The following is a 126,039-nucleotide window of genomic DNA, read 5'->3' as shown; positions in this document are numbered from 1 at the left end:
AGTAAAGTATGTTACCATTATAAATAGCAGAATGTTGTTTTACATTCGTACACACAAAAACAACAGCAATATAATAATATTTTCTTTCTTTCTCTTACTATAAACAAATGCTATTATCTCTCTCTCTACTTTTTATACTCCTTTCTATCTTTATATATATATTTATGCAATTCTCTCTCTCTTTACTTTTTATACTCCTTTCTATCTTTGTATATATATATAAATTATTATTGAGCTAATTATTTTAATTTTAGAGTCTTCTATTTATACATCTTTATTTTATATATATCTTTTATTTTACAACACGTTATCAGCACGAGACTCTGATCAAATTTTTAGGAAGACTCAGGTAACAAATTTTTCATTATGTCGAAACTCTCTCATCTTGATTTCAATGCTCTTGATATATCTGGAAACAATTATTTATCATGGATATTAGATGCTGAAATCCATCTTGATTCAATGGATCTTGGAGATACCATTAAAGCTGAAAATAATGCATCCCAGAAGGATAAAGCCAAAGCCATGATTTTTCTTCGTCGTCACCTTGACGAAGGATTGAAAAATGAATACCTTACATTAAAAGATCCTGCAGATCTTTGGAAAGACCTTGAAGAAAGGTATAATCATCAGAAAACGGTAATACTTCCTCAAGCCCGATATGAATGGACGCATTTGCGTTTACAAGATTTTAAATCTATAAATGAATATAATTCTGCAATGTTTCGAATCACCTCACGAATGAAATTGTGTGGGGAAAAAATAACTGATCATGATATGTTGGAGAAAACTTTCTCAACCTTCCATGCCTCGAATGTGCTCTTGCAGCAGCAGTATCGAGAGAAAGGGTTTAAAAAATATTCTGAGTTAATTTCTTGCCTTCTTGTTGCTGAACGCAACAATGAGTTGTTATTAAAAAATCATGAAGCGCGCCCAGCTGGCGCTGCCCCATTTCCTGAAGTAAATGTGGCAAATTACCCCAGAAGAGGTAAATAACAAGGTTTTAATAATAAGAAAAATTATGGAAGGAAAAAGAATTATATTCAAAAGAGAGGATCTCACCAGAAGTGGGATAAAGAAAGGAATATCGGGCAGAATAAATCAACCGAAGAGAAGTGTTTCCGCTGTGGTGGAAAAGGCCATTGGTCACGTACCTGTCGTACCCCAAGGCACCTAGTCGATCTTTACCAGGCATCTTTGAAAAAGAACAACAAAGGAAAGGAAACAAATTTTGTTTCAAATGATGCTGAGAACTCCACCACTCATTATGATGTATCTGATTTCTTTGAGGATCCTGAAGGAAATATTGGTCATTTAATCAATGATGGAATAGTTTAATATGTGGGATTGTGAAGTATATATGTAAATAAATAATGTAAAGAAATTATTGTTAAGTTTTATTTTCTATGTATTTAAGTTTCAAATATGATGTACATAAATAATGAAATATTAATGTTTATGAATTTTGAAATTATTAAATGTATCAAATTTTAAAATAAAATTTCAGTATATGACATTATTTTATGTACAGTGTTTCTTAGAAAAATAATTTTGATCAAGTATTCAATTTAATTATGCATACTACTCATTTTATTATTATTTGTTTTTGAAGAGAATGGCAAGGATATGTAATGAAGATGTATGCCTTGCGGATAGTGCAAGTTCACACACTATTCTCAAAAGTGATATATATTTTACCCATCTTGTGCCAAAAGAGGAATATGTTAATACTATTATTGGCTCAGGCAATGTGATAGAAGGCTCCGGAAGAGCTATAATTTTGTTCCTGGAGGAACAAAATTTATAATAAATAATGCACTATTATCTACCAAGTCTTTGAGGAACTTGTTGAGCTTCAAAGATATTCGCTGAAATGGATATCATGTTGAGACGATAAATGAGGGAAATCATGAGTATTTATATATCACAACTCATGATTCAAATAAGAAAGTTATATTAGAAAAATTACCCTCACTTTCATCTGGGTTGTATTATACAAAGATTAGTGCAATTGAATCACATGCCACTGTAAACCAGAAGTTTACTAGACCAAATGAATTCATAACTTGGCACGACCGTTTGGGTCATCCGGAAACAACCATGATGAGGAGAATTATTGAAAACTCTCATGGACATTCACTAAAGAACCAGAAGATTTTTAAAACTAGTGAATTTTGTTGTGCTGCATGTTCTCAAGGAAAGTTAATTTTAAGGCCATCATCAGTAAAAATTGGATTTGGGTCCCCTGAATTCCTAGAAAGGATTCAAGGTGATATATGTGGACCTATTCATCTACCATGTGGATCTTTTAGATATTTTATGGTCCTAATAGACGCATCTTCGAGATGGTCACATGTGTGCTTATTATCTTCTCGCAACCTGGCGTTTGCGAGATTACTAGCTCAAATTATTCGATTAAAAGCACAATTTCCAGAAAATCCAATCAAAGCAATTTGTCTTGATAATGCTAGTGAATTTACTTCCCAAGCTTTTGATGCTTATTGTATGGCTAATGGAATAAGTGTTGAACATCCAGTAGCTTATGTTCACACACAAAATGGGTTAGCAGAATCACTTATTAAGCGCCTCCAATTAATTGCTAGACCATTGCTTATGAGAACAAATCTCCCAACCTCGGTTTGGGGGCATGCTATTTTACATGCCGCAGCACTTATTCGTTTGAGGCCAACGAGTTATCATCAATTCTCTCCTATGCAATTAGCTTTTGGCCAGCAGCCAAATGTTTCCCATTTAAGAATATTTGGGTGTGCGATATATGTTCCCATTGCACCACCTAATCGCACCAAAATGGGACCCCAAAGAAAATTGGGAATATATGTTGGATATGATTCTCCCTCTATAGTGAGGTATCTTGAGATACAAACTGGAGATGTATTTAAAGCCCGGTTTGCGGATTGTCATTTTGATGAATCAAAATTTCCAACATTAGGGGGAGAGAATAAGCTTCCTGTAAAGGAGCTTAACTGGAATGCATCATCATTGATGCATTTAGATCCTCGATCAGGGCAATGTGAACTGGAAGTTCAAAAGATTATACATTTGCAAAGAATAACAAATGATTTGCCTGATGCATTTTTCGATACAAAGAGGATAACTAAATCTTATATACCAGCGGAAAATGCCCCAATTCGAATTGATGTTCCAGTAGGACAAGTAGCCACTGAAGCAAATTCACGCCAGAAGCGTGGCAGGCCTGTTGGTTCCAAAGACAAAAATCCTCGAAAGAGAAAAGAGGTAAATAATATTCCTGTTGAAAAAGACATAGTAGAGACACCTGCAGTTGTCCAAAATTCTGATATAATGCCAGAAGACGTTCAGGTACCTGAAAATTGTGAAAATGACGAGATCTCGATAAATTATGTCTTTACAGGAGAGAAATGGGACCGAAATAAGACAATTGTCAATGAAATATTTGCATATAATGTGGCATTGAATATCATGCATGAAAGTAAGGATCTTGAGCCAAGATCAGTCGAAGAATGTCGACAAAGGAATGATTGGCCAAAATGGAAAGAAGCCATGAAGGCTGAATTAGACTCACTTGCAAAACGTGAAGTCTTTGGACCTGTAGTCCGTACACCTGAAGATGTAAAACCTGTTGGATATAAGTGGGTATTTGTGAGAAAACGAAATGAGAAAAATGAAGTTGTGCGCTATAAAGCCCGACTTGTGGCACAAGGTTTTTCACAAAGGCCCGGTATAGATTATGAGGAAACGTATTCCCCTGTAGTGGATGCGATAACATTGCGCTATTTGGTCAGTTTATCTGCATATCATAAACTGCATATGCATTTAATGGATGTGGTAACAGCCTACTTATACGGCTCATTAGATCGGGATATCTATATGAAAGTCCCTGAAGGACTAAAGATATCTAAACCATCCAATGAATATTCGCAAGGGTTATACTCAGTCAAATTGCAAAGATCTTTATATGGTCTAAAGCAATCTGGACGAATGTGGTATAATCGTCTTACTGAGTATCTGGCCAAAAACGGATTCAAGAATGATGATATCTGCCCATGTGTTTTAATAAAGAAAACTATATCTTGGTTCATTATAATTGTTGTGTACGTTGATGATTTAAGTATCATTGGGACTCCTGAAGAGATTCCAACAATTATAAAAACTCTAAAAGAAGAGTTTGAGATGAAAGATCTTGGAAAGACTAAGTTTTGTCTCGGCCTGCAGATCGAGCATATAAAAGGTGGGATCTTTATTCATCAAACAACATACACAGAAAGGATCTTGAAAAGATTTTATATGGATAAGTCACATCCATTAAGTACACCAATGATCGTAAGATCTTTGGATGTGAAAAAGGATCAATTCCGTCCTAAAGAAGAAAATGAAGATATCCTTGGTCCTGAAGTACCATATCTTAGTGCCATTGGAGCGCTAATATATCTTGCTAATAATACGCGACCTGACATATCATTTGCTGTGAATTTACTAGCAAGATATAGTTCCTCTCTAACCAGAAGACATTGGAGTGGAATCAAACAAATCTTTCGATATCTTCATGGGACGATTGATATGGGTTTGTTTTATCCCTATGGATCCAAGTCACAATTAGTTGGCTATGCAGATGCTGGATACTTGTCTAATCCATATAAAGGGAGATCTCAAACAGGATACCTGTTCACATATGGTGGTACAGCTATATCATGGAGGTCCACAAAACAGACGATAGCAGCAACCTCCTCTAATCATATCCACATAAAGGGAGATCTCAAACAGGATACCTGTTCACATATGGTGGTACAGCTATATCATGGAGGTCCACAAAACAGACGATAGCAGCAACCTCCTCTAACCATGCTGAAATACTGGCGATTCATGAAGCTAGTCGTGAGTGTTTTTGGCTGAGGAGTCTGATTCAATATATTCTGTCATCATGTGGACTGATTGATCATAAGATAGCTCCAACTGTCCTGTTTGAAGATAATACAGCATGCATTGCTCAACTTAAGGGTGGATACATCAAAGGTGATAGAACAAAGCATATTTCTCCCAAATTCTTCTTCACTCATGACCTTCAAAATCAAGGGACAATTGATGTCCAACAGATCCGTTCAAGTGACAATCTGGCAGATTTATTTACAAAGTCACTTCCAAAATCCTCCTTTGAAAGATTGGTACATGAGATTGGGATGCGCCGATTTCGAAATATTAAATGATGTCGATAAGAGGGGGAGACTGTACTCTTTTTCCTTGGTCAAGTTTTTTTCCCATTGGGTTTTTCTTGACAAGGTTTTTAATGAGGCAGTTTCATCATAAAGGATATTGTACTCTTTTTCCTTCACTAAGGTTTTTTCCCACTGGGTTTTTCTTTAGTAAGGTTTTAATGAGGCATAATCCTAAATGGGCATCCAAAGGGGGAGTGTTGTGATAAGTATAAAAGCTGAGTTGGATGCCCATTAATGTCTGGGCGGCTCAGTTCTCAATGGTAAATGGCATTAAAGAAATGTTGAAAAAGTAAAGTATGTTACCATTATAAATAGCAGAATGTTGTTTTACATTCGTACACACAAAAACAACAGCAATATAATAATATTCTCTTTATTTCTCTTACTATAAACAAATGCTATTATCTCTCTCTCTACTTTTTATACTCCTTTCTATCTTTATATATATATTTATGAAATTCTCTCTCTCTTTACTTTTTATACTCCTTTCTATCTTTGTATATATATATATACATTACAACATATAATTTTATTATATATATATAAATTATTATTGAGCTAATTATTTTAATTTTAGAGTCTTCTATTTATACATCTTTATTTTATATATATCTTTTATTTTACAACAGATTTAAACACAAAACGTTACATAAATCGCACCAAGTAGTTATAATTTATGAATTTTTTAAGATGGGTTGTACTATTTTACCAAGAAAATACGTAGTGTCAATTACAAATACGTAACGTTTCTTATTATTTTATCGAATCATCTTTAATGGATTTTTTTTTATCTTTCATGCGTGTCTTTTTCATTGTTGACACATTTTCTCTAAAAAAATTATATTTTGTATTAAATTATTTTTTTCAAGAAATAAATTTCGTTTGATTGATTTGGCTCCAATATATATATATATATATATATATATATATATATATATATATATATATATATATATATATATCCTCTTCAACACCACAACGAAATCGTGTTGTGATAGTCGACTCCTCCAGCAATTAGGCTACTGCTGTCATTGAGGTATTTATTCTCCGATCTTTCATAGTTTTATGTTCGTAAGCATTAATTGTTTAGACATGGCTACTTGTAGTTTTACCTCGATGAAATTAATTTTAAAATTTGAGTTTTAATTCGATGATTATATCAATACCGGTGATTTTTACAATTTTGGAGTTTCCGTTGAATTGTGAACGGCACTAGATGGGAGGAAACACTAGTATAATACACGTAGTTTTTTCTTTAAAATTGCATCAATTTAATACCAGTTTGTCTGTGAGTTTCATTGGTTTGTAGCAAGGGTGGACACACGTGGGGTCCGTGGGCTGTTACACGTCCCGTGTGATACATGGGTGGGATGTTAGATAGCCCGTGTGAGAAAGCAACTAGCTATGACACGACCCGTGTTAAAGATCAAATGGGTGTCACACAGCCCGTGTGAGATATCAGCTAGATGCTATACGACCTATGTGAGAAATTAGAGTTTTTTGTCTAGTTTGTAAATGCAACTTTCGTTGGGTTGGAAACCTATAGTGGATGCGACTTAGGGTAGTTACAACACATATAGTGGTATTCAAATGGTTTTTGTAAGTTATTAATCATGGATTAGTTTGGTTGCAAAATTTTCGGTAATTATCTGGACCAAACTATGGTTGTTTTGTAAAGAAGTTAGTTAATTTTTTTATGTAAATTCTTCTGGTTTCATTTATGTTTATTCATTGGATTCACTGTGTCTTGTTTGATCTTGTGTTTATGTTGTTGGTAGAGACATTTGTATTGAGAGGTTAATTTTTTCGATCCCTTTGTGATTTTCTTCTAAGGAACTTTTAAATTGTGTTATTAATTTAGGCAGGTATTGTCATAGAATGTCAATCAGAAATTGGTAATGATGTTCCTGCTGTTGGTATGGAATTTGAGTCTATGGATGCAATAATCGAATTTTATAGCACCTACGCGAGAAACGTTGGTTTTGACTAGAGGAATAGAAGTCGGAAAAGAATGCGGACGGAGTTGTGCACTACGTTATGCTTGTCTACAACTAGGAGGGCAGAGTCAAGTCAAAGGTTGATGAAACAAGGAAGACCTATCCAGAAGGATCTACAGGGTGCAAAGCCAGGATGCCTATTCTGATGTTTGTGATAGTTGGATTGTTAGGGTAGTTAAATTTTAACAATCACAAACTGAACTGTACTAACTCAAGGTTGTTGAAGAGAAATAACGTTATTTCTATGCAGGTTAAAAGAACTTGTCAACTTGATTTTTAGTCGGCATTCGAGTGTGTAAAACATTTCAGAAGCTGCTTCATCACGTCGGCAGACCTGATAACCTTACTTTTCAGGAGAAAGATATGAGGAATTTTATTTATTTGGATAGGAGGTCAATTGGAAAAGGAAACTATGGTAAAGTAGTGATAGACTACTTCAAAATGATGAAGGAGCGAGACAATCATTTTTATGAAGTTGGTTACGATGCAGAATGTCAAATTAACTGAATTTTTTTTGTTAATCCTCGCAACATTGCCGCTTATGAGTGCTTCGAGGATGTGGTTAGTTTTGACACGACATACTTAACAAACAAGTACGACATGCCATTTGCTGCCTTTGTCGCAGTTAACCATCACGGACAATCTATACTACCTGGATGTAGGTTATTTAACTCTGAAAAAGAGGCTTTATTTATGTGGTTATTTAATTCTTGGGTGAACTATATGTCTGAATATCTGCCAATTGTAACTAATCAATGTTCCTCTATGAGAGCTGCTATTAGGAAGGCATTGCCACAAACTAGGCATAGGTGGTGTTTGATAAACCCCGATTTTGTGGTTTATCTTGTGCTTAATTTGGGGGATTTTATCACTTTTTCTCACATCTATTCAATGAAATAGTATGGTTTTGTAATTCTCCCTTGATTTGTGCTTAAATGTGAAAACATGCTTTTTAGGCCTTAAAATAGCTAAATTTAATAAACTTTAATTCTATTCGATGCCTTGATATATTTGTTAAGTGATTTCAGGTTTAGAAGGCAAGTATTGGATGGAAGAAGTGAGGAGAAAAGCATGCAAAGTGGGAGAACTTATGAAGAAATGAAGGAACTGTAAAGCTGTCAAGCCTGACCTCTTCGCACTCAATCGATCATAACTTGAGATACAGAGATCCAAATGAGGCGGTTCCAGTTGCGTTGGAAAGCTAACATCTGGAGCTTCGAAAATTATATAAAATTTGCTATATGTTACTTCGCGTTCAGGGGCGCGCACGCGCCATGTACGCGCGCACGCCGATGTTGCACATGGCCCATTAAAAGTGAAATCGCCCCCAGCGATTTCTGAAGCATTTTGGGCCCAATCCAACTCATTTCTGATGCTATTGAACCCAAGGATTGAAGGGGGAATAAATCAAGTAGTCATAGTTTAGTTTTCATCATGTTTTAGGGTTAGAATTCTAGAAAGAGAGGTTCTCTCCTCTCTCTAGATTTTAGGGTAGTTTTAGTTAATTCTTCTTGGATCCAAGTTATAATTCTTGTTTTGATTTAGTTTCCCTTTTAATTTCTTGTTGTTACATCTATACTCTTCTAGTTTTACTTGTCATTTCCTTTATTTTGTCCTCTTTTATATTTATGAACAATTGTTGGATCTTAATTTTCTCTAATGCAATTTTATATTTTCATGCTCTCTCATGTTGATCTTGATTGTTATTATTGATTTCTTGCAATTGGTAGTTGGTAGATTTATTATTCTTGCACTTTTATTATGCTTTCCTTTATTACCCACCAAGTGTTTGACAAAATGCTTGGTTGGGTTTTAGAGTAGATTTTGAGCATTCTTGGCTTGGAAAGAGTAATTGGGCAATCTTGAGTCATGAAAACCCAACTTATGTTGGTGATCTAGAGTTGTTAGCTAATATTGTTTCCATTGACGCTAATCTTTTGCTAATTTAATTAGTAAGTTGATTAGGACTTTTGGATTGAGATTAGCTAGTCTTATTAGACTTTCTCTCATGGAAGATAATATAATACCTTCTTCCAATGTTGGAGATGACGTAATAAGATAAATTCTTGTTTATTATTGTGGTATGATTGATTAATCTTGTTTGACTTTCTCCCTATTTGTTGGAGTTGACTAAATAAGATGAATTAATCATTGTATGACTAGGATAGGAAGCCTATGATCTCAATTCTTGCCATGAACGTCTCTCTTTATTAATTGCTTTCTTTACTTGCCCTATTTACTTTTCTTGCACATTTATTTTATTGTCCTCTTATCAAAATCAAACCCCCCCCCCCTTTGCATTTTCATAGCCGATAATTAAACATTTCATTGCAATTCCTTGTGAGACGACCTGGAGTTCAAATACTCCGGTTAATTCTTATTTGGGGTTCATTATTTGTGACACAAAACCCATATCTTAATTTGATGTGAGAATTGTTTGTTGGTTTGGGGCTATACTTGCAACGGAATTATTTTGTGAAATTCCTTACCGACAACAATTTTTGCTATCAGTGCTTGTGGCACATAATGAAGGTGCGTGAGACGTTAAAAGAGGATGGTTGCTATGAAGATATTTAGGTTACAATGAGTGAAGTCGTCCACCAACGCTTACTCCTTTAAGGATAACGAATGATTGCAAGGATTGTGGAATGATCGTAGATTTTGGGTTCTTGTGTATATGAAGGCCAACTTCTGGGCTGGAATATCATACAATCAGATAAGCAAGAGTGTCAATTTATTGTTTGGCAAGTATCTGACCCCAAAGACAAAACCTGGCGCAATTCGCAACCCAATACAACAATGCTCTAAAAAGGAGGTCGCAAAGGATTGACTCTAAACAAAATTGTGCCCTATTACTGCAACAGCGAGATTGAATTGCAGTTTCAGCTCGAATACACAAATGACATTTTGTAGAAGGTGCAGCGTGATTTTTTTTATAGAAGATGAACTACGTTGTATTGTTGACCCAAGATGAAGACGATTACGTTGCCCATGAGGTGGTCCATGATGTGAACATAGTAGGACGATGATGGTTGGTGAGGCACCGAGTCATATTCAAGAGGGACGGCGGAAATGTATGGTGTGATTGCAATATGTTTGAATTCAAGGGTATTATGTGCTGTCATTCACTGGCTGTGTTTCAACAGTAGAGAGTCTCAGCTGTCCCTAACCAGTATTTGCTTTAGAAGTGGAGCAAGAGGATTTTTAGAAGGCATTCCACCATCAAGAGTTGTTTCATGGTGGACCATACATGGCCGTATGTGAAGCGTTATGATCGCCTTCAAGACCATTTTAATACTGTTGCGAAAGTAGTTGTACATTCTAAAGAGTACAACGACCTCCTGCACAACATGCTTAAAGAGTTTCGTGCCAGTCTTTGCCAAGATATTTCATGCAGTGACTGTTGTGCATCGGATAAACCATGGGAGAAAATGAGTAAACGATTATGATAGAGTTGAAATGAATTCCAACCTGAGCCTCCGTAGTCCCGTGAAGGGTAAGCGTAAGGGTCTTCCCTCAAAGAATAGAAATTGTTGAATATCATATTAGAGATATAGGCTGTATATAAGTTATTCTGAGAGATATAGGCTTTATATAAGTTATTCTGTTTTGATATAGTTTCTGTTTTTAGATATCTGATTCTGTTATATCTCCTAGTATTAAGAGATTTTATTTCTGTACCTATGTATGTATGTATGTATATATATATATATATATATATATATATAATGATACCAGATGTCCCAAAGTGGATCAAGGAGGGAAAGGGGGAGAATGACAGAACAGAAAATGAAGTCAGTAAGAATGCAGTATGATAGATGCAAGAGCAAGAAAGTAAATATGAAGTTAGATGCGGCGGTAGTCCGCACGCATATGATTGTTAGTATGAAGTTAGATGTGGCGGTAGTTCGCACACATATGCAACTGCAGAAATGTAAATATGAAAACACGAAAATGAAGAACTGATTGAAAGTTTTATTGAATGATTGAAATAAAAGAAGAGGGAAGAAGAAGAGCTGGAGAGCTTACAAGGGAACTCTCAGAGTCTCTCTCTCTAACTTCTCTCTATTCTCTCTTAAATTGAAGGATGCCTCCTAATGAATACAAGGCTTCCTTATATAGCTGAAGATTCTACTGTTTCTACAGTACAGGTGAACATGACCGGCACCATTTCTACAGTACAAGTTAACAATGTTTTGTGATTACATGAAATTCGAAGATTAAAGACTAATTAAAGACTAATCTTCTCCTAGGTCAATTCCAAAGCAGTCGTCTTCATTCTGGTTATAACCGCTTGAGGATTCTGCCGAGGAAGTGGGATCATCTTTGTGTTTTCTGTCTTCTTCAATCATCTGCATGATTTGCTGAAGATTTTTTGCTAGGGTTTCTTTCGATTGAGCTCCTGCGAGGGCTGCAGCAATTTGGGCTTTTTGATTGAGAAACAAAGCAGTTTCTGGGTCTAAAATCTTTTGACTTTCAGGATTGGATTTGAACCATTCTCTGACCTTCTCTGGGTAGGCCACTGAGGCATCAAATTGAGACCACCATTTGACATAACCATGCCTTTGTAGGATTGGAAATGATTTGGGGTGGTTTGGTTTTGCATATCTGTATTGCCATGAGAATACCCATGCCAATGAAAATGTTGAGAAAAATTTTAACATTACAGGAACACATGTTTCCTGACTGTTAAACTTTGATTGAAAAAGTTTATACCCTTCATCTGTTGGTGAAGGTAAAATTTCTTGAATTGGTCCAAAGAAGTCCCACCATTGGTAAAACCAATTTGGAAAAACATAATTGGTTTTTCTTTTAAAGTAAATTAACCATGAATGTCTGAACTGAGTATTTTGAAACCAAAATACTTTAGTCCAAGCTTCCATGTAATCCCAATAATTAAAACCTATTGGGTCATAATTTTGAGAAAATTTTTGAATTTTGTTTAGGTTGTTCCCAAATTGCTTTAGGGACAAAATTCTGAGAATTTGGATAGTTGAATAGGTTATAAATTCAGGATTGGTTTTATCCTTGTAATGTTTAATAGATACTGAGTCAGTATCTATTAAGATGAATTCGTAAAATTGGCAGGTTTTGTTGGGTGCTAAAGGCCTGAAGTGGAACCCAGTAGGGAAAATCTTTGGGATGACTTTGTTTGGAGAGCTATCCCAGAATCCAGGCTCTATGTGGATAATATTTGCGGTTTTGTTTGTAGACATATAATTGGTTTGGGCTTTTTGAGTTTTGGTAGTGGTTGAGGATGTTTGGGGTGTTTGGTCCATGGGCTTTTCTTTTCCTGTTTGTATGACTGTTTTTTTGGATGATGTACATAAAAGTTTTAACATGCTTGAAATGTTCATGTAAAGTTTGGAAAAAGATTAAAACATCATCAATGTAAACGATTGCAAAATTCGAATATGGATTGAAAATGTCATTCATAATTTTTTGAAATTCAGATGGGGCATTTTTCAGACCAAAAGGCATTACATTCCATTCATATTGTCCAAATGGAACTGTAAATGCTGTTTTGTATCAGTCTGATTCGGTGATTTGGATCTGCCAAAAACCGGATTTCATATCAAATTTTGAAAAAATGTTTGCAGAGTTTAATCTATTAAGCAAATCCTTTTTGTTTGGGATGGGATAACGAATCCATTGTAAGGCTTCATTCAGTGGTTTGTAATTGATGACAAGCCTAGGAATTCCTCGTTCTATTTCAGCTTGCTTATTAACATAAAAAGCAGAGCAAGACCAAGGACTCTTGCTAGGACGAATTAAGCCTTTATCCAAAAGATCTTTTATTTCTTTTTGACAATGCTGCAAAAGCTGCTCATTCATTTGAATTGGGCGGGCTTTTGTAGGGATTTTTGATTCTTTGAAATTCTTTTCATAGGGAAGATCAACAACGTGTTCTTTCCTATTCCAGAAAGCATGAGGCAAATCCGAACAAATAGACTTCTCAATTTGGTTTAAAAGGTTCTTGATTTTGTCTTGAATCTTTGGTTGGGAGAGTTGGGATTCAAGGGTTTTAAAAGAGATTTCTTCTTTCAAAAAACAAATCTGTTTTGTCTTAGATTCAATTAGGTTTAAAGATTTTTGTTTTGGTGAATCTAGGAACTCAAAGAAGGTTACCTGTCCTCCCACAAAAGAGGTAAGTCCTGGAAAATCTGCTAGGTAAGGAAACAAAAGGATTATGAAAGGTGTCCCCAAGACTACATCATTTTTGATATCTTTTGCAATAATAAATTCGGTGGGAATTCTGAGATTACCCTTTTCAACAAAAACACCTGTTAGTTTGAAATTGATACTTAGCCTTTCGCCCGTTATTGAGCTAAGGCATTCAGTAGACTTTTTGAAATATTTTGTGGGATCAGACCTTCCTTAATACAGTTTGAATCTGCACCCGAGTCAAAGAGTGCAATGGTGTCGAAAACAAAATCTTTAACGACAATTCGGATATGAACATGATGTTTCATAAAAGAGAATACATTGATTATTCTCAGAATTTCTTTTCCCTCGTTGTCGTCAGAAATTTTATTTTCTTGTTCCCTAGAACACTCTGTTTGATCAAGTTCATCACCAGATTCTCCCACTTGCATTAATTGAGAGAGAATAAGTTGATGATTGTCTTGATTTCTCCTGATTTCTTGGATTTCTCTTTTGAGATTGTTGACTTCAGACTGGAGGTCCTGAATAGTTATGGGACGAATAACTTGTTTTTCTAATTTTTTAAAAATTGGTTTGACATCATATTTATTGCTAAGGACCAAATTTTTGGGTTTTTTCTCCTTTTGTAAAGATCTTTTTAATTTCAAAAGGAAGTCTTTCTTTTGTTCTGGATTGTCAATAGCCTCAATAGTATCAAATAAGAGATCTTGGTCTTTGGATAAAACACCAATTTGCTTGACATCTGAATCTGATGATTCAATGTCATCGATTTCGATGTTATTGATATCATCCGAAGATTCTTGGTCAGAATCATTTTCTGAACTTTCTAACATAAGATTATTAATCTGTTCCTCAATCAAAGGATCAAGGTTTAGATTATTAATCTTTCCTTTTAACCGGCAGTATTTGCTAATATGTCCAGGTTTCTTACATGTATAGCAAATAATGGGGTTCTTTTGTGGGTAATTTTGGAAATTCTTTTGGAAACTCTTTTCATTTTTAGGTTTTTGAAAACCTTTTCTAGATCTTCTGAAATTCTTTTCAGGGTTAGGTTTAAAAACTTTTTGATTGGATGGTCTTTTTTAAACCTAACCCTGAAAAGAATTTCAGAAGATCTAGAAAAGGTTTTCAAAAACCTAAAAATGAAAAGAGTTTCCAAAAGAATTTCCAAAATTACCCACAAAAGAACCCCATTATTTGCTATACATGTAAGAAACCTGGACATATTAGCAAATACTGCCGGTTAAAAGGAAAGATTAATAATCTAAACCTTGATCCTTTGATTGAGGAACAGATTAATAATCTTATGTTAGAAAGTTCAGAAAATGATTCTGACCAAGAATCTTCGGATAATATCAATAACATCGAAATCGATGACATTGAATCATCAGATTCAGATGTCAAGCAAATTGGTGTTTTATCCAAAGACCAAGATCTCTTATTTGATGCTATTGAGGCTATTGACAATCCAGAACAAAAGAAAGACTTCCTTTTGAAATTAAAAAGATCTTTACAAAAGGAGAAAAAACCCAAAAATTTGGTCCTTAGCAATAAATATGACGTCAAACCAATTTTCCAAAAATTAGAAAAACAAGTTATTCGTCCCATAACTATTCAGGACCTCCAGTCTGAAGTCAACAATCTCAAAAGAGAAATCCAAGAAATTAGGAGAAATCAAGACAATCATCAACTTATTCTCTCTCAATTAATGCAAGTGGGAGAATCTGGTGATGAACTTGATCAAATAGAGTGTTATAGGGAACAAGAAAATAAAATTTCTGACGACAATGAGGGAAAAGAAATTCTGAGAATAATCAATGTATTCTCTTTTATGAAACATCGTGTTCATATCCGAATTGTCGTTAAAGATTTTGTTTTCGACACCATTGCACTCTTTGACTCGGGTGCAGATTCAAACTGTATTAAGGAAGGTGTGATCCCACAAAATATTTCAAAAAGTCTACTGAACGCCTTAGCTCAATAACGGGCGAAAGGCTAAGTATCAATTTCAAACTAACAGGTGTTTTTGTTGAAAAGGGTAATCTCAGAATTCCCACCGAATTTATTATTGCAAAAGATATCAAAAATGATGTAGTCTTGGGGACACCTTTCATAATCCTTTTGTTTCCTTACCTAGCAGATTTTCCAGGACTTACCTCTTTTGTGGGAGGACAGGTAACCTTCTTTGAGTTCCTAGATTCACCAAAATAAAAATCTTTAAACCTAATTGAATCTAAGACAAAACATATTTGTTTTTTGAAAGAAGAAATCTCTTTTAAAACCCTTGAATCCCAACTCTCCCAACCAAAGATTCAAGACAAAATCAAGAACCTTTTAAACCAAATTGAGAAGTCTATTTGTTCGGATTTGCCTCATGCTTTCTGGAATAGGAAAGAACACGTTGTTGATCTTCCCTATGAAAAGAATTTCAAAGAATCAAAAATCCCTACAAAAGCCCGTCCAATTCAAATGAATGAGCAGCTTTTGCAGCATTGTCAAAAAGAAATAAAAGATCTTTTGGATAAAGGCTTAATTCGTCCTAGCAAGAGTCCTTGGTCTTGCTCTGCTTTTTATGTTAATAAGCAAGCTGAAATAGAACGAGGAACTCCTAGGCTTGTCATCAATTACAAACCACTGAATGAAGCCTTACAATGGATTCGTTATCCCATCCCAAACAAAAAGGATTTGCTTAATAGATTAAACTCTGCAAACATTTTTTCAAAATTTGATATGAAATCTGGTTTTTGGCAGATCCAAATTACCGAATCAGACCGATACAAAACAGCATTTACAGTTCCATTTGGACAATATGAATGGAATGTAATGCCTTTTGGTCTGAAAAATGCCCCATTTGAATTTCAAAAAATTATGAATGACATTTTCAATCCATATTCAAATTTTGCAATCGTTTACATTGATGATGTTTTAATCTTTTCCCAAACTTTACATGAATATTTCAAGTATGTTAAAACTTTTATGTACATCATCCAAAAAAACGGTCTTGCTGTCTCTAAGTCAAAAATTATTCTCTTCTAAACAAAAATTCGTTTGCTTGGTCATATAATCTTCCAAGGCACTATAACTCCAATTGAAAGATCAATTTTGTTTGCAGAAAAGTTTCCAGATTATATCCTTGATAAACCTCAGCTCCAGAGGTTCCTCGGATGTCTCAATTATGTCTCGGATTTCATCCCAAATCTTAACAAACTCATTAAGCCTCTCCATGATAGGCTTAGAAAAAATCCTCCACCTTGGACAGAAAAACATTCTGATATTATCAGGTTCCTTAAAACCAAAGTCCGCAATCTTCCCTGTCTTTACTTACCTGTTCCTCATGCATTTAAAATAGTAGAAACAGATGCATCAGATTTAGGATATGGCAGTATCCTAAAACAAAAATTGCATGATAAAGAATGTATCATTGCATTTACATCCAAACATTGGAATAGTACTCAACAAAAATATTCCACTATCAAAAAAGAAATTTTAGCCATTGTCTTATGCATCACAAAATTTCAATCTGACTTACTCAATCAAAAATTTTTAGTCCGAGTTGATTGTAAATCGGCCAAAGATGTTTTACAAAACGATGTTAAAAATCTTGCATCAAAACAAGTGTTTGCCAGGTGGCAAGCTATTTTAAACATCTTTGATTTTGATATTGAGTACATCAAGGGCAACTCAAACTCTCTCCCTGACTTTCTCACACGTGAATATTTGCAGGGAGATAAGCAAACAGACGATGCCTAAAAAGGCAACCTTAGCCTCAGCAAGAGGCAAAGGCGTTCGCCTAGCCCTACCAAAGCCAATCAGAAGATCTGGGTCTAACAACCCAACGGAATCATCTACCCAAAAACCTCAACAATCTGGGTCATCTACCCAACAACTCACCCAACAATCTGCGTCATTTACCCAACAACCCACCCAAAAATCCATTGAACCAAAACACAACCAAGCCAAACAATCCAAAGCAGACTATGCCATCCCAATCGAAATCCTCCTTGCCTTACAGGACCAGGGTCTCACTAAACTCAACAAAAAATCATGGGCTGACATATGCAGTGAGTCAGATGAAGAAATTGACTTATCTCAATTGATATCCCAAGTAGCCAATCGAAAAACAGTCATACAAACAGGAAAAGAAAAGCCCATGGACCAAACACCCCAAACATCCTCAACCACTACCAAAACTCAAAAAGCCCAAACCAATTACATGTCTACAAACAAAACCGCAAATATTATCCACATAGAGCCTGAATTCTGGGATAGCTCTCCAAACAAAGTCATCCCAAAGATTTTCCCTACTGGGTTCCACTTCAGGCCTTTAGCACCCAACAAAATCCGCCAATTTTACGAATTCATCTTAATAGATACTGACTCAGTATCTATTAAACATTACAAGGATAAAACCAATCCTGAATTTATAACCCATTCAACTATCCAAATTCTCAGAATTTTGTCCCCAAAGCAATTTGGGAACAACCTAAACAAAATTCAAAAATTTTCTCAAAATTATGACCCAATAGGTTTTAATTATTGGGATTACATGGAAGCTTGGACTAAAGTATTTTGGTTTCAAAATACTCAGTTCAGACATTCATGGTTAATTTACTTTAAAAGAAAAACCAATTATGTTTTTCCAAATTGGTTCTACCAATGGTGGGACTTCTTTGGACCAATTCAAGAAATTTTACCTTCACCAACAGATGAAGGGTATAAACTTTTTCAATCAAAGTTTAACAGTCAGGAAACATGTGTTCCTGTAATGTTAAAATTTTTCTCAACATTTTCATTGGCATTGGTATTCTCATGGCAATACAGATATTCAAAACCAAACCACCCCAAATCATTTCCAATCCTACAAAGGCATGGTTATGTCAAATGGTGGTTTCAATTTGATGTCTCAATGGCCTACCCAGAGAAGGTCAGAGAATGGTTCAAATCCAATCCTGAAAGTCAAAAGATTTCAGACCCAGAAACTGCTTTGTTCCTCAATCAAAAAGCCCAAATTGCTGCAGCCCTCGCAGGAGCTCAATCGAAAGAAACCCTAGCAAAAAATCTTCAGCAAATCATGCAGATGATTGAAGAAGACAGAAAACACAAAGATGATCCCACTTCCTCGGCAGAATCCTCAAGCGGTTATAACCAGAATGAAGACGACTGCTTTGGAATTGACCTAGGAGAAGATTATTCTTTAATTAGTCTTTAATCTTCGAATTTCATGTAATCACAAAACATTGTTAACTTGTACTGTAGAAATGGTGCCGGTCATGTTCACCTGTACTATAGAAACAGTAGAATCTTCAGCTATATAAGGAAGCCTTGTATTCATTAGGAGGCATCCTTCAATTTAAGAGAGAATAGAGAGAAGTTAGAGAGAGAGACTCTGAGAGTTCCCTTGTAAGCTCTCCAGCTCTTCTTCTTCCCTCTTCTTTTATTTCAATCATTCAATAAAACTTTCAATCAGTTCTTCATTTTCGTGTTTTCATATTTACATTTCTGCAGTTGCATATGTGTGCGGACTACCGCCACATCTAACTTCATACTAACAATCATATGCGTGTGGACTACCGCCGCATCTAACTTCATATTTACTTTCTTGCTCTTGCATCTATCATACTGCATTCTTACTGACTTCATTTTCTGTCATTCTCCCCCTTTCCCTCCTTGATCCACTTCGGGACATCTGGTATATATATATATATATTGACGCTGAGAGATGATTCTCTCAAGGAATTCATCCAAAACACAATCCTTATCTCACTTCATTCGTGTATTTCAAGTTGGTATCGGAGTGGGTTCCGACCCGGCTCTGATTTGTTTTTTCTTGTTTTCCGGCTGCAATCTCTCAGCCGTGTTCCCTGTTCCCACCAGCTGACACTATCAGCTGTGTCTCTTTGTCAGAAACTATTTTTCTGGCCAAAACCTTGTCAAACATCAGACCCACTCCAAAGCAACCCCAGAATCAGAACCGAAAAGCCAAGTTCGTCCTGTCCCCAAAATTTCACCGCCGTCAACCGCCGCACGCGCCGACACATGCCGCCCCTTTTCCTGCGCGTGGTCCTCACGCGCCTCCGCTCCAGACGCGCGTAAACGTCATGCTCCGCTACCCAGGCTTTTTCCAGCCCTCCTTTCCCTTCTGCAGGTGTTTTCCGGCCGTTTCTGAGTGTCTGCCATCATATCTTCTGAGGTAACCCCCGACACCAACTCCAATGGTGGCAAACCGGCTGTTCTAACATCTGTTGTTTCTGGAACTGCTACAATGACCTCTGAAAAATTGATGGGTGCCAAAAATTACCTTTTTTGGGCTGATTCTGTGGAACTTTGGTTCATGGGCCAAGGCTATGAAGACCACCTTACTAAATCTGTTGATGATGTTCGCGCCGCTGACAAAACCACTTGGAAGAAGATTGATGCCCAGCTATGTAACCTTATGTGGCAGACCATTGATCCACCAAAGCTGACTATGTTTCGAGCTTACAAAACTTGTAAAAAGGTGTGGGACCATGCTAAAGCTTTATACACTAATGACATTGCAAGACTTTACCATGTTGCTAAGAAGCTGTGTAGTTTACAGCTTCAAGGAACTGATATGGAATCTTATGTTGGGGCTGTGGAAGCTGTCAAAGAAGAGTTTTCGACTCTCCTTCCCTATGTGTCTAATGCTAATGACCATCATGCTCAACAGGAAAAGCTGTTTTTGGTACTTATGTTACTTGGGTTGCCAGCTGAACTTGAATCTCTTCGGCAACAAATATTGGGCACCTCACTCGTTCCTTCCCTTGAGGACGTATTTGCACAACTCTTGCAATCTGGCCCCTCTCTTGAGACCCATAATTTCGACCAAACTGCATTGGCATCCCAATCTTCTTCTCAAGTGTCCTTTCAAGTGCCCACTCGCGGCGGCCGTGGGGGTCGTGGTAATGGTCGTGGTAATCGTACTCGCCTTAATTGTACCTATTGCCATAGGATTGGTCATACTCAGGATAAATGTTATGCTCTCCATGATCGTCCTACCAAGATAGCTAATGTTGTCCAAACTAATGAGCCATCTAACGTTCACTCCGCCGCACAACCACAAGGGATATTTGTCTCTGGCAATGATTATGATGAGTTTCTCAAGTACCAAGCTTCAAAGTAGGCATCTACTCCCGTTGCTTCGGTGGCCCACTCTGGTAATTCTGTTGCTTGTATCTCTCATTCCTCTTCTCTTGGACCATGGGTCCTTGACTCAGGTGCTTCTGATCACATTTCTGGTACTTCTTCTGTCCTCTCTAAACTTGAACACCCTGCATTTCTTCCTTCTATCACTTTGGCTGATGGTTCTAAAATTGGTGCTAAGGGAATAGGTCAAGCTACTCCTCTTCCTACATTACCTTTGAAATCTGTTCTTTACATGCCCAATTGTCCTTTCAATTTGATTTCTATTAGCCAACTTACTCGTTCTCTTAATTGTTCTGTTACCTTTTTTGCTGACTCCATCATTGTGTAGGATTGAAGGACGGGACAGACGATTGGTACAGGATGTGAGTCTCAAGGACTGTATCGGCTTGCCTTACCCACTACTACTGTGTCTTCTGTTGCTGCTGTTGAGTCTCCGGACATAGTCCATTGTCGCCTGGGACATCCCAGCCTCTCGAAGTTACAAGCTATGGTCCCGAGTTTATCTCATCTTGCTATCTTAGAGTGTCAAACTTGTCATTTAGGTAAACATGTTCATAGTTCTTTTTCAAGTCGTGTCAATCCACGAGCTGCGTCTCCCTTTTCTGTTATTCATTCTGATGTATGGGGACCTAGTCGTGTTACTTCTCATTCTGGTTTTCGTTATTTTGTCACCTTTATTGATGACTTTTCTCGTTGCACTTGGTTATATTTAATGAAGGACAGATCTGAATTATTTGCACATTTCAAGTCTTTCTGTTCTGAAATTCAAAACCAATTCAAAACTTCAATTAAAATTTTACGAAGTGATAATGCTCGTGAGTATTTTTCAGCACCCTTTTTGTCTTACTTGTCCTCCCAAGGCATTTTACATCAGTCGCCTTGCCCTCATACCCCCTCAACAGAATGGTGTGGCTGAGCGTAAACATCGTCACTTGATTGAAACTGCTCGCACTCTTCTTCTCCATACTCATGTTCCCCTTAAGTTTTGGGGTCAGGCTGTTCTGACTGCATGTTATTTAATTAATCGTATGCTTTCTTCTATTTTGCAAAATTAAGTTCCTCATTCCATTTTATTTCCTCATGAGCACATTTTTTCTCTTCCACTACGAGTCTTTGGTTGTACTTGTTTCATCCATGATCTTACCCCAGGCAAAGACAAGTTAACTTCTCGCTCTATCAAATGTGTTTTCTTAGGGTACACTCGATTTCAAAAGGGTTATCGTTGTTATTCTCCAGCTCTTAATCGTTTCTTCATGTCTGCAGATGTTACTTTTCTTGAGAATACCCCTTTTTTCTCTGCACCCGACCTCACTTCACCTTCCATTACAGAGGTGCTTCCTGTTCCTTACTTAGATGGGCCTCCTATTCCCACAAAGCCTCTCCAGGTTTATCATCGCCGCCCACGGCCTGCAGTCCAAGATAACTCATCTCCTGAACCCGTGGTTGAACCGTCCTTGGATCCTTCTTCGGGAGTTAGTAGTAATCCTCCTATTGCTCTCAAACAAGGTACTCATTCCACCCATAATCCTAATCCTATTTATAATTTTCTTAGTTACCATCGTTTATCATCTTCGCACTATGCTTTTACCTCCTCTTTGTCTTCTGTTTCTATACCCAAAACAACAGCAGAAGCTCTTTCACATCCAGGGTGGCGCCAGGCTATGATTAAGGAGATGTCTGCCTTACATTCTACTGGTACTTGGGATCTTGTTCCATTGCCACCGGGCAAATCTACTGTGGGTTGTCGTTGGATCTATACTATTAAGGTTGGCTCAGACGGAACCATTGATTGATTAAAAGCTCGCCTTGTGGCTAAGGGCTACACTCAAATCTTTGGTTTGGACTATGGTGATACCTTCTCTCCTGTTGCGAAGATGGCCTCTGTTCGTCTTTTTCTTTCTATGGCTGCCATTCGCCATTGGCATCTTCATTAACTTGATATTAAAAATGCTTTCTTACATGGTGATCTTGAGGAGGAAGTATACATGGAGAAACCTCCCGGGTTTGTTGCTCAGGGGGAGTCTTCCAGCTTAGTATGTCATTTACGCCAATCTTTATATGGCTTAAAACAATCCCCTTGAGCTTGGTTTAGTCGCTTTAGTGCTGTTATTTCTAAATTTGGCATGATTCAGAGTGAAGCAGATCATTCAGTTTTCTCCCGTCATTCTTCCTCCACGACCTCCATATATCTGGTTGTTTATGTGGATGATATTGTCATTACTGGAGATGATCATGAGGGAATCACTCAGTTAAAACAGCACTTGTTTGATCACTTTCAGACTAAGGATATGGGAAAGTTAAAATATTTCCTAGGAATTGAAGTGGCACAATCTAATGCTGGGATCTGTATCTCACAGAGGAAATATGCTCTGGATATTCTTGAAGAAACTGGAATGTTGGATTCTAGACCTGTAGATACACCAATGGATCCCAACACAAAACTTAGTCCAGATCAAGGAGAACCTCTTGCAGATCCTGGTAGATATCGCAGATTAATTGGCCGATTGAATTATTTGACAGTCACTCAGCCAGATATTTCATTTGCCACAAGTATCCTAAGTCAGTTTCTTGACTCCCCATGCGATAGTCATTGGGACGCAGCTGTTAGAGTCCTTAGATATATCAAAGGTGCTCCAGGAAAAGGTTTGTTGTATGAAGATAAAGGACATAACCAGATTGTTGGGTATACTGATGCAGATTGGGCAGGATCTCCATCTGATAGACGTTCTACATCTGGTTATTGTGTTTTTATTGGTGGAAACTTGATATTTTGGAAGAGTAAGAAGCAAAATATTGTAGCAAGATCTAGTGCGGAAGCTCAATATAGAGCTATGGCACTTGCCACATGTGAACTTATATGGTTGAAGCAATTAGTTAAGGAACTTAAGTTTTGTGAGCCGAGTAAGATGGAACTGGTATGCGATAATCAAGCTGCCTTACATATTGCTTCCAACCCTGTGTTTCATGAACGGACCAAGCACATAGAGATTGATTGCCATTTCATAAGGAAGAAGTTGCAAAGTGAGAAAATAGTAACAGCCTTTGTCAACTCCAACGATCAACTTGCAGATATTTTCACCAAAGCTCTCCGGGGTCCTCGGATACAATACATATGTAACAAGCTTGGTGCATATGATTTATATGCTCTAGCTTGAGGGGGAGTGTTGAATATCAGATTAGAGATATAAGCTGTATATAAGTTATTCTGAGAGATATAGGCTTTATATAAGTTATTCTGTTTTGATATAGTTTTCATTTTTAGATATCTGATTCTGTTGTATCTCCTAATATTAAGGGATTTTATTTCTGTACCTATGTATATATATATATATATATATATATATATATATATATATATATATATATATATATATATATATATATATATATATATATATATATATTGACGCTGAGAGATGATTCTCTCAAGGAATTCATCCAAAACACAATCCTTGTCTCACTTCATTCGTGTATTTCAAGTGAAATGTTTCAATTTTTGAACGTGAATCTGTAAAATGTAAGAAGTGTGCACAAAAGAGGCATATGGACCCTAATTCCAACAATGAGGGGCATAACACTGGTAGGAAGCGACGAAGAAATAATTCCAGGAAGCACGTTAATGAGGTAAATTGTCAGTGAAGTTTCAGATTGAGTTTTTGCCATGTTTTGGCTAGTTTAGTAATTGAATGATAATGTTTAAATGTTTTCCAGTATTGTCTTGACCAAGGCGAATTGGGTGCTTTCTATAACAACGTCGTAGTGGAATTGTTCGTCGAGGTGATAAATGAGCAAGAAATGGGCAACATAGCCATTATAGTGTGCTTCAAAGCATCAATCTCAGTTATTATGTGATTAGTTTTTTAGAACTGAACATACTGATAAGTTACTAAGCGGATGTACACGCTTATGGTGACTCGTCGTTGTTTACCTTATTGATTTGTATTTTAAGTGTGGTATCTTTGCTGATAGTTAGATATGGTTGAGTTTTACATAAGCTACTATTTCTATAGCTGATAATGGTGTATGAATTTTTTTTATTACTGATGTTCCTTTGTTTAGGTAGTTCTCAATTGATTATTTACTTTTCTTCCTATTATAAATGTTTTGCAACTTCAACCATGCGGGGCTTGGCAAAGTGTAGGAGATGCGTGGCCAGGGTCAAATTCTAGAGGAAATAATTTTGTCATCACTACAGTCAACTAAGATTTCAACTTCTTATCTTACCGATTAGTCTCTCTAAAGTTCAACCAGTGAGACTACCCATAAGGTATCAACTGTATCAGTTTTAGACTCATTCAAAATGTGTCATTTTAAATCATGACTTGTGGTTAAGTGAAGGTTGTGTTGTCTCTATTTTGTTGTCATCACAGCTTTTTTGTAACTATTTTGTTTTGTTGGGGTTTTTGATCTATCAGATAGATGATTGTTTTGTGGGTTTGGGAATTTTCATTCAACTTGGTCAGCAGGGTTGTGTTACCCATTGTTATGCTTAATACTAGTCTAAAATGACACGTGCTTATGGTAGTATTCCTATAATAATAGATTGAAATTCTTGTAACTTTAAGTATACCTTAGTAATCTGTGCAGCCTTTTCTGAATTTATTTATGAGATCTGCTTCGATGGCATAATTATATCTTCCTTTCATGTCCAATTGAAAATAAAGCCACCGACAAATGAAACATATCAGGATAATATGTTCAACATTTTAAGATGATCAGAAACATAGGCAGACTTCCTTTAACCATAGATTCAGATATATAATATTTGTTAATTTATTGTTCTTTGAATATTCTGCAGTATTAAGGAACGACATTGAGGGATCCCGTTCATTGATAACGTTCCCAACGCATATCCCAAATATGTTGGTTATACCCAATTTGATATGTGTGCCTATGTTTGATCATTTGACTTTGTAATTGTAATTTGGACAAAAAATGTTGTGGTCATATAAAGACGTATACACGTCGAACCAATATTGTAACATTTTTGTCCACTTCATCTAATTGGTGTAAACATCTTATATCTTTGATAAATGCCAGTTGGCATGACCTGTGACCTTTGTAAAAGATGTCTATGACCGTAATTTTATTCTTTTGTCGGGCCATATACTATTGTTGTTATGCATGTTCATAGCCGTTGTCTATTGCAGAATGGCCAGTAGCCCAAGATTGATCTATTGTCCTGTGGATCCTTTCATTATCCGTGGGACAGTCTGTGACGATGGTCATAAATAGTTATTATTCACTACAAGGGAGGCGCAAAATACTGGCGCTTTTTTTCATGATTAGCAGTGGCTCACTGAACCGCCATGATTATGGGTGCGCGAGGATTAGGTTTGGCGGCAGTTTCCAGCAATCGCTGGTATAACCGCTGCTAAATTAATATTTCGCGGCAATCTTTCAGAAAACCGCCGCCAAATGCGAGTGACACGATTTTCAGCATGTTTATCGGCGGTTCTAAAACCGCCGCTATTTACTTAGATGTTTTCAAGTTGACACGTATTTTGCGGCGATTTTAAAACCGCCACAAAACAGGACTAAGGTTTCGGGCACAGTTACCGTGGATGAAAACCGCCGCAATATCGAATAGATTTTTCAAACTTTGAGACACTTTTCAGCGGTTTAAAAGCGACGTTAAATGAAAAAAATTAAAAAATAGATCATTTGGGTTTTTCTGAAAAAATCGTACAATTTTTTAAAAATATTATAGAACTATTTTTTTATTTTTTAGATTTTTTATTATTTTAAGAGTTAATATTTTCAACCTTGGAATCTAAACTTGTATAAAAAACAAAAAAAAATATTTGTAAAACAAAATAATATATTCATGAAAATACGAAGAAAACAAATCTCTTACAAAGAATTGCATAGTCTAATTAAAAAAATGTTTGCTTCAATCCAAAATATCTCCAATCCTAATATACTATTTTTCACTCTGTCATTCTACGGAACTTATCCCTACAACGATGTTTGGTAGTAGCTCCTCACCCTGCTGTTGAAATAGATAAATCAGAGCACTCTCCATCGCCTGCCTCTTTTTCTTTTCTGCTACTGCCTCATACTGCATCACCTTCTTCTTCAACTTCTTGCCTTCTAGCTCTGCATGCAGTTCAAGCAGCTTCCTCTGGGTCTCCTCTACTTGGACTCAGTTGCCCAGCGCATGTGTGTTGGAGAAGTGAAAGTGAGAAGAAGGGAGAAGAAAAAAGAAGCGGGGAGTATGGTGTAAGAGCGCGAGACAGAGAAGATCGGAAGGCAACAGCCATAGATTCAGAGTGAGAATGAAGAGGGTGAGGCGTAAGCTTTTTCTGGGAGGTTTGGGAGAAGGAGGGAGTGAGAGAGAATGAAGGAGAAGTAGAAGAAAGATGTAACGAAATCCGTTTGACAGCTCAGCCAACTTTGTTAATGGAATAAATTTTTATTTACGGACATATATTTTTGTAGTGTTTTTCAATATTATAAGTGTATTTTTGTCGTTAATAAAAGTGGAGGTTATTTTTGTCAGCATTTTGATAATTCAATGACAGAATTGCTAATTTACTCAATAAAAAATGAGGCTAAAATTTTTTATTATAGACGAGGAGTAGTGTGTGCTATCCAATTTTATTAGTTTGTATATATATTTTTTTGTTTCGGAATGTGTAATCGGTAGATACAATTACTTTGTAAGGAGAATTTTAAAAATTTTGAGAAAAAGACAATTGATCTCTGACTTTTTGGTCTGTGGACATTTAAATTCCTGAGAATTTAAAAATACATTTAAGTTTTTGACCTCCTCAAAATCTAGATACATCGATTCCTGGATCTAATTTGTCCCATTTTAAAAGCTCTCCCACGTAGGTATTCGTATCGGCCATATCAGTACAACGAGAGTCACGTTTGATTTTTCTATTAGGTTTAACAAACTCAAGTGAACAGTAGAAATCAATGTGTTCAAATTTTGAGAAAGTCAATGACTTAAATATATTTTTAAATTCTTAAAAATTTAAATTTATAGACCAAAAAATCAAAGATCTATTTATCTTTTTCTCAAAAAATTTTTAATATCAAATCAAAAGATTCGTTTTATTTGTTATGAATTTGTTTTTTAAGTTTATAAATCGAATGGTCCAATTTTTACTCTCTAACAAATTAAGAAGTCCAATTTAATAATTTATACACACTAAATCAAACGATGTCACATTTCACATTAACTCATTAACGCCCTACTATATATATGACCATAAAAAACACTATTCTCATCCCAATATAAAAAATAATTTGCGAAAAAATGAGCGCGCCAAAATATTGACACACCGAGTGGCGAGAACAATAAAAGAGCACCCTAATCCCGATCCGTCCTTTCCTTCTGTTTGCTCTTTGCGCTTATCAGTTTTCAACTTTTCATTTTTGTCATCGCCAAATGAAAGTTCTTTGAGACCAAGTTACAGTCTTCTACTAACAAAAAGAAATAAAAATGGCGCCAAAGAATAAGAAGAGATCTAGGGTTTCCAACGACGAAGAAGAAATCGCATATGAACAGCCACACTCCCCTCAGAACAACAACGAAAACACCCTCTATCAGGTACCCGACATAATTTGGATTAATTAATTGTGAGATAATCTTCTTCGCTTTTTCGATTTTTTAATTTCAATTTTGATTCTTAGTTTCTAGTTTCGATATTTACCGATGCTTATTGCTTTATGGGATTTCTTATTCTATGTTCCTTGTAGTCTGCTTTTGAAGCTGATAGAATAAATTGTTGTTTTCAAGAGAGATTCTCTGTTTTACTCCTATCTGTAGTGAATAAACCTAGCCTAGTATATTGTAGTATGATGTTTGTGTTTTTATTAGCTTATCAAATGAGAGTTAAGCATCGATATATTGAGCATAGACATGATTCACGATAGGGTGCAATGGCATTGTTTGATATGTGTAACCAACATCAACTTAGTGGGATAAGTCCTTGTCTTTGTGTTTTTATTAGCTTTATTTTATGTTCGGAGCAACTTATATGAAGTTACAATCAAGATTTTTCTGCTACAGCATTTGGAAATGGAGAAAAATGCAATTATTTCCCTATAGTGATGTAAATCCATACATGTAAAATGTGCTGATACGATCTAAAGGTTACCCCTTCATCACATACCAACAGTCTTCCTTATATAGAACTTTATGGGCTGCAACCATTTCCATTTCGTTTCTATTTTTGGTCCCCTTTAATTCACAAGAGTTGGTTTTATTTGACGTCCTTTGGTTTTAACTTTCACATAACTGCTGTGAATATATTCCATATATCTCAGTTTCTTATAACATTAGCACTTTGGACTTTGGATCCCTTAGGTGATCATCTACTCTTTGAGATATGAGTATATGACATTACCCGTTTCCATTTCTTGATTTGTATCAATGCGCAGAGAGCACTGATATTTTGGACACTGACCTGTTGCTTCTTTGCTCTTAGGTACTTGGTGTAGAGAGAACAGCATCACAACAGGAAATAAAGAAGGCTTATTACAAGTTAGCATTGAGGCTGCATCCTGACAAAAACCCTGGTGATGAGGTATTTATCTAATGTTTTCTGTTTTACAGTAAGCAGGGTGGAGCCATGTTGATATCCAGAGATTCCATTGTACCCTTTAATATTCTGAAAATTTTTGAAATATCCATGAAAATTTAGTATCTTCTCAGCAAAATACTATTCAAGCTCTTTGAACACTCCATTTAACAATAGCATCAAACAGGTTTTTGTCTAATTAGGCCTCTGACCATCTATTAAATTTGATGTTTATGGTTCCAATTAATCATTTACAGGAGGCTAAAGCAAAATTTCAGCAACTGCAAAATGTTATCTCGATTCTTGGGGATGAAGAAAAGCGAGCCATTTATGATCAGACTGGTTGTGTTGATGATGCTGTGAGTGTTCTTGATTTCTCATATCTGTAGATGCATTTACAACCTTGAAGCCACAAGATAACATATCTGTAATATGCATTTTCTAGATTCATTCAAATTGAACTTTTATGGTCTGTCAACTGTTGGTGGAGGAATCTGCTCTTGTTATGATGATTTTATGTACAGCAGAATGCAATATAAGCATTTCAGCATTTTTTTTTTTGTGTGTCATGTACATCAACATTATTCATTTATATTTGTTTCTGAAAATCAGGACCTTGCCGGGGATGTTGTCCAGAATCTTCGCAACTACTTTAGAACAATGTACAAGAAGGTTGTTTGCGTTGATCCTGATTTTGTTCTGATTTCTTGTTGCACAGTTCTTATTTGCCTTTACAAGGTTTTATGATACTTGCTAACAGGTCACTGAATCTGATATTGAGGAGTTTGAAGCAAACTATAGGGGATCTGACTCAGAGAAAAATGATTTGATTGATTTGTACAAGAAGTGCAAGTGTCATATGAACAGGTAAGAAAGGCATATTGATGAGTGAGAGCCATTTTTCTGAAAAGACTTTATTGTAAGTTTGGGTATGACTTCCCACTGCAGGCTATTCTGTTCAATGCTTTGTTCTGATCCCAAATTTGATTCTCACCGATTCAAGGATATTCTTGATGAGGCCATAGCAGCTGGTAAGAACATTATAAGCTTTTATTTCCCCGAATTCCAGTCAGACATGTACTCTTTTTTAAGGTTTATATTGCCATAATGAGGATTGAATACCATTAGCTCGTTTACTTGTAGCTGGGAGATTCAGCTTATATTAACATAGGCAAAAGTCTTACTTGATCCTTGTGTTTGATTCTATACCTTTTCTTTTTATATCTGTAGGAGAACTTAAAGAAACAAAAGCTTATAAGAAATGGGCAAAAAGAATATCAGAAATCAAGCCACCAACTAGTCCTTTAAAGAGGAGGGTCAAGTAAGTTTATCGGGGAAGTCTTGGGCTTGCCTTATACTGTTTACATTTTAGTTTAGGAAATAATGATGTTTATCATCTTGCAGACCAAGTAAGAAACCAGAAACAGATCTTTATGCCATCATCTCACAACGTCGAAATGAGAGAAGAGACAAGTTTGAATCTATGTTTTCATCTCTAGTTTCAAAATATGGTGGAAGTAATGTGCCGGAACCCTCTGAAGAGGAATTTGAAGCTGCACAAAGGAAGATGGAAAGCCGACGTTCCGCAAAGAAATCAAAGCGGAAATAACCAACTTAATGTTTGTATAGTTTCTTCTGAGTATGAACGTTAAATTAGGTAATGCAAGTGGAGATTGTTATTTTTTTTTTCACTGAAGTACCTGATAGTTTACTTGCATGTTAATGTATCTGCTAAAGAGTGAAAGGTAGCTCCTTTTAATTTCAATTTTAAATTAGAACTGAAACTATACTAAAATCCCCCTCCCCCCACCCAAAAGAAATAATAGCAAAAAGTAAAAATCAATTTCATTCTATTTTTGAATGTGGTATCAAAACTGCTCTCAATTAAATTCAAATTAAATGTTGGTGATATTTTTAAGATTTTGAAAATTAAATTGGTGATAGAATTGATAGTTAGAGATTTAAAAGTATAAAGATAATTTCAGTAAAATAATTATATATAAAATATATAACTTTTTAGTAAAAATAGTTTTTTATACTTTATTAAATTGGTTAATTTTTTTTTTTACCAAAGATAAGAGATTTGAACTCGCAATCTCTTAATTGAGTATGGGAAGACTATACCATTTAGTTAATTGCTAAAAGATCGGATTGGTTAGTTAGTTAATTAATTGTTTAATCGATTTTTTGGTTTTTTGATTGATTTATTATTAAATGGTTTTTATTATGAACTGAACTGATTTAGTAGTTGATTTTCGATTAATATAGTGGAATTGATTGATTTGGTGCGGTTGTCTAAACAATTTTTATGACTTCAACGCTCTCAATAATTTTTTGAAGCATCAGCAGATATATGTGGGTTAATAAATTTAATTATAGGTTTAATTATTCTGTTGGTCTCTATAATTTTGTGAAATTTTTAATTAGGTTTTATATTTTTTTTTAATTAGGTCTCTGCACCAAATTTTTTTTTTAATTAAGTCCCTCTTAATAGTAATTGGCTTAATTTTATAGAGACCCAACTAAAAAAAAGAATTGATACAGCGACCTAAATAAAAGAAAAACAAAATGTAGGGACCCAATTAAAAAAAATTTTAGTACAAAAACTTAATTAAAAAAAAATATAGAAACCTAATTAAAAATTTTGCAAAACTATAAAACCAGCAGAATAATTAAACCTTAATTATAAGCATTCGTGGTTGCCTGCTTTATGCTGCTAGTGGGGTAATCTAGAATGGTCCGATTATTTGGAAATTTTATCTAGTCTCTAATCACAAATGCATAAATTCTAATGAAATTGCGTCACATGTTTGGATTAAAGATGCCTTAGAAGTTCGGGTATGTCTAAAATGAGCTCAACACTTATATGCTTATTGGATGTGTCATATTTATATAGACCATTAAATTTGTTTAGATTAAAATCAAAGGCTAATATAAAAGAAGAACATTGATGGACTCTAATAAATACAGAATATCATAGTACATAAATAAATATTTTAAATGACAATACTTTAATACACAATACTTTAAATGACAACATAATCTTTTATTCTTAAATAATTAAATATAAAATATATAAATACAAAATATCTAAATATTTTTATTTATTAAAATTAATTATTATACAAAATTTTTTATAATATTAAAAAATTATATTAAAATAATATTTTAAACTGTAACATAAAAATATAAAATTATTAAAATTTTATTTTATATTACTTGATAAATAATTCAATTATTATATTCAAAATTTATTAATTAACTACTTTTATTAAAGTATATAATATAATTTTTCATAAAAATATTTTTAAAATATAATTTATTTAAAATATTATATATAATACATGATATATATACGTTGATTATACAATCTTATATATACGTAAATTATATTTTTAATGACATAATAATACACGTAAATGTATATATATAAAAAAATTTACTCTTATCAGTATATAGGAATTAAATTCGTACCTAATGAATAAATTATTATAGAAAAAAATAAATTTGATAAAATAATTCTATAAAGATTTTTTTTATTTTATTTTTTTTCAGCACACTACCCAAATCAAACTCTCACAGTGAAGTGAAGTATGCTGAAGAAAACCAAATAGGACTTAAGGATCAATTAAACTGGCATTATTTGATATAGAAGTATCTGAAATGTGTTAAATAAAATTAATAGTCTAATAAGTAATAACTAACTAATTACTATTAACTTATATATAATAAAATATAATTTATTTAAAATATTATATATAATACATTATATATATATATATATATATATATATATATATATATATATATACACACACACGTAGATTATACAATTCTATATATACGTAAATTATATTTTAAAAATATTTTTATGGAAAATTATATTATATACTTTAATAAAAGTAGTTAGTTAATAAATTTTGAATATAATAATCGAATTATTTATCAAGTAATATAAAATAAAATTTTAATAATTTTATATTTTTATGTTATAGTTTAAAATATTATTTTAATATAATTTTTTAATATTATAAAAAATTTTTACATAATAATTGATTTTAATAAATAAAAATATTTAGATATTTTGTATTTATATATTTTATATTTAATTATTTAAGAATAAAAGATTATGTTGCTATTTAAAGTATTGTGTATTAAAGTATTGTTATTTAAAGCATTTATTTATGTACTATGATATTCTGTATTTATTAGAGCTCATCAATACTCTTCTTTTATATTAGCCTTTGATTTTAATCTAAACAAATCTAATGGTCTATATAAATATGACACATTCAATAAACACATAAGTGTTGAGTTCATTTTAGACATATCCCAGAAGTTCCACTGGTTATGGTAATAAACTAATAATAATTAACAATAGTAATAAAGGGAACAAAAAAAAAGTAATGCCGATTGAAGCTAATCGGGATAGGTTTTGCCAAGCTTAAATTTAGGACAAGTTGAATATCATCAAAATTAGCAAAATCTACTTGCTTTATGGATACTCCACACTTTGCATTTCATAAGTTGATGCCATCTTGTACCACCAAAATAAAAATAGAAAGATAATTTTTTTTTAACTTTTCAAAAAAATTTTAAAATATATCTAATATTTAATTTAATTTTAATTTAATTTCTGATATCTAAAATATATTTTAATTCTACATTTTTTCAAGTTAATTATTTTCTTTTCATTAATATTATTCTTTATGTATACACTATGTCATTATTATTATTAGGAGTATTCAAGATTTGGTCCAATTTGAATCTGCCGCATATTTTGTCAGATTTGTTTTCCAATTATGCTTCACGTGACCGAGCGTCCGAGTCCAGCTTGAAATTATTTTTTTATTAAAAATATATTTTAAAATGAAATTAATAATAAAATATTATATTTTTTTATATTGTAATTAATATTTATATTATATGATATTATTTTTGTTTTAAATTATTTTATTTTGACATGAATATGATATTACTTGTTAAATTTAATTATTAAAAAATAAAATTTTATTAATTTATTATATAAAATTTATAAATTTATATATACTAATTTAATAAAGAGGTTGATTCGGTTTAACCCGATTTATTTTGGGTTACTTCGAATCGGTCCAAAAATAAACCTAATGGACTATTAAGATCGAGTCTGAGATCGACTCGACCATAAATTCCTCTACTTTTTGTCAACATCATCACATCACCCTATCTTTTCTTTAAAGATTAAAGCGGGCTATCCATCCTATCTTACTAAGGCCTTCCCAAAAATAAGACGAATCTGTTCGAATCGCCAAAAAATATTTAACAAGTCTAAAATACTAGTAAAATTTGTAATCTATTACTATATTATAAGAATATAGTGGATAGGTTGCTACTCAACAAGTGGAGTTCTTTGTACTTGACAAGTGCATAGCTCCACTAACTGACACGTGAAAACTAAACAATATACAACTATGTGAATAAAATAATAGACTAGCACAGTAAAATCATATTTTCATCTTCTTCAAAATTCAAACTTACCTATAAAATGATGCTCAGGACACGTGCTGAACCATTACGTTAAACCTGAAACTATTTTAGAGTGTTATCTACTAAAAAATAGTGAGTTTATTTTTGTTCCAAACCTGCATAAACATGGCAAAAATATATATGTTAATGAATGTTAATCCAACAAAACTTCAATGGAATTTCAAGGTTTATGTTGTGCACTTATGGAAAGTTCCAAATAGATTCAATGACAAGGAAATCAATGGCATTGAGATGGTTCTTCAGGATATCAAAATAAGTGTGTTGGATATATAGTATATCTGATTATTTTCTGGTTTCTAATAGTGTTCCTACTGACTACAAATAGATGGGCCATCAATTTTGCACAGAAGACCACTGTTCTTCCGATACCGCATCCCATTTTTTTCTGGAGGCATTTTTTTTAAGCCTATCGTGGAGCTGCTTGGAGCTGACAAGATCGATGATTCAATACTCATAGATAATGCAAAAGTTAAAAAAATTATCAGTTATAAATTTATCTAACAAATGTGTCGTGTGAGAAAATTAATTTGGTTTGGACCTTTCATTGTTGTGTAGATGTCATTGGTGAAGTCGTTGAAAAAGAGGATCTAAGAGAGTTGATTACTAGCAAAGGCAGAGAGACTAAGCGTTTGGCTATTTTTATCAAAGACCTTGAATAAGAGTTCTCAATAGTAGTTTAATTTGTTGACTTTGGTTATGACTGCACTTATTAACAAAATTTCTATTATTCTAACATTGTGATGCAGAAACAACAGCAGGTGTGTGTTGTTTGGAGAAATGGTAGACCAGATTCTACCATATCTCGAGGAAGAAATGGTGGAGCTTTTGATAGTTATAGCTCAATGCTTTAAATTGAGCAGGTGGAATGGTATGAATTTACACCAAATGGGTTGTTGTTTTGCTTACTATTAATGGCATTAACAATCCAAGAATATGTGACTCACAATAATCTATATTCTCTTATAGAAAAAACATCAGTGCAGAGTCACTTTGAGTATTCCAAGTTACGTATTAATCCTGACTTGGAAGAGGTTAGTGATTTTCGTAACAGATTAGTTAACATCCACAATGAGTGATTATGCGAGAAGAAATTTTTTTGTGTGTACGGGTTGTGATGTCGGTATTTAATAATTTTGTAGGAGGCTTTCTGAAAAACCGGCAAACTCGATTAGAATTAGTCAAGTTTCATATCATGGCCCGCGTTTTGGTGCCGACGAGCTAAAAAAAGGGAGATGTTGTTGTTAAAACTATAGAAGAAGTCATCAGCTCAACACAGGCGAGAACAATTATTACAAGAATCTACTTAGTCTAATTTCATTGCTATTATTTGCAGGACGGGTCTATATAGATTGCCGGTACAATAGTTTTAGTTAACTCTGGCAAGAATGATTGGTATCACAAATCATGTCGAAAATGTTCGAAGAAGGTCAAAACCCCTATTAGAAATAGATATGAGTGTGGTAGATATGGTTACACCCACAGAGCTGCATCACTTAGGTGTGTGAGACATATATGTTAAATTTATAAAATGCATGTGAAACTATAACTAAGAGTTCTTTCGTATTTTTTTTTTCATATAAGTATGTGTCGTCTATTTGTATAAGTGGTTTTTATTGTCTAAATTCTCTAATATAAAGTTAGAAACTTAAAAAGACTCACTTTAGTATGCAAACATCTTACACCAATTCCTACTGATAATAAACAGGTATAATTTCTATTGCACAACTATTAATGACTCTTTTTGACACATTGATTCAAACCATATGAAAAATATTTCATAAGAAATTTTTCAATCACCAAATAATTGTTCAACAAACTTTTCTTTAGCCAACTATATTTTGTAGTAACTTATCGTGTAATTGAATTTCTAATAAACTTTTGAAATCATAGATCGAAACTTTAGATATTTGACGTCTTTTACTACTGTCTTTTTTGCTTTTGCAATGGTGTCTAAATTCAATTTAGAATGATCTTGAGAAATTAAATGATAGTTCAAATACAAGTGTAGCTATTGTGATATCTTTTTATCTCCCAACAATACTTTTTTTAATCATGATAGTCCTAATAAGACAATCCTAGTTGTTTCATACAGTACATATTTGGTATAAAATGTCATATGTTCGGACTCATGTCTAGTAACTCACACTTCTACAAACGATATAATTTTTTAGTTGTAATCATAAAATTTTTCTAGAACTGAATTTTATTTCAACAATAAATTTATTGTCCATCACAATAAGAGGGTCTGCAACAATAACAACATTAAAAAAATTATACAATGCAAAGTACAATGGCGGTACTAATGTGCTTCTAATTAATAAGGGTATATCCAAATGACAACTTTATTTTCTTAAAGAGTAATTGGACTATGATTTTAATAATTTTATTTTATACAATATATAAATTCACAATATAAATATCTAATTTATACACCTATATTCACATATTTAAAAATTTTGTGTGCATAATCTTAAGATCAAGAGTATATATAAAAGATAACTTATCAAATAAATATTAGTTTGTTAGTGCATTTGTCAAATATGCCTCGATAGTGCTATCACTTGATCCCATCTTCATTTGGATCAACAATCTCATAGTAATTTTTAAATTTCTCTTTTCTTTTACTATTATAACCTTTTCATTCTTTGCACGGGTCAAGTTTTTCAACCCTAAAAAGTAACTAATTGAATCTAACATACAACTTTATAACTAATAGTTATAATCGAGTTTGATGATATATTGAAAATATTTTTTCAATACTTGTTTCATTAACTATGAAGCACCGATACTTTGCTGAGTTGTCGTATTTATGTGTCGGACATATTTCAGACACAACACTTATCGATAATCATCCAACCGCGTGTGTTCTATATCTAACAATATTTTAATAAAAAATAAAAAAAAATTTCGGACACACTTGGATATACCTAAATATCATCACGTGTCAGTGTATTTAACCTTATTCTTAAGATGTATTCTTAAAATGAGTTTAAAAATAATATATTATTATTTATTAAAATAAAAAATATTTTAAATAATTTATATAATTAAATAAAAATATTAAAAATATTAATTTATATTTTAATATCAATAAAATATTAAAATATTGTTACAATTTATATAAAAATACTTTATTTTATATATATGCCGTATTGTCGTATTTTATAGAAATTTAAAATTCGTGTATCTATATATTTCGTATTGTGTTATATCCTATATCCATGTCAATATCCATATATCATAATTAATTAGTGATATACATGATCTAAAATTGCATGAACTCACATAATGCTAACACAAGATGGATATGCAAAAAATTTGTTACTCACTTTAATATTTAAAGATTTATATTTTAATAAAAATACACTCTTAACTTGTTCAAACTATATTATGAAAGAAACAATAAATAATAAATACACATGAATTTTTACATAAGAATCTTATATTCTTAAGTGTTATGTAGTAGAATATAACTATTATAATATACCTTTAAATTGACGTCAGTCTTCATTTTTTTTTCTCTCACTCACCTTTGTTTTTCTTATTTCATGGTACTGAAATGATAAAAATAGAAAACAAATAGAAAAAAATGGTGAAGAATAGAAAAAAACAGAGTAGAACATGCCAAAATCACATTATATTATAAGGAATTTGTTCAAATTAATATTATTTAATTACAATTCACCTTAACATATACATTTTTCACAATTCTCCCTCGGTGTTCTTCATTAAAAATTAAAAAAAAAATGCAGTTCACTCTTTGTAAAAGTCGTAACATTTTAATATTTCTAAATTAAGTTTAAATCTTATTTAAATTATATTAGTTGTTATATTCAAACTTTACAAAATTTTTAAAATTAAAATTTCTATATAAAATAATTTATAAAAAAATAGTGGAAACTAATTTTTTTATTTTTAAAATTATTTGAAAATAGCAAGAACCTTAATAATTAGAATCATTATTAGTTAAAAAATATAAGTAGATAGTAATACTAATACAGAAAATGGGTGTATTAAATTATAAAGACAAAACAATGACAAACTTTACTCATATCAAATAATCATATAAAAAAATAAACATCATAGCCACAATTGTAATCACTCTATAAAGATACAATAAGATACACAGAGAATTCTAATTCTCTTACTTTGAATAACTATGACTAAAACAATCGCCTATTCTCCATCCTTAATACATGAATTTGAGTAAGTACTTAACGTTTCGTATCTATGTCCTTAATATTCCGCTCCTACTAGTGTACTGGTCTTTTCAACTCAATCAAGTAATGTATCCATTCGTATTACATCGTTCCTAAAGATGGTATGAAGAGAAGGGTGAGAAACAAAAGTTTCTCAATAATTTATCTATATAGGGTGTGTGTGGTTCAAGGATTAATTTTTATGTCTAGGAATATCATTATTAGGAATATGATTCCTTGGAATAATATTACCAAGTATATAGTATTCCTATGTTTGGTTTGTAAAAATAAAATCTATGGAATATTAATAATATGCCTAGGAATGTTTTAGTTTTTGTTTGGTTCATATTTAATATATTTAGGAATTATGAATACTTTGTCCAAAATGCCCTTATAATTTTTAATTAGAATATTAATGATTAAATTTAGTAAATATATATAATAAAATATAAATATAATAAAATAAAATATTTTTAATTAAATTTTTTAGACTCTAATTTTTTAAATAAATATAAATATAATAAAATATTATTTTTATTTTATTTTTAAATTTACTAAAATACCTCTAATATCAAATATCTTTAATTAAAATTATTATTGATTCTAAATTTTTTTTAAATTTACTAAAATATCTCTAATAACAAATATCTTTAGTTAAATTATTTTTTACTCTAAATTTTTTTAAATTTACTAAAATACCCCTAATATCAAATATCTTTAATTAAAATTATTATTGATTCTAAATTTTTTAAATTTACTAAAATACCCCTACTAAAATATCCCTAACAACAAATATCTTTAGTAAAATTATTATTGACTCTAAATTTTTTTAAATTTACTAAAATACTCCTAATATCAAATATCTTTAATTAAAATTATTATTGATTCTAAATTTTTTTAAATTTACTAAAATTAGTTAAATTATTATTGACTCTAAATTTTTTAAATTTACTAAAATTCCCCTAATATTAAATATGTTTAATTAAAATTAACACAAAATACGTATCTAAATTTTCAAAAATTCAATAATTCATAATTCGTCTCATAATCCATAATTGAACTTATATAAAACAAATCTCAACGATTCTAACCACATATGTATTAAAAAGCTTTACTATTATCCAAATTAAAGTTACAAAGAAGTCTCAAAAAGTTAAAATTTACTAACAGACGCACAACTCTTGTACAAGAACGCAAACACATCAATAAAATGAAATCAATGTTACAATAGACAACCTCATACATAGAAAAATGAACACAATTATCGTGTATGATGTCTTCTCCTCCATTGGTTCCACATTTCTTGTGCAAGTTGATCCCTCCATCTACCCCAAGCATCGCTCGTCTCAATATGGTGGATCGTCCCCCCATCTACTCCAAGCATATTTTGATCTACTATCTCATCAATAGGATCCACAACCATCACTCTTCTAATGTGATTATGCAAAAGGCAACATGCAGTTATAATTCTTCCTTGAGTTTTAATAGGATAAAATGACCTTCCCCTTAAAATTTTCCATCTTGCTTTCAATACTCCAAATGCCCTTTCAATAACATTTCTAGCTTGTGAGTGTTTCATATTAAAAAGTTCTTGGGCTGTACTAGGTTGATTATGTAGATTAAACTCACTCAAATGATATTTTTGTCCTCTATAAGGTGCCAAAAATCCTTCACAATTCATGTATCCAGCATCACATAAGTAATAATGACCTAGTGTGACATACACAATTGAACAAAATTAATGAAAGATCAGATGGTTACTTTGATAACATATTAAAGTCTCAATAAAATACCTTGGGGAACATTAAACCCATTGCGAAATAGTGCATCTCGCAATACCCTAGAATCCGCAGCTGAACCCTCCCAACCCGCCAGTACGTAGATAAATTGCATATCGGGAGCAACCACTCCAAGCACATTGGTTGTTATGTCACCTTTTCTGTTTCGATATCTAGGCTTATCAGCCTCAAGAATATTGACTTTGATATGAGTACCATCTAAGGCTCCTAGACAATCCTAAAATCCAAAACAGATCAATTAACTCAATCCTAAAGAACACCAACCATATGAGATTTAATAACATTAGCAAAATAAATTACCTTAAACCATTTCCATCGTTCATCCATTCTATCCTGGCTAAATGGTTGAGGTTTCTTCAGTAAGAGATTATGACATCTCAAAATAGCAAGTAATACATCATTAAACCGCCTACTAATTGTTTCTTCAGATCTCACAAATTGTCTCTTTATTACTCTAATTTTGACGTCATGTGCTATAATATGTAAAAACATGGCAACCATTTCTTCCACACCCATATTCCTACTTGATTCTAACCTTCCAACTCTTTTAAGCATGTTACACAATGCATGAAAGGCACATCTATCCATTCTTGTATTTTCTATACATGCTAGATCACTAAAATAAATAATCCTATCAACACTAACATCTCTTATTACTTGCCTACTATAACTATCATTCCATTTTCTTTTCTTTTTTTTTCAATTGCAATATAATCAAAACATAGCAAATCATCAACAACTTAACCATAAGGTCATTCATTAATTCGAAATGTAAAATCATGCAGGCAATAATTTTCATCTTCTGTTTGGGATCTATTCTGCAAAAAAAAATATTAAAATATTTAGCTAGAAGACTTAACTATTTATTTATTCTATGTAAACTTTTTCTATCATTTAAAAAATAAAATTAATAGCCATACTTTAAATTTATTCGAAATATTTAAAAGGGAGCATATCTGGCATTCTCAAACTACAGATGAAATTAAATATCAAGGATAGTCATCAAATAATGTTCAAGCTAGCTAATTGGGATTAGCCTAAATGGGGTAGATGATTAGGATAGAGTTCCCCTTCCCTTGTACCCTGGGTTCAAAACCCCCTTTCTTTGTACCCTAAAAAATAAAATAATAATGTTCAAGCTCCAAATCCCATTTGTCCTATCTTGTCATACTCATAATGATGTTATTTGATAGGAAAAAAGTAGAAATTAAAACCTTTCCTACCATATTAAGAATATTTAGTTAAAACTTACCTCCTTTGTTAAGTGATCTATAGCCAATAGTCCTTGTAATACAGGTCGACCCTTCTTAATTGATGGTGTATAAGCAGCCAAATGTGTCCTTGGACAAAAGCAGCTGGACCTAAAAATATAAACCTTAGATCAAATACTAAAACAAGCTTATAAAAAGGGCCTCTTAGGACTATAACTAATCCATGAACCAATCAATATTCATATTCCATCTTTAATATAGAAAGCATGTCAAAAGTGTTCAGTGTACCATAGGCCTCAACAAGATACGCTATCATACATGCTTTAGGCAACTTCTTCAGCTTTTTTTAAATTTTATATTGTAAGTTTTGCTATTCAAACATCAAATACACAGCAAGTATGTGGCAGACATTTGCAACTTGAAGGATAAAAGAAATTTTTTGGGTAAAATAACATTTTTTCTCCTGATAAAAGAAGAGTATCATTAAGACGTAGAGAAGAATCAAATAAGATGACAGGATGATAAGAGATCCTCCCTGCAAAAAAAAAAAAGAAAGAAAAAGAAAACACTGTTGATGAAGTGTAACTGTTCATCAGGAGAACAGAACCACCTAAACTTAACCCTCCTAAAAAAGGAGTTTGAACGCTAGATTACCAACCACTCTAATAGTTGCATGCTTCTTTTGTTTTTGAATCTTTTAGACTGAGCTAAACGTGAAGTATACTCTTACTGACAATCAAGTCCTGAGAACCTGATACCCAGAACATTAGTTGGTAACTTTGAAATTGTTCAAGTCTGTCCTTTAGTTAGTAAATCCCAACTTGATTAAACTATATCACAGAATTCATTCAATGGATTAGAAACTTAAACATTTCATTATCTTTATAAAATATTCCACTTTTAGCTCCGTAACAAGTTCTATGGACACTCGCTAGCAAAACTTTTTATATAACTTGGAGGAAGTAGTTATATATATATATATATATATATATATGCGAGTAAGTTCTTGAACACTAACTCATAATAAAACCACTTTTATTGTGAATATGTGTAAGTTTGAGGTCATGGAATGGTGTTTATCTAAGACTTTCAAATTCTGGCCAACTCATGTAATGTATATGATCTCTGCTATGTCAGGAGGATCTAGCTCTGGCTGCCGGAAAGCTTGCAGAGTGCCAGAAAACAATAGCTTCCCTAGGGAACCAGTTAAAATCCCTAGCTACACTGGAAGATTTCTTTATTGACACTGCTAGCATTCCAGCAAGTCCATCACTTATTGCTCAAAAAATCATAGTAACTTTATACTAAAAGAATGATCATTTAAGTGAAATATACATTGTCATTGTAAGTGAAATTCTATATCATCATTTAATTTTAATGAAAGGTAATAAATTAAGTTGATTAAATTCAAGTTCAGCTAACAAAATTGTAATGAAACAAAATTATCTTTTTTCAGCTCTCAGTGACATAATTGCAAATATCTGACAGAGTAAAAGAATTGCAAGCAATTTTGGTTCTTGAAAAATAATGAAAAACAGCAAATACATGACTAGGTTATGTGCTCCAAAACTCAATCACCAATTCACCATCTAACCTTCATTTTCTCCCCTTAAATTTCAAATACCACAAACTCAAAAGCACTCACTGTGGAAAACAACTTTTCAACTTGTGACCTTATGCAAACTTAACATCGATGTTAACTACCTCAGATCAGTGTCATCATCAAATCATCAGAAATTTGGTGGCAAAAACATCGTAATCATCAACTTACATACCTTATTCGGAGGGTAGCCCTTGTTTCCAGCATCAATAGCAACCGATTTGCTCTTATTTAGTATCCCCTGCAACCAACAGAAGAAAGTGAGAGAGGGCAAGAGAGAAAGAGAGATCGAAAGAGAGAGAGAGAGAGAGAGAGAGAGGGAGAGAGAGAGATCGAAAGTGAAAGAGAGACAGAGGGAGAGAGAGAACCGTATGCGAAGCACTGGAGAAACGGTGGCAAAGCTTCCTCGTCGACGGTGAACTCGACGCCAAGCAAGAGAGTGACGGAGGAGAGAGACCAAACGCGAGCACGCGACGCGGAGGATCTGGCTAAAGGCGCAGCAGCGACGGCGACAAGCATACAGCAGTGAACCGATGTGAGCTGCGATGATGGAACGCGAACGCAAATGAATTTCCTTCTAGAATAAGGTGAGGGGTGGTCGTGCAAACTCAAATCGGTGGTGAGACGGTGCTGACGCCGGTGGAGCCTCCATGAATTTGGGGAAGAAGCTCAGCTAGGTTTTGGTTTCGATGGGATTGGAGCTCTGCTAGGGTTTGGGTTTCTGATCAAATGAGGAGTAAAAATCTGAAAAGAAGGGTTGAAGTGAAATTGACAAGAGTATTTTGGTCTTTTTACTTTATTATACACATTCTATTCCCATTGGAATGAAAGATAACCAGGGGGGAGATGAGAATGAAATGGGTTGGATTTTAATTCCAGGGAATAAAACATACCCAGGAATAATTTTTTATATCTTGAACCAAACATGGGAATAAAATATTCCCATCTCAAAATTCCTGGGAATATACTTGTATTCCCTCCAACCACACACACCCATAGTGTTATCATATCCATCCTCAACCACTTCGAGTTTTAAAATAAAAACAATCATGATGCAATGTTGTTCAATTATTATTTTTAAAAGTCTTTATTAATCGGAGTAGTGTGACTTTTAGATACTTCTCATTTACTTATTGTTATGACACATGTGACTCATAACTGAATGTCTATAACATAAAATCATACAAATACAAATACATGAATCTTGACTTAATTTCTCTTTTGACATTCTCCTTACTTCTCTTTGCATGAAAAGAAAACAATCTCTTGTTGACTAAAATCTCTTTATTTATGCAAGGTATGAAATTGATTTTAACTTTTCTTAAGCATTCTTTTAACATTAGTTTGGCTTTGGAGGGTATTGAGCTCAATCTGTATATAAAATTGATGGGAGTCCCTTTCCTTTACCGAAGGTTCTTATCCCAAAAACTTGTTGATCACCTTCCCTTATCGAAGAATCACTTTGATTTTTTTTTTTTTTTTTGTCTTTAGGAGTTACTTTCCCTTATTGAAGGATAATTTTCTCGGTATTTTAATGCACATCAGATGGTTATTAACTCATTATAATACTTAATGTGTATGCAATAAAGAAATATTATATCATGACATGCAATGCTAGCATCTATATAAAAAAATTATTTAAGACACATAAAAATAAAGTAGCATAAAATTCCTACCTCCAGTGAAATTTGTAGAAATCCTATATATACTCCAATGCAAATAGATAGACTGAATCCTAAAGTGGTCCCTAAGATTGACATCGTGCACTAAAATCGTTATTGAGATTCCAATTGCACCAATTACATCCTTGAGATTGGAAAAATTGCATCATATTAGTCCCTGACCCGTTTTCCGTTAACAACGCACTAACGTGAGACGTAGACCTTTGGTGACACGTGGCCACGTGTAACGATATGATGATATGTCAGTTAGCGACACGTGGCATACTGATGTGGATGGTTATGCCACGTGTCACAATGCTAGCTCGCCATGTGTTTGATTATGCCACGTGTTGCAATGTTATTTGTCTACGTGTCATCCATTATGTCATCATTACATATGCACCAAATTGGTCCCTTACTTTGCATCAGATGACTCATCTACTTAATATACTAAAACTGGGTTTTCCCCCAACTAATTAAGGTGACGTGTCGATCCCTCGTGAGTCTGTTTTCCCTCCAAAATGCATGAAAATTTTCCATCTATTCTAAATTATTTTATAAAAAATATCTTTATTATAATTATATTATAATTAATATTTAATGAATAATATATAATTATACCAATTTAGGAACATATCTTCATTATTATTATATCAAATCAATATTTAATGCACTATTAAACTACTTTTCAATTATCAATTAAAAATACTTTTAATAATAATAATAATAATAATAATAATAATAATAATAATAATAATAATAATAATGATAATGATATGATAATGGCACCGATCGTGATAATCATGATAAGAATATTTGATTCTAATCATAAAATGATCAAATCTTATAATATTAATAACGCACATTAATTTTAATTTTTTTTTAGTTATTTTAATTATATTAATTATAAAAATATTGATATAATTTTAATTCTTATTCATTATTCAATAATAATAATAATAATAATAATAATAATAATAATAATAATAAAAAATTGTAATAATAAAATTGAAATTATCACATGGGTAAAGTAACATCTTAAAATTATAATAATTTATCACTGGTAATCGAAAAAATTATAATAGGGTTACGTAAAATTATTTTTAGTATTAGCATATAATAATTCTATAAGTTATTTTTTTAATTACTTTAACCCATTATAATTCTATCTTCTTATGATATTTATTTCAAATATTTTTAGTTATTATACCCGTCCATGATAATATATATATATATCTCTACCTCCTTTCTATTTCAATCTGTGTATATTAGGTATAATATTCTTATTTATTGTCTGAGATTTCTCTAATTATGATAGAAGATAATAATTCTAATTATGATATGATAAAATTATATAATTTTAACAAAATTAATATATGATGCAAAATTACTTATATAATAAAAAATTACCTTAATAATAAATAATTTACATATTTATTTTTATTTTACTAAAGTCTATATATAGTGTTTTTCTGTGGTACATGAATCTAAATTTGAGAGTCAACTCATAATTTTATATTTTTTTTACTACTTCATAAAATAAGAATGTATTCTTCGTTTATTAATTGTTGTTGCTCTAAGTTATTCTTATCGTCTAATGTTCCAGTTCGATTGTCTTTGCCACAATCGTTTACAATGCATCACATCCATGAAATACCTCATCGAGTTGTCTTCACTGATTCGGGTTCCAACTACATGGATGTAAGCGTTCAAAGAAGGGGCAATAATCTCTACTTTACCGAAGGATGATTGGATCTACTCACCTATTATGACCAACCTAATGGGATGTGGTTAAAGTTAGCTTTCTTGGGAGGAGCTCGATTTTTGATTGAGGAATTGTTTCTACGGAACTTTATGGGGCAAGTTCAAGTTCCATCCCCTCCATACTTTTTACGTCTGTCCGAGAATCTTCGAAGTGGAGCACATAATGAGATTGAATTCTCTCAATTTAAGTGCGATTTTGCTAAATTCGTGACAAACTGGGATATGCAATTTCAACGATTGGTAATATATTTAAATTTTCTTATTTTAAGCTTTTCGTTATTAGAATAATTTTATAACATATTGTGATTTTTTTTCAGAAATTACCGGCTTTCTTCTGCATGCATGCAATGCCATTGAGGGGAATAAGGATTAGTTTGGTTTTTCGGTGTGGCAATTCTATACCTTGCCGCATTGCATGGATAGCGGATGATGAAGCTTATTTAACACGAGGATGGTTTGAATTTGCACGAATTCTAAATGTTCAAAACTTACGATGTTGTTTCAGTTGGTTGTCGTTACGAGAATAACTCTATTCTATACGGACTAAGGACTAGAATAGAATCAATATTGTTTAAGTAATTTGGTTTTAATATTAGTATTTGATTAAATTAGTATTATACCAATTTAGGAACATATCTTCATTATTATTATATCAAATCAATATTTAATGCACTATTAAACTACTTTTCAATTATCAATTAAAAATACTTTTAATCATTTTAACAACAACAACAACAACAACAACAATAATAATAATAATAATATATGATAATGATATGATAATAGCACCGGTCGTGGTAATCATGATAAGAATATTTGATTCTAATAATAAAATATCAAATCTTATAATATTAATAATGCATGTTAATTTTAAATATTTTTAGTTATTTTAATTATATTAATTATAAAAATATTGATATAATTTTAATTCTTATTCATTATTCAATAATAATAATAATAATAATAATAATAATAAATTGTAATAATAAAATTAAAATTATCACGTGGGTAAAGTAACATCTTAAAATTATAATAATTTATGACTGGTAATCGAAAAAATTATAATAGGGTTACGTAAAATTATTTTTAGCATTAGCATATAATAATTTTACAAGTTATTTTTTTTATTACTTTAACCCGTTATAATTCTATCTTCTTATGATATTTATTTTAAACATTTTTAGTTGTTATACCCGTTCATGATAATATATCTCTACCCCCTTTCTATTTCAATCTGTATATATTAGGTATAATATTCTTATTTATTGTCTGAAATTTCTCTAATTATGATAGAAGATAATGATTCTAATTATGATATGATAAAATTATATAATTTTAACAAAATTAATATATGATTCAAAATTACTTATATAATAAAAAATTATCTTAATAATAAATAATTTATATATTTATTTTTATTATACTAAAGTCTATGTATAGTGGTTTTTTGTGGTACATGAATCTAAATTTGAGAGTCAACTCATAATTTTATATTTTTTTTTACTACTTCATAAAATAAGAATGTATTCTTCGTTTATTAATTGTTATTGCTCTAAGTTATTCTTATCGTCTAATGTTCCAGTTCGATTGTCTTTTGCCACAATCGTTTACAATGCATCACATCCATGAAATCCCTCATCGAGTTGTCTTCACTGATTCGGGTTCCAACTACATGGATGTAAGCGTTCAAAGAAGGGGCAATAATCTCTACTTTACCGAAGGATGGTTGGATCTACTCACCTATTATGACCAACCTAATGAGATGTGGTTAAAGTTAGCTTTCTTGGGAGGAGCTCGATTTTTTATTGCGAAATTATTTCCACGAAACTTTATGGGGCAAGTTCAAGTTCCATCCCCTCCATGCTTTTTACGTCCGAGAATTTTCGAAGTGGAGCAAATAATGAGATTGAATTCCCTCAATTTAAGTGCAATTTTGCTAAATTCGTGACAAACTGGGATATGCAATTTCAACGATTGGTAATATATTTAAATTTTTTTATTTAAGCTTTTCGTTATTAGAATAATTTTATAACATATTGTGATTTTTTTCATAAATTACCGGCTTTCTTTTGCATGCATGCAATGCCATTGAGGGGAATAAGGATTAGTTTGGTTTTTCGGTGTGGCAATTCTATACCTTGCCGCATTGCATGGATAGCGGATGATGAAACTTATTTAACACGAGGATGGTTTGAATTTGCACGAATTCTAAATGTTCAAACTTACGATGTTATTTCAGTTAGTTGTCGTTACGAGAATAACTCTATTCTATACGTGACTAAGGACTAGAATAGAATCAATATTGTTTAAGTAATTTGGTTTTAATATTAGTATTTGATTAAATTAGTATTAAAAAATTTTAAATTATTGTCTCAAATTATATATTATGAATATTTTTCGTGAATGTGCTATTTTTAAATATTAAATATTTTAATAAAATGAAGTACCGTAAGATATATTTAAGTTTATTTTTATCCTTTATTTCTTTAGTTGTATTTTTATTAAATTCAAAAAAAATCTCTACCTAAACATATAGTAAATTGTTGACCTAAACACAATTTCTTTGCCTAAAAAAATAGATTTTATCTAGAAAAAATAATGAAACATGCATCTTTTGATGATATATACAAAGTGTAATAGAAATAAAGTAAATATTACATCATAATAATATCTTTAATTGCGTTATAATTAGCTCATAAATAATGTATGATTATATTATTTTGGAAAAATATTCTCATTATAGTTATATCAAATTAATATTTAATATATTATTAAACTAATTATCAATTAATGATATTTTTATTTAATATATTATTAAACTAATTATCAATTAATGTATTATCATTTAACTGAATTAATCTAAATATTTAATGAAGATAAAGGATAAATTTATGTTTTGAATATATATTCTTTTTGTATTAATATACGTGTGCATGTCACCTCCATATTTATTTTTTAGATCACTCAATTTTCATTTAACGTAATAGAAACAAAAAAAACTAATAAATAATTACTTTAATTTTTCATTATTCCTATATATAGGCTTTATTTTTTTTTATAATACAATTTATATCCATTTATTTTTATTTTTATATAAAAATTATGTTATATATATATTTATATATTACTTTTTTTAATTCATTCTTATAAATATTAGCATATAATTAATATAGATAACATATATATCGAATAAATATCTTTATTGAATTAATTATAACAACTGATACAAGATAATAATATAGAAATAACTTAATTATAGCAAGAATTTTCATTAAAATAATTGACTAATAATTTGAATATAATTAATATAGTTAAATTGATATAATCGATGTGATTGAGAGTATATGACAATTATAGCAATTATATCAATTTCAAGCATAATTAACATTACTTCATAATAATAATTCACGTGACTAATAACCTATTATGCAATAATAATAATAATAATAATAATAATAATAATAATAATAATAATAATAAAAAGGTCTATACGGTACATGCATTATATTTTAAAGGAAAAATTATTAAAAAAGACCGTTAAGAAAATTTAATTATTAAAAAGGACTTTTAATATTAAAATTATTTAGAAGGACTAATTTTATAATATTTAAAAAAAGATCAAATCTTTTTTGTAAATAGACAAATATATTCTTAGATTATTTATTTATTTATTTATTTTTTAAACATTTTTTTTTTAATTATCACTCATATTCAAATCCTTATTTTTCATCTATAATTTAGAGATATTTGTTGCTGCCAATCACAAAACGTAAGACTTGAGAGTACCTGGGAGTATACTATCTTTCTTCAATTATTCAAGACTTAGCCATTGAATCAAATGCAATAATTGGTGCTGATCTGATTGATCTCTGGCAGGTAAGTTGATTTTTCAATGCTACATTTGGTATACCCTTGCAAAAACATTGCTATTGAGTAATATGTTTCTTTCAAATTCGTTTTTAGATTTTAATGTCTCTGTCCTCTATTAGGACTTGCTTGCTTTGAAGGAATCTATAACTTCTTGCTATTTTAATGTCTCTGTCCTCTATTACCCCTCTGTCCATATCTCACTGCTTTAAGAAACTCACTTCTAGCTACATGCTTCATCAATATGTTATCAATCTTTGGCCCAACTTCATTCTTCCATTTAGTCATCTCTAACTTTGCAGTATATAACAGATTTGCAAGTTTGTCTTTATGCTCCGTTATTAAAGCACAAATACTATGAGTCCTCTCTTTTCTTATCCATGAATTAAATGATTCAGCTACATTGGTAGTTATGAGGTCCCATGGTCGATGAGGAAATTGAGACTTTGCCCATTTGTTAATAGATTCCTTCAAAGCAAGCAAGTCCTGAGGGATAATAGAGGATAGAGACATTAAAATCTAAAAACGAATTTGAAAGAAACATATTACTCAATAGCAATGTTTTTTCAAGGGTATACCAAATGTAGCATTGGAAAATCAACTTACCTTCCAGAGATCAATCAGATCAGCATCAATTATTGCATTTGATTCAATGGCTAAGTCTGGTCTTACGTTTTGTGATTGGCAGCAACAAATGTCTCTGAATTATAGATGAAAAATAAGGATTTGAGTATGAATGATAATTAAAAAAATATTTTAAAAAAAATAAATAAAAAAATAATCTAAGGATATATTTGTCTATTCACAAAAAAGATTTGATCTTTTTTTTAAATATTATAAAATTAGTCTTTTTAAATAATTTTAATATTAAAGGTCCTTTTTAATAATTAAATCTTCTTAACGGTCTTTTTTAATAATTTTTCCTATTTTAAAAAGGTAAAATATATTTTAAAAAAATTAGAGTATCAATAATCAATTGTGATTAATATTAATATCAATAATTAATTTTTATAATTATTTTTGTACTACTAAATACTACATATAGTGTTTTTTTTAGAATAAAAAAGATTGTAATTCATAACATTTTCGTAAAGTTATATCGTATAGATACAAGATTAATTAGATAATAAATTGAATTTTAATTAATATGTTTTATTTTCTGTTCATATTTTTTTATTAATTATTTTACTTTTTATATTTACAATAAATATTGAATGTAAAAAAAAATAATATTGAATGTTATCTATTTTATTTATTTAGAGTCATAATTAAATTTGATATAATTATAGCAAGTATCTAGAATTATTTTCCATGATTCTTTCAAGTGATGCTAGGTCCATTTTATAAATATTTTTGGTTTATATTTTAAGTTTATTTGATAAGTAAACCCTTACACGAATCAAAGACAGTGCGATTTTATAGATTTATAAGTGCTAATAACCTTTATATTTAATTTGTTTTATAGTGTGATAATAGCCAATATATTTGTTGGTAGATTTAACTATTACTATATTATTTATGATCACATTCAGTATATATATGTGATTTATTGAAGAAAGTAGATTATTAAAACTGATCAATAATTATTTTAGAGTTAATTTAATTAACACTAGATTAAAAAAAACAAACAAACAAGGCATCATAACATGTTACTTTTTTATTAATCAAATTATTATAATTTAAATTAATTTTAAAAAATAATTTAAAATTATAATTTCAATCTTATCACGTGCATGGCACGGATAATTACACTTATTTTATTCCCTGAAATTAAATGTCGTGCATCAAATTAGTCCCTTCATCATTTTTTTTATAAATTTAAAATTCCCAATATTTTTTATATATTAATTTTAATTATATTTTTTATTATATAATTTTTTATAATAAATTTTTTAATTAATAATTTAAACTTGTATCATTAGAGCACATGTTAGCTAAATAAAAAACTTTATTATTACCTCTTGTGTTTATTTGTATCTGTTTTAATATATTGTTCAAGCCATAGTTACAATAAGTGTTTATATTAATTAATAGTATAATATATGAAAAGGCCGCTTAGCTAAGTATAGATAAAATGAATTATTATAATCGACAGGATAAATCTATCTTATTAATTTAGTGAGAAGTCAATTATATGGGGAATCGGACATTCTTAATACGGATGGAAATAATGAATTTATATTAGTTAACAAGTGCCTTATCAAGTATTCTTAAAATATTTATTAGGTGTTAATATTAAACAGTTTGTATTAAGAAATATTATTATACTCTTAATTTACACTCTTTACTATATCAGTATCAATATCTCATATAATTCTTTTAATAAAATATTGTAGAAAAAAATTTGTATAATTAAAATTAAAATTCTAAAAATATTTTATAAAAGCACTTGTATTTAAATAACTTGTGAAAAGATAAAATTAAAATTAGTGTATTCAAAGATATTAAAAATTTTAAATTTATAAAAAAAAGGAGAAAAAACTGATTAAGGGACTAATTTGATGCACGACATTAAATTTCAAAGACTAAAATGAGTCATTTAATGTAAAGTAAATGACCAATTTGGTGTAAATATAATGATGGCTAGTAAATTACACGTGGACAAATAATATTGTAACACGTGGCATAATCTGACACGTGGCAAAATAGCATTGTGACACGTGGCGTAACCATCTACGTTAGCATGCCACGTATCGTTGACCAACACGACATCATATCGTTACACGTGGCCAAACTATGAGGTGACACGTGTCACCAAAGGTCCACGTCATCAAGCCACGTCAGCGTATAGTTAATGAAAAACAGGTTAGGGACTAATATGGTGCAATTTTTTTTGTCTAACAGATGTAATTAGTGTAATTGGAATCTCAAGGACTATTTTAGTACACGGCATCAATGTCAGGGACCACTTTTGGGATTTAGTCCAAATAGACATAATTTGTTAGCAAAGAAAGACTTGTTCCATGGCTAGACTTATGAGTCTTATGCAAATCTCTAAGCACGTGTTAGTTTTATTGTAGAAAAAAATTTCCATATTCTTGATCTTCATAGTTTGTATAGCTCCAAGAGGATACTTTTTTGAACAATATATGAGTAAAATTTGTGAATAATTTGGCGAATAGTTTAGAGTGAGAATAAAGAAGTGAGAAAAGATAATGATTTTTCTTATAATGAAATAAAAAAAGTATATAAATATAATAGAAGATAGACAAATTCAAATTTATTATGAATTTAATTAATTGATATTTTTATATTTTTAAATTTTAAATTAGATATGTTTGTTTTTTAATTGAATTATCTTCTAATATTTTATTATAAAATTAAAATTAAAATTATTATAAATTTAATTAATTATATTGAATAATATATATAATAAAATAATTGAGATGTTACAAAAGTTATTTTTAAAATTTTGCTTTTAAAAGAAAATTCAAATCGATCTGGCGATTTATTTTTAAAAAAATTAAAATTAGAAAGGTTATTGGAAAATTGCTTTTTTAAAAAATAAATAATTACAATTCATCTCACATTTTGTTAATTTTGAATTCGTTCCCTAATTTGTAAAAGGGAGCCACTCAGATAAAAATGTCAATAACGTCTTTTTTTAAAGATGTTTTTTAATAATTAAAATTTAACACATATAATCGATTAAACTGTGTTATTTTTATTAAAATTAGACCAGACAAATCAATTTAACCGAAAAATTAAGAAATTAAATTTTAAACCGGCCTAAATTAATATTTTTTTATAAAAAATTACTACAATATTCCTATTATAAAAAATAACTAAATTATCACTATTATATATATTTTTTAATTTTAAAAATTCTAAATCCTAACCTTATGACGGTAGAAAAAAAATGACTAGAATTTAAGATTCTCAAAATTATTATGTATAATAGAAATATTTTAGTCATTTTTTATAATAGGGATATTATAATCATTTTCTATAAAAAATAATATTAATTTAGATTAGTTCAAGATTTGATTCACTATTTTTTGATCAAATTAATTTATTTTACCTAATTTTAACAAAAATAATACGATTTAATCGATTATATATGTTAAATTTTAATTATTAAAAAATATAAAAAAAACGTTTTAGACAACTTTATCTGAATGACTCCTTTATAAAATACAAATAAACCCAATTTTGGAAATTTGACACTGTTTTATGCCATAAAATTTTTTAGCCCAATTTTGCTTGCAACATATGGTATGCTGGCCTTGATAAAGTGAATAAATATTCGTAGTTTCAATTTTCATACCACTCAAGATTGCATTTTTGGTTATTTATATTTGATTGTATCAAGTAGAAGTAGAACGACTGTGACTTCACACTTTGGTGCTGCCAACATTCCTCTCTCGTGAATGTCATCAATTTTGGACTGTAGATGCTGGCAAGCTCTCTTTATTTTGTGTTTGAAAATGAAAAAATTGACAGGACTATTATTTTTCTGTTATACATAACCGATAATAATCATACTATACAACGGTAGACACGAGTCCAAAAAATAAATACATAAATAAATAAAAACAAAAAGAAAACAAAAAGAAAAAAGAAAAAAAAAATACCGCAGTAGCCAGTAGACACCATTTTCCGCATCAACTTCACAAATCCTTATTTGTATACCTTTTCTCTTTTAACATATTTTTATTTTTATTATAATTATTAATGTGAAAACATTTTACTAAATGATTATATATATTAAAACTTGGAATTTTGGTGATATGTACTCTAAAAGTATTTATTAAAATAAAAATTTTAAATTATCAATCTTTAATGTATTGAAAATTGTAAAAACTTCCATCATTAAAATTTTCAATGCCTGCTCTCAAAAGACTCATAAGTGATTTTCTAGTATAATTCAAAATTTTATTTATTTAACCAATAATATAGGAGTAATACACAATTAATCTTTTGATATAACCTATGGCTATGCGCTTAGCTTAGCATACCAGGTGGTTATTATCGTTCTTAAATTTAGAGTATATCTACACATATTAAAAATAGAATAAATCATATTAATAACAAATTATATATTAATCAACCCTATAAAATGCTAATGAGTTATAGCTCAAATGACATAGTCTTTCCATACTCAATTAAGAAGTTGCGGGTTCGAGTTTCATATCTTTGGTTAAAAAAAAAAAAATCCTATAAAATATATAGTAAACTATAAAATACAAATTAAAAATTTATTATTATTAAAATATATATTAAATTTATTATTAGTAAAAAATTTGGAAATTTTTTATATATAAAATTTTGTAATTAATAATCTTATCAGTTATCATTTCCTAAATTATTCATAGTATAATAATAATAAAACTGACAAACATGTCTGACCTACATGGCATTTCTTTTGGCATTTACTTGACTTTCTTGTCTTTCTCCATCTCTTTCCTTTTCGCTAAGTCATCAAATCATACCCAATTTTCTTGGTTCTCCTATTTTCCATTTTTTTCTTCAGCATTCTGAGAAGGTAGTTTACTCTCTTAAATCTTAATTAATAATCAATAATTGTGGAATGTTGTTTTACTAATTTCTTATGTGATATTTGTTAGCACCTCTTCATGGTTGCTGAAATCCATTAGTTTTTGTGTTTAGTTAAATGCTCTTCTAGCTACAAGAGGTTTTGTTACTAGAAATTGACAATCTCAAAAAAAGAACCTTGTTGATAAATCATGAGCTTCTTCAGTGCTTTCATTCTGTTTGTGTGTTCTAGATTCTTCTAAAGTTTTCCAATGGAGAGTGACAAGATGGAAGATTATGAAGTGATACAGCAGCTTGGAAGAGGAACATTGGGTGCCACTTTTCTTGTTCTCCATAAAACTCAGAAACAACGGTAAATAATCTGCTCCTTTTTCTGTTCTTTTGGTTTTTTTTGGTGTAACTGCTATATCATGCATCATGAAGGGTTCAAGATCCATTGTTTTTCAATGTTGCTGTAATTTTAGTGTTTAGTTGTGAGAATTAGAAGCAATGTGAGGTCTCTAACTCTATAGCAGTTAGCATTTAATTTGAATGATTGCATTTTAAAATTTATTCTTAGTACACAAATTGAAAACCCTACTATTAAAAAGGCAACATTCTTTCTCCCCTTTTGAATAGAATTGTGTGTTTAATTGTTGGCACTGGAACTGGAAACCCAGTTAATTCAATAACTGTTAACTTTCCATACTTTGCTATTTTATGAAAGTTTTTGGAGATGGAAACTTGTCATGTTCTTTAACTGTTGCTATACATTGATGATTTAATTCCTGGTAGGTGTGTGCTGAAGAAGATTCGGTTCTCTAAGCAAACAGATAAGTCACAGCTATCATCAGCACCCCAAGAGGTTGGTTGGTGTAACAACCCCCTTTATGCACTTGATGGGTATCTTAATTGTCATCATTATGGTCTTATTAGTATTATTATTCTCTTTCTACATTCTATCCTAATTGATTTTACAGGCTATTATTCTTTTGCATGAAATTGAATATTGTTTTTCAATATATATATATTTATATATATGGGTCCATTTGTTTCTGTTCTTAGTTTTGTGTAGAAGCTGAAATGAGTAATTTCTATGGACAGTGGGTTTTTTAGTTTAAAACAAAAAAAAATTTTTTTTTTTCAAAGAGAAAAAGTTGAACAAACTGCACTGTAAGTACTTAAATAGTAACAATTAATCGATTCTTACTATTGTTTGATTAGCATGAATTGGCCAAACTAACTAGTTTCTACTGCTCAATAATTTTATTGTCTTCCATTATGATCTGTGATTGCATTGTAGTTAGCTATGTCCCTGTGATAGGTAAACCATCTGAATGCGGTCAAGAGTAGAAGAAATTATTTCCTCTGCACAGACACAGTAAAAAATGATGGCTACCAGTGAAACCAAATTTAATTTGATGAAAATCTTCTAAGTTTTATGCTAAACATCATTATTTTTTTAATTATTCATCAAATGTCCAGAGTGGACAAGGTAATTAAATTTTACAGTTCATGTAAATTAGAGTTTAGGTAAACTTGAATTGTAAAACTTAACTTGTAAACTCGTAAGATTACACTGCCCTATGGCTGATTCTTTGCAGAATTCTTTGTTCGGCGTTTTTGGAGAATCTTGGCTGTGCCCCGCATCATTTGATCAGTTTCTTTTGTATGATGTTTGAAGGTTTTAGGAGAAAGAACAAGGCAAAATCTTTGGTGCAATGTGCAATATATGCCACTATATGGAGTATTTGGCTAGAATGCAATCTATGCACATTTAGTGATAGATTCTCTGTTGAAAAATTATTGTTTGGGATAGAATTAGGCATCTAGCATCTATACGGTCTAAAGCATATGTTTTTTTTTCAAAGACTTTCCCTCTCATACATGATTAGATATTGGAAAGCTACACATCATTGAAGTTTGTGGTTTTTGTATTTCTTTTGGTCTTGTAGGATATCTTTTCCTCCACTCCTTTGTATTGTTTCTTATATCTTAATGATATGTAAGAGCTTACTTGAAAAATGGTAAACCTGATTTGGGGAGTTATATCTCTAAATTCTTAGAGTTAACTTGAGAGTTTAATTAACTTTGAGAGTGGAGGCAATTTGTTCTGTGGGACTGATTATTTATTTTTAATGCTTTCAAAATGTTGTGGGCACTATGTGATACACTGATACTGGGATTTATATTTTGACCCAAGTACCATCTGGAGCTAGGTTTCTACAAATATAAGATAAGATGGTATTCTTAAGACTGGTTTAATTGGCATCAATGCCAAGAGGTTTACAGAAGCTGGAATTGAATGTAGTTTCCTACCTGCTTATAGAAGAATGACAATGTTGTCTCACTTTCTGTTATAGATGAACCTGATTGCAAAACTAAGTAGCCCTTATATTGTGGAGTGCAAAGATGCTTGGGTAGAAAAGGTATAGAAATGATCTATTTTATTTTTATTCTTATATGCCATTTGTGTATTTATATAAAGGTGAAATGTCAAAGTTGAAATTCTATGGATGTATCGACTTGTTTCAATGTTTATCTATATTTAAGATATTATTTCATGTTGTGTAGGGGGACTATGTATACATTATATCTGCTTATTGTGAAGGAGGTGACATGTAAGTACAGTAATTTTTGTTACACTAATGGTTTCTAGCATAAATTAAGATGTAAGCATATTGTTTCAGTAATACATGTTTTCATAGATGATATCTGAAAAGGAAATTTTATTTTATTTTATTTTAATTTTAATAAATGAATGTTTCATTGGCTTTGTACTTGTAAAATGTAAACTATTTACCTGAAAGCTTAAGCAATTGTGTAGAAGGTCCAGAATGTTCTTCTTAAATTGAGACATTTTTTCAAGTGAAATCCTGTTGAATGTAAAATGTATATAGAATATGAACTTTTATACTAGACTAAATGTTATATAGCATTGTACATTTGGAATGGTGGTGTTATTCTGAACTTTAATTATTAGATGGGTAAAGTATGTTTTTTGTTCCTGAAGTTTGGCAAAAATTTTAAAAATACCCCTAAGTTTTATTTTGTCCCAGAAGTTTTTGATTTGCATCAACTATACCCCTGACCGCTATTTTTTCAAAAAATTTAGGACCAATTCAACAATTTCATAAGAACAATTTTCAACACAAGCAAATCAAGCATAATTTTCATGCATTTTTGTTGGATTGGTCTTAAATTTTTTGAAAATTTAGCTATCAGGGGTATATTCGATGTAAATCGAAAACTTTTGTGACAAAATTAAAACAAAATAAAAGTTAAGGGTATTTTTAAAACTTTTGCTGAACTTCAAGGATAAAAAAATATACTTTACCCTTATTAGATTGAAGGTGACAGGTATTCAACTTTAAACATGACCAATATAATTTGAATAAAATGTTAAATAAATTCTTCTGTTGAAAGATAAGCTATTAGATAAGAGGACTGACATGAAAGTGCTCTGTAATCATGGTCATCAAATTATCTATCTATATCAATTTTTTTTATTTGATGTAACTTTTCGTAATGTACTGGTAATAACCGGGCTTATCGATGAATATGTTGGGATACCATCACCTAGCCACAGATCAAGACATCTAAACATACTGAAAGTTAAGAACAAAACGCAAATGAACGAACCAGAAAAGGACAAGTATCAGGTCCCAACTCCCAAGCACCAGACCACGCCCATACCCACACCAACCTAATTCATATAAACTGTGTATTTGATACTAGATTCTTATTGCACTACAAGGAGCTAGCTTGTTCTAACTGGAAAAATTAAGAGGAGTAAGAATACTGAATTTTGGGTATAGATTAGAAACCAAATGACCAGTATAGTGAAGATGTTTTGAATTATTTTGCAAAAGTTGGCTGGTTCAAAGCTTGTCAAAAGGGATCAGTTTAACATGGGTTTCCTGGCTTTTAAAATACATTCTTTAAGGGTTAACTAGACAAGTCAGGGAATAAATTGGGTTCAAAATAATCTCTTTGGTGGAAAAAGCTTTTAGATCCCTGAGTTCTAAATTGGACTCGAATAACTGGTTCCTGGTTTTCCAGTCTGACTAGGAACAATTTGGTTATGAAAAGATGGCATAATTGATTACCAATATCTGTGTTGTCACATCTTTTCTGCTGATAGAATTGTTATTTGTCCAATGCTCTGCTTATTCTCCTCTAGAACACAGCGAATCATCCACATTCCCAAGTCCATCATGTTTAATACTTCCTCTTCCTGTATTCTTGGGATGGTGTATCATGTACTGTGTACTATAGAAATAAGGCAAAAGGTTCTGCAAATATGAAAGCACTGGGGTCACTTGGTTGAGTTAGTCCCAGCGGTTGGAGGCTCTGAACAATTTTAACCATTGGTTTGCTAGATTGGTCTCCCCACTAGCAATTTTAACAATTTTAGCTTGACCATTTGGAAAGTATGATGCTCCTTTCATCTGCATTTTGGTCACCAGAGCTGTACACTGCAAATTGTCATCTGATTGGCTGCATTTTAGATTTTTGTCAACTTCCCAATTTCATCTTGGTTAATTATATGTAGCCTTCTCTGCTTCTTCATGCCTCCTTCATATGTGTCTTCCTGCCACTTCTATAAGTGAATCGATAGAGGTTATTTCCTGCCACTTCTTCATGCCTCCATCTAGACGTGTTTTATTGCTTATTCTATGATATTGATAGCAATGTTTGTCATTAATGCATAGCGGAGAACCTTGAACAATCCTTGTCAATTGATGTTTATTTTTTACCCCCAAAATAAACCAAATAACCTTTCTGCTTAGAACCTTGATTGGAAGACACAACAGCAGCAACAAGCAACAAAGCTTGATCAACAAATTATAATAATCTTTTCATAGCATAATAATGTTCCAGGAGTTCTCAACTCTCATGTATTGTAATTGCATATATGTAATCATTTATGCACTAAGGAGTCCTAATTATGGAACACATTCATTCTTGTTGAGCAGGGCTCAGTATATAAAGAAAGCCCGAGGATCATTCTTCCCTGAGGAGGTAATGAATAAAGTTTTATAGTTCCTGTAGGGTATTTTGATGGAGAAGGGAAGGAAAGGTTGATAAAATCTCTCTTTCTGGGGGACCTTCTAAAATGAGAGGGATGAAATAATGAATTATCATTTAACCCTAAGAAAAATGTTCCTTATCAACTTTATGGATACTTTCTAGTTCCTTGTTTGGTTTTAGTCTATGCCCTCTCATATTTTTTCCTTCATTTCCTATATTTTCTCATTGAATTCCTTATCTCTCTCCTCTCCTTATGTTTGTGTCCCACCCATGCTTTGCTGCCTTTTTCTCCTCTAGAGAGTTTGCAAATGGATGACTCAGTTGTTGCTAGCTGTGGACTACCTGCACTCCAATCGAGTACTCCACAGAGATCTTAAGGTATTGCCTATTTCCTTGTTCTGGAAGAGAAATCCTTACATGATGTTTATATTGATACAACTTAATTTAATTTCAGTGTTCCAACATACTCCTCACGAGAGACAATAACATTCAGATAGGTATGAAGGGTTTATGCTTTGAAACCTTGTCACTTTTAGTTTCCATATTCTGTTTCATGTTGCCTGAAGAATATGGATGATGCAGGTGACTTTGGTCTTGCAAAGCTACTTAATAAAGAAGACCTTCCTTCCCCGGTATTGCATATTAATATCTCATTGTTTTTCTCTGCTGCCTTCTTTGATATACTTGTTTGTAGTTGTTTCCCTTGTAGTGGACTATCAGGCCCTATGAAACACAAATACTTCGTTTACAGTCACATATGTGTATCATATGCTGCATAAATATTACTACCTGAAGTTCTTAAATTTGTGACAACTTTTTCATAAAATTGTTGTGTTTACATGTTTAGAACTCATTTGTATTTGTGCAACATAGGCCATGCCAAGAAATTGATGTTTTTCAATGTAAAATGGACAGCTCTTTTCCTCTTTCTCAATATTCAATTATTCATAACACTAATGATTAGATACCTATTACCTAACTAGCTACACATTGATGTTTACTTATTGTTTGTGCCATTATATCTTTAGGTTATTGGAACTCCAAACTACATGTGTCCTGAGCTTCTAGATAATATACCTTACGGTTATAAATCCGATATATGGACCCTTGGTAAGAGTTACGGATGCCTGATTCTAACAGTCGTATGATACTGACGTTGTCTAAGAATGACATCTCTTTGTATGTAAAGGTTGCTGCATGTTTGAAATCGTCGCACATCAACCAGCATTTCGTGCTCCGGTAACAACAAACTTTAAGCATCTGCAAGCATTTGGTGTTATTATTACAATGAAGTCTTCCATGGATTATTGAGCAAAATAATTTGACGAATGAATGAAACAGGACAGGGCAGGACTAATCAATAAAATAAATAGATCCTCCATTTCTCCATTTCCAATTGTTTACACTCCCACACTGTAAGTAGCTTCCTCAAACTACTAGTAGTGACTATTGTTGCTTTTGATCAATGATAAAAATATTTTCCTTAAAGAGTGAACATAACCAATTAACTATATTTTAATTCAATGAAAGGTTGCCATTATTTTCCCACTGTTTCTTCATTCTATATATATATATATATTTGAAATTCTGTAACTTGAATTGAGGTGACCTATGTTCAACAGGAAACAACTGATTAAAAGCATGCTGAGGAGAAATCCAGAACATAGACCTACAGTTGAGTCCAACCGAGCCTTTGTTGAGTCTTTTGAATTAATATGGAACTGTTGATTCTTAAGCTGCTTTTCTTTGTAAACAGGCAGCCGAGTTATTAAGGCATCCTCATTTACTACCTTATGTTCTTCGCTGTCGCAATGCATCGCCTGTTTTTCTTCCGGTACATCTCATAAATAGTAGCCCAAAGGATAAAACAAAGCAATCTCCCAAAAAATCTAGTGGTGGCAGAGATCATAGAGAAAAACAAGAAGGATTTGCAAATCATATGGAGCAAGTTCGTCTTATTGAGGGAAATGCGGAGGTACATGTAACTAATCATCATAATGATGGCAAACTAACAGTCTCGACAAGTGCCGAAGACTTCCTTGAAACCAAGATGGTTGATCCTACCAGCTACACGATGGAAACTGCAGCCAGTGTTAGTGGCTCGAAAGATGGGTCAATTACTTCTGATTCAACCATTTGCAGTGTGTGCAAGGAAGCAGACTTTAAAGGTAGACTTGCGAAGGAAGCAACAGAAAGTGAGATCACATCAAAGAGTACACTAGATTCTGTGAATGTGGAACAAGGATTTGCTGCTGAAAATTTTCTCCAGTCAGATTCAGTTAATGTAACTACAGCAGCCACAAAAATCGAAGACACTCTTCCCAAACCCATGGACTCCTGTAAATCAATAATGTCTAGTCAAGACAGTACTGTCGGCAATGATAAAGATGACTTTGTCAACGAAGAAAGATCATCCCCAGTTTTGCAGCCGGTCAGGCTCGAGAAAGACACCGAATCTGATGGCAGCTTAAAGAAAAGTGAAAACCATGATGCATTTACTGAAGTCTCACATTTGGACTGCTTGTCATCTGCAAGTAACGATACACTTCCCGGCAAGGATGAAGGTGTTGCAACCACAGCTGCGCATAAAGAAGGCAGTAATGCTGCAGTAGTTGTTGATAAAACGACAAATGGCATTTCTTTAAGCAGACCTACTTCAAAAGGTGGGGACGGAACAACAAAGAGCGTGTTGATTAATAGATCCCAGAACAGAGCTGATGCTCTGGAAGCTTTGCTTGAGTTATGTGCTCAGCTGCTTAAACAAGGGAAACTTGATGAACTGGCTGCTGTGTTAAGACCATTTGGAGAAGACACTGTCTCATCAAGAGAAACAGCAATATGGCTGACAAAGAGTCTTCTTTCATCACAGAAATTTAATTCAGAAACCTAATATGGGAGGTAGTTCTCATTAGTTACCTTCTTTCATTTCAAAATAATTCTACGTTTGGACAAAGCAGTACATTAAGAACTCAGTACATCTGAATAGAATATCAGATATATTGGTTTTTTAATGTGATATGTTGTCCAAATTAATTATAATTGTTTTGAATTGAAGGGAATACATTATTGTAGGAAATGTGTATTGATTGGTACACGAGCTTGCTTCTATGAGACAGTGGTTTGCTTGAAGATTGGAGATTTGAAAAATAACATCCCACAAATTTCTTTTTTGGTGTGTTTGGGACTTTGGGTTATTGTAAATGGATTGGATTATATATATATATATATATATATATATATATTTTTTTTTTTGGTCTTATACATTACACAACACACCCACTCACACACACCTTACTACTACTAACATGGTTCTATATTCCTCACTGAGGATTCGAACCTGGGTGCAGCTTCTAGCTAGGCAGGTGATGCTGCCATTGATCCAAGGCCTCAGCTGCGGATTGGAATATATTTGAAAAGCTTTTTTTTTTTTTGTCAAGTGGATAGGACAACCCCCAATCCTAGGTATCACAACACACACATCCACACACCCACACTTTGAGGTTTTACAAACCTCGTCCCAGTCTCAGCTGGGGTTCGGACTTGGTGTAGCTCAATTAAGAGGCAATATAATTGCCACTTGGTCTAGACCTCAGCTGCCAAATATATTTGAAAAGCTTGAATGTTCATTGGGGTTTTGTTTTTTGTGAGCTATAACTATTGTCTATTGATTGCATGGACATAAACACGATTTTTTCTTTTAGAATTATTGTAGATATGTAGTTTTGGATTCCGGCTCCATTTTAATACCAAAAAAAAAAAGAAAAACAAGAGAAATAGTACTGTGCAAGTCGGTTCAAAAAAATTACAGTATACGAGAAGTGGACAAATCAAGATCACAGCAATGGAAGTAGTAAGAAACACAGCATGAACAATACTTGATATTTTTATTTGGATAAAGTGGACAAATCAAGATCACAGCAATGGAAGTAGTAAGAAACACAGCATGAACAATACTTGATATTTTTATTTGGATAAAGTATATTTTTTGTTTCTAATATTTTTTAAAAATTTTAAAAGTATCTTAAGTTTTAATTTATTTCAATTTTATCTTTCAAGTTTTTGATTTAAATATCAATTTTATTCTTATAATTAATTTTTTGATAATTAATATTTTTTTTTCAATTATATCCTTCCTCTATCCCACCACCACCATCATCATCACACTCCTCTCTTTTTTTCTCTCTCTCTCTTTCCCCGTCCTCACCATCATCTCCTCCACCGTGAAGAACCACTATCAACCTCCTTCTCCATCATCATCGGCCATAACCCTCTTTCTCCTTTCTCCTCCGACCCTCCATCTCCACCCGCATCGGCATCAGCCGCAAGTCCTTCCGCCTTGAGAAATTCGTCCAAGACCTTAACTCCCTCCAGACCCTACACAAACCGCACGTCTCCTCCGATCTCGACTTCTTTCTCTCCGTCGTTGTCTTCGACAGCGAGGGAGTCTATTACTTCATCGAACAACTCGTGTGGCTCGCCAAATCGGGACTCATCGATCTGAAGTGGTCACGTTCGTTCAGAGGAGGTCTGAGGAGATGGATGGAGATGAAACAGGGTTAGGAGCACTGAAGCCAAATGGAGCTTCGAGGAGAATTTTCGCTTTCTGTGAAGAGCAATAGGGTTAGAAAAAGTTGTGGAGTTGGTATGGTTTTTCAAAATTTCATGTTAATTTTTAGTTCAAATCAGTGAAAATTTTTCTTCTGAAATGGTCATTGATGGGTACAAATTTGAGCTTGAACACTGACAAAGATAAATATTGTTGTAGCTTGTGGTGGTGGAATATTACATTTATTTCTGCAGTTTTGTAATTGACACCAGTAGTGGCCATGGGGACAGAGCATGAATTAGAAAAGGGGAAATAATGCTTATTCCAATATCCCCTTGTACTTAGATCGTTTGATTTGTCTTTGGATGATCTCTTTATATTCTACAGGAACTTGAAAAGAAATGTTCTAAAATGTTAAATACAATTGGATGGGTATTCTTACATAATGGTCGTGATGGAGAGTCGGAGGAAAAAGAAGAAAGAAGAATAAAGGGAGGTATGAGAGGCGATGATGGAGAAGGAGGTTGATAGTAGTTACTTGATGACGATGGTGGTGGAGATGATGGTGAAGAGAGAGAGAGATAGAGCGAGATGATGATGATGGAATAGGAGAGGGGTATAATTGAAAAGAAAAATATTAATTATCAAAAAATTAACTATAAGGGTAAAATTGTTACAAATTGAAAATTTGAAGGATAAAATTGAAATAAATTAAAATTTAGGAATATTTTTAAAATTTTTAATAAACATCAAAAACAAAAAATATATTTTATTTTTTTTTATTTTGATTGAGGATGTCTTTTAGTACAATGAGAGGTCTCTAACTTCTGCCCAGGCTTGATATTACCCTTTCTAAATGACGCCACCTATTTATAGGCAAATAAGAAGATACCATTGTCCTTTTTACTTAGGTGCCATAACTTCTGTTGTTTTCTTCTCATGCCATTGTAAAGCTTTCTCAAAACAATAGGAACATTTCATTTCTTCTACTTATTTTATTCGATATTCAAACTCCGTCATTTATACTTTGAAGAAAAATCAGGAATATAATTGCATATAGTATTTTGGGTAACAATTGCAGGGAGTTGAAATAATCAAATTAATCTCCTGGGCACAAGGGGTTGCAAGCTAGGAAAAACAAGGATCTAATATATCCTGCAGTGATGGGAAAGAAGAATAAGGATCAATGAGACAAGAAGAAATGTAGAAATTTAGAGGGAAGGTTCATGAACTCACAATGCAGACTACTCTTTGTTCGTGAGTTACCTTTGTTATATGAGATTGCCTCTTGATTTTTCACAATGGCTTCCTGCCAAATTTTCTGAGTGGTGAGAATGGTGAAGGAGGAGGTGATCTACAAAGACATTCTGATAAGTTAGTAGGTATCTAAGAGGTAGAGTTTGTGAGGGTTTAAAAGATCATACATGGAGGAGCGGGTAGCTCCTTTTTATATAGGGTTAGTCGTATCTTTGAGTTTATTACAAAACTAAGGGTCTTTTGAATTTTGAATTCGAAAAGTTGTTAAAGCATTGTTGGGTCAGATGATACTCGAACGACCTTAGACCCATGTGGAGCTAAAGGTATCTTATTGGGTTAGAGTAAGGTCGTTTGGGCCTGAGGCTAAGTCCACAATAGTGCCCCAAAACGTGATGTGTCCGAACTGACGGTGTCACATTTCTGTGGACCCAATTGATTGTCATGCTTTAACGCCTGATGAAGTGGTTCCCACGTGAGCAGTCAAAAGCTTCTAGTTTTTTGCTCGAAGTTGTGTGCACTTCTCGAGGCATCATATTAATTGACGTGAGTGGAATTTAAATGCTACTAGTTGAAGATTTTACAATTTTACCATTAGTCCTTTCATATTCTTTTGCATTTTGGAGGTTACATATATTTATTTCAAAATCGCTTCATTTTTTCTTTATTTTCCTTCATTTCTTCCCTTTTCTTTGTGGATCTCTTCGTCACTTTTCTCAGAATTGTGATTTCTACTGCTAGCACCAGTGGCCTTTTTGCTTACTTTAGTCACAGCATTGTCCTTCGTCATATGTTTCCTTTTTTCCTTACGGTTCCTTGTGTTTAATTCTCCTTTTTCTTCAAGTATGTTTTTGACCAAACGGTTTTGTTTGTTTTTTCTAGTCATTTTGGAGTAGCTCCTGTGTCTGTTTCTCTTTATGATGAACATGTCTGTTAAGATTCTTGGTAGAAATGTTGGTAGAAATGCTTGACAGGTTAGAAGGGATAGTACCGCTGCATCTTGATGGAATTGGCTTTTTAGTGCACACTTACTTTTGCTAGCATAGTTTTCTCTATTACTGTAGTATTGTGCTAGGCTCATGATGGTAGTGGTACTCCCATTTGTAAGCATAGTGCGAAGAAGAGCTGATCCTCAACCTCGGGGACTCGTCTTCCCTGATCAAGGGATTCCCAAAATTTATTATTAAAGTACATCCGATACAGTGGCAACACCCTCGTGACTTAATGAGGATGCTTTGAAAAAGCTCCATGAAGCCAGAGTGATTTGCAAAGGAGGTGCGATAGAAGCATAGTATGACCTTTCCCTTCTCGATCCGCAGGAGCGCATATGTTATGTTAAATTTTCAGCTCCTCGTGTTCGGATTGGATGTGGGTTTACAAACCCATGTTTAGTGTCTTGGGATCAGGTTTCCATTTTCATGGTTCGTGATGTCCTTTCTCAACTGGTATGGCATGGCTCCTTCCCAACTTCATCCTAGTAATTGGGCCACTATTAGGTATTTCGAGCTCGCGTGTGAGTATTTAGAGATTCCGACTGTTATGGAGGTATTTTTGTATTTTTTCCTTCTAACTGTACCAAATTGGGAAAGAAAACATAAGAAGGGATACATGTCCTTTCGATTAGTTCCAAAACAAAAAAATCTTCGGTTTGTTTGAGGATTCATTTCATGACTTCAAAGAACAATATTTGAAGGTAAGGACGGCTAAAGGCACCATCCCTTTTGGTAGACTCTAGAGGGCGAAAGGAGGTTCTCGGCGTGTTGGAGCTACGAGGCTGGTGACGACTATTTAATTAAAATCTCTTATGAAGGTTTGTCTTAGAAAGGTCGGAATATCACTAATGTATTGTCAGCAATCTGGGGGAATAACTCCCTCAACCCTTGGCTGGTCATGGGTAACCAACAGGCCAGGCGTCAATATGTTGGTGGGTTTTGTTTTTTCCTGCACCACTTTGTTTGTTATCTATCTTGTTCATTTATTTTACCATGTTGACAGATTCTTTTATTTGCAATTAACATGGTTGGCGAGAACACAACTATAGCTAATTTGATGGCTAATTTTCTTGAGGTGGAAGGGAAAAACAAATAAGAGAGTACCCTTCAAATTGTTGAGACAGCAATGTCCGAAGGTGGTCAAAGGGGAGCCGATAAATTGAGGTTTTGGGTGGGGATGACGATCTCCATGTTATCTCCAACCTAGAGCCTGAGACGAAAAAGTGGAAGAAGAGTGAAGGTAGTAGCATGGCTAAGGAGGTTGACACCCCATCTATTATAGAAAAAGCTTTCGATGCCCAGGGCGTCATAGATGAGCATCTTCTTCCTGGAACAGAAGATTTCTTCTCTGATTGTGACCTTTCTGCCCAGGCAAGGTGGGTTTACCGCTCTATGCTCTGATTGGCAATGGTAGTTCATAAAACTGAGTTGGTTCTTGGCCAATCTCGTGTGCTAGATGGAAAAATTCGCCAAGCTCAAGGCTGACTTACAGCCTCACGAGCACAAAAGGAGGTGGCTGAGACTGCTAAGGCTGAAGCTGAGAAAAAATCCGTAGAGGTCGGGGATGAAATTCAGCGACTTACTGACATGGAGATAGAGCTTCGGGTGAAAATTTCCAAGGCCGAGCGTTGTGCCGAAGAGGTGAAGAAGAAGGCCAAGGATGCTGGAGAGTTGGAGGCTACCTTGAAGAAAAGGAACAAAGATTGTGAAGAACATCAAAGAGGCAATCTTTGCTACCGAAGAAGCTTTGAAGGCGTAGGTGACTCTCCTTGCTCTCGACTTCGACATTTCCCAACTCGGCGCTTTCAAGGTTATCGAGGATGGAAAAAATTGTGGACATATCCATTGAGGAATAAAAAACTTGGGATTTTTCTTTATTCATTTTAGTTTGCTACCTAGTGGGCCAATGTTGAGAATTTGTGATTTTCTTTTTTGCTTGCTTTAGTTTGTTACCCGTCGGGATGAGGTAACTTTTGAACTAATTTGGCTAAATTATTAAATTTTACCATTTTGTTTAATGCGCTGGATATCCGCTTGCATTATTAGGTTTTGGCTTTCAGAATTAATCACTTCCCAAAATTTCGCACTTTTGAAAAGGAATAGTGGAAGGAAAACTTGAGAAAACCAATGTGTTTAAAAGCAATTCGGGAAATTGAAACAGAAATATGCTCAACTTGAGGAAAGAGTACTCGTTAACTTAAAAATTAAAAATCCAACTTACAATTCGGGAAATTGAAATAGAAATATGCTCAACTTGCCAGCTGGAGTAAACAAATTAATAATATCTATTATGGGTAAAACCTTTTAAGATTAGTGACATGCCAGGATTAAGGAATCTCTGTGCCATTGAGCTTTTCTAAATTGTATGCTCCCTTTTCACATGACTCACAAACACAGCAAGGCACTCCTAGTTTGTAGATAGCTTACCTTCTCCCGGCTGGGGGGGTACCAATATCGTTGCATCGAAGTACTAGATCGTTGCAGTCGAAGGTACTTTTCCTATCTTTAAATGAGCCATCTCCCTGACTTTGTCAACTAGGTCCTTTTCTGTTTCTTGGTCAAAGATCCCTAAAAGGAGCCTTGGGCTCAGCTCTCCGATCTCCACTGGTACCATTGCCTCTGTACCATGTTTGAGTTTGAAGGGTGTCTCGCCCATTGTAGATTGTATGTGGTGTAGTCCAGTAAGACCAAAGGACGGACCCTAGTTCTTTTAGCCATGCCCTTTTGTTCTGAACCAGCCATTTCTTTATTCCGTTTAGGATGACCTTGTTTGCGGCTTTTACTTGGCCATTTGCTTGTGAGTGTTCTACCGAAGAGAAGTGTTGCCAAATTCTTAATCTTCTGAGGAGTTTGAGGAACTTCTTGTCGTTGAATTGGGTGCCATTATCTAAAATACCAATTTCTGGAATTCCAAATCTTTTGATTACCTGCCTCTTGAAAAACTTCCTGCACTGGGTTGCTGTAATACTGGCTAGGGCCTTCACTTCTATCCACTGGTGCAGAATTTAAGAATATTCACACTGAACCAGCAAGTGAACCGGGTCGTACCAAGTAATACCTCAGATGAGTGAGGGTTGATCCCACGAGGATTGATGGACTGAGCAACAATGGTCGAATGACTCACTTAGTTAGGCAAGCAGAAAGTGATATTTTGGGGTTTCTTACCAACTATTTTAATCATGCAAGATTCATTTCATGGCGAACTGTCAGTGACTAAACCCTAATGTCTTAGTGATTTAGTCTCCTCTAACCTAGTTAACCGCCAATGTCTTAGTCACTTAATTTCGATTAGAGGGTTAGGTTCAATTCTAGTTTATTGGATACAAAAACCCTAATTACCCAGATATAAGAGGATTATATGTCATGTGTCCCATTAAGTCCCAGTAATTAGCAATTTAGGAGGAATTTACTTTCAAGCTAGTGTTCAAGCGAGATAGCTCTGTCGAGAATCATAAGAACGCATATAGAATAAGGGTTATTCTTTCGATCTACCCAAATTCATAAGATGAAGAATGAAAATAATCCTTGAAACTGAATCAATACATTAATTAAAACAGAACAACAATAGTCTTAATCCATAGAAATAAATTGAGCTCCTAACCTTAACCAAAGAGGTTTAGTGGCTCATACTTAAGAGAGAAAACTAGTTCGAAAAATGTGAAAGTGCGTGAGAAAGAAGGTCCCCCTGAAGGGTGAATCTTTTTCCTTTTATATCTAACCTAATTTGATTTCAAAATAAAATAAAATAATAAATTCTAAACCTAAAAGATTTTGTTTGTAATTAAACATAACTAAAATAACACAAAATATAACAATTAAAAGCTAAATCCAACTAATGATGCTTCATTGGTGAGAATGTGATCCGGATTGCTGGTGCCAAATGCCAGTTGTAGCGTTTAGCACCCTTGTGGGCAGGAAGCTCCCTTTCGATTCTGAGTTCCTGGCGCTAAACGCCCAGGTCCGTGTTTAGTGCCAGCTTGGCAGCTTCTAATTCTTTTCTTTTCTTGCACACAAACTCTGCCAAACTGATCCAAACTTCACCTGAAATAATTAAAACACCAAAACAACTCAAAGTAGCATCCAAAGAGGATTTTAACACTAAAATATAATTAAACTCCATAAATTCTAACTTAAAATAAACAAAAAATAAGGAAAAAATGCTCACGCATTACAACACTAAATTTGAACTGTTGCTTGTACTCAAACAACTAAAAATAATATAGGACTGAAAAGAGAAAATGCTTAAGACTTGAGTGTTCATTTAAGCTCTTGTCTAATTACTGAGTGGGGTTGATGGCATTGTGATTCTGAATAGCTTTGGCATCTCACTATCCTTTGAAGTTCAGAAATGTTGATATCCTTCAGAACTAGAACTCGGATGATATTATGGATTCTTTTCCTTTTTAAGCTCTGATTGATCCTTGAACACAGCTTTTTCTTTCTTTTCTTTTGGTGCTTTGCACCTTGAGTCTAGCAGTGATACTAAGTGTTTTGTTTCAAGCTTAGCTTGAGACAAAAACACTACAAGCACTTAACTGGGGAGGTCTTTGAAGTCTAATTTTTCTTTTAATTTCTCCCAGTCAATGGTGCTCAGAGCCTTTAGTATACTCTGTAATTGCACTTGGTCTCGACTCTTAGTGCTCTGTCTCAAGGGTTACTTGACACATTCACACCACAAGCATATGGTTAGGAAAACAACTCTTTGAGCTTTTAATCATGTGTGACCTTCCGAATCATTGATGCTCAGAGCCTTGGACCTTGCTTTTTATTTTTCTTTTTGCTATTTGTTTTGCTTCAAGGACTAATTTCTCACTCACTTTAGAGAATTCATAATATTTTTCTAAGTTCATGTACCTCAAGAACCAACATTCTGGACTTCAATATCAATTATTCACTGTTCAGTTCATACATTCAGAATCATAGATAATACCACCACATCAAAGTAACCAGAATAACTCATAATATATAACTTAAGTCTCATGTATTTTACTACTTTTTTCTTTTTTCTCTTGATTTTTCAAGTTCAGTGAGCAATACATGAGATATTTTTCAAAATAAACATAAAATATCAAAATAAATAACTACTAGAAATTAATAAAATACTACTAATGATCATGCAAAAGCTTTAAACAGAAAACAGAAAATAAAATAAAATACTGAAAAACAAAAAATAAAATAAGCAGAAGATAATAAAACTCAACTACCTCAGTTCTGGTGGTTGCTACTCCCTCTCGAAAATCCTCTCTGGTGCTTCAGCTCATCTAGCTCCCTCCTCTAACTCTGCGGCTCCTCCACTAGCTAATTGAGGAGGGTTTAGTGGTCCTGATGCTCTAGCCTTAGATGGTCGACAAAAGATTCCAGTTGTCCAATGGATTCCGTTAGCTGATCCCAGTAATCGCGCAGGGGAAGTAATATCGCTGAGGCATCTCAGGCTGCTCCTGCTGAGGAGGGGAACTGGCTCCTGAGGTGGTATTCACCCAAGCTCCTTGGTATACTCCATACCCCTCCTAGTGATCGGTCTGTCAACATCAATAGGGGTGTCTCGCTCAATGCAGACGCGCGCAGCCTCACATAGAAGTGGTTAATGGTTTTAATTCTGCAGATAACGTTGTATGATGTGGAATCCTTTAGGATGACAAAGTCGGCCATAACGACCTCTTCGTACTCCCCGTCTCAATTCAAATAGGTAACTTAATAGCTCCATCTGGTTTGATAAAGAAATATCTAAGGCCCACTATCCCAAGTTGGTGGCTTTGTAAGTTTGTCTCTTTCAACCTAAGAACATTGAAGGCATTCCGGAAATGTATGTTGGAGTCAGCAACTGCGTCGACTAAGATGCATTTGACCAAATCAACACCTACCTTGGCCATTATGACCATAGGAGGATCGTCCACAAGGTTGCCAAGCTTACAATCCTATGGGGCGAAGTTGATCTCTGGAAACTTAGGAGTTGTTGGGGTTCCGTTGTGGTCGCGAAGAGAATTTTGAGCTCTTTTTTTGTGAAAACTTTGATTCTGGCAAGTCCTTCCTGTTACCACGTTTAAAAATAGTTGGATCTGGGTCACTCTCTTCCCGTGCGACAGATTTAATGGTTCTGGGATTGCACCCCTCGACAATCTCCGGCGATCTCTCCTGAACGGGTCTTCTCAGTTCGCAGATGATCTTTGCAAACTCGAGAAGCTTCCTGTCCTTGATGGCTTGCTCGAGGGCTTCCTTTAAATCCATGTGATCTTGTGTCTTGGGCCTATAGTCTTTGTGCTAGACACAGTATAAGGATTTGTTTCCTTCGATCCTACCTTTCAACTGCCTTACTTTAGGTATGACACCTCGGTCCGCAATTTGTTGGTAAACTTCTACAATCGAGTCATTAGGGGTGTGTAATTGGTGAACTTGCTGACTCGTGGAGGGCAAGGAGAATTAGCTAATTGGTCCATTAGCCCCTCTCGAGCTATTTGAGGGTGGTTGTTTTGCCAAGATGCTTCATTGGCAGCCTGTTGTTTATTGGCTGCTACCACCAAGCTTACTTCCTCGTCATTTATATACTCCTTAGTTATGCTCTGGATTTCATGCATAATTCATACGGATTTGGTGAGTAGGTGTTTTCAGAAATCTTCGTTGGTCAAGAGCAAGTTGGCCACTGATTTCGTAGGGTCATCGATCTCTAGACATTCATCGTTAAAATGATTCAGGTATTTTTTCAAACTCGACACTCCATTGGGTTACTCCCAACAAGTTTATTGGGTGTTTGGCCTTGGCAATCCGAGTTGTAAATTGGGCAAAAAATTTCTAGGAAATATCCGAGAAAGCTGTGATGGACCCTTGAGGTAAAGAATTAAACAACTTGATTGCTGCACTCACTAACATTACTAGGAAAGTACGACACCAAATTGCGTCGACAACCCCTTCTAAATTTATTTTAGCCTCAAAGGCGGTTAGATGCTCTTGAAGGTCTTTGGTTCCGTTGACAAAACTAATCAAACACTAAAACAATTTTAAAAAAAAATTCTAAATCACCCCTTTTTCTAACCTTAATTTCCTTCCCAAATTCATCCCATAATAAACTCTTGGTCAACCTCACCCTTGTTTTGAAGAGGAGTAGCTTGTTAAATTTAGATATTTTTTTAGTGTTCGGATAATTTTATCAATTTAGGTCCATCTTTTATGATTACAATATTAATTTTTATTTGGTAGATTTGGAAACATTTAAAATATTCGTGAGTAAAAATGATAGTTTACTCAATTGAAAAATGAATAAACTACTATTTTAACTCATAAAATTTAAAATGCCAAAAAATCTACTCATGAATAAAATTAGATTTTTATCCATAAAAAATGACTGAACTATCTTTTTTGTGTACAAAAAGTAGAATTTTGATAAATTTACTCATAAATAAAATTAACATTTATGAGTTTTTGTTACTCAAAAATATCTTTTATGAATATAAAGATCATTTTGTTTATTCATAAATAGATATATTAGTGTTTCGAATTTTTAAAAATAAAATTAATAATTTAATTTTGTCATAAAAATTATTGTAAAAAATTTAATAGTAAAAATTATAGTTGTTAAAAATCGAACCAGATCGAATCGAACAATTCGACCGAAAAATTGATGAACTGAATTTTATACCAATTCAGTCCAAGACTAGGACCATTTAAAGTAAAAAATCAGTACAAACCCACCATATCCAATGGAGGTCGCAGACGTGGGCGAACCTATGGTGCAATAGTAGAAATTTTTCCAAACCTATGGCGCAATAGTGGGGTTTAAACCCTTACCTCAAGGATATATCATTAATGATCATACCATCAAGTTACAATATTTTTTTATTGAAATATATACAAATTATAATACATATAGCAACTTTTTATTTTATTTATATTTAATTTATTTTAATTTTAAATTCACTCATTTTTAAATAAATTATATTTTATTTAATTATGAATTTTATTAAATATATACAAATTAAAAAGATAAACAAAAAAATTTATTAATCACAATTTTTTTTATGATTATATGATATTTATTAATATTATTTTTTCAATAAATACTTGTAGTATATAATAATATAATAATACAATAAATATAAACTAATTAATAAAGTATCAAAATTTGAAAATAATAATTGTTTTTATGAAAACAAAATAAAATATTTATAATAAAAAAATAATTAAATTTTATATAATTGTTTAATTATGCCAGTTTAATCAGTTCGACCAGTGACCCAATATTTTGAGTGGGTCAATTATCGGTCCAATTTTAATAACTATGATAGAATAGAATTGAAACTTATCAAATATTAAAAATAAAATTAAATCAAAATAAATATTAAAAATAACTCAAAACATTTCAAAAACTAAGACTGAAACCATGTTTTACCTAAAAGGAATATTACAGGTTTTTTAATTTCAACCAACCGATCAAGTAAAATGAGTTTGTTAATTGCTAGCCAGAAATAAAATAAAAGTTGAAGATGACCTGTTTTGATGAATTATCACACATTCGTTCAAAAGATTCCTACGTGGTCACGTGTAAAGGAGTAGCAAAATGAAGTTAGATACGTATTACGTACACGCAAGAATATAGGATCTTTGAGCACTCCACAGCCACAACCAAAGAAGATTCAAGTGGGCTCAAAACCCCCAAGTTTTATTTCTTTCTATTTTTATTCTTTAAATAAATCTTTAATTTGTTCCGATAAAATATACATATATTTCTTAGTTTTCTCCTTTATAAATTTCTTCAATTTTTGATTTAATAAAAGAAATTTAATCTTCATATATATATATATATTATGTTAGAAAAAATATTATTTTTGTATTTATAATCAAAATTAAATTATAATAAAATTTGAAAATGATGTATTTTAATTTTTTATCATCAAAAGTCTTCATCACTAAATAATGACCTAAGAAATTAGATTTAATATTAACTTATTTAATAAATAAGTTATTTTTAAAAATTAAAATAAACAGTTTTAAATTTTAATGAACCCATGCAAAATAGTTAATGAGTCTAATTAATCAGTATATTAATTAAAAATAAATGTTCATTTAAAAAAAATAATGCATTCATTATATTAGAAAACACCAATTTTTTTTGGCCAATTTTATAGTGTCTACAATTATTACCTAACTTTTACCTAATTTATTTTTTGTGTTAAGTTTTAATTTTTTAAAAATAATTTATTTTTATATCTTTTAAATTAAATATTAATTTTTAATTTTATTTTTAGTAAATAAACACCATTTTTTAAGGACCATAGCATTTACTCTTTTTTTTTTATTCTCTTGATCAATAAGTTTAGAATACTCTCTCCTTAAATTCATTATTTATTTATTTATTTTATTTTAATTCTACCCGAATTTACAACGACACATACATGATTAACAGCATTAACGGTCACCACCAATACCAAAAGGAGCACCGAGCTGAAGAAACTACCAAAAGAGAATGAAGAATCTTTGTCTGAACTTCGATTGCAACAAACATTCAATTCCATCAAAACCTAATTCGGTGTTTTTGGTTCCTCCGCCTCCTTGTAGGTTGTGGTTTCCGACATGGAATAGGAACAAGGTCAACAATCAGAAGACGAGGAAGTTGTCAGTTTCGGTGTCGTTGAAGGAGCAATGGCTTGAATCTGCGGCAAAACACGCTTTTGGATTCGGAGTTTCGGCAACTTTTTTTTTCTCTATATTCTGTGATTCGCCTTCGGCTCTTGCTGAATCTCTCACCGTTGCTTTTCCCGTTTCACGTGCACCTGAGGTCATTTACTTCTCTCTCTTTTTTTTTGCTAATTCCTCTCAACTTTTCATCTTCTGGTTTGATTGACTATGAATTTTTTATTTTGGTTCTGTTAAATACTAAAGCATTCAATTTTGATTATCCCGATTTCCCTATCTAAAACGAGAAGTTCAGTACAAACTCAAAGAAACTCCTGTGTAAAGGTCGTTTTAAATGAGTGAACAAAAATAAGTTTACTTCATATAAGAGTGAATAAATTAAAAATTATCATTTATCTTCTCTTTAGTGAATACTTTATATAAGAGTTGAATGCTTTGGTAAATGATATATAATAATAACTATAATGGATAACAGTTTGGCCAACACCTTATTTTTATACCATTAGAATTTCGGGTTTAGAATTTAGAGTTGAGTTGGCCAAGAATTAGTAAAAAATAATAAATTTTATTAGTCACGTAGTATTGCTTAGTATAATATCATGATTAAAGAGTGATGTTGAATTTCCTTTTTATACTGATAGAGTGATAGTGTATCTTTTATTTTAAGATTGCAAGTGAAGTAGTATTTTGCAATTATTAATAAATATAGTAATCAAAACATATAATGTTGTGCTAGTTTTCATTGCAACTGTTGGTCTAATTCAAAATAAAGTTTGATTTTCATGCAAAAGTGATAGAGAATTTGAGCATACAAACCCTTGTAGTAAGTACTAGAGCTTTGTTTGTTCACAACATGAATTCTGTTGACAGTGTAAAAGGTTTGTTTCGCAGGTAAATGCAGTTCAGAGAACCCTTGTGGAAGCATGGGGTTTAATTCGCGAAACGTTTGTTGATCCTACATATAATCACCAAGGTACTTTATAGTATCATACCTTTCACCTGATGAATAATTCCCCCAATTTTAATGTGTGCATAAATGATGGATCAATAATAAAATCTACATTCAATTTTTTTTTTCTTTTCTTTCTTTTTCTGCTTTAGATTGGGATTTGAAGTTGCAGCAAACCATGGTGGAAATGTTTCCCTTGAACTCAGCTGATGCAGCATACACAAAAATCAGAGGAATGCTTTCTACCCTTGGCGATCCATTCACTCGGATTATCAGTCCAAAGGTCTTACACTAACATTCCCTTTCTCTGTAATACTTTCTTGGTGAACAGAAAATACTATTCATAACTAAAGAGATGATCGAGAATCTAATAGATTATAGGTCATAAATGAACTATTCAAACAATACCATTTCTTAGATCGATAAATCTGTTCTTCAGCTTCTGTGATTTGGTTTAATGGAGGTTCCAATTTACAGGAATACCAAGGATTTAGAATTGGAAGTGATGGGAACTTACAAGGAGTAGGCCTCTTCATAAATATTGAACCAAGAACTGGACATTTGGTTAGTCATCTGCAACGAACCACTTTAAAAATTTGTGCTGATTGTTCTGAGGTCAATTTGTAATGCTATTGAGACTTACCCCCACTTAAGGAAAACTTGGTTTCGCCTTCCCATTCTTGAAACTCATGTCAGTTTATGCCATAGAACCTTTCATCTGCTGCTTCATGAGTTTCTTACTACAACAATATTATCTCTTAATATCACCTGGTAACAAACACATTGATTTTCAAGTTGAAATCACAGGTTGTTTTATCCTGCATTGAAGGCAGTCCAGCTGCTCGTGCTGGTATTCATCAAGGGGATGAGTTGGTTGAGATAAATGGTATCAAACAAATATCTGATCCACATTCTTTTCTTTTTGATGAAGCTATTCATGTAAAGATGCCAGAATTAGCAAGCTTATTGCTTAGATGTTTCCTCATATAGAATCCTGTGTTGTTTCTTTATGCTGCTAAACATTTTCTTTCTGATATGACATTTCATCAAATTTTGGCTTGTCTAAGTCTATTTTGGGGATTAAACTATGGGTCTGAAGAGAAACATCTGATTTTTTATTAATTAATGTTGATTATGCAGGGGAGAGGCTTGATGGCCTTGTTAGTGAAGCTGCAGCACAGAGGCTTCGAGGGAATGCTGGAACCACCGTTACAGTAAAGGTTCGTAGTATAACTCTCAACATTCTATTTCTTTTTCTAAATATAACCATTCTTTTTTTTATTGCGTTTATTCTCAGCAGCTCATTTTTGGATTACTTTTACGACGTGTGTAGTCTGTGGAATGTTCTTGTGTAAAATCTTTTCGATGTAAGGTTTCGTGTGTCAAATTCTTAGGAATGTAAAAGCATTCTTCTAACCACGCGTCCCATTACAGAGTTGATTGTTCTTTATAAATGGGATAATGTAATTTCCAATCCAACCTTTAGTTTTGAAAAAGTGAACACTTGATACTGGGTGGTTTCAGAAAATTTTGGTCTCTTAACTCCTTGGTTCCTTGACAAGCTTTGTGAGCGAATTGACCATCATCCTAGAAACTAATTTCTGAATTTCATCTCCAGGTGAAAGACATGATGAAAAAATCTTCCATCCGAGAGGTACAATTAACATTTTATTAGTAATCATGATTCATGGAATATTAACTTTTATCCTTTTAGTTAATGTGCTTATGTTGTGCATAAATAATTTAAATAACTGACCTTAATCCCTTTTTAAAGGAACTTGGAAATTTCACATAATTTTATAGCTGATCCAATTCCGAATTGACTCCTCCATGTGCTTGAAGGTTAAACTTCCGCGCGAGAACATTAAGCTCTCTCCAATATCAAGTGCCATCATCCCTCATAGATTACCAACTGGCCAATTCACAAAAACTGGCTACGTAAAATTGTCCGCATTCTCTCAGGTGAGCAAAGGATCAAGTATTCAAAGAGATGGTTGAAATAATCTTTTGCTCTCTTAAAAAATTTGCAATTCTGTATTTTATTCAAATCAATTGTTCTTCCAAATTGACAGACTGCTGCTGAAGACATGAAGAATGCCATTCAAGAATTGGAAAATCAAGGAGTACACTCATACATACTAGATTTACGAAACAATCCGGTACCTGACTTGTTCAATCGGAATTTCTATGCATAGTTTTACATGGTGTGTGTACTAGATTAACATAGAAGCATTTTCTTCCTTGTCTAATTTTTTTGCAGGGTGGCTTGGTAAAAGCTGGCCTTGATGTTGCCCAGATGTGGTTGGATGGGGACGAGACTCTAGTGAATACCATCGATAGAAATGGGAACATGTTACCGATTACCATGGTCGATGGACATGCTATAACTCATGATCCACTTGTGGTTATTGTGAGTACTAAAATTGCTTGATTTATTGGTTTTGGCTGTCTTTTAGTTCCACTACAATCTTTAAAAAATGTGTAAGAATTAGCCTTCATGTGAAAGAGAAACTATTTTCATTCCTTTTTATTGCATCCATCATCCATGCCATATTATGAAACAATTCACATCGAGTTTTATTTTTCAAACTTTTCCTGTGTTTGTGTGGAACTTGATCTTCTTGTGTGAGCGAGGTTCGGGCTCGAGGAATCATTTTCATTCCTTGGTTTTAATCTTTTTCTATCACCTTTTCTATTTGCAAGATTTTACTTTGTCTCTAAAACCGAGCTCTCGACTTTGCTGCTTCTGTTAGTAAATTGAAATGTTCCTTGTGTAACAGGTCAACGAGGGAAGTGCAAGTGCTAGCGAGATTTTAGCCGGTGCATTACACGATAATGGTCGAGCTATTCTCGTGGGGCACAAAACATTTGGTAAAGGAAAGATTCAGGTACCATTATTGCATTTGTTAAATAATGATGTTCATGCTATAAACCGATATTTCGGGAGATCGAAGCATGAAAGAGCAGTTCTTTTAATCCGGTTAAGTTGATTAAGTTTTGGAATTATATGACTGGAATATTAACTAACTTCAGAGTCAAGAACTATATGAACAATTATTTAGTTTCTAAGCCATGTTTGCTGAATTGCCACATCTTATGGCAGAGCGTCACGGAGCTTCATGACGGATCAGCCCTCTTTGTAACCGTCGCAAAATATCTATCGCCGGCACTTCATGACATAGACCAGGTCGGCATAACGCCGGACATACAATGCACAACAGAGATGCTCAATTCGGCCATGGAAGCTTCGGCGAAAAATAACAATAGTAACAAGAAAAACTCAGTTTCATCCCTTGAAGCAGATTCATGCATTATGGTAGCAGAACATGAATTGGATATGGAGGAGTCAAAAGGAACTGCTTCTTGAACATTTACACTTTCTTGAACTACCATTTTTCTTTCTTCAACTTTATAGTTGAAAAGGGTTTTTGGTAGAATGTACATTTGTGATATCTATTGATACACATTATAGAATATAGAGATTGTATATATCATAATATCAAAATCAATGGAATAATAGGTGAATTCAATTCCAAGTTCAAGCATTTTATTTCATTTATCAAGTTAGGGTTTAGTTAACACGTGTCTTAAGGTTGTGTTTGTTTTTTGGGTCTGGTAATGAGATTGAGTATTGTGTTTGGTGACCAGAGACTAAAATTAAAATTTCCAGGGATAGAAATTAAAAGTTTAATAACATTTCTTTCTATAAATTCTTTCATTTAACTTTTTAAATTTTAAATCTACTTTTTAATCTCCATATTTATTTTAAACCAAATAGGATAATGAGACAAATGCAGTGTAATACATTTTACACTAAATACTAAACACAATACATAGACATAATTTAGTCTTTGTCTCTAAGTTTTTATCTTCCGTCTCTTTCTCCCTTCCAAATGCAACCTAAGAGTACTTAATAAGACTATTATTAGTGAAAGTTTTTAAATTTTTTTCTTAATAAATGTAAAACAAATGTATTAAAAATTTAAAATTTTTATATTTCAATAAAATTTTTTCTCAATTTGCAACTTTAATATGAGCTCTTAAGGTACAAGTTAGCTAAACTCATCAAAGTTATAGTAATTAAAGTGTTAATAATACTGAGAAAAATCAACTTGGGTTGGTCGAGTGATTAGTTGACTTGTCTGCTTAAACAAGTGTTGGAGATTCAAATTTTACCTTGTGTATACAGCAATTCATTGATTAATAATAAACCATTAAATAGAGTTGAACTCCACATATAGCTGACAATATATACCTTACCTGCGAGTACCCAACCCAACTCAACCTGATCGCGTAGGGTTATCTATCAATGGGTAGGGTGCGGTGTGGATAGGGTCGGGTGCAGGTTCAGGGTGTACCCTACCCTACCTGCACCCCTAATATATTATATATTATATAATATATATTTAAAAATTATATGTGTAGTGAAGGATGTGAGTATTGACTATTGAACCTATGACCTTGTAAAAATTCAAAACAACCACTAATCTAATCATTGAAATTATTAATTTAATACGTTTGTTATTTAAAAAGTAATATTGTAAGAACTTTGAGTTAGAATAAGAATGATAAAATATTTATCTTTATTTTTGTTATTTTAATTTTATTAAGAACTTGATGATGATGCTATTTGTAATTTTATGTTGGATTTCTTTAAAATTTTATTGTTTTTAATTTTAATTTGAAATTAGTTTTTTATTTTTTATTTTATTAATATGTATGAAATATGGACTAATTGAATTTTATATTTGCTTGAAAAAATTTTATTCTCCTGTGTAACACTTCCAATCGATTGAATTTTAAGAACTCATATTGCTGTGTGAAATTCAATCGATTGTGTTACAATTCTAATTGAATGAATTTTGAAAAAACTTATATTGTCGTGCAAAATTCAATCGATTGTGTTGTACTTCCAATCAATTGAATTATCAACAAACACGATTTTTTAACTTGTACGGATGTAACAGATAAAGGGATAAAAACTCATTGATCTACATTGTCAAAATATTTATGGAGATCAAGATTAATAGAATATTTATTTCGTTATTTTTTTCTAATTATTAATAAATATAATGGATGAATAATAAAATAATATTTTATAAAATAAATGACAAATTTTATAATTGAATAATATATAAAAAATTAATTTATAATTAAAATTAAATAAGGACTATTTAATAATTATTAAAAAATTTAAAAAACATGTTTTATTACTAGAACTATTTAATAGTTTAAACATCATGAGACAGTTGAATCCTTTGCTAATTATGGCATGAACAAAGAAAGTTTTGCTTTGCAAGTAGGATAAAGAACTAATTTAATTTCTAACAAAAAAAATATAATGATAATTTAGCTCTCGAAAGAAACAAATACATTTATAGTCTTTTAAATATGGTTAGTGATCGACAAAAATACCTCACAATAGTATCTCTTTCATTACTTAGATTTTTAAATAGGAAAAGTATAGGTAGATAATAAAAATATTAAATAATGTGAACAATAGATATATCGGATATTTAATTTACTAGGTATGCGGTGCGGATGGCTATTCTAATATTAAGATTTAGGTAAGTAATTTAGAGTGTAATGTGTTTTACTTGAATTGGGCTAATTTTAGAGCCCGTTATTCATGTTGTTCAAGAAAGTTATTAGTTATCTAGCATAACCTTTTGAAATATTTTGTTATCTTTGAGGAGCCACAGACATGCTTATTCCTTTTAGGAATTAAATTGTTAATACCAAAACCTTATTCATATTTCAAAGCAATGCACTGAAATAATGAAGAATCTAATAAAGCATAGCATCAAAATTTATCAATTTTACAAGGATAGATTACAAGAATAACATATCCAACTCAAAATTTCAAAGCTGGGGAAGTAAATTACATAATGTTGCACATCACAAAACTATTCTTATAATAATAAGCTAGGAAAAAAGAAAGAAGAAAAAAGAAAAGAAATACATTACCAACTTCAAGAATGAAACAACATATATAAGAACAAATATAAAGCCATTTAAAACACACATCCAATTCAATGCATGATGAATGCAACAAGAGAAGCCAGCAAAGAGGAACAAAAGGCCACCCTAGAAAAAGTGAAAGCAAAGCCATCTCCAGCTTCCAATTGTGCTGTGGGTGCAATCTCTGAATCTTGTGCAACAATGTTGGTCACATAAGACAACCCCACAACCATTACTACCATCATCATTTTAGCTTTGAAGCTACCAAATGGTGCCATTTTTTTTCACAGTATATATCTGTGTGCTCAATTAAGTAGGCAAAAGAGAGTCAAGATTGTATTGGTAGGCACCTACTATAAAATGGCAACCAAGATTTGAGAACTTATATAGGAAAACTTTGTTAGGGAGATGTTCAACGGTCGTCATCATCATCCTCCTCATCATTATTATTAACATTTATGAATTATTAGATACTAATGTATCTTTTAAATTTTAATTATTTTTGCATTTGAATTTTTTTTCTTTTGATTTCAAGAGATAATATTTAATTTGGTTGGTGAACTTATATCCCAATATTAATTTAGTTTTAAAATTTCAATTGTCTCTATTTTGTTTTTAAAATTTACAAATGTAGCTCATATTAGTCTCTGAAATAATTTTTGACGTACATACGTTAACGGAACGTTGACATGGACAACCTAGATAACACGCTAGAGTAGTATTTATTAAAATTTTTCCTCACAAAGCAAGTGATACACTATCGCTTTTTGGACTATTTGAACGTCAAAATCAAAACTGCATTATTTTATAAGATCCAATATGACATCTGACTATCTATATTAGTATTTTATTAATATTTGTGTATCAAAAATTATCTCAAGAACTAACGTGAGTCACATTTGTAAAATTTAAAAATCAAATAGAAACAATTGAAATTTCAAGAATTAAATTGAGATTCACATGTAAAATTAGAGATCAATCGAATATTAACTCGATATTTCACATTTATATTGTTGTTAATGCGGATACCGGTAATTAATATGAGAATATGAAATTAATTTAGAGGCCAAAACATGAATATAACAATTCAAATATCCTAATATTTTTAAATTAATTTGAATTAATCAAGTGGTTAACTTATTTGTACACTTTAATAAAAAAATAAAAGATAAATTATTTTAATAAGTCAATTCAACTAAATAAACTAAAAATTCTAAAATGATGGATACTATAGAAAAAAAAATCCTAATCGATCTTTTTATATATAAATATAGATTATTATTGAACTACTGACATCCAAATCTTATTATAGTTAACCAACTTAATAAGCTGATCCAAAAATGGGGCTCCAAATTTTTAAACAAGATTCAAAGCTTGATATTTTTTACATCGTTAAAGATCATGATTTCTAAGACAGAAAAAGGTACTATCAACATTTAACCATTTAGAAGGTGAGTTTTCCATTTTTGGTTGAGAGTCCCCACAAGACCAATGAATATGCAAGGTGACATGGCGTCCTCAAAGGAGTCCCTTACGTTACACTTAGTGAAACAATAAGGTATGGTAACCACTAGTGACCACTTATGCTGCAACCTACTCTCTAATTTTTTTTATGGCTTGGTTGGATCATTGGCAAATTTGGATTCATAAACTGTTTTGCTGTATAGGCCGCTTGTTAATCACTTGAGGACTTGAGGTGTATTTGTTTGAAAAGAAAATAGAAGGAAGGAAAAGAAAGGAAAAAAAATTAAAAAGAAAATATTTACTTTTTTTTATATTTTAATATATTTTATAAGATATAAGGATAAAAGTATCTTTTATTCTCATTTTCTTTTTATTTAAATATATTTAAAAAAATAAAAATTCATGCAACTTCTTTTTTTTTTTTCTCTATTTTTTTCTTAGACATCAAAGCCTTAATTTGATTGAAAAGGAAAGAGTTTTTTTTTTAAGTTAAAATCCTCACAAACAGGGGCGAAAATAAAAATTTTTTTGGGAATAGCCAACATAAAAAATATAAGTTAAAAAGAGAAAAAAATTAAAAATTAAAAAGAAACAAACTAAAAAATTAAAAACTTATATGTACAAATTATTAATTTAGGATGGAGGGGCATTGCCCCCTTCCCTCTAACTGCTCACAAGATTCTAAATAAGAAGTGACGAGATATAAGACCACAAAATGACACAAGATACAAGACAAGATACTCTGAAACTAAAAAATTAAAAAAATACAACCCAAACAAGAAAAATATCAACATAAACAAGTGAGACTAGTAACATACTAGAACCAAAAAATATAAAAATCAGTCTTCTCCAAAGATGCAGTTTCATACGACACGTCCACACAAAAAAAAAGTTATTAGTCATAATAATATAAATTTTATCAGAATTTAGTCATAGAATAGAGAATTATTAGTCTCTAAAATGAAAAAGATTTAACCCTTTGATTAATGAGTTCAATCCAAAAAAAAAAGGGATTTTATTGCTTTCATGTTTTCTCAAGTTATATACAATCGTGCGGTTAGAAGGTGCCATGTGATGCCACTAAAATTAGTATAGTGGTGAGGAGTTTGAGTAGCATACACATGAGATTTTAAATTTAAAATTTATTGCTATCGTGCACAAAAAAATTGTATATATGAATGTCTAATTTGCAATTGCTAATTAAATTAAAGATAGTAAGGGTGTGATAAATTTCTTTTTCTTTTTTCTAGTCAATATTTTATCTATTAGTGTAGACATTAAAATGAGTGTAATTAGTCGATTTAAAACACTTATTTGATTAAAACTAAGCAATTTTGAAAGAGAGAGAGAGTGGGTGGGAAACACAGGGAGGGATAGACCTAGGAAACAAGACAAAGATCCCAAAGTTTGGAATCGAGAGGAATATCGAAGACTTGAGAATGAGTCTTTTTCAATCTTCATGGATAACCTTCCTAACGATGTATCGAAGAGAGAATTGTATCACTTGTTTAACTGGACGGGTCGTATAAATGATATATATTTATCACGAAAATAAAAAAGTGATAACATATATATCTTCGCGTTTATACGCTACACTACGAAGGGGGGAGCTTTGAAGGCAGTAAAGGAAATGAATCGGATGAGATTGAGAGGGAGGGTAGTGTTTGTAGGTGAAGCAAAATATAGAAGGAAGACGGATACGAATGAAAGCAAGAGAACCATGGAAAAAAAGATGACCAAAAAAACATGGTTACTTGCTGGCCGCTACGCAGGGCAGTGGCCCAGGTGAATGCAACAGAAGCGGGAAAGGCGGTGAAAGAACTCGATCCATATGGAAATGGATGGACAAAGAAGGTGGAAGTGAATGTGGCAAAAGAAAATCTGGAATGGCTGCAGAGAAGCCTTGTGGGAGGGACAACAACTGCTATTAATTTTAATTCCTTGAGAGAGCAGATTGCAATCAACTTGCCCCAAGTCACTCAAGTAAGAGAACTAGGCGCATACAAAGCCTTACTGACGTTTGATAGTGTGCTGAGTGCTGAAGAGACGTACACCTTCAAGATGAATAGCCTCCTACAGTTTTTCCATATTGTATGGCGATGGGAGGAGTCAGAGCGCAGTGAAACCAGAAGAGTGTGGCTCGAATGCTTTGGAGTTCTGCTACATGCTTGGTCGGGAGAAACGTTTAAAACCATAGGGAGTCAATGGGGTGAAGTCGTTGGATGTGATACGTTGACGGAATCGTGCTATAACTTTAGTGTTGGACGAGTTCAAATTGATACTTGCATTATAGACGTGATCAACGAATGGGTGCACATTACAATTGGTATAAGCGGCTTTGATGTGATGGTGAAAGAGGTGAGGCGCGAGACACATGAAAGTACTAGTTATAAGTTGCATAAGGTAGCTGTTGGGAACACAAGCGGCGAGTTACAAAGACGAAATACTTCAAGTAACTGTATAGATGCGGCTATCAGTACGGCGGGACTGGTGAACCGACCGGAATGCGTAGACCAGGCAGAAGAGCTGCTATTGGTGGTGGCGAGAGGAGGTGAACCGACCGAGGTCAAAAGCGTAATTTCAGAAAGTATCTTGAATGAGTGGATTAATGTGAATTTAATAGGAAATCGCCACAATCTGTTAACGAAGGAATCAAATAAAGAAGTCATTAAAGAATATGCAGATTTGGTGGGGACTGCCGCTTTGAATAATTATGAAGATTCTGAGAAAACCGTTTCTTGGGATTTTGAAAATTTGAATCATGAGCTGCAAGGGAGAGCTGAAAGAGATAGACCAAAACAAAAAAAAAAAACAAGGCATAAAGAAAATTGGGCCTAACAAGAATACTCACTACATTGGGCCACGAACTGGAGTTGGGCCTAGTGCTTCCTCAACAGCCACATGCTGCGCTGGGGCGTCCTACCTGGGTGGACCGGGTCGCACTGATCCGGGTCGAGGGAAGATGGTCGCGCCGTGTGACTGCAGCCCTGCTCTTCGCGAATCAACAGCAACAGCAAACCAGGGAGTTGGCGGCGCTAATTCGTCTCTGGCCCTACCAATTAGAGGAGCTGGAAATGAAGGCCCTTTCCGTGAGAACCCAGTCTCGGAGATCGGAGGCACGATAGCTGCAGTGGTCCGGGCTATGGGTGAGAATGCAATGGACGGCAGAAACGGTTGGGCTGAGGCGCGAGGGTGCGATGAGTTGGGGTCGACTCCGGTGGTCTTGGAGGATGGAAGAGGTAGAGGGATGGGGAGGCCTGGTGGCTCTGTGCTAGTGTTGGCTGAATGCCTTGGAGACCTTGAAGCAGATGGAGACAAAAATGGCGATCATGAGGCTGCTAGTGACGATGGTATCCTTGAGGACATTGACAGGGATAACGGCTCGGACGGGGGGAACTTTTTGACAGGTGAAGCTCTAGACAGAAGACGTGCGAACAAGCTAGTTGATGCCGACGATGCTGAACATGGTCGAGATGGATTGAAGATAGGTCCGGGAATGTTGGTACCGAACGGGGATGAAGACAGAAATGCTCTGAGGGTGGGAGGCGAAGATGACAACGATGGGGACTTTGGTGAAAATCAGAGCTCAAATTTAGAGGAGCAGATGCTGGAAAACAGGAGAACATGGGAACTAGCAGTGGAGTCTGGCGCAGTGTTGCATAGTGAAGAAGAAGACGACATCATGTCCGCACTGCAAGCTCAGAATGAAATAATCGCTCAGAAAAGAAGACTGGCAAAACAAAAGGCGAAAGCAAGACGGTGCAGACCTAAGAATAAAAATAAGGTGTGTATTAGTATTTTAAAATGATTTTTAGCTCATGGAATGTTAGGGGGTTGAGGGGGGATGGAAAGGCGAGAATGATTAAGGACCTGAAGAAAAAATTTAGGCTGAATATGCTAGGCTTGATTGGAACAAAAAAGAGTACAGTCACAAAATTTGAGGTAGTAAGCTTCTTGGGGCAAGATATTGTTGGGTGGGAATATGTTGAGTCTGATGGTGCTTCAGGTGGTCTACTGTTAATGTGGGATGAAATGTGTTTTAAAATGAATAATTGTTATAAAGGGGAGAGATGGTTATGCATAGAAGGGATCATTTTGAAGAACAATTTTAACTGTGCTTTTTTCTTGGTTTATGGTGCCCATGCTGGAGACGAAAAACTTGTTGTGTGGGAAGAGTTGAGCTATACAGCTGGTTTATGTCAGGTCCCTTGTTGTTTCATGGGAGACTTTAACGAAATTATATAGGTAGAGGAAAGAAAGGGTAATACTAGCTTATCCATTTCTGCTGAAGAGTTTAAGAGCTGGGTACAAGATATGCTCTTGGTGGACTTACCGCTTACTGACCGGACGTTTACCTGGTTCAGAGGACGGTCTTGTAGCAGGATTGATAGAGTCATGGTTAATCTAGAATGGATGGAGGAGTTCCCGGAGATTCGCTTGAGAGGAGGACCACGGGGTTTGTCAGATCACTGCCTGATGATAGTAGAGGATACTAGCATGAGATATGGCCCTAGACCATTCCGGAGTCTTGACTCATGGTTTACACATGAAGGTTTTCTAAGAGTGGTCAAGGAAGAATGGAAGGGATTAGGGAATTTACAACTCACAGATAAATTGAAGGCCTTGACGATTCCTCTGAGAAAATGGCACAGAGATAACTTTAGCGATATGGATAAGAAAATTATGAAGTTTGAGGAGGAGATAAAAAAGGTAGATGACATGGTAAGCATGGGACTATATAATGGAACAGTGGAGACAAGAAGAAAGGCGTTGGTGACTTGCTGCGAGAAGTGGTATGCAAGGAAGGAACTACACTGAAAACAGATGTCGCGATCCCGTCTTGTGAAGGACATGGACAAAAATACCAGGTACTTTCACAATATTGCTTCAACAAGAAGGAGGAATAACAGGGTTGATGCTTTGGTTATTAACGGACGGGTCATCAGGAATCAAGGAAGAATAAAAGTTGCTATCAGAGAATTCTATAAGAATTTGTATCATCAGGAGGAGTCTCCGATGGTAAGCTTTAGAGACGGAATGGTGAATTTAATAGGTGAAGAAGATTCAGCAGCTCTGGAGGTATTACCGTCGCCTCAGGAGATTAAAGAAGCCGTGTGGGACTGTGAATCTTCTAGGGCGCCAGGAAGTGATGGGTACAACATGAACTTCATCAAGAAGTGCTGGGATGAAATCGGGGCTGAATTCACGGCAGCGGTATTAGGGTTCTTTCAGACAGCTAGATTACCGAAAGACTCGAATCTCACATGGGTGGCTTTAGGGCCAAAGTTCTTTGGGGCTAAGGAGATTAAGGACCTCCGACCAATTAGTATGGTTGGTTGTGTGTACAAGGTGATTTCTAAGATTTTGGTTAGGAGGATGAGATCAGTTATGCCAAGACTGGTTGGAGAGACTCAGAGTGCATTCGTTAAGGGTCGGAAAATACATGACGGCGCTCTTATTGCTTGCGAAACGGTGCACTGGCTCAAATCGAGTAAGAAGAAAGCGGCTATAATCAAGTTGGATTTTCTAAAGGCATATGATAGGGTAAAGTGGCGATTTGTGGACATTGTCTTGCAGAAGATGGGCTTTGGGCGCAGGTAGAGGGAGTGGGTTATGGAGTGTGTCGGCACAGCTACTATGTCAGTGTTGATAAATGGATCACCAACTAAGCCGTTCAAGATGGGTAGAGGTCTGCGACAAGGTGATCCTCTTTCTCCTTTCCTATTTGTATTGGTTGTTGATGTCCTACATAGAATGATTGGGGAGGCTGTGAGAAATGGTCGGATATCCCCTCTATTCGTAGGGAGACACAATATAGAATTGTCACATCTCCAGTTTGCTGATGACACTGTCTTATTCTGCCCGCCAGAGGAAGAGTCGGTTAAGAATTACAGAAGGCTTCTTCGATGCTTTGAACTGATGTCGGGGTTAAGTATTAATTTTGAGAAATCAAGTTTGATACCAATCAATTGTGATCAACATTGGGTACAGAGGATGTGTAGTCTGCTGGGGTGCAAGGAAGCTGCTCTTCCGGTTAAATACCTAGGGATCCCTCTCGGTGCGAATCCCAGGCTGGTCAAGACTTGGAAGCCAATAATAGACAAAGTGGAGGAGAAGCTAAGTTTATGGAAATCCAAGGTACTTAACAAAACGGGGAAGCTTGTTCTCATTAAGTCAGTTTTAAATAGTTTGCCGGTATATTATTTAAACTTATATAAGATGCCGAAGGCTGTTGCGGAGAAACTTGTTTCATTACAAAGGAGATTCTTGTGGGGAAAGGAGGATGGGGGGAACGGCATGGCTTTGGTTAGATGGGAAGTGGTCCAAGCCCCGAAGAGGCTAAGCGGGCTAGGAGTCGGTGATGCGATGCTCTGCAATACTGCCCTGCTATTTAAGTGGTGGTGGAGGTTCTCTAAAGAGGAGTGTCCGTTGTGGAAGAAAGTGGTTTGCTCTTGTAATAATCTCTCCCCTAACCAGTTGTTATCAATCCAGGATTTACCTACTAGAGGGGGGGTCATGAAAGGACATTTGTCAGATACAGTTTAAGGAGCAATCTATAAGAGATAAGATGATAACTGGCTTGGCAATGGAGGTTGGTGATGGCAGAAGGACTCACTTTTGGGAAGATGTCTGGTTAAGTTGTGATTCTCTAAAGGATAGGTTCCCAAGGCTATTTTCGATTTCAAACCAAAAAGGCTTTGTCATAGGGGCTTGTGGGTTCTGGGATGGGCTTGAGTGGATTTGGAACTTCCAATGGAGGCGTGAGCTATTCCAATGGGAGTTGGAACTTCTGAATCAATTACATGAAACATTGAGGCCGGTTAAACTAGCCTCTGACAGAGAGGATAGAATTGTCTGGAAATTTGACAGGCAAGGTGTATTTTCTACTAACTCCTTTGTGCAGGTACTATAGGTGGAGACGCTTCCGGAGGACGTAACAAGCTATAGCTTTACTAAGACTGTTTGGAAAGGTTTAGCCCCTCCAAGAGTTGAGTTATTTATATGGTTTGTATTGTTAGGTAGAGTGAATACAAAAGAAAGACTGGGTCGACTCGGCATTATTAATCAGAGTGATAATGTGTGTGTGTTATGTAATAAGGATGTTGAATATGTCTACCACCTGTTTCTTGGTTGTGATTTTACATGGCATGTGTGGTGCGCTTGGCTATTAGAACTTGGCAAAAAATGGTCCGTTCTGGATACTTTAAAGGAACACTTTCAAAGCTGGACTGGTGTCACGAGGAAGGAGGAAAGTAAGAAGTGGTTTACAAGCTTCTTCGTGGTAATTTGGAACGTCTGGTTAGAAAGGAATAGGCGATTATTTCAGAATACAGGAAAAGGTGCTGAAGACATCATCAACATGACTATGCTTAGCTACAAGGAGTGGAGGAGCGACAATCCCTTTTGTTGTTGATGACAATGCCGGAGATGACATAGGGATACGCATTTGCTTGAAAATTTTAGGTGGTTACTATAAATATTTATGTTGGTTTATACCTCTAATGCTCCACATTTGTGTTGAGCTCTTTTTGTTTCAAAAAAAAAAAAAACACTTATTTGATTATATTAAAGTTTTAGCAACGTTACTTTATTGTCGAAGTTGTCGTGCTAATAGTGTTGCACTGTTGTTCCGTATCAATACTATATTGACGACAGTTAAATTAGACATAAAAAAATTTACGATTTATAAATTCTGAAACCAATTTAATCATCATTTCTAAAAATAAAAAAACTATTACAATGAGCCCTAAGAATTTCAAATACTAAATTAGACCTTACCTCAATAATATATCATAAAGCACATAAACAAAAAATCTATTTACTTTAGGACAATGTTGTTTGCTTGAAATTTCCTAAAATCACAAGTATTAAAGGCCGTAGTGCCGTACTCGATTCCGGGATCATAAGGCAATTGTATTTGATGGCCAAATAAAACGATAAAAAAGCAAATTATTATTATTGTTGTTATTGTTGTAAATTACATGAATAAAATGATTGAGTATCAATATTACACAAATATCTTAAATTGAATTGTTATTGTTAAGGTAAATTATATGGAAAAAATGATTGAGTATATCAATATTATATAGATATCATAAATTGAATTGTGTTATATGCCTGTCTCATTTGTAACTCTATGTAAACTGAATCAAGCTTTGATTTAAGCTCTTTCAATGTAAATAGAATCAAATGAATTCGATTTAGTAGAGTAATAGTAAATCGAAATAGGTAGATTCAATTTACTAGCTAGTAGTTATTGACACACTCAACCTCTATTAAATCGAAACAAACAAATTTGATTTAAATCATAGGGAAGCCAGTAATAAATCGATATAAATTACTTTGATTTATTGAAGATATAACTCCAAGGTAAATTGAGTCTAATTGATTCCACTTACTAAATAATGAAGCCTACCATAATTCGAATTTACTTATAACTCTTCATCAGAGTTTTACTCACAATGGTTAATGACGATAATGGTTTAGTTCTTGTACACTACAGAAGGATGATTATGAAAAAAATACGAGATGGAATAAAATTTACTGATAAAGATCCATTGAGTATTTTTATTAATCCTTTTATGAATTTTGCTCAGTTTCAAAATGCTATAATCCAGAAATTGGGAGTGCATAGCATGAAATGAATAAAGAAATTATTTGATCACATTCCAATTTCTGTTGTCCAAAATGGTGTGAAATATGACTCCTTTGTAATAGAAAGTGAATAAGATTTTCAAGTTTTGTTATACTGCTGTCGTCAGTTTTTCGAGATGAGAACCCATGAACTATTGGCCAAGTTTAGAGATGTGGTCTCTAGTTCAAGAGGATCTAATCAGATTCCTCAATCTATAGCAATGTTAGGAGTCTTTAGTTCAATGCCTATTGCTGCCTCTTAATTTGTACTTGTAATTGCACTTGAAACAGTTTTGGTGGCATCTCCATTCTTTGAATTTGATCTAAACTGTGTTAATAATGGAAAAATTGGTGATAGTCGATCTTTTGGTAAACTTGCAATTGCGATGACAAATACTCCTGTTATGATCCCGATTTTAGGGGATCGGAGGATGGTGAACCAAATCTCATGGAGGATGTACTACGGGATGACGATGATGTAGAGCCCGTCATAATAGATGAGGATAGCGATGACGATCTAGGGAGGAATATTCCAGTTGATCCTAAAAATTTAAAGTCCAATCATAACATACATGCAAACTTCAATCATGGTGTTTCCACCATACATGCTATTCTAACCTTATTGATAGAAATCAAATTCATACTAAATCTACATCCACCTAAAACTAACATTTCTAATTTAAAAGAACTCTAATTTAAAATAATTCTAAATCATTATTATCACTGACATTTCTACTTTAAAAATTTTTAACAAAGTTTCTAATCACTACTCTAACTAATATTTATAATCAAATACTCTAAATCACTGAATATTGATAATATTTCTAATCTAACTTGAAGAAAAGAGATTTTATTTACTCACATTTTCGTTGATGCTACCAGCAATATGAGCAACTCCATCCAATTAGTAGATACGATCTGGGTCGTCCTCCATGTCTGCAGTTTTGAACCTTGTTGTGTTGTGATCTCAGAATTCACTCTTGCATGGGGTTTTAGAAGAGGAGAGAATTGTGGCTGTAATTCGAATCAACCTAATTTAAATCCTTTATATAGAATACCAACACTAAATTGAATCAATTGGAGTCAAATTATGTTGTTTGCGTTTCACTGACATTCGAATCAATTTAATTCGATTTACCTAGGGCATTCTTTCTTGTACATCGAATTCATTTGTTTTAGAGTAAACTACTATTTCTACCCATGAAAGTTGAAAACGCTGATAGATCTACCCATAAAAAAAAGAAATGACCATTTGTACCCATAAAACATGGGTTTCATACAATAAAATTATCTAAACACTAAAAAATCACATAAAAATTTCAAATTACCCTTATCATCATCGTTTTCAACTTTTCGTTGAACTCAAAATAGAGTGCTACCACCTAATGCCCCTGCAACAAATCAATTACCAAACTCAAACAGGTCATGTAGGGAATTGAATGAATTGAGCAATGATCAGCAGAGCCAAACTCTGAGAGGCAAGGGTGAGCTTGTTCTGTTTCAGCTCTGTTTCGGCGAGAGAGACGCTAGCTACAGTAGTTTCTCTGAAGGTTCGGCGATTGAGAAGCTGATGATGATGGTGATGTCACTGGCAGCTCGTTGGAGTAGAAGAGAGAGTGAGAACAGGGGCTGAGTTAGGGTTCGGTGGAGGAGGTGCGAGACTAGTGAGTGGCTCGCTGGCAGTGGTCTAGACCAAGAGAAAGAACGACTGGGACGGTGAGGGTGGCTCAGGTTCATCACAGATGTGGAGACGACGGTGGTTCGCGGCGGTTCTGGCAGCTGAAAGTGCGGACGGAGATGATGGCAGGGCTATGATGGTGGTTTGGAGGTCTCTAGTTCTTGAAAAGGAAATAAGAAGGGGAAGAAGAGGAGAAGTTGAAGTGAATAGGGTTCAGTGGTTTAAAACAGATGGCAAAAGAGACAGAAAGAGGGAGAACTCGTCACGGTTTTGGTTCGCAAAGGGGACCGCGATGGTGGCGGCTGGCGCGGTGGCCCACCGGCGACACTGGTTTGGTGATGAGGAGAAGGTAGCCACGGTAGATGAGGGTGGTCGGCGGTGAAAAGAGGAGGGGCGGGGCACTGCGTCTCTAGGGGTTGCTGGTGGCAGCGAAGCAGGGGCTGGTGCAAAGATCCTCTGGTCGGCGAGGGCAAGACAAGGAAGGAGAGAAGGAGGGGTGGCGGCAGAAGGAGGATGACAGTAGTAGTCGCTGACGCTAGAAGCTGCAGGAACGAAAACAGATGCTACGACATTTGTCATGGAGGAGGAGAGGTGGCTCGCAGCTGAAAAGATTGCTGCTAGAATTGTTTGAAAATCAATTAATTATTGGTGAGAGATAGAGGATGGGGTTAGTGGTGGAGCAGATGAGGATGATGGAATGGTTAGTGGGGAGGAAAAAGATGCTACGGATGATAATAAGGATAATTTGGGGTTTTTATGTGATTTTTTAGTGTTTGGATAATTTTGTTGTATGGAACCCATGTTTTATGGGTACAAATGGTAATTTCTTTTTTTTTTATGTGTAGATCTGTCAGCATTTTCAACTTTCGTGGATAGAAATGGTAGTTTACTCTTTGTTTTAATTTACCATGGGCATTTTCTCTTATAATTGAATTCATTTGTTTTGATTTACCATGGGTTGCGTCTTGCGTGGGTAAAAAAATTTATCATAATAAATCGAATTTACTTGTTTCGATTTACAACTATTCTTGCTAAATCGAATTCATTTAATTCAATTTATGTTTTAAAAGCTTAAATCAGACTTATTTGATTAAATTTACATAGGGTTACAAATGAGACAGATATATAATACAATTCAGTTTAGAATCTGTATAATATTGATTCTCAATCATTTTATCTATGTAATTTATCATTTTATTATTATTATTATTATTATTATTATTATTATTATTATTATTATAGGAAACGTAAAAAGAATGATTAATTGGCAGGGCATCTTTTCTGAGTTCATTGCAGGTGTTGGGAACTCTCTTTCAAGGCAGCTTAAGTAACTTTGACATAGCAACGTTTCTGAGCGTTGAAGAAAGGTTCAAAGAGAGGAATCTGGAACCTCATCACTTTCATGTGACACTTGAAGAACCTACATAATAAATACAATACGTAATTTGATTTCTTGACTCTTGGATTGTGAATGTAGCTATATATATAGATGGACCATTTTTATTTACGTCTTTCGGAATCAACGAATGGTATATAATAACTTAAAATTAAATTAGTGTGATGCCAAGTGAATTCAACTGCTTATTGAAGTCAGTTTGCTTCGCAAATTGCATATCACAAACATGACAAATACATGGTTTTCTTGGTTTGGCTTAATTTGACTTTTGGATTAAAGAATTTGAATTGGAGGTATACTGCCTTTATTTTATTAGAATGACTTAAGAGTTATAGTAGTTGTCTTGATAGCAGAGATGGATCTAAGTTATAGTTTATCCCATTAGGATCATAAAGTTCTATATATTTTTATTATTTATTATGTTTGACCCTACATTTATAATAAAATTAAAATTAACTTTTACATACATCTTGTGGTTGTGGATCAATAATCATCGCCCGGAGGGGACTGGATTTGGTTAGTAGGCCTAAGTAAGGATTTGAATTAATTAACCAAAAGGTTAATTTAGTAATCTTATTCAAATTTTATGAACTCTGGTTTTTTTCAATTTATGTGTCTTATAGCGTCTTACATCCACAATATGTGCATTCTCCAACATATTTAATCGGATAAACTATCAAAAATGCCTTCTAATTATTAAATCATTTAAAAAACTGTTATCTAAATTTGTTAGCGACAAAATAATTTTAAAATATTTTAAAATAAGATACAAACATAAAAAATACAATTTTTTTTGTATAAATAACAAATAACTTTTATATTTAATATGAAATTTTGTGAAAATAATTAGATAATTATCTAGCACGTGTACCCACAAAATAAAACAAAAATTTGATCTCTTGATTTTTACTCATTTTCTAAAAACATTTTTAGTTATTTATAAAAAAATTGCAAAAACAATTATTTAAATTACCAAATTTTAAAGATAAAAGTATCTTTTTTTTAAATCATGTTTACGAAAAATTATATCAAAATTTAATTTTTAATCTCTTTTTGAGAATATATAGTTAATAGTTAGGTATTTTTATCACATTTTAAAAATATTTTTAAATTTTCTTGTCATTAACAAATATAGAGAATATTTTTACTAATAATTTGATAATTCATTATATTTTTTGTAGTTTACTTTGTATAATCACTGGGTTAGACAAACATTGTAGGACATATTTAAAATGTTTCCATTGAAAAAATTGAACAATATTTGATGATGACAAACATGTTGATGGTTGAGTTAAATGTCTAATTAGAATTTGATGGATTGAACAATATTTGATGATGATAAACATGTTGATGGTTGGGTTAAATGTCTAATTAGGATTTGATGGAACTATTGAGTGTTGCAGACCTATGTTTATTGTGCAGCCCAAATCAAGAAGACAAGAAGCCCAATTAGAAAAACTAAGTGCTTCCAAGGCTGCTAAATATAATTGAATCCAAAATTCAGCCCATTGCCATTCAAAAAAAAAAAGAAAAGCAATCTCTAGCTGGTAGTGCTATGTTGGTTCAGGTAAGGCATATAAGAGAAAGAAGGTTTTACTTTTTCACTAAGCATCAAAGAAGAAAAAAAGTGTTTCACTTTTTCATTGAGCACAAAATAAGAAGAAAGGAAAGCAAATCAAGGAAGTTAGATCAAATCAAAATCAACATGTACAATTTAATCATAATTAGAAGAGAAAAAGTAATTTGTTTCCATTAACATGTAAATCAATTACTTGTTGATTTCTCCATCCCTCTGCATAACCATTTGAAATAAATTGAAGAAAATGGTGGCTACTTTACTCTGCTGTGAATCAATAGTTGATAATGAAACTTGGGGCCAAAACACAAGGTTAATTGTAAACCCCAAAAAATTAGCAAATAATTAGTCAATAAATTAAACTTTAATAAAGAAAATAAAAAATGTAAATCTAATATTAAAATAGGATATAACTCTTCAAAACAAGAATTTTGACACCAATTTTAAAGAATTTGGTCCAAGATTGGGCCGAACGGGCCGAACCGAACAAACCGGGCCCAAGGCCCAATTCAGCCCAATAGCTTTTAAGGGACACAACATCCCTTCCCTTTTCATTCCATTTCACGTTACAGAATTTGGAGAAGGGGAAGAACAATTCACACTTTCAAATCCTTGGTCAAAAAATTCAATCCACCATAACTTCTTGCTCCGAGCTCCGATCGTCACACCGTTGGCGGTCACGCGATCACTGCGTCGAGCTCTACGATTTCATCGGATCAATTTCTTTGGTAAGTCACCCTAACACTCCAGCCTCGCTTCCCCTCTAATTTTAGAAAATTAGTGAGAATCCATGTTGAAAATTTGTGATTTTGGTTCTCTAGGTTCAAGTTTAGCTTGAGAAACTTGTGAGCCTTTGTTCAATCAAGATGTATTTAAGGTGAGGGTTCTTGAATTCTACCAATTTCCGTTTATATGAGCTTGGGTATTGAATTTGGGTGTAATACATGTGAATTAGGCTTGTATATGTGTATGTTGAAGATAATTGAGTACAATGGAGGCTTGGTGAAAGATTGGCGCTAAAGCTTTATTGAATTTGGACTTGTGGGGGCTGTGTGTGTGACCTTGATGAGTTGCCTCGGAAAATACGTGGAAAAGCGGCCAAGGTATGGTTTAGGTTTCGCGTGTTTAATATATAAGGTTGTGTGAAAACTTAGGCTAGAGAACTATAGGATAAGTTGAAAAGGGTTTTATGCATTAAATGGCTAGTCTTGTGATGTTGATGGTAAATTGATGACTTGGCTTGTGTTGGAATTAATGGTCATGAGATGAATAAAATTAATGTATTAAATGGTTGGCTTTGTGATGATATTGGTTATATTAATGCTTGAGCTTGTATTGAAAATTATGAGTATGAGATGTTGACATTGTTGGATATGTGTTCTTGGAATTGCTAATGAAAGTGTTCATACCCTGGGTCGAGCTATGCGACCCGGGCTGACTGAGGACAAAGCGACCGACCTCTTCAGGTCAGGTCCCCCGACCTCTTCATTAAAGAGTTCGGCCAAATCGCTATAAGAAGCCCAAGCAGGCCCAAACAAAGGGACACAGCCCAATCTAAAGGCAGCTAAAGCCTAGAAAGATAAAAGTGATTCCCTTTAGAGATAAGATGACTTCACTTAAAGATAAGATAAGGTAACTAACTTATCTTATCTAGAAAGGTCAGCCCACACTACTATAAATATACTGGAGCACCCAGGTATAACTCATACTTTGATTCTACACAAAAAACCTGCTTAAAGCCCATGCTAACTTAAGCATCAGAGTCTCTTGCAGGTACCACCACCCTCCGGTGACGAAGGATCAGCAGCACCACCAAGTCCAACAAGTCGGACACGACAGCTTCGACCGCCACCACAGATCTCATCCGAGATCGACCTACAGTTTCAGGTAACCCTCGGAACAGAAAGGTTGACAATGATTTTGATATATGTTAATGGAATTTGGTGGTTATGGCTTGTTGAGTTAGTTAAAGATGATTTATGAGTGGTTATTAATGAATAGAGGAAACGGGTTAATGAATTTCAAAATGGAAGCTTGTGGTTGGAAAGGGTGGATTTATGATTAGTGTATGAGTTTCATGTATTGGTGTGAATATTAAGGTATTAGTGGATATTATTAATGATATAGGGATTGATATATGGTAAGTGTACAGGTTTATTGGGTAAGAAATGTGACCTTTGGTAAAAATGGGGTTTAGTGTAATTTGGCAAAAAGTAACTTTCAATGAACTTTGGAAGTCCATAACTTGCTCCTCAAAATTCAAATGCAAATGAGGTTTGTTTTAAATTAAAGAAGGTTCTAAAAGCTTGAAAATGATATAAGGTTTGTGGAAAACCGAATTCTGTAGAGGAAGATATGGATGCCAGAAATTTAGTGCGAAAAACTGAATTTTTAAATGTTACAACAGAATCAGATTTTCTGATGTGTGCCCACGCACATAGCTATGCGCATGCACCCAATAGAAGAAAAAAATTCACCTATGCGTACGCACGCCCTTGCGCGCACACACACGCCAGGATAGGCCTTCTGTTGGTGGCGTTAACACAGGTAAGGCACATGCACACTTAGTGATATGTGCACACGCACACGTTCTGCTTTCTTTGAGTTGTGCGCACGCACATGCCCTATTTTCCAACACCTATGTTTTTCTGTTGTAAACATGATTTTGAACCCTAAACCCCCTATTTTTATCCTGTTAACCCTAGATTTTGCTAGTAAGATTAGTAATTAGCATAAGTTTGGAATTTGAGATAACTTGAGAATGAAGAAAAGAGGTAAACAAGATGAATTATGAGGGAAATGGTGTGAAGCTGAATGAATATACATCGCTATGGTTATAAAGAATGAATGTAAGAACATAATGTGATAAATGATGAGATTTAAGATGACTGTGTGTGGCCAAAATAGTCGGAATGGCAAGGTCTGGATGTAATCCCGCTTGCATAATTAATTTGAACATGCGTTCGGATAGCAAGTTAGGGGTGGAAGTTCCCTCTCTTGTCGTGATATGGATGTGGGAAAGGTGGAAAGGCACTCTCGTTCGTATTGTATCCCCCACGTTTTTCTCTGGTTGCAAGGTGGAAAGGCACACTCCTTCGATGTGGAAAGGCACTCTCCTTCGTGAAACCTCCAGGAGAAGGTGGAAAGGCACTCTCCTTCGTTTATGATCCCCTTGGAGATGCGCAACCTAGAGACCAATGTCTGGGTTAGCTACGAGATGTGTTGGGTTCTGACAAAATAACTGACACGTGAGCTCACGGCCAGTAGGATAGACATTCATCATATGCATATGTGTGCTTTGTTTGCTATGCCTTAATTGAGAATGCCTAATTGATTATATTCTGCTAATTATTGTAATTGTTACTTGAACTACTTGTTTTCCTACCTGTGCTTGCCTTGTCTGTTTGTTTTGTCTATGCGAATCATTGGAGATGGAGGTACGGAGGTAAGGTGGACAGGTTTAGAGTTAAGATTAAAGTTTAAGCTAGGTTTAGAACTCCCTAGAAGACCACCCTCTTTATGATTTCTGTTTAGTGATTTTTAAGCTTTGTAACTTGAGAGTCGGCGTTCTAAGATTGCCTCTGGCATTCCCAGGACCTTATATATTATATGCGTAGCACCTTCACCATGCTGAGAACCCCCGGTTCTCATCCCATACTGTGTTGTTATTTTTAGATGCAGGTCGAGCAGCACCTCGGTAGGCGTCTGAAGGTTCTGCGGCGAAGTGGCTTATTTTGGGATCTTCTTTTGTTATTTTGATATATATATATATGTGTGTGTGTGTGTGTGTGTGTGTGTGTGTGTGTGTGTGTGTGTGTGTGTGTGTGTGTGTGTGTGTGTAGTTTCTCCTCTTGTAAGTAAGAACACCTTGTTTATGTACCTCCTAGAGGTTTTATGCAGAACTAGAATTTTGAACATGTTCTTTTGGGTTATTATTATGTATATATATGTACGTATATCATCTGTACATATATGTTATTGAACTTTAGTTTTCTTCTCACGCAAGTAACCACGTTTTCTGAGAGTTGCGCTTTTTTATTTTTGCGGTTTTTGTTTTACCTATTTTTCAGGGCTTCTCGTTAAATATCTCTTTCGTTATATATATATATATATATTCTTACTTTTAAAGGTCGTAATACCTTACTATCTCAGTCTTATGACTTAAGCATAGGATTAAGTATAGTAGGGTGTTACATTATGGTATCAGAGCAGTTCGTTCCTATAGAGCCTGAGGATGGACTGATTATACTTCTGTGCATTCTCTGTGTATGTGTCTATGTGCTATTAGGATATCTAACTGATATATGTGGCACAAACGTTCATGAGCATGCATTTGGGACTTAAAGCACTGGACTTGCGACATTGAGACTAATCAACTTGATATCACTTGTTTGGTGTGTATAGGGACCAGATGTTGACTCACGAATGCGGACGCGGGTGAGGTAGAGGTAGAATAGGCAATGCTATGCCTGAAGCGACAGGAAACAATCCTCCTAACCCTGTAGACTTCATGGCCACCCTAGGGAATATGGCCGCGGTGATGCAAGCGACAGCTGAAGCTTTAGGAAACTAAATAAACAATGGAAATAATGGCAACAACGGCGATGATGGTCCTATAACGCTTCCCTCCTTCCTGAAGGTTCATCCTCCGACCTTCAGAGGAACATCAAACCCTACCAATGCGGATAACTGGATACAAGCTATTGAGCGAGCGTTACAGGCTCATCAGGTTTCTGAAGAACAGTGGGTTGAGTTTGGAACCTACCAGCTGCAAGGTGAGGCTCAACATTGGTGGCAGGGCATGAGGCGTATTCTGCAGCCTGATGGGGTTGTAATTTCTTGGAAATTGTTCCGAACAGAGTTTTATAAGAAGTACTTTTCCAGTTCAGTCAGAAATGCTAAAGAACTTGAACTGCTTCAGCTGAAACAATGGCAGATGACTCTTACTGAGTACACTAGCAGGTTTGAGAAATTGTGTCATTTTTCACGAATTTGTCAAGGAGATCTTGAGGATTTTTGCTGAGTGGAAGTGTATCAAGTATAAGGGAGGCCTTCGGAGCAATATTCTGAGCTTCGTTGCACACATAGAGATCTGGGTATTTTCTGAACTTGTGAACAAGAGTCGAATAGCTGAGGAATGTGTAAGGAACGCAGCCGTGGCAAAGCATGATAACTGGGAGTCCCACCGAAGAGATTACCATCAGGACTTGGAACCAAGGAGTCAAGAATTCAAGAGGAATGAGAACTATCGACCCAATAGGCAGCATAAAAACAAGCAAGGTCTATGTTACCGATGCGGATCACCCGGGCATCTAGTTAAGGGTTGTCCTAACCCACGTGGTGGAAACTCATAATGCAGATCGATCACAATCACCAAGTTAAAGTAATTGCAATGATTGAATTTAAGGAGAAATGTAATATTATAGGATACCATGATTACTCATAGCCTAAGATAGGGAAGAAAGACTTAACAGTGAAATGTCAAACCTAGTATAGGACTTAGAACCAAACTAAATCGTTTCAAGTAGGGTATTGCCGTCAAAGCTTGCAGAGCTTAGTGAAGTTTTGGTTTTCGTTGGACGAATAATCAAGATTCTTAGAGATGAGCAAATTATGGGAAATAAGGTAATAGTTTGTTCACGTAAAAGGGCCCAAGATGATGGTTGGTCACCAGAAAGATGAGGTAAACTGAAACTGATACCTGAAATTTTGTTTGCATATAGGAAGTGAGACATCGCACTTATCCATATTTACAATAAACTAGAATTGTAGGTGTCAAACTTAATAACCCAAGACTGCGAAAAAGAGGCATGACACGGATTTAGCTTTTAGCTGCAAATTACTCAGGTGGCGAGAGAGAGTGAGTAGCGAAAGACTTAGAACTGAGGATCAAATCATTCACGGTTATCTTGTGTACCATAACACCGTTAAAATCGGCAGAGCTTGGAGAGTCAAGATGAGATGAGTGATAAAAACGAATTCCGTTTAATGAAGTGCTCCCCGTATGAAATACCGGTGATGTCAGATAAAGAGTAAGATAACGACAGAAAGATTTTCGATAATCAACTTACTACCGTTCAATCTAAAAGCCAATTACAATATTATTTTTGTCAAATCGTCCGTGTACCATGGTTACATCACAAATCAGCAACCCAAGCATTTTCATACTCATTAATCGAGCTTATTTCAACACTATAGTTGGTTATTTGGTAGCTCTCTCAATCCTATTCCTTAGTCCATAGTTTTGCTTAAATTTGGAAGCCCTTTTAACAATTGGAGTTGATAATTCTTTTAGGTTGCTCGAGCCCTCCATGCTTTACTACACATTTTAACTTAAATACAACTATGTGCTTGCTCGCGACTCACACACGGCCAGCCTTCACCACGATCAATCACAAATTTGCCCTTTACAATGCCATAAAACAAACCAGAACCGATCTTACCCCAAGCCTATTCGCTAATTCCCAACTCTTTTAACTCTCGTCCTTTGTTCCTACGAAACAATTATAAACAATTCACGATTACTCGATAAGCTTGTCGACATTCGTAATGGATCACTTATTTTCCCAACACTATTTTGTACTTGCATGAGCCTTGTCTAGGCGTACTTGTGTAAATCCTAAACTTGAGAAATTCGCCGTGAGTGGAGTTGCTCACCTCCGTAATCTGCACTCTCCAGAAGTCAATTGAAGCTTACTTGACTCGATATTCCCTGTTCTCTCTCTATCACAAGATCAAGCTTAATTTCCTCCCACAATGCACTTTGATTTTTCTCTTCGTGAATGTTGTCATTCAGCTTGTATTGTTTCTAAATATAGCCATCAAGGCAATGACTCATTAAGAGCGAAACTTTTAAAATACGAAAGATGGAATGTGGAGTATACCACAACAAGAAGAGATCTGGAACTTTAATTTTTGCCTACCGTATTGCCTATGGTTCAATCGACGCGTTAAGATGCACTGATTACTTAGATGCCCCAATATAACAAGATTTTGAACTTTGAGAGAAGAAACTAACCTTTGTGTCGAGATTCATTACATCTGAACCTAATGATACATGAACCAAGAACTTAGGACGTGAATGAATGCAACCTTATGGTGCCATGACGACGCCCCGGTAGAAAAACTTTTAGCAGTAAACGAAAGATTTAATACCATTAGGTAATTGTGAATCGAATGACGAAAATCCATCCATCTTTCACCTATCGGAGGGAAAATGACCAGGCTATATATTAAGGTGGCGCGGTACGTTAGTCACTCTGATATCAACCCGACCCCGAAAGATTGACAAATACCTAGGTCCTAATTTGAAAACCGAGACAATAGAGAAAAGGTTAGTGAAATTCAAGCTAAGATTCCAACTACGTGATCCCAACCAAGTGATTAAGACCAAGGAGTATTGAATCCGGAAAAAAACGACTACCCACACCTCTTTTCAGATAACTGAATCTGAATTTTGAGGACAAAATTATTAATTAGGTGGATAGGATGTAAACCCCGAAAAATTAGCAAATAATTAGTCAATAAATTAAATTTTAATAAAGAAAATTAAAAATATAAATCTAATATTAAAATAGGATATAACTCTTCAAAACAAGAATTTTGACACTAATTTTAAAGAATTCAGTCTAAGATTAGGTCGAACGGGCTGAATCGGGTGAATCGGGCCCAAGGCCCGATTCAGCCCAATAGCTTTTAAGGGACACAGCTTCCCTTCCCTTCTCATTCCATTTCACATTACAGAATTTGGAGAAGGGGAAGAAAAATTCACACTTCCAAACCCTTGGTCAAAAAATTCAATCCACCATAACTTCTTGCTCCGAGCTCCGATCGTCGCACCGTTGGCGGCCACGCGATCACCACGTTGAGCTCTACAATTCCATCGAATCAATTTCTTTAGTAAGTCAACCTAACACTCCAGCCTCTCCACCCCTCCAATTTTCGAAAATTAGTGAGAATCAATGTTGAAAATTTGTGATTTTGGTTCTCTAGGTTCAAGTTTAGCTTGAGGAACTTGTGAGCCTTTATTCAATCAAGATGTATTTAAAGTGAGGTTCTTGAATTCTGACAATTTCCATTTATAAGAGCTTGGGTAATGAATTTGGGTGTGATACATGTGAATTAGGCTTGTATATGTGTATGTTGAAGATAATTGAGTACAATGGAGGTTTGGTGAAAGATTGGCGCTAAAGCTTTATTGAATTTGGACTTGTGGGGGCTCTGTGTGTGACCTTGGTGAGTTGCCTCAGGAAATACATGGAAAAGCGGCCAAGGTATGGTTTAGGTTTCGCGTGTTTAATATATAAGGTTGTGTGAAAACTTAGGCTAGAGAACTATAGGATAAGTTGAAAAGGGTTTTATGCATTAAATGGCTAGTCTTGTGATGTTGATGATAAATTGATGACTTGGATTGTGTTGGAATTAATGGTCATGAGATGAATGAAATTAATGTATTAAATGGTTGGCTTTGTGATGATGTTGGTTTTATTAATGCTTGAGCTTGTATTGAAAATTATGAGTATATGAGATGTTGACATTGTTGGATATGTGTTCTTGGAATTGCTAATGAAAGGTTGATGATGGTTTTGATATATGTTAATTGAATTTGGTTGTTATGGCTTTTTGAGTTAGTTAAAGATGATTTATGAGTGGTTATTAATGAATGGAGGAAATGGGTTAATGAATTTCAAAATGGAAGCTTATGGTTGGAAATAGTGAATTTATGATTAGTGTATGAGTTTCATGTATTGGTGTGAATATTAAGGTATTAGTGGATATTATTAATGATATAGGGGTTGATATATGGTAAGTGTACAGGTTTATTGGGTAAGAAATGTGACTTTTGGTAAAAATGGGGTTTAGTGTAATTTGGCAAAAAGTAACTTTTAATGAACTTTGAAAGTCTATAACTTACTCCTCAAAATTCGAATGCAAATGAGATTTGTTTTAAATTAAAGAAGGTTTTAAAAGCTTGAAAATGATATAAGGTTTGTGGAAAATCGAATTCTGTAGAGGAAGATATGGATACCGGAAATTTGGTGCGAAAAATTGAATTTTTAAATGTTGCAGCAGAATCAGATTTTTTAATGTGTGCCCACACACACAGCTGTGCGCACGCACCCAATAGAAGCAAAAATTCACCTGTGCGTACGCACGACCTTGTACGCATGTACACCTGGTATTTTTCATAAAGTGTGCGTACACACGCCCTTGTGCGCACACACACACCAGGATAAGCCTTCTGTTGGTGGCGTTAGCACAGGTAAGGCGCATGTACACTTAGTGATGTGTGCGCACGCACACATCCGTGCGCACGCACACGTTCTGCTTTTTCTAAGTTGTGCGCACGCACAGGTGGGTGCGTACGCACACGCCCTGTTTTTCAGTAACTATGTTTTTATGTTCTAAACATGATTTTGAACCCTAAACCCCCTATTTTTACCCTGTTAACCCTAGATTTTGCTAGTGAGATTAGTAATTAGCAGAAGTTAGGAATTTGAGATAACTTGAGAATAAAGAAAAGAGGTAAACAAGATGATTTGTGAGGGAAATGGTGTGAAGCTGAATGAATAAACGTGGCTATGGTTATAAAGAATGAATGTAAGAACATAATGTGATAAATGATGAGATTTAAGATGACTGTGTGTGGCCAAAATGGTCGGAATGGCAAAGTCTAGATGTAATTCCGCTTGCGTAATTAATTTGAACATGTGTTCGGATGGCAAGTTGGGGTGGAAGTTCCCTCTCTTGTCGTGATGTGGATGTGGAGAAGGTGGAAAGGCACTCTTCTTCGTATTGTATCCCCCACTTTCTTCTTTGGTTGCAAGGTGGAAAGGCACACTCCTTCGATGTGGAAAGACACTCTCCTTCGTGAAACCTCCAGGAGAAGGTGGAAAGGCACTCTCCTTCGTTTATGATCCTCTTAGAGATGCGCAACCTAGAGACTAATGTCTGGGTTAGCTACCAGATGTGTCGGGTTCTGGCAAAGTAACCGACACGTGAGCTCACGACCAGTAGGATAGACATTCATCATATGCATATGTGTGCTTTGTTTGCTATGCCTTAATTGGGAATGCCTAATTGATTATATTCTGCTAATTATTGTAATTGTTACTTGAACTACTTGTTTTCCTATCTGTACTTGCCTTGTCTGTTTGTTTTGTCTATGCGAATCATTGGAGATGGAGGTACGGAGGTAAGGTGGACATGTTTAGAGTTAAGATTAAAGTTTAAGCTAGGTTTAGAGTTTCCTAGAAGACCACCCTCTTTATGATTTCTGTTTAGTGATTTTTAAGCTTTGTAACTTGAGAGTCGGCGTTCTAAGATTGCTTCTGGCATTTTCAAGACCTTATATATTATATGCGTGGCACCTTTACCATGCTGAGAACCCCTGGTTCTCATCCCATACTGTGTTGTTGTTTTCAGATGCAGGTCGAGCGGTACCTCGGTAGGCGTCTGAAGGTTCTGCGGCGAAGTGGCTTATTTTGGGATCTTCTTTTGTTATTTTGATGTATATATATGTATAGTTTCTCCTCTTGTAAGTAAGAACACCTTGTTTATGTACCTTCTAGAGGTTTTATGGAGAACTAGGGTTTTGAACATGTTCTTTTGGGTTATTATTATGTATATATATGTACGTATATGTTCTCCGGCCAGCTTTGGCTTTGCATGCTGAGTCAGGAGCTAGTTATGCTGTGTTCTTAGCCCTCTACTCGTATCATCTGTACATATATATTATTGAACTTTAGTTTTCTTCCCACGCAAGTAACCACGTTTTTTGAGAGTTGCACTTTTTGATTTTTGCGATTTTTGTTTTACCTATTTTTTAGGGCTCCTCGTTAAATATCTCTTTCGTTATTAATATATATATTCTTACTTTTAGAGGTCGTAATACCTTACTATCTCAGTCTTATGACTTTAGCATAAGATTAAGTATGGTTGGGTGTTACATTAATAGTTTGAATCTATCAATTCCACTAAGAATTTTTTTTTTCAAGGAAGCTGCTTTGATTAGCTCTGATTCAAAATCCTTGATTTTCTGGTCTGATTGAAGAAAAAGAAAGTGAGACCTCAGCTAGCTCAAGATTTAAGGAGCTGACTTTGTGAAGCAAGCTCTAGGTGTGGAAACAGAACTAATACAAAAAGAAAAATCAATTCAGTTTTGAAAGGAATGAGAGAGAACCCAAGAGAAGGGAAGAGATAAACCTCACAAATCTAGGTTTGAAGTCTTAACAAGCATTGTACCTATACAAAAAGGAGCATTCCACCAAGATGAAAAGCTACATTTGAGAGTTCAGAATTTGGATTCAGTTTATAGAGTTTGAGCTATTCAACATCATCTCTTTTATGGTCTATCATTGAATATTTTGTTTGTATGTTTTATCTTTCTTTGTTTCTATTCAGTGAAAAAAGGCATTCATGTGAGGCATTAAGAAAAAGCGATTGAGAGAAAAGGCAAAGAGAGAAACTTGGAGTGAAAAGTCATTAGTTATGTCTGATTTCTTTTGATTGTATTTCTGGTTTGTGTCTTGATATCTGAGTTGTATCCCTTGCTAAGTTAGGTAAGCACTTAGTGTGTTGAGAGTTTAGGAAGTTGCCTAGCCAAGTCAAGTTTATGTTAAAACTTGATTTGTCCCTGATAGGATTAAGTTGAATCCTTGGGAATTGGTGTATGTAATACTTGAAATGATAGTGAAAATTCCACCAACGTTGTGGTGGAGACTGGATGTAGGTTGCATTGCACAAGGCAACTAAACTAGGATATATGGTTGTATCATCTTTTTCTTCCCTGCACTAATTCTATTTTTCACGATCTATGAGACAAAATAAAATTGTCTCCTGTATACACTACAAAAAATATTGGTAAAAATGGCACTAATTTTATGGCGAGTTAAAAAAACTACCATTATATTTGTTAATTACGGCGGTTCTAATTTATGCCATAATACTCATGATTTTTGTGGCGACTTTTGTTAATTGTGGCTTTTGGAACTGCCATAATTTTTTTTAACTTGAGTGATGTTGCATATGAGAGTGTTAGTATTGTTGCATATGAGAAAGTGAAGATGATGTCACTGACAAACCCTAATTTCTTGCCTTTGTTCATCTTCTACTGATTTGTCATTCAACTCCTCGCTGTCGCTCCTCATCCCCTTGTTGCAGCTCATCTCCTCGCTGCTACAAGCAACGCCATTGTCGTTGCCTTCATTGAGCTTCTATGATTTGGCTTCGATCTGAAGATTTGTCAACGTTCGTCGGAGCTCCGATTTCTTCGTTTCTTTAATTCACATATTCTATCTCTCTCTCTCTCTCTCTCTCTCTCTCTCTCTCTCTCTCTCTCTCTCTCTCTCTCTCTCTGACGTTTAGCTTCTTCTCCTCGGAGCTCCGAAAAAACCACCACAGTCACCACCAGCACTAAGCTTCACCATGGAAGGCGGCGGAGCAACGCTATCGGATGTTTACCAAAGCGCGAAGAAGCTCCTCAATACGCGCGACGACGTGGAATGCCTCGAGTGCCTCGACTACTCCGCCTCCTCCGATCTCTCCCTCTCCCTCTCCAACGACATCTCTCAGATCCAATCCCTATGCGTCCAGATGGATCGATTCTGGCGCTCCACTGCCGCCAAATCTCAACGCGATCTCTGGAAAAGGTTCGTTCCGAAGCATCCTCCTCCTTCGCCGTTTTTTAACCTATTCTACATAAGTTCTAATCGAAAATTTTGTTATGCTTGTTATTAGGCTATGATTGTTCTGAAATAAACGCAGTATCTGCAATCGATGAAATAAATTGCCTTTTGGTTGAGAGGTAAAAGTTTAATTCCTTTTGGTTGAGAAGGTAAACATTTAATTCCTTTTGGTAGAAAGCTAGGTTCTGTTTGTTGGGAGAAAGAAGGGATTGAGGGAGGTATGCTAGCTTTTCCTACAAATGAATGAATGGATTGTATAGTGATTATTCTGCAGATGCTCACCACTTTATCGACTTATGGTAACATCCTTATGATTTTGCAGAGAAAAGCATAGCCTTGAGAAAAACTAAGTCTCAAATTTTTACAAACAGTTCTGTAAGTTTAAGTTACTATTTCTATACTTTAAAATGCATTCATTTTAATGCATTTTTCATCAAGTTCTGTTTCTACTCTGTATAATTTTGACATAGATGCTGCAATTGAAAGCTTTAAAAATGCACTGGTCTTAGAGCCAAATGATGGTAAGTTGTGATTTTGTATAAGGCCTTAGTTAGACAAGAACTACTAGTGTACTTATATAGGTGGACATTTAATTTTGTTACTTACAACTGGGATTAAGAAGGAACTTGCTGCTGCCAAGAAAAATGTGAGTGTATATCTAAGTTGAGCAAGCTTGAAGGTGCATTATAAGCGTATTGCGAATTTAACTGGTTATATTATATTGTAGGTTGCTGATAGGCGTGACCAGGAGAAAAAGGCATATAGCAAGGAGTTAAAATTACAATCAGTATTGCACTAATTTCCTTTCTACTTTATTTTGTTTTATTATGTTCTAGATTATCTAATGTATGTACTACTATATGATAGTATCTTCCCAGCTTTGATACTTGCTTCCTAAAAATGAAAAGATCAAGAAATTAGGAGAAAATATGTTAATATAAGTGGAAACTCTACTGCTTCAAAGCCCTGAATATCTGGTATGCATGTATGCTATGGCTGTCTTGAAACTTTATCTTTAACGTCATCAAGTAAGTTTTTCAATTGAGAGAATCCAATTCTATGCATGTGTATATGAATCTACAATATGTTTCTAATAGAAGTAAATTTTCATTAACAAGAAGAGAAGGATGTTACATGAGGAAGAGAACATGAGAGGTTTTCATGATTGAGGCATTGGTTTTCATTATTAGTTTGAATGCTTATATAGTCTTCTTATTTTCTTGGTTATATAGTCTTCTTGTTTTCTTGATTTTATTGGTTTTCATGATTAGTTTGAATGGGGTGTATTCAATAAAAATTGTTAGTTGCGCTCACTATGTTAACTCTCTGCAGGCAAAACAGAAAGAAATAGCCGAGTCTGAGAAGGAAGTATCTAATCGAATCAGGAATCTGTACAAGAAAGAATATGCAAGTATGTTCCTAGTGTGTGCATTATTGGCTACTTGTTTTAGTTTTCCTTGCCTTTCCTGCTTTGCTGAACGTGAATATCCTTTAGTCTACCTGATTTGAATCTTTCTCAACCTTTTAACATACATGTTTGTTTTATCCAAACAAAATGCTAATATAACTTGATAAACATACATGTTAATGTTAGATTAATGAACAATGTATTGGAATTCTATAGAAAAACAGAGTAGGCAAGTACGGTTGTGCACTAAAACTCCACCTTCGAGTAAAAAAAGATTCTGGGGAGGTAACTAGTTCACTCTACTATTGTGCTTTATATTTTATTTATGTTTCATCAGGTTGCACTTTTAGTTGTTTAATCTTTGAGGATCTGTTGTAGATGGACCATGTTACAATGTGTCAAATTTGATGAGCAACATAATGAAGAAGTCAAAGATAGAATTTCTAAAGAGGTAACTTATAATGCTAGATAGATTTATGTGGTTCCTTTTTATTTTTCTTACTTCTTTTCCCTTTTCAGATTAGAAGCTTTGATTCTATCTAACTCTTCATGAAGAATTGAAGGGTTTAATTGATGATGGGTAGATATTAGCTTATCCTAATTTATACGTGTATTATATATATTATTGTGGCAATAATGATAGATGGATAATTAGTCTTCAATTCTAATGTTTGTTTCGCCGGCCTGAGCATAAATTTTCTTGATCCCTTAGCTTTTTCATTCATTGTACTGTTTTAATTATTAAGAACCCAAAATGCCTAACTGGCTACCTAGTGAGTTTAATTTAATTTAGATGAATAAGTGAAGGTAGGTTAAGTTATGTCTAATTTGTGATTAATTTGATGTTAGTAGTGTTTAGATTGTGGCAGCAAACTTTTGGTGATGATGAGGGTCCACTGAAATGAAACAACATTGTGAAATTCAATTTCGTAGTAATGTGTAGGTCATGGTTTAAAGTAATATTAATGAAGACATGCCAATACCATTATTATACCATCAAACACGGAGCATCTCACTGTTCCCTAAGGTTTCCTTCATTTTTTATTACAACAATAATATATAGTTCATGATTAACCTTCACAAATACTATCATTATGTTTGCTACGTGCTAATATTTCAATACTTTTCCCTTAATTAACAATAACAATAAACTGTTTGTTAGTTTTTAATCCTAATAATGTAGGAAAATCCCATACCTCCCTAATAAGTTGCTTGGTTAAATTTATTTTGTGTTGTCCAAGTTAATGGTTTAACTAGTTTAACTATTAATTGTTAACTCTTTGATTCTTTTTTTTTTCTTTTTGTTAAAATATTGTTTCTAATGACATCTTTTCATTGTTATAATTTTAATTTATAACGGCCGGCTTGATAGAAATTCCATGATAGGAGAGGTTCCTACAAATCTTTGTAAGAGATGAGTTTGGATAATGAAGTTGGAGTGTTGGAGCAAGAAACAAAGATGTTGGAGCAAATTCCCGAGATGAAACTCACACAAGAGACCAAGAAACTAAGGCAGGCTTGTTTTAAAGTTAATTACAAAAGGAGAAAACTTTTGGCCTCCAAATCTTATTCATTATCACTTAGCTAAGCTATTTGTCTTGTATATTCATATTCTAAGTAGTAAAAACAACACTTATTAGATGGTTTAAATACATTATTAGGTATTAACATAGTTTAGGGAATTGGATGATAGATTTGACTGATTAGTGTTTATTGCAATGGTTGTATTTTGGCAAGTTTAGTAAGACAAGGTTTTGTATAGGAGTTATTACTTTTGATTTTTAATAATAAAAAATTATATATTATATTAATATTTTGTTTATGAGTTATATAATATTTCATTTATGGATTATGATTTTTTTTTACTGTGAAATTTTAATCACAATTATTTATTTAACGCGATAAAAATGACGGTTCAAAAATGTCATTTTAACCAACTAAAATGCTACTGTCAGGGTAAAAATGGCGGTTCAAAAATGCCGTTTTAATCAACTAAAACGTCACTTTGTCAGGGTAATAGTGGCGGTTTAAACCGCCATTTTAACCTATCCAAAAACCGTCATTTTAACCAACCAAAATGCCACTCTGTCAGGGTAATAATGACGGTTCAAACCGCCGTTTTAACCTATCCAAAAATCGCCATTTTAACCCTGGAAATAACGGCGGTTTGAACCGCCGCTTTAACCTATTCAAAAACCGCTGTAATAACCAGAATGACGCCCAGAATTGCATCGCTTTACGAAACCGCCATTATTAGTAATAATGGCGGTTCAAACCGCCGTAAATACCAAAAAAAACCGCCGTTTTTACCAGAATTTTTTGTAGTGATAATATATCTCGCAGACAGAACAGAAGCTAAGTTGCATTTTCTGGTTTGAGGACTTATTATTCAAGATTAAAAGAAGGCCATAAATTCAACCCCCCTTCTCTAGGACATCAAAAACCTTCAACCTTATATTTATATTGATTGATTTAAGGGTTGACATTTAAAAGGGTATTATAATGTATTTATGCCTACTAGATTTATAATTTTCATATATTTTTGTAAAAAAATTCATCTTTCTTATAGTAATTAGTTCTACAAATATCTCACATTTTTGTTTTGATGGTTAATAAACACAAATATAATTTAAAAATTTTGTAAATTATTATCTAATATTTGTTCAAGTGTTTAAAAATATTAAATAATAAATTTTGTTAAATAAATAAAGCAAACTAGGAACTTGAAAAAGCCTACATACAAAAATAATTAGATCAATTAGGCATACTTTATAAATGCATCTTCACAAAGGATTGGTTTCAGAGATGTTTTTTTCTTTTTGGAATGTGTATTTTGACTCCAAAAGTATTATTAAACGTTCTCAACAAACTAAATGTTTGAAAAGATTCTCTCTCCATTGTTGTGTGATGTACGAAACTTATTATATATGCAAATGAATAATATTTTCAACTCGAGAAGCAAGCATTTTTCATAGGAAAAATATAGGTGGACAATTCTGTTATAAGCCAACTCAACTAACTCCTCTATAATTTTTCAATTTTTCAAAAAAAAAAATCTACCAAAAATGATCCTAATTCTAATTTCACTCCCACTCATCACAAAACTATAAATCATAATCTTTCTCTCCCAATAATCAACGATGCACCTGCCTCTACCCAACGCCCCACGCTGTTGCGGCTTTATCGTGCCGCCGTAGCACCGTCACTGCACCGTCCTCGCATGCCATCACTGGTCATCCATGCATCCTTCTTTGCCACCTCATTCGTTATTCATGCAGGGAAGACAACTACCATTGTGCCTCTGCTTCACCCTCCTCGCGTCCCATTGTTCATCGTCCGTACAACACTCTCGCATCATTAACACTATCGTTTAATCCGCACTACTCGCACCCACGTCGCTCGCCTGTCACATCCTCACCGCTCGCTACTCTCATCCCCATCGCTCGCATCCCCTGCTTCTGCAATTCTATCCACGCTCAAACCGACCCCTACCTCCGCGCCTCGTACGTTTTAAAAGGTGCACAAAAACTCCTTCCTCGCCAATTGCAAGGGCTCCATAGACAAGGTAACGCCGCCGTCGCATGCAGTGCCATCCGTTTTCGAACAAAGCGCCACTGCCACATGAAGCGCCCTCCCTTCCCGACAAGGTATGTTTTTGTATGTATTGAGAGATTATGCTCATTAATACAGTATTTCTGCTCAAAATTTTATTGATCTGAGAGTACATTGTCCAACTTAAATCTATGGACTCTTATTGAAAGCTGTAACGATGTGGAATGTATGCTTATGTTGTAAACATATCAATAAAGGCATCCAAAATATTAACTACATGTTAGTTGAGTTTGAAATAAACAAGAGTACTTGCTTAAGAAATTGGGGATTGGGAATTGGGGATATTATTTTGTTAAGGTACTTCTTAATCTTGTAATTATATATGTTTTCTTTTCTTATTAATGCCTGGTTTGATGAGCTTTCCATTCACTTTGTATTTTAGGAATTTAGGCTTGATAAGATTGCTTTTTAATTTGCAAGGAGAGCATTTGTTTCTCTTTTGGAAGAAATGAGCTATTAAGGTAGTCCGATTCTACTTCATTGTTAAGTAGTATGTCCTATTGTGTGGTTTGAATTTGTTGTAACATCGAAGCTGGGTTGAGTTGAAAAATTGAGATATACAATTATCAGCTCTTTTATAGGTTTCAGGATGTTTCTTTTTGAGTTATTGGATATTTTTTTTATAGGGTTTCAGATGTTTCTTTGATTAGATCATCATATACGGTTTCGAATGTTTCTTTTGTTAAACTTTAGATGTTTCTTTCGGATGTTTCTTTCGTAATCATTAGATGTATTTTTCTATAATTGTGCTAAGATTTTTGAATGGTTGCTAAAATATTTCATAAAAAAATGGGCTATATTGAATACTAAAATGCACCATCTAATGACGTAATCTAGCTTCCTTAAGTTGTGGATGTTTTATTTTTTGAAGTTTTGGATGTGTCTTCTTCTATTATTTGGAATTTTTTTAATAATATTTTAGATGTTTTTTTGTCTTGAAATTTTTTTTATAGTTTTGGATGTTTCTTTTTTTATATTCTGAATATTTCTATTTCGTAAGTTTTGAATGTTTCATTTTTTTGTGTTTCGGATATTTCTTGTTAAAGATTCTGGATTTTTTTGTTATTGTACATTTGCAGAGGAAAAAGCATACAAAAAAAAAAGAAGAAGACATTTAAAAATAGCTTTTGGATGAGTTTCTTATGAGTTGTAATTTGTGCTTATAATGTACAGTTGATGGTTGATGTCCTGAGTTTGGATTCTCAAAATTTTTCATGATGTACAGTTGGGTTTAGAATTAAGTAGCTCTTATCCTAGAGAATTTTTAGATTGTTATTTTGGACATTTACGAACTATAGATTTTTATGGATGTTTCTTTTACTGTATATAATAGAAAGAAACATTTGAATTATAATAAAAAAACATTCGAATTAATATGAAAAGAAACATTCATAATCCTTTGAGAGACATTTTAAATTTGTTGCAAAAATAACTTAATTCACAAATCAAGAATGGTAAATAACATATTATTACATAACGAAATATCTAAGTAATACAAAAGAAACATCCATAATCTTTTGAGAAAAACAACCAATTTGTAACAAAAATAAACTAAATGTTATATAAAAAAATGAGAAAAAACATCATAGTATTTGTAAAATGAAACATCCAATTAGTACAAAAGAGCAATTCAAAAACCTACCTTGAGTTGAACGTCCAAGTTTGAATAAAAAAAAAACTAATATTTTGTACATCAAACATGCTTTAAAAAAGACAAATCGACAAATAGAAAACATCTTTATACTCCAAAAGAAACATCTTTTTAATTATTTTTTAGTATACATTTGCACAGCAAGAAGCTTCCCTTAAAGACAATTTTTTCTTTGGATTATTTTGCTTGCTAATCAATAACAAAGGCTTATATTTGACATAACTTTAAATTTACAATTTAAACAAGTTTAACATTATTACCATCTTTTAATGTCAAGCTTTGGGAAAAATATCAAAATTATGAAAACATATACGAAATGATGGAGTCAGAGAATAAATTATGGCAAGCATAAGATTATAAAAGGTTTAATATGCTTGTTTTTCATATTATTGGCACTGGATCTACAAGCAAAGATTTAATACATTCTTTATTTTTTCTTCAGTATGAATGTAGCAATCTTTATCTTTGTACATCACGTCCATAAAAAAATCTAAAAAGCTATCAAAGAAACATCAATTTATTCTGAAAGAAACATCCAGTAAAAAAACATTTGAATTATTGTAAATGAAACATCCATTTATCATGAAAGAAATATCTAAAAAATCATCTGGTATCCTATACTAAGAAATAACCATCTACAATAAAAAAACATCCATATAGTATAAACGAAAAGAAACTTCTAGAATCCTATACGAAAAAATATCCATTTGCAATAAAAAGAAACATTCATATAATAACAAAGAAAAATCAAGTAACCATGTGATTATTCTCTCATATGCTAAGTTGTAACCATTAATGTTATACTTATAAAAATATATATAATTATCCAAATAAATAAAAAAGAAACACCAGCTAAGAGCAAAGAAAATTCGTGATCCTATACTAAGAAATGTCCATATATGATAAAAAGAAACATCTAGCTAAGAACAAAAGAAATAACCATTTACAATATAAAGAAACATCCATCAATAATGAAGAAACATCTGCATTTCAAAAATTTATAATCATCCATTTGCAATACAAAGAAACATCTATCCAAAGAGCTACGAAACACATGTTTAACAAAGAAACAAACTTTTAAAAAATCACCAAATTAAACGAATTTCTTGTTTCCCTCCAATAGACTGTTTAAACAAAAAAAAAATAGGTACTGGGCACAAGCGTCGTTACTTGGTGGTGATTTTTGTTGCTTCATGGAGAGGATGTTCGACACTGGGCCAGCGAGGGACAGAAACGACACAAGGGGGCGATTGCGTGGAGAAGAAGTTGGGCGGAGGCAACGACTATGCGACGGGTCTGCTTGGGCAAAGGCAACAACTGCGCGATGGGTCAGGTTGGGCGGATGCAGCAGCGGCGCCAAGGGTGCGGACGCGGCAACAACTGTAAAACTCGAATAAATAATAAATAGATAATTAATTAATTAATTGCAAGTGAGAAAAATGGGTTGAAAAATTTAAAATTTATAATTTGAGAATTTACCAGTAAAAATTTAATTTAGAAAATAAATTTGGGCGCCAAAATATAATTAATTGTGAAAAAATACGTACCGGCGTTATAATTAATTATACAGACTTAAGTCTGTCCGGTACTATATATGAGAGAATTAAAAATATAGGATTGACCATAAAAATATTTAGAATAAAAACGGAATACTTATCTTAAAGATTTTGGTCCTAGGTGGGGTCAAGGAACAAAAATTACAAAATTGTCCCTCACTCAAGGGATAAAGGGCATGACTCACCCCTCCCCCTTTTTACCCAAAATTTCATAAGTTTCATAAAGAGAGGGATAGAGCCATGAGATTGAAATAAGAAGAGATCCCTAGTTACTATTCACTTCACCCATTCAAATCTATTTTTCTCTCAATTCGGAGCTTTGGTCGATGATCTGTTTGCGACCACGCGATCTGATGAGCGAAAAGTGAAGCTCACAGATACCGACAAGTGCACTGGATTATTCAAGTAGTACCACAGTAAGTGGATATCATTCTCACGAGGATTAACGAATTGAACATACAAATATCGAGTTAAACTACTAATTAGATCAATAAAACCTAAAATTGTTAAGTGCTGAAATCTTGAAGACTTGCTAGAAAAGTAAAAGCTTGAGGAAACTTAAAACTAGGGTTTTGAATTGCTTAAGACAGCACATGTGATTGTTGGAGGAAAATATATATGATACGAAAGTCAAGGGATTTGGGGATGCTTAAGTCTTTAGAAGAATTAAACTTTGTTTTCTCTATTCAAAGCAAGAAAGGATCGTTCACGACGAATCTTAATTAACCGATTTTCAATTTCTTGGCTCCTCGGTTTCTCCTCAATTAATCAACAGCCAATGTCTTGGTCAATCGACTAACCAAAAAGGTTAAGTGCAAAAACCGATTCAATTCCACATAAGATTCACTTATTCAAGAGTAGTCCTCAGGTCAGATTATATGTCACGTATCCAAGCTAGGCTTGTCCAATTGAATCTTATGCGGAAACATAATTTTTGAAAATCGTCCTAATCCAAATTATATGTCACGTATTCAAAACTAGGGTAATAAAAAATTGTGTGATGCATCGCACGCTTTAAAAATGCTATGCCTAGTCAATTTAGGAAGCCATGTGAAAGAGTTTTCAAGCACAAATTGGATATAAGATCTGTCAAATCAGTAAACGAATTCAAAACAGGATTAGCACACCTTCTGGCACTACTAATCCTTTAAGGATGAAGAATGAAATACTCAATCATATACGGATCAATGCAAGCTTTAAAACAGAAAGAAACTTAGATTAATCATTCATAGAAAACAGAAATAGTGCCTCTAACCCTTTGAGAAGGAATTAGTGACTCATGGAGAATGCAAAAACTCAAAGATGAAATGTCTGCAGAGGAAGTCAGATGCATTCCTCTGTGAATGTAATTCACTTATTATAACTCGATTTTCCTAATTCAAATTCAAATCCTAATCTTATCATAATCAGAATAATTAGGATAATCTCTAACTAAATTCAAATCTTAAATTTCAAAACAGAATCAAAAGAAATTCAAAACTAATTAATTACAGAATCTTCTTTAATCTTGAATTCAAAATCAAATCTGAAGGTTGGACTTGTGATGAATCAACACTGGACAAGGCAATCATGGGCTAGTGTGGCACGCCCATGACTCCCGTGGCACGCTTGGGTTGGAAGACATTCCCAGGGGCTTGTTGGGCTAGGGAGTGGCACGCCCTCTTTCTTGAATGGATCCAGGAGCTTGACTTTAATGAGGCATGCACGCCCTCTTGTCTCGTGGCACGCCCTTGACTTGAATGGCTTCCAGGGGATTGAAGTGACTAGGGCATGGCATGCCTATTCCTTGGCGTAGCTCACCTTCCTTGTTGTATTGCTCCTAGGGAGATGATCTTGGCAAGGCATGGCATGCTTAGATTGCACCGTGGCATGCCTTCCTTATTGGCTTGGAATTGACTAGGGCGTGGCACGTCCAATGCTTGGTGTGGCATACCCTCCTTGATAAATTGCTCAAGGAACTTGTTTTTGGCACGCCTTCTTTCTCCTGTGGCACGCCCTTGCTGTTAATCATGGGGCATGGCACGCTCTTTCTTGGTTGTGCTAAGGCGTGACATGCATAGTACCTGGCATGGTACACCAGATGACTCCTCTCCAGGGCGTGGCATGCACTGTCCCAGGCGTGGCACGCCCCTGCTTCCTGATTCAGGACGTGGCACACCCTTGTTCTAGCTCTCCAGGGCGTGTCACGCTTCTTTTATGCAATCGTACATGGCTTGCATGGCTTGATCCTTGTGTTATTGGCTCTGATTCTTTATGCTAAGCCTTGCTCCTTAATCAACCTTCAATTTGCTACTTGATTTACCTTTCTTTTGATCATAGTTCCTTGAAAATAATTAGCAAACACCTTAGCAGCACAAGATACTTAAAAGTGAAAAGATTAGAAGATAAAACTGTAATTAAACCTAAGAAAACAATAAATTAAAGCAAGAAAAATAAATAATGATACGAACGCATCACAACAATAAACTTAAAGCTTTGCTTGTCCTCAAGCAAAAGGAAAAGAGAAGAAAAGAATTGAATGAATGAAGGAGAATTGAATCTTCTTGAAGGTCACGCTTCTCTTGATAATGGGATTTAGCAAGCCACGTGTAAACGAATTCTCTTCTTGCTTAATGAATCTTGAAGTCTTGAGAGTGAAGGATCCTTTAGAACTGAGACTCGGATGATATTATGAGATCTTTTCCTTTTAGCTTTGATTGATCATTGAATCCTTTATTTATGACAAAGAGATCTTTTCCGTTGACAACTCTAAGTGTTCGTCTTAAGGCAACTCTTGATAGTGAGTTTTTGATCGATAATCCCTGACCAGTTGGCCCAAGTTACCAGGTGATAAAACACCCCATGGATCTAGTTACCCAAGTCTCTCCTTAAATACTTTAAATTCCAAGACATTGATGTCCAGAGCCTCTTTGGACTTCTAAATATTTTGTCTCAAGAGAACTCTTGATTGTGGACTTTCGATCGGTAATCCCAGATCAACTGGCTGAAGTTACTGGGTGATAAGATATCCCTTGGATCTAATTACCCGAGCCCTATCCTTGGACAATCAACACCACAAACACATAACTGAGCTCTTTACCCATTGATGCTTAGAGCTTTGCAACTTTGATTTTCTTTTGATCTTTTCATTTTTTTTCTTTTCTTTTGTTTTTTCTCTTTTTCTTTTTCTTTTTAATTCAAGCCAAGGATCTTATTTTTCTTTGTTTAGAGACCTCATAATACTTTTCTAAGCCTTTGCTCATGGAGAACCATTCTTCCCTTTCCTTCAAGATCATTAACCTTTAACCATAATCCATAGAATGTAATCACACAGTTATGGACCACCACTTTTCATAAGAGGACTTTATTCATTAGATTCAATATTTCTTCCACCAAACAACACTTTCTGCATGAGGTACAGAAATCTTGGAAGATAAGCATAGTAGTAAGCATAGGTAGTGCAATACGGGATTCAATAGGATATAGACATAAGGTAAAGGAAAGACAATACAATATTGTAGAAACAAAAGATAAAACTAAAATACAGAGAAGAAAGATTTAAAGAAAACCACCAACCATAATAAAGTGTGAATTCACTAAGGATTTTCACTCGTCACCATCTTCATCATCAGTCTCAACATGTCCCTCGGGAGTCCATGGTTGCCACCTTCCTCGATATGCTCACTGATGTGTTTGCCTTACGACTATTGTATCCCATGCCCTTCTATTTGCAGGCTCCGTTCTTTGGCGTGCAAATTCTCTATGGCAACGTTCAAATGAGGGAACATTCGGATGCACCTGCACAATAAAGGCACAGAGATATGATGTTATGTCCAACATGTCCAATTGAAAGCCTTGAAACTCAACATACAATTGCTCAAGGTTGACCGTAGGGGACAAAGGTGACGAATATTGACTTGGTTCAGCTTGATATGCCCGTCCTTGGGGTTGTGGTGAAAGAGCAGGAGGTGAAGGAGGAAGTGGTTGTGGTACTTGCTCCTCTTCTTGGACTTGCGCCTGACGGTGAGGGCTCCTTCTCAAAACCTTTCTTGTGCTTGCTTCTGTGATTGGTCTTTCTACAGGGATGGGAACATCTTGTCCAATTACTACCTTTGCGGCTTTACAGAGTCGATAAATCAAGCTTGGAAATCCAAGATATGTCGTTGACGCTCTACTCTCTGCAATATGATATATGCCCTTTGAGATGAGCTTGTCAACTCTCACTTCCTCCCCCTGCATAATAGAGTGAACGAGAATAGCTCTCTCAACAGTTACTTCAAAGTTATTGGATGAAGGAATTAATGATTTCTGAATAAATTCAAACCATTCTCTAGTCATCGGGATGAGATCACTTCTCCTCAGTTGGTTCGGCCTCCCCTCGGCATCATACTTCCAGTCTGTATTTGGCTCGCGAATGTTGGTGATCACATCTACGAGTCTCGGGTTTGTTTTGACCCTCCCTTCATAAGATGGTGCTTCAGAAGAGGAAGAGGGGGCTCTAAGGCAGAGGATTTTGTGAATGTGTGGTGGGCTAAAATGATTAACTTTGCCTCTTACAAAGATTTTGCAATTGGGTGTTTCTTTTTCTGCCTCAGCATCAGTCGTCCACAAATTGGAATAGAACTCTTGAATCATCAATAGTCCAACTCCTTGGGGTGGGTCACAGAGCTTATCCCACCCTCTTCTTGTTATCTCACTCTGGATTTCAGGAACAACCACTTGTGAGGATTCCCAGTCAGTAAATCAATCCTCATGGAATTTAGATTTGAATCTTGTTGAATCGAATGAAGAACTGGCTACCTCTTTTTCTTTTCTTTTCTTTGATGTTGAGGAAGGCATTCTCTCATAGAGCTTATCCCACTCTCTTTTCTTTTTCTCGATTTTGTTTATCTTCCTTTACAGGCTCATAGTTATATCATTATGCTTTGAATATTGTGTATGTATCTTTTTTTTAGGTGTCGTAATGCCTCACCACCTCTAATTTATTACTATAGCGTAAGATTTTATGTGGTAGGGTATTACAACGACGATGTACAAAACTGGCTTCGTGTGGGCTACGGTTGTTGGTGCTCTACATCTGAAACACAGCTTCTAGATGGAGAAAGGTGTTGCCGGAACTGGTAGGTAGATAGCGGCGTCACTAAGTGGACTCCGGCAGCAGCGTCGATCAGAGTGGGAGGAGAGGGTCAGTGATGGAGATGGCATGTGAGAGAGGGTCAATGACACAATTATGGTAAAAGGGGGGAAAAGATGAACGACGCTGTTGTGGTGGTGAAAAAGAGGGAAGGTGAAAAGTGATATCTGAATTATGGTAAGAATGGGTAAATGAGGAGATGATTTTTTGTTGTAGTAGGCTTTGAGGTTCAACCCAATAGAAGTTGGCAGGAGTTGACTAGACTCCTGTTAATTACTTAGTGAAATTATTTTTTATATCCATATTAAAATGTTAATTACCTAGTAAAATTATTTTTTATATCCATATTAAAAAATAAGTTATAGAAAAAAAAATTAATTTCTAACGGATCTTTATTGCATCTTTAATTGGTCTTTAAAGCTTTGATAAGTATAAATTCAAGACTTTGAAACCTTAGAAGATAATAAGAATGAAAGGGTGCAAAAATTAAAAGTAATTATTTTCTCTTAAGTTCTTTTTTTATTTTCTTTATTTACCCTTCTCATCTCGGAAAAGAGTTGAAACATTTTCTAATTTAGACATTTCTAATTCATATCTTAGTCTTGATTACATTTTTTGTAAACCTAATATAGTTCATATACCTAACCTAATATCTTTGATTAAAATATTAAGAGTTGCAAAGAGTTTTCGAACGCATATTTGCAAATTTTATTGTAACTAATTTAGTAGTGGT

At 33.7% G+C, this 126,039-nt stretch overlaps 4 protein-coding genes and 1 long non-coding RNA gene across 7 annotated transcripts; 4 read left to right on the top strand and 1 right to left on the bottom strand.

Annotated features, from left to right (window-relative positions):
* Window positions 1-27,744: 27,744 nt before the first annotated feature.
* On the top strand, window positions 27,745-30,854 carry LOC107625472 (chaperone protein dnaJ 6). The gene is made up of 8 exons (XM_016328122.3): window positions 27,745-28,097; window positions 28,978-29,076; window positions 29,328-29,429; window positions 29,683-29,742; window positions 29,831-29,937; window positions 30,019-30,101; window positions 30,301-30,391; window positions 30,475-30,854. The coding sequence occupies exons 1-8, from the start codon at window positions 27,990-27,992 to the stop codon at window positions 30,677-30,679; spliced, it is 855 nt and encodes a 284-aa protein (XP_016183608.1). The 5' UTR covers window positions 27,745-27,989; the 3' UTR covers window positions 30,680-30,854.
* Window positions 30,855-41,722: 10,868 nt separating this feature from the next.
* LOC110268895 (uncharacterized) lies at window positions 41,723-44,111 on the bottom strand. The gene is made up of 3 exons (XR_002357633.2): window positions 43,774-44,111; window positions 43,581-43,646; window positions 41,723-41,955 (listed from the first exon to the last, which is right to left on the bottom strand). It is a non-coding gene; the product is annotated as an uncharacterized LOC110268895 (long non-coding RNA).
* Window positions 44,112-56,043: 11,932 nt separating this feature from the next.
* Window positions 56,044-64,381, top strand: LOC107625471 (serine/threonine-protein kinase Nek6). 2 transcript variants are annotated; one of them, XM_088503485.1, is made up of 15 exons: window positions 56,044-56,182; window positions 56,426-56,545; window positions 56,968-57,037; window positions 58,536-58,601; window positions 58,747-58,793; window positions 61,152-61,197; window positions 61,504-61,584; window positions 61,661-61,703; window positions 61,789-61,838; window positions 62,235-62,316; window positions 62,396-62,445; window positions 62,548-62,621; window positions 62,829-62,880; window positions 62,963-64,104; window positions 64,279-64,381. In XM_088503485.1, the coding sequence occupies exons 2-14, from the start codon at window positions 56,445-56,447 to the stop codon at window positions 64,094-64,096; spliced, it is 1,896 nt and encodes a 631-aa protein (XP_088359611.1). In that variant the 5' UTR covers window positions 56,044-56,182; window positions 56,426-56,444; the 3' UTR covers window positions 64,097-64,104; window positions 64,279-64,381. The 2 variants fall into 2 exon arrangements, with proteins under 2 accessions (XP_088359611.1, XP_016183607.1); XM_016328121.3 differs by having other exon boundaries at window positions 62,963-64,381.
* Window positions 64,382-77,353: 12,972 nt separating this feature from the next.
* Window positions 77,354-82,107, top strand: LOC107625469 (carboxyl-terminal-processing peptidase 3, chloroplastic). 2 transcript variants are annotated; one of them, XM_016328119.3, is made up of 12 exons: window positions 77,354-77,764; window positions 78,514-78,595; window positions 78,724-78,854; window positions 79,049-79,135; window positions 79,367-79,457; window positions 79,712-79,791; window positions 80,190-80,225; window positions 80,414-80,533; window positions 80,644-80,730; window positions 80,832-80,981; window positions 81,352-81,459; window positions 81,675-82,107. In XM_016328119.3, the coding sequence occupies exons 1-12, from the start codon at window positions 77,453-77,455 to the stop codon at window positions 81,936-81,938; spliced, it is 1,548 nt and encodes a 515-aa protein (XP_016183605.1). In that variant the 5' UTR covers window positions 77,354-77,452; the 3' UTR covers window positions 81,939-82,107. The 2 variants fall into 2 exon arrangements, with proteins under 2 accessions (XP_016183605.1, XP_016183606.1); XM_016328120.3 differs by having other exon boundaries at window positions 77,356-77,764; window positions 79,379-79,457.
* Window positions 82,108-103,745: 21,638 nt separating this feature from the next.
* Window positions 103,746-104,634, top strand: LOC110269253 (uncharacterized). The gene is made up of 3 exons (XM_021116957.1): window positions 103,746-103,817; window positions 103,920-104,168; window positions 104,281-104,634. The coding sequence occupies exons 1-3, from the start codon at window positions 103,746-103,748 to the stop codon at window positions 104,632-104,634; spliced, it is 675 nt and encodes a 224-aa protein (XP_020972616.1).
* The last annotated feature ends 21,405 nt before the right edge of the window (window positions 104,635-126,039 follow it).

The sequence above is a fragment of the Arachis ipaensis genome, chromosome B2 (assembly GCF_059453495.1).
Source record: "Arachis ipaensis isolate K30076 ecotype BB chromosome B2, ASM5945349v1, whole genome shotgun sequence".
Taxonomy (NCBI): domain Eukaryota; kingdom Viridiplantae; phylum Streptophyta; class Magnoliopsida; order Fabales; family Fabaceae; genus Arachis; species Arachis ipaensis.
This window is presented reverse-complemented; position numbering and strand designations above follow the sequence as displayed.

What these genes read in the sequence shown, in the direction of transcription:
- LOC110269253 (XM_021116957.1), top strand. Translation starts at nt 103,746, where the DNA reads ATGCCTGAAGCGACAGGAAACAATCCTCCTAACCCTGTAGACTTCATG. An exon ending in CCCTAGGGAATATGGCCGCG is followed by an intron (nt 103,818 to 103,919) that starts GTGATGCAAGCG and finishes TCCTTCCTGAAG; the next exon opens with GTTCATCCTCCGACCTTCAG. An exon ending in AGAAGTACTTTTCCAGTTCA is followed by an intron (nt 104,169 to 104,280) that starts GTCAGAAATGCT and finishes GAATTTGTCAAG; the next exon opens with GAGATCTTGAGGATTTTTGC.
- LOC107625469 (XM_016328119.3), top strand. Translation starts at nt 77,453, where the DNA reads ATGAAGAATCTTTGTCTGAACTTCGATTGCAACAAACATTCAATTCCA. An exon ending in TGAGTTGGTTGAGATAAATG is followed by an intron (nt 79,458 to 79,711) that starts GTATCAAACAAA and finishes TTGATTATGCAG; the next exon opens with GGGAGAGGCTTGATGGCCTT. An exon ending in AATTGTCCGCATTCTCTCAG is followed by an intron (nt 80,534 to 80,643) that starts GTGAGCAAAGGA and finishes CCAAATTGACAG; the next exon opens with ACTGCTGCTGAAGACATGAA.
- LOC107625472 (XM_016328122.3), top strand. Translation starts at nt 27,990, where the DNA reads ATGGCGCCAAAGAATAAGAAGAGATCTAGGGTTTCCAACGACGAAGAA. An exon ending in ACAAAAACCCTGGTGATGAG is followed by an intron (nt 29,077 to 29,327) that starts GTATTTATCTAA and finishes AATCATTTACAG; the next exon opens with GAGGCTAAAGCAAAATTTCA. An exon ending in TTAGAACAATGTACAAGAAG is followed by an intron (nt 29,743 to 29,830) that starts GTTGTTTGCGTT and finishes ACTTGCTAACAG; the next exon opens with GTCACTGAATCTGATATTGA.
- LOC107625471 (XM_088503485.1), top strand. Translation starts at nt 56,445, where the DNA reads ATGGAGAGTGACAAGATGGAAGATTATGAAGTGATACAGCAGCTTGGA. An exon ending in TACTCCACAGAGATCTTAAG is followed by an intron (nt 61,585 to 61,660) that starts GTATTGCCTATT and finishes ATTTAATTTCAG; the next exon opens with TGTTCCAACATACTCCTCAC. An exon ending in ATTGTTTACACTCCCACACT is followed by an intron (nt 62,622 to 62,828) that starts GTAAGTAGCTTC and finishes TATGTTCAACAG; the next exon opens with GAAACAACTGATTAAAAGCA.